This window comes from Candoia aspera, chromosome 6, assembly GCF_035149785.1.
Source record: "Candoia aspera isolate rCanAsp1 chromosome 6, rCanAsp1.hap2, whole genome shotgun sequence".
In the NCBI taxonomy this organism is placed as follows: Eukaryota; Metazoa; Chordata; class Lepidosauria; order Squamata; family Boidae; genus Candoia; species Candoia aspera.
Genome location: NC_086158.1, coordinates 6624475 through 6768653, shown reverse-complemented (window position 1 = coordinate 6768653; position 144179 = coordinate 6624475). Strand labels below are relative to the sequence as shown.

The 144179-nt window shown below is 45.4% G+C and overlaps 1 protein-coding gene and 2 non-coding genes across 9 annotated transcripts; all 3 read right to left on the bottom strand.

Annotated features, from left to right (window-relative positions):
* Nucleotides 1-47280: 47280 nt before the first annotated feature.
* On the bottom strand, nt 47281-139046 carry EIF4G1 (eukaryotic translation initiation factor 4 gamma 1). Of its 7 annotated transcripts, XM_063306354.1 has the most exons (33): nt 134401-134487; nt 117576-117684; nt 117108-117197; nt 110571-110744; nt 108454-108553; nt 101189-101289; nt 82539-82631; nt 80618-80684; nt 76840-77519; nt 76653-76809; nt 75838-75926; nt 73850-74024; nt 73276-73409; nt 72398-72517; nt 71955-72128; nt 70401-70598; nt 69773-69919; nt 68249-68485; nt 67281-67385; nt 64424-64580; nt 63578-63678; nt 62690-62792; nt 62491-62593; nt 59008-59267; nt 58752-58867; nt 57169-57341; nt 56933-57058; nt 56768-56849; nt 56104-56202; nt 53950-54084; nt 52729-52810; nt 51052-51192; nt 47281-47727 (listed from the first exon to the last, which is right to left on the bottom strand). In XM_063306354.1, the coding sequence occupies exons 2-33, from the start codon at nt 117648-117650 to the stop codon at nt 47546-47548; spliced, it is 4776 nt and encodes a 1591-aa protein (XP_063162424.1). In that variant the 5' UTR covers nt 117651-117684; nt 134401-134487; the 3' UTR covers nt 47281-47545. The 7 variants fall into 7 exon arrangements, with proteins under 7 accessions (XP_063162424.1, XP_063162421.1, XP_063162420.1 ...); XM_063306351.1 differs by lacking the exon at nt 134401-134487 and adding an exon at nt 138916-139046 and having other exon boundaries at nt 76653-77519; XM_063306350.1 differs by having other exon boundaries at nt 76653-77519.
* Nucleotides 72271-72347, bottom strand: LOC134500605 (small nucleolar RNA SNORD66). Its single transcript, XR_010068278.1, has one exon. It is a non-coding gene; the product is annotated as a small nucleolar RNA SNORD66 (small nucleolar RNA).
* On the bottom strand, nt 73713-73789 carry LOC134500604 (small nucleolar RNA SNORD66). The gene has a single exon (XR_010068277.1). It is a non-coding gene; the product is annotated as a small nucleolar RNA SNORD66 (small nucleolar RNA).
* Nucleotides 139047-144179: the final 5133 nt, after the last annotated feature.

Here is a 144179-nt window from a genome sequence, read left to right as displayed (position 1 = left end):
CGGCTTTGTAATTCCATCACTAAGAAGACAGATATTTGTATGGCAAGCATATGTCTTTCTTTAATGCCAGATGAAGATCTCTGGGTCTTAAGCTGATTTTGTTGTTGTTGTTCTGCTACATTATTAATAGCATAATTATTGTCCAATCTGTGTTTATGTTGGGGATTTTAATTCCTGCGCTAAGAATGCTCGAGGGGCTTGAAGAATGGGATAGTAAAGAGTCAGTAAATGCTCACATATATGCAATTGTCTAGGTTACAGGTCTTCTTCCCCACCTTCCAGGGAAACTTTCTGCAACTGTTTCTAGGACTCTACTATTCTTGTTCTAAACACCACAGTGATCCTAAACCCGCTGATTTCAACAAGACATAATTCCAAGTGATGAACTCAGACCCCGAAGTAAAAGAACTTGTTATTCGCAGTTGCAGAGCAGCCAGAGAAGGAGGCTGGCATGTAGCTGGCCATGGGGGCATATGCCAATAAGGAACTGTATATAATAACCCCAGTTGGCATGGAGCAGCTACCTCCTTCTCCAGACAGTGCCAGCATTAGAGGGGACCCTTCCGGGAGGTTTACTCCTAACATACACACATCTTGCAAAGTCAACCCCTCCTTTTGCACGCCATTATTTTCACTTGCACTGTTGGGTTGGGAGAAGAATCTGCTGCGTCCATCCAACTCCCACTTAGGTACCTACAAAGTAGCGGCTCCCAGTCTAAGCTAAGACCTCGAGTCAGCTCAGGAGTACGATTCAAAGTCTCTCCTCCTCCTTCTACCTTTCTTTTTGCACCCCAGAGAAGAAAGCACAGTCTGTTTTTTTGTTTTTTTTCAGCACAAGAGATCAGTCTTGGCTGGGATCCCACCCCCCACCATCCCGCCCGCTCGCCTTTTTCTGTTTCTGGGATGGGAATTGATATTGGGGCGAGGTGGGGGGGGGGGAGACTGAAGGTCTGCTAAGGAGAGCAGTTCCTTGGCAACAGCAAGTCTGCCCTCGCATGCTAATTGCGCCGGGCTCCGGCCGTAGCTGCCGGCGCCGGGCGAGTCGGGAGGGTGGAGAGGGAGGATGCGAATGAAGGGGCAAACAACCTACGAACTGCTGGAGAGCTGGGGGGCCACGGAGCCCCGCGAAAGGCAACCGCGCAACTGTCGCTGTCCGAGAGCCCGACAGCCGGGCTGCGATGCCCACGCCAGGAGAGCCGAGGCAGGAAACCCAGCTGGGCTCGGCTGAAAGGATCCCGCCCACACACACACACACGTCCCCCTCAGGCCGTTCACATTCCTTGCTACCACCGTCCCCCCCCCCCCCCGCCCCCGTATTCTCCAGGGACCATTCAGCATCCTCACCAGTCCAGAGTCTGCCTGCGCCTGGTCCTTGGGAAACGTAGCTGCCTTCTTCCCCACCCCCACTTTTCACCACAATGGAGACAGTCTTACCGATGGGGGTTTTGGAGCCAATACAGCCCATAATCGACGGGGGCAATTTAGGATGGAGGTAAACCGTTGCTCCAGACCGCAAACATTGCCACAATACCTCATGGGCTGAGAACCGGTAGGCAGACAGGGAGCGGTGGATGACAAGATGATTCCCTTTTCCTGGGGCTGAGCCGGCGATACCGCGAAAGCCAGAGAGGTAGGTTGAGAAAACACAGGCGCGCGCGCGCGCTTTCACACACACACACACACACAACTGCCAGCCTCCAGGAAACGCGCTGGCTCGCTGTCTCCTCCCCGCCTCGGTTTCTGCCCCCTCGAGAAGCTGGCGTCTCGGGGACTTTGGGGCTGAGCCGCCTGCACGTTCGCCCACGTCACTGCTGCTGCGGGGAGGGGGGGCGAGCGAGTAGCAGCTGAAACAGCTCTCTCGCTTCAGGACCTTGGACAGCAGCGAGCGCACACACCGGCTACTTTCAGCACCCTGGCCAGCGCCACTGGATCTCCAAGCGCGCTCTGGGGCTGAGGTGAGCTGCTGGTTGGTGGCTGGGCCAAAGCACGGCTGTTACGTGTCGGCGGCGGATCAGACACAGGTGGGTCGGTTTTAACAAGCCTCATATCTGGGTACCACGGCTCCTGCAAGTGGATCCGAAAGGCTTTGATCCTCCCTCCCCCATTAGCATCTTCGGCTCTGCCACTCCCAGATTCATTCTTCTGAATGATGAAAATGAGTTAACGGTCCTAGAGGAGAAGATGCTAGTCCCCAAGAAGACGTTAGAGATGTGCAACAGGCATAGCAACCTTTCTCTCCAGCTGCTCTCTTTCTTTTTCTGACACACTTTCACAGAACAACGTCTGTCTCTCCAAACCCTCCGGCTGGCTTTTGAGGTTTTTTGGGGGTGGGGGATTCTAGAAACTCCCATGTCATGTGGAGACAAGACCTGCTTATTATCTTAATTCATAACAATATGTGCTGTCATCCCTGCTCAACCAAGAAATGCTGCAGGAAGTGTGTAGGATGTACCACACATTCCTCCCATGGTTGCTTTTTACTTAATTATACCAGCTAGTAATTGGGCTGGCAAGTCATCCCCATTCTCTTCTCCTTGTTCCCATGTCTTAGTCAATACTTTAATCAATTTAAATAATACGCATCAGAAGCTGCTGGTCCAGAGACAGAGACACAACACTCCTTTCTAATAATATTCCCATGGAAGACAAGAAATATATTGCAGGCCTAAGATCAAGTCCCAACAGTAAAAGCTGGAAGAGCTTTTGTGGCCTGGAGGAGATATTACTAGGAGATGATATGACTGCCATCTTCAAGTGGCATTTAAAGGACTGTGCAATTTTTTCTATAATTCAACAAAAGTTAACAGCCAAACCAACTGGTTCAAAATATGACTGTGTTCGCATAGCATGATTCCTAATGGTTAACTGAACTATGGTCTATTTAGTCCAGTTTCCTAGGTTTGCATAACAGCTGAATTATAAACTAATCCCCAGTTAGGTTTCATCACACAGCCACCTAAGATGTGGCTTACGGTAATGTGCAACCTCAAAACTTAAACAAAGATATTGTCTACATGTTAGGAGAACACCATCATGGTTCAAAGCTCTACAGTCTGAGAAAGTAGTGGATGCACCTTTATTAGAGGTTCTCAAGCAGAAGCTGGGTGACCACTTGTCAGGGATGCTTATTTTTCATTATATGAGAAGCAAGGCTTGGACTATGTGACCTTTGTGTTCCCTTTGAACTCCAGGATCTGATGGAAAGAAAGGGAAGGAGCTCTGGAATCTTCATACTGTTATCTCAGCAACATCTACACCGAAAATGGGGACAGTGCAAGAAATCACCATTCCTTAGGGATGCCTGTCTTTGGTTTCCTTTCTGTGACACAAAGCCTGATGTGTACTTTTCTCATGGGACTGGCAAGAGACAGAGGAAGTATTTATGCCCATTGCATTGCTCACCAATCTAAATCTCCATTATTGCCAGAAGGGCATAGGCAAAGGACATCTTCAAACTTCTGATGTTACATTTCCAATTACTTGGCAGGGAGGGGAATGAAGAGAAGGTTATTTAGACCACACTAGCTCTTAAAATAGAGGGTGAATATAGTTTCAGACCTGTTCAGTAGGATGAGAAACAGGTTCCAAATAGGCTAATAAAATCTACTATTAAACAGCTTTAACATTTTCCTAAGGCTTTGGGAAAGATTACACTCTGAATCTTGGGCCTGCTGCTAGTCAGCAGGCATGATGGGAGTTTTTATACAACACACTTAACCAGGTCAGTGGCTGCATTTTCAAAGCTTGCTATGCTTCCTCTGTCTTTGAAGTTTTGGCCACTAGATGATTTGCAAATGTCCGACTCAGTCCTGTTACAGAACACCCTTAACCAGATCTTTTACAAACCCAGCTGCCTAATATACTACATTTGGTAATGCTAACCTTAGTTAGTTTATCTGAAGATTAGAATATAGATGGATTAATTCAATGATTTAGGTAGCATGCAAGTTATGTGAACACAGCCAAAGTTCTGCTGTGTTCTCCATCAAACGCCTTGTGTTTCTGTAAGGGCAGCTTCCTATGAATCCCCCACTCTATGATTCTATGATCTACTGCAGTATGAAATTAGCAAATTCACAAGAATCAATCTTTTAATCACTTATTTACAGAACAAATTTCTAGTGGTCACCATTGCCTGGAAACGTTTATCAACATTCTCTGACTGGGGGAAGCAGGGAGGGGAGAGACTGCACACCCAATGACCAGAAATGTTTTCACCCGTCAGTAAATTTGAGAAATTTTCCTAATCCAGAAAGTGGGTATGGCATTCTTCACTATATTCTTCACTTCATGAACAAAGCGGGGTAGCCTATGAAGAAGACAGATGTCAATACTATCACTATTTGCACATTCTGTTACCCCTTCATGATATTTAGGTCTTGTTCATACCTGCAGTATGCCTATTTGTTGTCATGGAAAAGTCAGCAATATACTATAATATGAACTGAAGCATCGGAGATCTGAATTAAAATACCCTAAAACAGTGATTACTGGGCCCCCAGTCAAAGGGACGAAAAGCCCCAACAGTAGAGTGACAAAGGATTATACGGCAGATAGAAAAGGTGCATCAACAGTCATGAATAATTACTTACATGACATTACATAAGCAGGAAACCCCCCAGTTTGCAATAAGGGAATCAGCCAGACCTAACCTTGAGGCTGGTGCCTTAGTCTTGCTATTAACCCCAGTCTATGTGCTTTTTACTATTATTATGAGAAGATGACAATTTTCCATACTTCTCCCCAGAACGCAAGTCTGCATCTTATGAACTGCCTTCTGCCTTGTTATTCAGGGTAACTTTCATCTGAATTATAGTATCAAAGGGCATCTTGAATCCCAACAAGTTTTTTTCATTCTATATAATTTTCTACTGAGACAGGAAACACGATTTAAACATCAAAAACAACATCTTAACTAAAAAAACACAACCTACTTTTAAAGAATTTTAAAATTCCACAATGTGAAATGGATTAAGAGCCCAAACCACTTTGAGATAAGTACAAGTAAATTGGATCAATAACATTTCTGGCATCTGGTGTGTGTGTGTGTGTGTGTGTCTGTTTTCTTTGATGAGAACAACAGTAGGACTCTAGATCAATACATTGTTTGGATTAATTCTTCTGTGCACTTACAGAGAATACAAATACCAATACCTTCAAGTATTGGTAGGCTGTATATACTGTAGAAGGCCGGGCAGAATTGTTCAGTTGCTCCAAAGACAGGGCAAGAAAGAATAGGTTTAATTTACAAAGAAGTAGATTTTTGGCAGATATCAAGAAAAAATGCTCATGGTAAGAGCTGTTCAACAATGGAAGAGATGCCTTGAGAGATGGTGGGTCCTCCACTGTTGGAGGCATGTAAGCAGAGGGCGGGTAGGCATCTGTCAGGGGTGCCCCAGTATCAGATTCCTGTATTGGGCATGGGGTTGGACTAATTGGACTCCAACATCTCTCCCAACCTTTACGTTTTATGATTCTATGGATATTTTTCCACTCTACACAATCCATGTATCAAATGTGGAGAGATAATTGGCTGCCATGAGAACACAGAATGAAAAGAGATCGCACATTCCATGGAAAAGACAGAAGTCACAGGGGCATGTAGCAATCTTGGATTTCAAAAGGGATTGTTTATTTATTAATCAAATTTATATACTGCTCATGTCACTGTATAAGTGACTCTGGGCGGCTTACAAATAAAAGGTCATAAAAAGCATTATAAAAATATACAAAGTTAAAAGTGAGAAACTAAAAGGCAGAGAGAGCATTCTCAAGTCCTCATGTATTATAGTATATGTTAGGTGGATTCTTTGATCATATTATACATTTTGATAGAGACTACCATTATTCTATGCCCCTAATCATGGTTCCTATTTGGACAAGATAGAAGTTTTGGACAAAGAATAGTTTTGGATAAAGTACTGGTTAAGCTGCTGGATTAGAAACTGGGAGTCTGGGAGTTCTAGTCCTGCCTTAGGCATGAAAGCTGGCTGGGTGACCTTGGGCCAGTCCCTCCCTCTCAGTCCAGCCCACCTCACAGGATTCTTGTTATGGGGAAAATAGGAGGTTGAGGCATCATGTATCTTGAGTTGTTCAAAATATATTGGGGCATTATTATTCATAACATTCATTGTTTTGAAGATCCAGCTTTTAACTGACCTGAGTTCACATGACATGCAAAAAACCTTGGGAGATATATTTGCATAACTTGGTAGCTTGGTCAGTATTAACTTTGGCTAGGCTTTTTTTTTTTTTTTACTTTACTTTGGCCACATAATGAGAAGACAGGACACCCTGGAGAAGATGCTGATGCTAGGGAGAGTGGAGGGCAAAAGGAAGAGGGGCCGACCAAGGGCAAGGTGGATGGATGATATTCTAGACGTGACGGACTCGTCCCTGGGGGAGCTGGAGGTGTTGACGACCGACAGGAAGCTCTGGCGTGGGCTGGTCCATGAAGTCACAGAGAGTCGGAAGCGACTAAACGAATAAACAACATCAGTCCCACCATGTTTCTCTAATCCCTATTATATCATAGTTGCCTTTGTGCTTATGATGTCCATCTCATCTTGTTACTCATACTTCATGCATTAGTGTACAGAAACGAATAAACAACAAATTTTTTTTACTTACAAGGGTTGTGCAACCCAAGCTATTTAATTACTTGATTCAAAGTATTTGTAGATCCAGAAAATGATTTAATTCAGAAATCAGGTTAAGTGTGTGTTGTGTGAATGCTGCAGGGTGGCATATAGTACAAGATAAAAGAAACAACTGATGCCAGTGATGCCAAATGACTTAGGGCTAAGTCTATTGGGTTCCACCCCACAACCTCCAAATTCAGTACCATGTGCATAAAAATAAAAAAAGAGTCCTATCCTCCTCCCTCCCTCCATCTTCTTCCCCAGTGGCTGGCTGAATAAATAAAGATGGCATTCAAATTCATCTACAAGTTCATAAAAAGAGAAAGAAAGATCCAGTGCTGAGCCCAGGAAAAGGCTGGGTTCATACAACAGCATAAGCCTGAGTTAGAAAACACAGTTTCTGAGTTCACCTAACATTCGATGCCCAAGGAATAACTTAATGGTGGGGGGGGGGGGGGCGAGTAGGTCTGGTTCATTGAACATGGTAAGACAGACTGTAGGTCTGCCCCAGTATGCTGAACCACAAACTCTCCAACCCCATTTCTGCTGAGTTTGGTGTGTTGTATCAACCCAACCAAAAAGTAAAGAAACTGGTAAGAAAGTGGTAAGAGGGAAGAAAAAAATGCAAAAGAGTCTGGGAGGAGAGAGAAAAACTGGGGTGAGGAGCATGGAATATCTTGCACAGAGGCCCCTCTGTTTCAATCAGACCACCGGCCTTTTCCAGAAGATGCTTAATTACATCTTAGGTATTTTTCCTTCAGGTTTAAACCCAATCATGACCTTATTTATATTCCGTACAGTTGCTCTGAAGATGCACATAGCTGTTTCCTAATGAATACTTTAGAATGCAGCTAATTTTGCCTAGAAATTCAATAGATTTGGTTCTTTTCTTGTCGCACTCTTAGCTAATGTATTACTCTGGCCATAAGAAGAACATAAGAAGAAAAGAAAGTTGATGTACATCTTGAACCCAAATGAAAAGACCCTGTTCTTCATCTGCCATTGTTCTCCAGATGGTCCATCAAACTGGGGTTTGTGGAGTTTCATTTCTGTTGACTAAGAACCTCGTTCTTTTAACAATAACCCAAACTATATAGTAACCAGTGTTCTTATAAACCCATCCCTGGAGAATAAGAAATGGAAATTGGCAAATAAATACTCAGAGGCCTTGATCTAATTTTAATAATTGGTTGCAGACACATAATTTGGATGTTCTTTGGAAAGAATCTAAATGTTGTTCTCTAGCTGGATTTGGGGGTGGAATGAGAGGCCTACATATTGGCAAATTTAGCTGATGCAGTGAAGAATGTGTGTCACAGATTTTTTTTCTCCACTTTTCACATCTCTACCCTGCATGTACAGGGAGCTCTATGTTCTACATCCCATCGATTCAGTAACGTATTAGTGACTGCATTTCCAATTATCAACTAAAAGAACTGAACTTAAACTTCTGTCTTAGATCTTGCACAGCTGATAATAATCAGTGGAATCAGTAGAACACACCATAATTTATTTGATTTATAAGCAGCTTTTCTTCCAGGGCTCAAGAAGTTCAAGGCTGCATGCACAGTTCCTCCAATACGTGCCTGAAACACCAAGTCTCTGGGACAGCTTTGGCAATGTGGTGGATTTCAGTAATGCTACTGGTTCTCAGGAAGGAGGGATCACATTCCAAGGAGGAAGGCAAGATAAAAGAAAACACAGCCCAGGGATGGAATGTGGGAAGACTAAGTGGTTCAGACTAGCCACGCCCTAGAGCCTTCCCAGGTTATTTCCCCTTAAGTTAGGAAGGGTAGCTTTAGTCTGGCAAGGTTCTGTCAATACAGTGTGAACAAATAAAGGACTGAAGTTTGACTGCACTGATTCTTCATTGTTCTTGGGCTGGGCCTGACAGGCTGAGAGTAAGTGACTAAGCCAATGTAAGATGAAAGTGGACTTGATCTTCAGAGACTGAGTTCTAGAATATTGGTCTTGATTATGAAACCTCTCTGGTTTGGCTAACGTGACCAATCAGTATTCTGGCTGCATAAACCAACTTCTTGTGCTCAAAGTCAGACGAGTGCTGTACGACAGGAGATCTAAATTGTGATGTGAACACTCAAGACAACATATTATGTCCTGCTAAAATTCTGTGATTGTTCCTGTCCAGTTTTGTCCATCATCAGTGGGGGATCACTGAACGTCTAGCAAGCAAAATCAGTCCAGATGTCAGGGCAACACAGAACTTGTTTAGATTCTATCCCATTACGTCACATTCTAAGGAGTATAGCCTGATTTAATCATTGTTTTACAATAATCAAGATAAGGAAGTAGAGGGTGTCATCGTTGGCAGGTGGGCTGCCTGCTTGTTGGAAGAAATCACCACACGTAAGCATCGGCTTCTCAAATTTCCTCTTTGTGTTATTGTAACAGTGTGACTCTTCTTTAAACATGGAGAAGTGTATCTTCTTTATCCTTGGGTAAATCAGCACAACGAAGCCTCCTTTAGACACAGGGAGGATGTTACATAGCAAAGAATGTGGGCCTTGCCAGTGTCACGAACATTTGCTAGTTGCCTGGCAGTGTGACCTTTCTTCGGTATGAGATGAGAAGGAGGCTGTGTTGCAAATACAAATCATGCAGTTTTATGCCAGTCTTATACAGCCTTCTAGGTTCTATGCAGTTCACAGGGTTTATTGGGTATACCTTCAACCCTGCTACACTCTTAATCATAAATGGGGGGGGATTCATCTTTGCAGTTTTCTTGGCCATAATGCAGAAGTACTTTGCCATTGTACTTCTTCTCCCCTTCTGGCTGTGGTTGTTGAGCTTCCCCATCTACCTAAGGGCCGTGGGGCTTCCTGGTGATCTCCCACCTGAACACTAACCAGATCTGATCTCCTTAGCGTTTCAAGATCAGCCAAGGTTAGCTGGGTGCTATCTCAGATTCCAGCCCGCCAACTACGTGATTAGCCTTGTACAAACTAAGCCACTGTACATCTAAGGAACGTCATCTTCTTCTTTGTGACAGGTGATAGCATTTCCACAATTACTACCAAGAGCAGGATAATGCTGTCCCAACCCTTTTGTGCCTCTGTAATCACCTGAGAGGCAGAAGAAGCATCATCTGAATCCATGGAAGACATTTTGGACTCCTTGTTCTTCTCATGCTGGAACTTCCGGGCCAAACTCAACACCCATTAAAAAGCCAAACTAGGGGTTGGGGTGAGGGGTGGCCTAGAAAAGAGAAAGAATGGCCTTCACTGGCTGCCTCCAGCTCCCACAAGGCCTGGCAGCCCCAAAAGCTCTGTCCAAGCAACTATTGTAAGGCATTGATTGTTGGGCACTTTGATGTCTCATGCTCAGCATGGCATCCTTGCTATTTGCTGCGGGTCATCAATTCCCAATAGCTCAGTGGGGATCAATAAGATGTTACTGAGTGTGTCAGGCCCTCTACAGATCAGGCTTTGGATGCAGGAGAAGGACAAGGCAATTAGTGAGCAACACAGGCAGGCAAAGGAGGTCAGCCCTGTAGATAAAAGTTGTATCAGTCCTGGCAAAGGAGGCGATTTCACAGACTGCCCAAAGCCATGGTGTTTAGCCTTAAGTGCAGTGGCTGGGTTGCCACTAATTTAGTTAGGTGTGCTGTGCAAATGCTTTGGCCTGTGAATGTGTTGAGCCTGGGCTATTTTTTTCCAATGCAATGGAACGTAGGGAAGAAATGATACAAAGGGGCTTTCTGGACGTCTGGGTGCCCATTAGTATTCTTTTCCCCATCTTCTTTGGCTCTTTTTAATCCCCAAATCCAGAAATCATCAATTCAGTCTTTTCTTCTTGCAACAAAAAATCCATATAAAATTTCCAGTCTTTCAAAAAAGTCTTTGTTGTTGTTGTTTTTCCTGACCGGAACAGGACCAAATTTGGAGAGGAGAAGTCGCCCAACAAAGACGTTCAAAATGCGGTCAGACAAGGCTGGGGGCTGCAGAGCAAAAAGTCCCCCCAGGTGTCTCTAGGGGAAAGCTGGTTGGGCTGCTGCTAGGAATGTGGGCACCTGCTCCCTTCTAAGCCCCCTCCTGCCTCCTTCCTGGTCATGTGATCCAGAGCAGAACATACACCCAAATTGTTATCACGTGACTGTGGGGATGCTGCAACTGTCATAAGTGTGAGGACTGGCTGTAAGTCGGATTTTTCAGCACCATCGTAAGTCTGAGTTGTCACGAAACAAATGGTTGTTAAATGAGGACCACCTGTAATTTTCTTTGTGCGTGACTATGGAAGATTGGCTGAAGAGCAGAACTATCCTTGCAACTGTGCTTTAAGCTGACTGGTGGGCACATGGGTTGATCCTCCAGCTGGCCAGTTTTCCTGGGTCTTTCTGCATGCACATGGCAGGCTGGAATCAAGGATATGCCCTGCCTGCCACTCCTCTTTTGCAGCTTTGCTGCCAGCCTCTGTCAGTGTCCCCTCCTGGATCTTGCTTGACTGGACACATTTGTCATTGCTTTTCAGAGTATGACACTTTGTCCCAGCTGCGTCACCCCGTCATAAGTGCCCAGACAAGGACAGGAGTTGGCAGCTCTCAATGGCAGAGAGATGGCATCTGGTGCCAAGTGCAGAAAGAGAAAACATCGAAGCCCAAAGTGGCTCCTTTTTAGGGGGAGGAAAGAAGACTTGGTGGGGGGGACAATTTCATCTTGTCTCATGTAATTTTTTTTTTACTTTTTCATTGTAAGCAGCGCAGAGCCGTTGGGAGTTGGGCGACCTATAAATTGTATAACGAAATAAAGAATAAATACAGCTAAAGAGAACCCCCTTTTTTTTCCTTTTTAGTACATAAACTTAGATAGATGTGCAGAAAGTGAAACCATAGAAAGACACCAAGAGTTAAGGCAATGTCCTTCAAAACAGGAGAAAAAGGAAGGAAAAACGGGCCAGGGTGGCTTCTGGAATCCTTTCCAACGTTTTGAGCAGCAGCGCCCATATGTTTGGTGTGTGCCTGTGTGTGTGTGTGTGTGTGTGTGTACATGCGTGGGTTTGCACGGGGAAGCATAGGGTGGCTGCCCATGCTCCACGCTGGGGCACATGACTGGGAAGGCCCAGCAAAGGCAGCTTCGAATGGGGCGGTCGCCAGCATTCCAGTCCTGTATTTTTTACGTTATACTGTATGATTTCTTCATTATTAATGGCATTACTTTTGTATTATTCATTCTGCCTTCTTTATTTACAGTTACATTACTGTGTTCTGTTTTATAGGGTGAGCCACCCAAGGTCTCTCTGGAGTTGGGTGGCACCAAAATATAAAAAATAAATGCCTTCTGAGCCACTGCCTCCCCCATAGGGACACCCTGGGGGAATGGCTCTGGGATTCCGCTTGGTTTTCAGAGAGTTTTCCTGCTGCCCCAATCCCTATTCCACAATTTTGTCTTCACGTTCTGTAGGATGGGGAAGAAAGCAAGGTCAGGCTTCCGGAATCTGCTCCAAGCCTTTACTGGCAGCGGCCACTGGAGGTGTCTGTATTTTCTTTTCTGTAATGAAGTAATGTGATGTGATATGTTTGTATGTGTCTGTTTACTCTCATGATGCATGTTTGCATGTGTGTGTGCATGCACATGGGTACTGGGAAGCATGGAGCAGGCTCCATACAGGCAGTCCTCACTTAATGACCAATCGTGGTTCAGACTTACAACATTGGTGAAAAAACCAACTTACAACCAGTGCTCACACTTACAACTGTCACAGTGTCCCCACAGTCACGTGATCACAATTTGGATGCTTGGCAACTGGTTCGCATTTATGACCGTCGCAGCATCCTATGGTCACGTGATCACCATTTTCGATCTTCCTGGCTGGCTTCTGGCAAGCAAAACCAATGGGGAACCATGTAATTCACTTAATGATCACATGGTTCGCTTAAGATTATAAAGATTGTAAAATCAGGTCGGATTCACTTAATAACCACTTCACTTAACAACCAAAATGCTGGTCCCATCTGTGGTCATTCAGCAAGGACTACCTGCACTTATACCAAGCACTTATTATTTTGCTTCATTAAAAAAGAATCCAGCCATCATTATCAGGACCAGGGCTGTCTGCAAGGAGGCGGTCAAAAAATTAAGATGGCAGCCACAGCCAGGTGATCCCACCTCATTCTTTTTTGCATGAGTTGTGAATTTAAATACATCTGGGTTGTTGTTTTTTTAAAAAGGGGGGGTCAAAAGTGTAATAGTACCTTCTGAAGAGATGACAGCTCCACAGCCTTGTCCCTTTTTCTCACATGGGGAAGAGGAAAGTATCTAATTACAAAATGTAATACTGTATACAGTATCATACAATCATAGGATTGTAGAATTAGGAGGGATCACAAGAACCATCTAGTTCAGTGTTTCTCAAACTTTTTTCTCTCAGGACCCCTTCCCACTTTTAAAATTTACGGAGAACCCCAAAAGAGCATTTCTTTGTATGGTTGATATTTATCTACATTTAAGGTAAAGGTAAAGGTTTCCCTTGACATTAAGTCCAGTCGTGTCTGACTCTAGGGGGCGGTGCTCATCTCCGTTTCAAAGCCAAAGAGCCGGCGTTTGTCCGTAGACACTTCCGTGGTCATGTGGCCGGCATGACTACACGGAACGCCGTTACCTGCCCACTGAAGCGGTGCCTATTAATCTACTCACATTTGCATGTTTTCAAACTGCTCAGTTGGCAGGAGCTGGGACTAGCAACAGGAGCTCGCCCCATCACGAGGATTTGAACCGCTGACCTTCTGATTGGCAAGCTCAGCAGCTCAGCGGTTTAACCTGCAGCGCCACCGCGTCCCCCTTTATCTACATTTACCATATTAAAAATTAAAATTGACGCATTCACTGCTACTTCTCACAATTGTTTGATGGGATTTTAATGTTGTGTTATTTTGCAACATAGGCTGGCAAATAATTTTGATTTCACAGTGTGCAGGAAAAGCAAAAAAACCATACTTAGGAGAGATTTATTCAGTCTTTTCTTTAAAATCTGCAGTGGTGAGGAACCCAGAACCTCCTTGGGGAGACTGTTCCACTGCTGGACAGATACAAATGGAGGGAGGGAGGGAGGGAGGGAGAGATGTCGGGGGCATAAAAAAGAATCAAGAAGGTGGCCCTGATTAGATAAATAAGCCCCACCCTCATTTTATGTGTATCACATACGCAACACCCTTTAAAAATGGGCAAGTCTTCAATCACATGGTTTGTCTCCAACCGCATGGAGTTGCCTTCTGCCTTGGCCCTGTTTAATAGTAAGTAAACCGAACCATTTTAGTTATTTTTCCCCCTAATATTGCTGACAGTGTAGTTTTAGAGTTTATATTCTTGCAACCTGCCTGGAGCTATTTCAAAGTAAGTTGCATACAGCTTTATAAAATAAGAATGTAAATAAGAGAGGTGCCATGGCATTCTTGAAAATAAAGGTGATGCTGGAGGCTAGGGTTTTGCTTCACAACAGGCCAGCTTCCCATTTCTTTTCGTTTGAATTAAAAGAATTGTTTATAATGTCCGGAAAGAAGTTTGGTAAGCACGGATGAAAATTCCCCGTGGGTAATACACTGGGCTACCTTTGGCTTAGAAGGAATAGAAACAAACCTTATGCCCTTGGATGTCCGTGTGGTGGAGGGGCTATTAAAAAAGTCAGGATGGTGGCCACAATCATATTGTTGCAGCCACATCTTGACTTTTTTGACCGCCCCTGCTAACACTCCTGATAAGGAGGTCCAAGATGAAGCAGTTTGAGAGAGAAAAACACAGTCTAGCCCAAGTAAGGCAGCATTAAGGCCCATTGCTCCCGATCCAAGCCCTAGAATTCACACCTTGAACTGTCTCTGATTTTGGGCCAGTCCCCGCTTCTCTCAGCCCAAGCTACTTCACTGGGTTATCGGATAAAGCAGAGCGAATCCAGCCAAGTCAAGAGTTTCACAAACTTTATTGAATTCACAAGCAGAGAAGCCGAAGAACACATTCCTCTCCTCCCCAAACATGTCTCTTCAGCCTTCCCTCCTCTTTGGGGCCAAGTAATTTGTTTCCATGTTGAAAATCACAGCTTTTCAGGGCATCTGCGGGGAACAGAGGGGAAGCAGCCGATGAAAGAGACACCGCAACATCACAACAGACACTGCGCTTGCATCACAGCTCTGCAGAGTGGTAACTAAGGGGCGACGCTTGCTTCGTAATGTCATGACGCACGTTTCATCATTCTGATGCAATCACAGTTCACTCCAGATACCTCCGCAGCAACCCCTGACATGATTATGCAAATGCTATGTCAGTAGCTGGTGGGGCAACCCTCGGCCAATCCTGGCCCTGCAGGAGAATGGGCCGAGTCTGGCTGGGAGGCTCTGCCCATCATCTGGACCCCCCTTCCTGATGCGCCAAATGAACTTGAAGGAGCAGAACAACGGTTCGGCATCAGGAAGGGAATGAGTCACAAGCAGCCTTCCTTTCCTTTCCTTTCCTTTCCTTACACAGGCAATAAATGCTGCTTTCCAGATTTCTCGGAGTTGGGTTTGGGAGGCCATGGAAGAAGGGGGGATCAGTCCCACCGTCCCACCATTTCACTGTTTCAGCCAAGGAGCAGCACCAATTATGCTGGCAAAAAGGAACAGGTTTTACTCAGCTTACATCTGTTCTTGGATGCTGTCAGCTTGAGGCGGTGCAGGGGGACACTACTCCTACCACTGGTATAGCTTGAAATTTAAACACGGCTCCCTTGTGAATCCGAGGTGAGGTGAAGAAAACATCATGGGGACATGGTGGGAAAAATAGTGTACCAGGCCATGTCTGCGCCAAGAGAAGGAAGGCCATAGGTTTTCAGGGCACCTGTGGGCACCAGGTTTGCGAAAGCAGAACTAGCCATTCCAGATCCTTGCAACACAGTTGTGAAATTTGGTTTTTATTTTTTTGCCTAACGCACATACCCTTTAAGCAGTGTTTCTCAACCGTGGCCACTTTAAGATGTGTGGACTTCAACTCCCAGAATTCCCCAGCCAGCCATGCACACATCTTCAAGCGGCCAAGGTTGAGAAACACTGCCTTAAAGCCTACACAGAGGCGTTCTCATTTCCCTTAAAGAGGGTCCCCCGCCCTCCCCCGGGATCATTCCTCCACCATCAACAATTGCAGAGAAAACCAACTCAAGGCCAAACATGCTGCAAGCATTCCAGAAACCACCATTCACTTCTTGATATTGGTTCACCATTTTCTTTAGAACCCTTTCGCAAGCTGTCCAAACCCGTAGCTTAGGTGTGCCACTCTCAAACACTTTCAAAGGTATGGTGTTCCTCGCCTTGGAACGAACCAGCTACGGATGCTGAGTCTGATGCTGAGATTGGAGTTCAGGATGGATGACTGCAGTGCATTTTGCACTTTGCCTTTGGAGACCACTTAGAGACCACCCTCAATGTGGAATGCGGACTGGTGGTGCTTCCTGGTGGTAGAAGCAGCATTTGGGACAATCCCTTTGGAAGACGTTGTTTTCTCTCCCCCCACTTCTTCTTGTTCTTTCAATACCCCTTTGCTTTTTTTTAATCTTTGCATTCATAATAAAGACTTGCTTTTATTACTGAATCTGTGACTCTCATTCTGAACGGATTTTAATCTTGGTCCATGCGTTTTCTTCCTTGGTTAAGCTATAAAAAACAAAGGAAGAGCCCACTGCTTCACCAATTCTCAAGTAACTCAGTACCAGAGAGGGTTTCTCTGGAGAACAAGGCCGTGGGCAGCATTTACCGAATAAGGAGTATAGGACAGAGAATAGGCTCTGCCAGGGATAGGCTTAGGAGTTCCCCACTCAAGAAAGCCAGAGGTGCCCACCAACCTCATCCCAGCTGTGTATGCATTCCTTTCTCTTAGTTACCTTTGCTTTTAGTATAACAAAGCAGCCTTTGACTGACATGAATACATTCATTCAGTTTTCTTAGCAGTGTTACAGAAGGGGTTTGCCATTGTCTTCTTCTAGAATATTTTTTGTCAGGCCTACAACTTCCATCTCCTGAGATGGTCCCCCACCCAAGTTCTAACCAGGCCAGCCCCTGCTTAGCTTTCTAAAGGAGAAAATTTCAGATAGACGCTGCCATCTGCTGAGGCTTTAGTAAGAGAAAGTGTTTACAGATGAGATATGTGTCTACATAACAGATATTAAACCATCTTCTGAACAATCATTATACTTTGAACCCATAAATAAGCCAAATGGATAGTGTTCACACACAAACCACTAAGTCACACAGAAGCTAATTAAGTTTAACGCGAACCAAGTTAAATACATCTGTTACCTTTTTTTTTCTTCACTGACCGAGTTCAATGTTCTGTGGTATGAACCTAGCCAGAAAGTAATCATCTTAACTGTGTTTAATGTCATCTGGTTTAAATTAAAATTAAACGACATCGAATTTATTTTCCACCATGGCCACCTTTTGAAATGTGGTTCCCTCGTCGCTAAGCACGTCAGCTGAAAACCAAGTATGGTCATCCTTAAAACAAACTAGCTAACAAACTGAACACTCCTGCCTTATTGCAAAATATGGGGACATCAAACTGTCAGTGCAACCTTAGGTCCAAAACCCTATATTCAAGAGCAAGTTACATTGTGTTTAATGGAATTTCAGTTCAGAAAAGGACAACTAGGATTTCATGCTAATCCTCCAATATCGTTGGCTGGAAAGGAAGAGCAAAAAGCAGGCAGAGCTGTTATCAAAACACGAGAAATGGGCGCAGCACCCTTAAGAATCAGGAGCTCTGCCCTTTGCTCCCATTATTTCGACATGGAACAAGATGATGAGGGTGTGGCCATCTTATCACTTTCGCTTTTATTAAGGATCGCAAAAAGAGGGGTCTGGAAACCCATCCACCCATCTTCTAATCTAGCGTCTCCCATCTGCAGGGATTCCCTGTGGTCACTGAAGGTCAAGGCACACATTACATCCAAATACATTGGGGATTTCTTCCTGGGGAAAAAAAACGTTCCTGGAGAGATCATATTTAAGTTTAAGGGAAATCCTGCAACTAGCTTGTATTTGGTCCCCTCCGAAATTCAGGCCCCATGTTGCCGATTCATTTTTCATTAAACGTACGCAAGCCAACAAAAAGCTGCTGATGAGGGAAGCTTGGTGGGAAAGGAAGGGGTGAGAGAGGCTAAGAGAAGGCTCCTGTCCCTGCTACAATTCCTCCTTGGCATGTTCTTCTCAAAAGTCTAACAGTAGGCTAGGAGCTTATGCTTAGAGGTACTGTGTATTTGAAAGGCAAATACTCATTGCCTAGCTTAAGAGTCACATGCTTTCCTCAGGGAGCTCTGGGAATTGTAGTTTTGAGGCATATCTGAATGTCCTAGGATACTTTAGAAGAAGACCATGACAATGGAATTAATGCTATATCAGTGAAAAGTGGTAGATGACATGAAAGCATTTATATTCTTGGGTTCTGTAAAGCTGAGATTAAGGACAAATTAAGAGCTAGTTTGTGCTTCTCTAAATTAACGCTGAGGACTAAACAGCATTGCCTACCTCAGGAGAGCACTTGTTGGAGAAGGCTAGATGAAGTCATGAGGTCTTCTGCTCTGTTCCTTCAATTTAACCTTCCCCAGCCTGAAGTATGGACTTCATTTCCCAGAATTTCCCAGCCAATATTACTATTGCTGAGAATTCTGGGAAGTGTACCCATCTGGAAGACTTCACCAACTTGGGATAGTGCTACAGATTGCTTCCATGTCTATAATTTACTGCTTGTAAAGTCTTTAAGAATACGAGTTCTGGAGGCAGTAAACTATATCTGACCATTCGATCATAATCTGCAAGGACACAGAGACATACATACCGATCGTGCTATTTTGTCAATGTTATGCAAAGCACAGAGGAGGAGTAAGAAATACTAGCCGAAGAAATCAAAGACACAAAGTAAGAAAAAGGAAATACAGCTAAACCCTGTTTATACCAACAGCATCCACTCTATTTCCCCATTCCTTTCTGTTCTTGCAAACCACCCTCGCTGTCATCACATCCATCCACGACTTCTTGCACTGCTCTTTCATCGTGATTTGAGATTCATCGTCGTTTGACCCCTCAATAAAGTTACTCATACTTGCTGTTCTTGCAGCTTCTCACCTGTCACTTTTTGCTGATCTCACCATTTCCAGCCATCCGTCACTTTCCAATCTTCCCCTTTCTTTTGACCCATTGGCTCTTCCTTCATATTTTACCTTACCATTTCATCCTCCTTCACTCATCCTTCAAGGTGGGCCAGTCCAAGAGATCGACCCAGCAGGGATTCCAGGAAAGTTAGTAACAGAATCTTGAAAGCTTCTTTCTGCCCCGTCTTACAATAAGCCAAGTCAAGGTTACTTTGATTTTCTTTCTCATGCTTACCTTAATCTCTGGACCGTACAACTGCTTCTCCTAGTCCCTCCTTGATGCTCTCTTCTCCCTCATTTGATTAATGGATCTTTTATACTTTCCCAAAGTTTCCCAAATTCATCACTAAATTTCTTTACACTACATGACCAAACCACCTCAACCTACTTCTTTCATTCTGGTTACTCATTTTTGTATTTAATTTGCATTCCTTCAGCGCCCATTCATTCTTGATCCTATTTCTTTTTGTTCTACCACACACACACTCGTTCAACTTACATCGTTGTTCCTCCTGATATATTCAACTTGCCCTTCTAAAGAAGTAGACAGAAGCGTGCTCTTATACACAGTGATTTTTCTTTCAATAAATGCTCATTCCTCACCGCAGACTATCTACTCTACACTTCCCTTTTTCCAGCATTTGCACATCTTCCAATTTCTCCATGAGTTTTTTCTTTCTCAGTAAACATTCCAATCAAGGTACAGAAAGGCATGTACTTGCTCTAGTGTAATGAGCAGAAGAAATTGCTCTGAGGAACAGGAGGAAAAACTGCTACCAAGACAACAGTCAGATAAGAGAAACCTGAGCCCAGGGCAGAACTGTAACGTGAGAAAATGTCTCAAACATGCTCATTCAGCGTTGCAAGATTCGGTTACTTTATAATAAAAGTAGCGTAGCCCGCCTGACCTTGGTTTCTAGTCTGGTCTACCTTGAAGGACTGACATCTAGTTTTTCACCATCGGGGGGATGATTCAGGTTAAGCCTATTGTGTGATCCTGGCCTAGGAATCTATGATTTTTCACTCAGTCATGAAGATGGGACTTAATAGCCTTGCTGTATTCACAGTGCTCAAGAAGGAGAACCGTGGACCTGTCTTATTTTAAGAGGGGTGGCTCTCCTTGCCTTTGCACCCTTGCTTGAAATTTTGTCAGGCCCGTTCTGTCTCTCTCCTCCCAGCAGTTTACCCGCTTCCACTGATACCTTTTCAGCTCCAATTCTGTCTCCTGACATTATCAAGTCTGTTGTGTCTGGAGCAGATTTCGATATGGGCTGTAGGATTCCAAAGGAGGAGGGGCAAGCCAGCCATAGCCTGAATCCAGAGGAAATTGCTGTCTCTTGCAAGGCAAGCTGCAGGAAGCCCAACGTGGGGAGACTGAATGTGATTTGGGACCTGCTGTTATGCCTGGTTTGATCACTGAGCCAAATCGCAGCTATGCATTTCTCATTTTTGTGTCAATCTGAGAAGCATCATCTGTATTCCTCTAAACAACAGGACTGAACAGGTGCTGGTAGCCATGGCATGAAAGCAAAAGTGAGAATTTTAAAAAACACTCATCTGCAAACACAGGGAGGGTGGATGGGAAGGAAAAATTTAGCTATATTCTAACCTGGTTATTTTTTGATATGGAAGTTCTCCTTTGAACCCATCTGATGCTTCCCCAGAAAGGTAATATCAATGCATTCCCTGGCATCTTAACCTTAGTTACTTCACCCCCTTCTTTGAGGTCAGTCTCCTACTGACATGTTGGCTACTATTGTACACTCATTTACCTAGGAACAAGCCCCTCTGAACTCAATGGGATTTACTTCTGGGTAGGCCTGGGTGGAGCAGCACAGCCAGGCTGCAAAGCCCTTACAGCAGAGAATATCTGATTAGCCTGCGCTGTGGAGCGCCGTGTTCTCTGAAGTCTTCAGGGGTAAGCAACTGGAAATCACAAAGGGCATTGGCAGTTATTTATCCTCCATGGCCATCTCTGATGACTCACTGCACCACCTTTGCATGAGCCTGGCCTAAAGCAAAAGCAGAGGTCTTTTTCTGCTGAACTCTTTCAGGCTCAGGATCAGCCGATGCAAAAGCAAAAGAGTCCCTCTTTTGGGGGAGATGGGCGGTGACGAAATTTGATAAAAATAAAATAAAATAAAATAAAATAAAATAAAATAAAATAAAATAAAATAAAATAAAATAAAATAAAATAAAATAAAATAAAATAAAATAAAATAAAATAAAATAAAATAAAATAAAATAAAATAAAAAAGATGCTTAACAGCCAAAGAGGGCTGGCCCTCTCATTAGGCAGCATGGAGACAATGATTGATTGATTGACTGATTGACTGATTGATTGATTGAATTGATTGATTGATTGATTGATTTGCTGGGCTTTGTATACCACTCCAAATGGCATGGGGTGCAGGGCAAGGGACACACTTGACTGTTGAATGGAAGATGACAGACCACAGTCTCCAAGGTTGGGGGAATTAAGATAACTTTGATTTAAGGAGAATTAAAATTCCATTCATGCAGGAGAAGTAATGGCCTTGGCTGGTCTCTAAAAAGCTAAGCAGAATCACACCTGGCTAATACTTGGATGGGGAGCCCCCAAAAGATCTTGGGACTGTACTTTAGACTGGGAAGTGAGAAAGCATCTTGGAAGAAAGCGATGGCAGGGCACGTATTGCTGCCTTTGGCAACTGAGTCAGCATACAGATTGAGAAATAAGTAAATAAAAAGAAAAGAAAGAAAACAGCATGGGCGGGAGCTTGTAACCACCAGGAGTTGAGCTTGAGTCATAGAAGGCTTGGCACATGAAGTGGTAATTCTTCGAAGGTTGCCTGTTGCCTTGGTTTACCAAGTTGTTCTCAAAACCTGTGTCATGCTGAACTCCCAATCTTGAATAATAATAATAATAATAATAATAATAATAATAATAATAATAATAATAATAATATGGCCAACTCAAGGCAGCGAACATACTGAATACGCCTGCCTCCTATTTTCCCCACAACAACCACCCTGTGAGGTGGGTTGGGCTGAGAGTGTGTGCCACAGCCTCCTGGTTTCTAGGCCAGCACTTAACCACTACACCTAACTGGCTGCGTTTGTGTGTGTGTGTGTGTGTGTGTATAAAATATCCACATACGTGCACATGTGCACAGACACACACATACAGTATATATACTATATACAAACTGAGTGTTTACGCTCAGTATTGCTTTTATGTATGCAGAAGCATCTTTCAGCCAGGAAAGCTATGGACAAATAGGGTGGAAAGTCGAAGAACATCAGTTCACCAGTGAGCACTGCAGGCAACTTCATGGGCTTTTTTCTCAAGATCCTGAAAGGCTGTAAGATGGAGTCGGTGGGTAAAACCAGTGCCACGCAGAGCCATCTTCTGCCATTTCTTTTCCTGTCCTTCTTATTCAGTTTGATGAAAAGCAATAAGCTTCTAAGCTGTGTTTCCAGAAGAGCATTTTGGTGGAATTCTCCTGGGCTGAGTATAGCATGAAGTTCTCGTATTCATGTAATTAAGAAGTTGGCAGGATGTGTGTGGTGATGTCCTGTCTTTCACTGCATAATCCTCTCTCCAGTGCTCTGGAGCCAGCCTCCCTGGCTTCCACACTTCCACTTAGCCCCAAGCAGATGCACCAGGAGGGAACTTCTCCTGTGGGCCTTTTCCCAGATGGAAGTATGGGCAGCCAGGGAGGTTTCCCATTAATGGAGAGAGGTATACCAGAAAACAACAGCAGCAATCACACTCGATGCCATCTCCAGCTAGAAAGTTAGAAACATCACCAGGAGAGTTTTGAAAGAAATTCTCAAGCACTCCTAGGCTGCCCTTGAAGACCACTTGATAGCTGCAACTGGTCCAGAATGCAGTGATGCAGACAATGATGGACTTGCCTCAGCATGCCTGTGTGACACTAAAGCTTCACAAGCTGCCCTGGTTGGTAGTGTACTTCCAGGAGAAATTCAGGGTGCTGGTTATCACCCAGAAAGCCCTACATGGCACAGGGCTTGGTTTCTTGACGGTCCACCTGTCTTCGACAGTTGCCACTCAGCTGCTATGATCCGGCAGAGTCGATGTGCTCCAGATCTCCTTGATTAAACTGTGTCATCTTTCAGGACCCAAGAAGTCACTTCTGTGGTGGCATCTGCCCTCTAGAATGAGGCTCCCCCTGAGATCCGTACAGCTCCCACCGTGATGGCATTCCAGAAGGCCTTGAAGGCCTGGCTGTTGTCCCAGGCCTTGGGGTAAGATGGAAGAGACTCCCCTGTTTTATATTTTGGTGTGTGGTCTGGATTGCCATCTCGTAATTATTTGGTCATTTGTTTTGGTTTAACTGTATTTCGTTTTTATGTTGTTCTTTACTCCGTGCGCCACCCAGAGTCACTTCAAGTTGGGCAGCATCAAAAATCAAATAAATAACCAGAAACCACTGTCCTATGAATAGCTCAGCAAAGCCAGAGGTGTCTGGGGTGGGGAAGGCAGGGATCCAGGAGGGGCAAATTGTGACAGCAGTGTTGTGTCGTGGCACTGTAAGCTCCCGCCCTTTTGTGCATGCATTATGATATCACACTCTATGGAAGGGGTGGAGCTATTCTGATGGAAACGTTGGTTCCTACTGTTGCCTCTGGGGACCAAATTCAGGGAAGCCAACACTCACCCTGCTCGATTCAAAAGATGAGCTTTGCTAAAATGTAATTGTCACTTTAAGTCCCAAGATAAGCAACTTATTTGGGGTTTATTTCATTCTGACAAGCACGTTGAACATCAGTTCTGACAAGCACGTTGAACATCTTTCTGTGAGTGTTGCAGACAATCTGGTTCTTAGATTAGAAACCTTCGTTTCTAATTTGATAAATAAATAAATAAATAAATAAATCCCCCATCTAGGTGTTTTCTTCAGAAACCCTTCCACATCAGTCCCTCCACTATGGAGCCCCTTCATGGTGCAGACACAGTGGGCAGATATGTGAACACAGACACATTGTCCTGTTCACCTTCAGAGCATCTCTCCAATTTTGCCCAAGCGAAGACTGGAAGATAAGAGGCTTAAAAAATGCTTCCCAGTGTTATTGCATATTTTAAAAGCATGTCTGTCTCCCATCAGTACAAGTTCCAGATCACTTCTTAGCTAAAATGTTGGCTTACCTTGATCTGATAAGGATCATCTTGTCATCATGAGGTACAAAGATATGTGGAATGAGGCAGAGATATATTATAGATTCTGGATGTTGAACCAATGCTCTGTTTACAGGAATTATGTTCCACGATGGTGTGAGGATGCAGCTGCTAAGCAAACAATGCATCCAAATAAGGCTGAACAAATGCTGCTGATCGTTGTACATCTTGTTTTTCCAAAAACACCCAATTGCTAATAATAGTCTGGGGAAAATTTCCAAGACTTGGGGAAAAGGCATCACTTTAATGTGTTTTTGAAATGGAGTAAGAATGACGGGAAAAGCTCACATCCAAAATGTGGATACTGAATTGACCCATGTTTTATACATTTTTCAATATATTTCAATATATTGGTTGTTGTTGCACCACCTTTTTATCTATTATCTATTATCTATCTATCACATTTATATGGCTACCGTCTCACACATGAAGGTGAAAGAAGGAAGTGCAAAAGCTGGCTTGCAGCTAAACCTCAAAAAAACCAAGATTATGGCAACCAGCTTGATTGATAACTGGCAAACAGAGGGAGAAAACATAGAGGCAGTGACAGACTTTGTATTTCTAGGTGCAAAGATTACTGCAGATGCTGACTGCAGTCAGGAAATCAGAAGACGCTTAATCCTTGGGAGAAGAGCAATGACCAATCTCGAGAAAATAGTTAAGAGCAGAGACATCACTCTGACAACAAAGGTCTGCATAGTTAAAGCAATGGTGTTCCCTGTAGTAACATATGGCTGCGAGAGCTGGACCATAAGGAAGGCTGAGCGAAGGAAGATAGACGCTTTGGAACTGTGGTGCTGGAGGAAAATTCTGAGAGTGCCTTGGACTGCAAGGAGATCAAACCAGTCCATCCTCCAGGAAATAAAGCCAGACTGCTCCCTTGAGGGAATGATATTAAAGGCAAAACTGAAATACTTTGGCCACATAGTGAGAAGACAGGACACCCTGGAGAAGATGCTGATGCTAGGGAGAGTGGAGGGCAAAAGGAAGAGGCCGACCAAGGGCAAGGTGGATGGATGATATTCTAGAGGTGACGGACTCGTCCCTGGGGTACCTGGGGGTGTTCACAACCAACAGGAAGCTCTGGCGTGGGCTGGTCCATGAAGTCACAAAGAGTCGGAAGCGACTGAACAAATAAACAACAACCTCTCTCACAAGGGGACTTTAGTGTTGTGCTGCATTAATCCCTTGCCTTGTTTTGTGCAATGGACTGAACGCTAACCCAATCAAATGAGGCGGGTTAATGCACTTGGCACCACAGGGTCTTTATCTGACTGGTTAAGCGTGTTGTGTCAACATAGCCATAGAACCATAAAGGAACAAATGAGCTGAGTTCACACAACATTCTTTGAGCATTCAGCCCCACCCCAATTCATACACAAACTAAAAAAGCTTGAAACTACTCAGGTGTGGCATGCAAAGTGAAGGCAGATGCTGGATTTAGCAGATCTTTAGGCAAACATAGCCATATTATGGGGGAAGAGGGAGATAAGGCTCGGACTCTTCACCTAGTTTGCAGTGAGTCAGAAATGAGGGGGGTAGGCATACAAGGTCCATCAGAATGACTACAGCCTAGCTGGGTTCACACAACATGCTTCACTAGATCAGGTAAAGATCTAGCAGATGTTTTCCAGCAACTTGCTAAGCATGCTTAGCATTAACCTTGACTAATTATTTTGTTGTTTACTGCCCTGTGCAAAATTACAGTGCACAAAGTGCTGGAGTTTCCTCTCTCTCTTTGCTGCCATTTAGGACCATCTTTTGCAGCCCAGATCTGCAAGTTCTAGCCCTGGTTTATGGTTCAATGTCTTGGGGTAAACCAAGAAAATGAGTTAATTCTGGAAGCAGGTTAAGTGTGTTGTGTGAATGCAGACCCTAAAACTTGGAGCACAGCAGAAAAGCAAGTAGGTGCTTGTACAGGATAAAAGCTCCTATTGTACCATCACAGAGCCAGTTTGCTGTAGTGGTTGAAGGCACCAGGCTAGAAACCGGGAGACTGTGAGTTCTAGTCCCGCCTTAGGCACAAAGCCAGCTGGTGACCTTGGGCCAGTCACTTTCTCTCAGCCCTAGGAAAGAAGCAACGGCAAACCACTTCTGAAAAACCTTGCCAAGAAAACTACAGGAACTAGTCCAGGCAGTCGGCAAGAGTCAACACTGACCCGAAGACACAAACACACAAAATAAATAAATATTGTGCCATCAATCAGTCAGGACCCTGGAACAAAAATCCAGATTCCCACTCAAGGGTCTCAAGAGGTACCTTAATTGTCTTTCCTCAGGTTTGAACAATACCAGATGCTTCCTGGGCCTTATGCATCTCAAATGGTCACTCAGTCAGGGCACAGAACCACAGGAGCCAGCAGCTGGGAGAGACGATATAAAATAACTATTTCCAGTGGGGAAGAAAGAGAAAGACCCCTTTGGCTGTATCCGGGTTTGGATTGGGCCTGCATTTCAGTGCAGAACTGATGCAAGTGATTGACTGATTATGTGCCATCAAGTCATTTTCAACTGCCAGTGACCACATAGATAGACTTTCTCCATGACGATCTGTCCCCATCCTGTTCTTTCAGGACTCCCAATGGTGCCCTCATCGCCACTGTCACTGAGTCCCTCCACCTTGCTGTTGGTCGTCCTTTTCTTCTCTTTCCTTCTCCAGAGAGCTGGCTCTTCTTATAGTGTGTCTGAAGTAGGATCATTTGAGCCTGGTCATTTGTGCTTCAACTGAGAATTCTGGATTGATTGGTTTGATGATCCATTTGTTGGTTTTCTTGGCTGTCCACGGTATGCTCAGGAGTCTTCTCCTAGATGCAAGTGGCCTTGGCAAAATCCAGAAATGGCCTTGTGACAGAATGGAGAAGGTAGACATTGTCAACTATGTGTCATGTGTTCTCTCATTCATATACAATTTACTTGGGAATGTTAACTGAGTATGGGAAAGAGCTAGGGGAAAAAAGGATGGGCCTTTTTCCCATACAGACCCTCTCTCAATGGGGAAGAGGCAGTTGACCTGGGCCAGGGAACTGGCAGGATGAGGCACTTTCAGACTGGTGAAGAGATGCATGTTCCTAAAGAAAAGCTGGCATAGAAATCTCTATGCAAAGAGTAAGATGATACAGTGTGGGACCAAGATACTACATAGCATAGATACCCAGAGCAGGAAAAGAGATTCTGAATACTCCAGAAGATAATCAAAGCTCTGTTAGCCATGAGAGGTTGCCAGCCAAGTTTTAAGTAAAAACTTTGATTAACTCTTTGGGGAATGTAGTGATAAGTACACCCTTACCAATATCTTAAACCAGGTGCCCTGACATAGCAGCAGAGGTGTTACTCTTGCAGGGCAGTGATAATCTTCAAATAGTAAAACAAATACTGTATTTACTCACATAGAAGCCCATCTGTGGATACCTTGAATTTTTAACCAAAGTGCTGTGAAAAATGTGCCACCTGCAGATAAGCCAACCCTTGAAATTTTTGTATGTTTTAATTTCCCAGTTGGCTTATCCATGGGTAATCCATGGATTATCCATTTTTCATGGTATTTTGGTTAAAAAATTGAGGGTCAACTTTTCCACGGATGAGCTTATACACAAGTATATATGGGATATAAGGATTTATATTTAAATTTAAAAAGGATTACCGTATACACTCAGGGATTACCATATGTACTCATCCGCAAATAAGTGGCCCAAATTTGGGGGGTGCATTTTGGCACCTAAAATTCTCAGGTTATTTGTGAGTATGATAGACCATAAATCAGTTTGTTGCATTTCACTCTTTTATGAAGACAGAAGCAGACAGGAAGGGGTATTGGTTTATATGCTTTGGCTGAATGCTGCTCATGTATTTAGCTTTGCATAGCTGAAAAAGAAACCGTGAAATGTTATAAATAAAAGCAAAAAAAAATTGACCTAGTGGGCTGTGTGCTGTGTGTCTGATCAATGCTGAATTGATGCACGATCAATGAATTGGAACGCCCTCACGACTGTCTGCAATGTTAGCTAACTCAGCCTTGCTTGTTCTGAAATGCTGCATCTGAACACAACAGAAAAACTACATTAGAAGTCTTGCCCAAAAAGTACTGTTTCTGAGCCATGGGAACAAGTTTTCTGTTAATACCATCAGAAACAGAATTTGCCTCACTGAGCAGAGTTGCACTGAGCATGCAAGCAAGACATCCAACTGATCTTTAAAGGACAAACTAATTTGGAGAAAAAATGGTACAGACACTCTTGAGTTGAGCTTGGCTTCCTCAAACCGCACCCATAGAATTTTCCTCCCAGCATTATAGTTTGCCTTTTTCCATGATACTTTTTTCAGCTTCCCAGTCTAGCTGACTGCCCCAAGATTTCCTGTTGGTGACTCATCCAAGCCCTAATCAGGACTAGCCCTGCTTAGTTTCCAGGTCAGAGAGATGCTACCACTTGATCAGGCGAGCCCAGCCTAGACAAAATGCCAAAAGTTTGGCTGTGTTTACACAACACAGTGAGCTACAAACAAGCCCACTGCATGTTCAACTCATGTGGCTGGTCTGTAGGTCAGGGTGTGGCACGAAGCCAGCAGTTGGGTGAATGGCATAAACCATGGTTAAGTTAAATATGGGCAAGCACATTGTGTGAACACAACCGTTGTTTCTTACGGGATTCTAGAGCGTCTGGTGCCCCAAAACAAAAATCTACCCATCTGGATTTGACAGTTTGGTCTGGAAATATGGATCTTGACAAGCAGTGAGAATTGGGGGGGCTTGCTATGTTTATCACATTGGATTTTCTCAGTTTTTTGGGGAAGCATGTTTTGAATTAAAGGCCTAGGAAAGAGAAATGTAACTTCTCAAATCGTCTATGCGAGAAAAGTTTTGTCCAGAAAGACCCAATCATGAGCAGGATAGGACAACCCAACTCTAACTGCTGTGGGAATATTGTACATTTTGGACAAGGATACCCAACGACCAACCCAGTTTCATGGCAGGGATTCAGTCTCAATTAAGAAAAAAAAATCCATTGGTTCTTTGTCATGTTCACTGTTTCACTGTGCACTGTACATCGTAACGTTTCACATGCCATGGCGCTGATGCGCGTTTCTGTTTGGGAGGGAGCTGCTGTGAGACCTTGTACCAAGCTCTGTATGTGAAATCAGTACAATGGAATGTGTTTGGGTTATTTTCTCTGTTCAAGGCCTTTTCCCGCAGACCATCAGAAACTGTTAGGAGCACCTGGGATTGTGAACTTGGGAAGATTCTACGGGGGGAGGGATCTCATTTGCACTGAGGGTTTTTAGTTTGCATTTGGCGCGCTTTTATCATTCTCAGCTTTCTCTGTGATCCTGCATACTATTCTTTAATAAATCAGATATCTTTGTGATCCTGCTTATGAGTCTGATGGTGTTCTAGAATAGGCAATCATTACATTCTTTTCATTCAGAACGTGGCGCAAAAATCATCTTGCAGTTTTGCCTTTGTACCCACAAGCCACTCGTTGCTGTACGGGCCTGCTTCTGACTACCATGTTTGCCATGCTAGTCTCCTTTTGGTGATATTGACGTTTGTAGGACATAGAAAGGAGCCTTACACTAGGAAACAGAAACTCTGCAGGAAAGGGAAAGGGTATAAGATGGAGACCCTTCCCAATATCGGAAATAAGGGGTATCTATTGGGGAGCCAAGATAGTTAAGAGCAGAGACATCACACTGACAACAAAGGTCCGCATAGTTAAAGCAATGGTGTTCCCTGTAGTAACATATGGCTGCGAGAGCTGGACCATAAGGAAGGCTGAGCGAAGGAAGATCGATGCTTTTGAACTGTGGTGTTGGAGGAAAATTGTGAGAGTGCCTTGGACTGCACGAAGATCCAACCTGTCCATCCTCCAGGAAATAAAGTCAGACTGCTCACTTGAGGGAATGATATTAAAGGCAAAACTGAAATACTTTGGCCACATAATGAGAAGACAGGACACCCTGGAGAAGATGCTGATGCTAGGGAGAGTGGAAGGCAAAAGGAAGAGGGGCCGACCAAGGGCAAGATGGATGGATGATATTCTAGAGGTGACGGACTCATCCCTGGGGGAGCTGGGGGTGTTGACGACCGACAGGAAGCTCTGGCGTGGGCTGGTCCATGAAGTCACGAAGAGTCGGAAGCGACTGAACGAATAAACAACAACATCGAGGAGTCAAGATATCAGTTCCAACAATGCGATTGAAGCCCCGCCTCTTTTGTGCATGTGACATATATAAACAAAGGGTGGGGTTTCAATCACACAGTCACAGCTGCCATCTTGAGGAGAAGGTGAAAATCTGCTGACTCTAGAACAATGTTTCTCAAACTTGGCAATTATATGATCCGTGGACTTCAACTCCCAGAATTCCCCAGCCAGCATGCTGGCTAGGGAATTCTGGGAGTTGAAGTCCACACATGCTGGCTGGGGAATTCCAGAAGCTGAAGCCCACACATCTTAAAGTTTCCAGGGTTGAGAAACACTGCTCTAGAACAATTAATTTTGGGAAGAGAAGGAGCAGCAGAGAATATTACGCCGGAAACAGGGATTTTGTCCATTTATTTGTTATGACGTATATTTATGTATCAGCCAGCTCCTAAGTCTCCAGGCAGTCTAGTATAATAATCAAAGAAGAAAAAACAGCAATGGTTATTATAAAAAAATCAGTTCTTCTTCCAATGTTATGCATTAAATATTTAGGATGATGATTAAGAGACATGTTTGTGAGATGGGCGGCTATGTAAATGTGATGAATAAATAAATGTTAAACAAGTAAACAAATTTAACAGCATTTATGAAGCAATGCAGCGTTGAGATTGGAACTGGCCAGAGACAGCAGGAGACGGTCATACGATATTTCCCTTAGAATTAGCTTTCTGTCTGCAAAGAATCTTTGGGATACTCAAGTTTGAAACGAGGCAGATCCAGATGGGCTTCATGCAAAATAGAACATAGGAGAAGGCCACTGAATCTGGGCAGTAAGGAAGAGAATATATTCTGAATATGCTCAGGGGCTAACTTATCCAGCTTACTCCTGCTCCTGGAAAGCTTTGGTTCACACATACTAATGTGTATGTGTGACACTAATTGCGTTTAGATCAGGGTTCCTCAACCTTGGCAACTCTAAGCTGTGTGGACTTCAACTCCCAGAATTCCCCAGCCAGCTTTGCTGGCTGGGGAATTCTGGGAGTTGAAGTCCTCACAGCTTAGAGTTGCCAAGGTTGAGGAACCCTGGTTTAGATGACATATGTAATAATGGTTAAACATGATTTTCTCGATTAACCCCATTTTCTTGGTTTGAATAACACAGAGAACAGTGTCAGCTGGGTTTGCACAACACCCTGCTATGAAATTGGCTCACAGCATTTTTTTTTTTTTTGAAAGACTGGAAACCTTATATGGACTTTTTGCTGAAAGAATTTAAAAAAGAATTGAAGATTTATGGATCTGAAGATTAAGAAAGATACAGATTAAATGGGGTGGGGATTTGCAAAATATTTAAGAAGGAGGAAGGACAATAAGATAGTAATGATCTGTTGAAAGGAAGTCATTTACATATTTCTTAACTTTAGTTTTCTTTTTCTTTTCTTGCAGTTTTTTTGTTTTTGTTTTCTTTTCTTCTTTCTTTTGACTTGTCTTTTATTATAAGAAAAATCTTAATAAATATAAATCAATCAATAAAGAAATTGGCTCACTTGTGGTTGATGTGTCATGTGGGCACAACTAGGGCTTGTATACCTGAAGGCAGGAAAACTAAACCTTAGTGTGCCCCTAATTACAGAAGTAAGGAACATGGTCCCAATAGGTTTTGATAACCCTGTAGACATTCTTGTGGTTTCCACCAATCTCCCTGCCCCATCTGATTTTAAAACTTTGATTTTTTAAAAAAATTAAATGGATTGCTGGCCAGCTCTGTCATGTTCTCCAGCCTGGACACCTTCCAGATGTATGAACCTCTGTCCCCAGAGCTCCCCAACCAGCATTGACATTGCCAAGAGTTCTGGGGATTGAAGCCCACACATCTGGAAGTTGCCCAGGTTAGAAAATGCTGGCTCAGGCAAAATGGGCGGGGCTTAGATCAGGATGCCATGCCTGCCATCTTGCAGACTTTGACCTCTCCCATGGGGACCCTTGGGGCCTAAGACATCATTTTATTTTTTGCATGGCAGACTGTCATAGCCCAAGGCTCTGTTTGGAGACATGCAAATCTACCCAACCAGAATAGAGATCAGTGTTTCTCAACCTGGGCAACTTCAAGATGCTGGCTGGGGAATCCTGGGAGTTGAAGTCCACACATCTTGAAGTTGCCCAGGTTGAGAACACTGATACAGACCAATACAAGCTGGAGGTAGTGTGCAACCCAATCATAGAGGAATGAGGTGGCTGGCTGTGGCTAGAATCTGGGTCTCCCCTCTTGTTTTCGATTACAGCCCCCCCCCCCCATTCCTGTGCATCAGCAATGCCAGGAGGAGCTGATGGGAGGGAAAATCTAAAATAGCGCAACCCTTCTGCCAAGAAACAAACCAAACTGGGTGGATTAGAATTTATACTCGCCATCCGGTTAAAGATCTGCAACAACCAGGCGGAGGCTGACAAGTCTCGGTCCCAATGCATTTGGGGTGGACACGTTGGGAGAGTCAGGAAGCGCAGACCCTTCATAGAAGGAGAGAATTGCAGAAAGGGGATTCCACCCCCTCTGTGACTCAGTGATTCTACCGTTGAATTGCTCTGAATGTGGTGCAGATTCTTCTCCTTGGAGATGGCATGGCCTCTTTGCATCTCCTTGCACCCCCAGCCATGACTGTGTGATAAAAGCCCCACCCCTTTTGTCACATATAAAAAAGGGGCTTTGGTCACACAGTTGCAGCGGTGATCTGGATTCGTTGACCCACGCAGACACTTCCTTGCACACATGAGCTCTTTTGAGCCCTGGGGCAAATGAGGAGAGAGAGAAACGGGGAAGGGTCTTCATGGATCCACACCTTTGGGTCTGTTTCTCGCCTGGCCTGTTGTTAGTAGAGTGAGTCTCTGCCTTTAACAGAGAAAAGGACCTTCTTCCTCTCTTGTAGGAGCAAAGCTTCCCTATCCTCGCTATTTCTTAATCCATCTTTCATTTCAAGCACAATGGCTGTCTGCTAGCATTCATGGACAGCTGGGCTAAACCCAAGCGCTGCATCCATATTAAATGCATTTCCTTCTTTTTTTAATGGGACATTCTGCTACTTGATTTCTCAGTAGTGTTTCCGCACTCTGCTTATGATCCATTGGGATCTGCCTTCCTGTAACTTAAATTGAGTCTTCTCTATTCTTCCCTCTGAAACGGGAGATAACAGGACTTGACCTTCTCTTACATACATCTTTTTCAGGTATTTGAAGAGTGCTATTATATCCTCCTTCCCCCAACCCTCCATGAAAAGCGGTATTCGTGAAGTCAAATCCCTGAGAATTATTGACTAAAAGAGTTGACAGGACTGACATGTTCCAGGTCTCTTTCTTAAACAATGTCACTTTACTGGACCCAGGAGATATGCCTCCTCCTGTGGAATAGCATTCCTCATGAGCTCCAAATGGCCCCAGTCCTCCCTGCCTTTCCTAACGCTCTTCAGGCCTGGTTTTTCCGCCAAGCCCTGGGTCAGAAAATCGCTTCACTTGTTGGATCACCTTCAGCAGAATTTGATTTATGTTCTATTATACTTTTCGATTATTTTTTAGTGTCTTGTTCTTGTCATCCTGCCCTGCCCTGAGTAGATTCTGACAGTGTGGCTGTATAAATGGCCTAAATAAAATAAAATAGTGGTGATTATCGTGACACCAGCCACAACATTCTAGACCTCATGGAGTCTGCATGGAGTTGGGCAGCCTTATAAATGTGACAAATAAGTGAGATAAATAAATGGGTTGCAAGAAGCTTCTGAAAACAGACTGGCTATTTCTGCCACAAAGAGATAGAGAAATATATATATATATATTTCCAGATAATTAGGGTCACAAATTTAGGATGCCAGATTTCCTGCCAATGGAAAGCTATTTTAAATAAAGATAAAAGAAGTCTTTTGAGAATAAATACTCTCGACCACAGCTAAGACTCTTTTGTATTTCTTAGTCCAGTTAGAAATCTCTTTTGATGCAACATTTTTTTTAATATGAAAATGTGTTTTACCAAATGCTAGTGCAGCGCAGTTAGGAACATCTCAGCCAGAGGGCACTTAATGGGGGCCATTAATCATTTAAGTGTTAAGTTCATTTCCTCATATAATCTCATTTTATCACCTCCTCTCTTATTGCATGTTAGGTTAAGAGTGACTCAGAAGGGACGTATATTTTGTCATAACAATCCATTTCTTACATTTACCTCGACCGCTGTGCTAGCCAATTACCTTTCTTTGAATTTCGTTTTTATTGGTAATTGGTATTTGCTTTGAGAACCTGGCAGAGTTGTTAGAATTCTAAATTAGCCTGATTTATGACTCAGAAGGCGGTGCGCCAGTAGCAACGTCAGAATTACAGCTGCAACAATTGGGGGTCTTGAGGAGCCATGAAGAGTAGAGGGGACACCAGAAGGAGTAATTATCTCTGCTACCTTGGCAGGGTTCACATGAAGAGGAGACCTGTTAATTGAAAGTTAGGACCCCAATAGCTGTGTGATTATAACACAGTATTTGAGGCATCAGATTGGCCTGTGTAAATCAGCCTTTATCACATCTTGATTCTCAGGCTGAATTTTCCAGCGAAACAGACTCAACTCAAGCCCAATCCCATCTGAAAAAAGGTTCATCAAAAGATACTCAAAAGGCTTCCAAATCCTTGAATCAATTTGGTGGGGTGTGAGTCAGTTTGATGATCCAATTTGGAGCGTTGGTCAATGGTCATCAAGTCAAATCTCCGCACTGAATATTTGGACAGTCAGAGCAGACAACCAGGATGGCCATGTGTCTCCTCCAGAATCTAAGACAGAAAGCTTCTTCATAAGTTGCTGAAGACAATAAAGGAAGCATACTTTTGTACCCTTGACATGCTTAGGAGCTTTTTAATGCATCTAGTTGGATACTGTAGGAACAAGATGCTGGATTAAACCAGCGCAATGCTTTTTTTGTGCTGTTCTGCGGGGTGAATTTGGCCCATGGGCTGCTTGTGGCAGATAACATATGCAACCTGGGGCCAGCTAAGTTTCTCAGAATGATCAATTGACTTGACAGGACCAACACAGTAAAACACAGACATCCCAGTTCTCAACGTGGAAGTGAGCAGAATGGATGAAACCTTTTCAAGTCTAAATGGTTTAAGAGAGCCCGTGGATGAGGAAATAATGCCATTCTTTTTGCCAATTTTAGGTACGTGGTTGATTTCCTTATTCTGTCATTTTAAATGTTGTCCTGTGCATGTTTCCTTATAGCTTCCTGTGCTGATTTTATTAACCACCGAGTCTGTTCATTGCAGCACGTTAAAAAAAAGTCTAATAAATAAATGGTTAAGAAAGATGACAAGAAACCCTGAACCTGCTCAAGGCCCAGTCTGCATGTCTGAAAGCGCTCCATCTGACTGTAGAAGCTAATAGACATGGCTCCAAAACGCGTCACATTTTTACTTCCCCATCCCTTTTCTTCAAATCTATTTGCCTGATGCCCGTTGTGTCCATAGAATAAACGTGGTTAATATTGACCAGAGTTAAGTTGAGTTGCATTGTATGAATCCAGCATGTTTGCTTAGGTTACATTACAAAGTCATGGACAAATCTAGAAAAAGGTGTTTAGGAAGCTCTTTTTTTCCTGTATCAGAGACGCAGGGCATATAAAATGGATTCTTCCCTCCCTCCCTCCCTCCTTGAAGATAGGCCTTCAGAAACATTTTCTAAGGTGTTTTTTTTCAATAGAGGCCTTCCCTTGACTGTAAAACAGTGTTTCTCAACCTTGGTTGAGCATGGCTGGGGAATTCTGGGAGTTGAAGTCCACCCATCTTAAAGTTCCCAAGGTTGAGAAACACTGCTGTAAAAAATGGACCTTCATGAGAAGCACCATAGCAGTAACAGTACAGCCAAAAGTGGGACATCAGAACTGTCTCTGAGGTGGGATCTATTAATGGGGTTTGTAATGCCTAATAAGGAAGACTTAGAGGGCCACGTGGTGTCCCTATAAATGTTCCCAGGACATTCATGTTGAAGACAGTTGAAAGAGTTGCACTACTAGTGGAATAAGCCATTATTCCTTGTGAGGCAGATTTACTCTGTGCTTTGCATGCTAGTTTGATGCAAGTCTTAATCCATCTGGACCCCATGGTAGGTGAGGCTTTATGGTCCACCTTAGACCATTGGAAGAACATTAAGAGGCTCCCTGAGCCTCTGAACTATCCTGTTCTACACAGGTAGAGCTTGATAGTCTGTCTGATGTCTAGTTTGCTCTAGTCTTTCTCTAGCTGGATTTTGGGCAGGAAAAAAAAGAACCACTTCCTAGCTGTTCATAGGTTGGATCTTTGGCATAAAGGTTGGATGTAGGCAAAGAGTTATGATGTTTGGCTGGATGATACAGAACTCCCTCCTGGTACATTTCTGAAACCCACCTTGCTGGTGTTGTGTAGAGTGCTCATGTTAAGCGCTCCACTGATGATTCACGTAAGGGCTCAATTGGCACTTGAGTAAGGATGGAAGCACTAGGAAGAGGTTCTATTATGGATATAAGTGAATAGTGAGAGATCTTTCTTAGGAGTCACTTAATATGAGGATGTGTTGAAAGAAGCTCACCACTCCCCAGGACTAGGACTGAAGATTGCCACCTACTGGTACAGAATGGTTGGCTGCAAACCAATATGGAGGCCTATCTATAGGAAGACCAGGACCCTAAGGATGAAGATTGACACGGTGAGGCTCCCTTCCTTTTGGTCCCTCTACAGAAAGCTCACCATAATAGTTCATTATGTGGGTCACGTATTTCTGCATGGATCCATTGTCAGACCTTAGGTTGGTGAGCTGGTCAATCTCCAGGCAGCTGGGGTTTGGGTGGTTGAATCTTCCTGGCTCAGCAGGTCTGCTGAAACCAAGAGACTCCTTGGATGGGGGTGACAAGTCGATTGAATCCAAGTAACAGGGACTCCTGGCCATTTGAAGGTCATCAACATCCCCAGTCTGATATTTTCTGCAAGAGACTAAACATGAAAAGAAACAGGAGGAAGGTACATAATATTTCATTGGGCTAATTGGTGCTAAAGACATTTGTTGCCTCTGCTCTCTGGAATGAAACAAATTGAAGTTGTGATTGGTGGGGACTGCTAAGAGGTCCATCATCAGTCTTCCAAAGGTCAAAATGACATGTTGCATACCCTTGGGTTGAGGTTTCATTCGCCTAGGCCCCATCTTTACAACTGAACTAATCTGTGGTCATGTTGTGGATTCCCTGAACAGGTTCTGCAATAATGGAAAGCGTGTATACCTAGTGTAGCTTCCTTTGTCAGCTGTTTTGATCTTTCTCTTTCTTGATGTGGAGTTGGTGACCATGTCCGTTAGCAGGAGGATGCCCTGGCTTTTTATGAGATAATTCAAATTGAAGGTATACATATATTCTATGGGATCTGAAGTGGGCTATGATTATCACCATCACCTTCATGAATACTCTGGGAGCTGATAGTTAGCCAAATAGAAAGGCCTTGTAGTGGTAGTGAGCACCTTGTGTCATGTTCCCCATTGCAAGGCATAAGTGCATCACAACGGGGAACATGCACATCAGGAAAGAGGAAGGGATAACCATTATCCTTTAAACACACACATCATCCCTTAAGCACCCAAACCCATAAATAAATCACCAGGACAATAGAAGTGCACCTCGGACAGGACCTGGAAACCATTAACAGATCGGGGGAACTCCCACCAATTACCCCGGGGGACGGACCTGCACCGGACGAAGGCAAGGAGACAAAGGGAAACATTGGAGATCGCCCGAATCACCCATCATCAGACCCATACCAACTCTAATCACCCATCCGGACCTGGCTTGGGGGACAATAGGGGGTGGAGGAGGACAAGGTCCGCCACCGGGGTATAAACAGGATACCCTGATACCACACCCGCATTCCCGTCTGCATTCTGCTTCAATAAACTTGGAAGTCCTTAAACCCTTTAAGTGAATCCGTGTCTTATTCGAAGTAAGGCTACCCTGACACTTGTTATTTGAATCCCAGGAACGTCCAGTGTGATAGGTGGATCGGAATGTGGACATCCTGAAAGCCTAGTAGGGCCAAGAAGTCCTTCTTCCAGAGGCATTACATGATGGATCTCAGGGTCTCTGTCTTGAATTAAGGCGATGGTTCACCACTTCAGATCCAGGATGGCCTACCAGCCTTTGTTTTTCTTGGAAATGACAAAGAATATGGAGTACGAACCAGAAAACCTCACTGTGGGACCTGTTTGATCATCGGCATGCTCAGAAGATTATTTATGGCCTCTAGCCAGGTTTTGGTTGACTTGTATAATGTAGGAGTGAAGAAAACTTGAGGTTTTCAAGGGGAAGGTTGTTGAATTCTAAGATGAAGCCCTATGAGAGTTTTACAATCCATTCATCTGAGATTGTCTGCATCTATAGGTCGACAAATTCTGTAGGAAAATGGGTTAATTCTAAAATTAACTGAAAACCATTTTCTGCAAGCACAGCAGAAGAATTTAAAAAGTTCAAAAGCCTGCAGTGACTTTGTACAAATTCATTTGGCCTAAGGAAAAAAAAAATCATGGATTCTGGGTTTTTTTTCCCCTCATTGCTTCTTGACCTATTTTATTGCTTTTAATCCTAGAATTGGATAAGACTTGAAAGTAGCAAGGAAGCTAATGGGTTCTCATGAAGGTCGGGCCAGCACCATAGACTGCTAGATTGTCCCCGTAAGTGTTCTGGAGCCTGAAAGAAAGCGATTATCCAGAAACAAAACTAGATGTGCAAGATTTATTTCTGTCACAAAGTGGTCCTTAGCTGTCCTCTGGTGGATGCACAGAACCTGCATGCAACAAGCACGACTTTAAGGGGCTATTTATGAGTTGTATTTTTGAGATCTCTGGTTTTTGGATGTAATTGATGTCTCTGTATGATACAAAAGACATAAAAATACTCAGAGCCGTATTGCTGCATCAAAAAAAACCCAAAGAACAAAACCAACAGTTAGGAAAGATGTTTCTTAACACCAATTTAAAAAAGCATAAAATAATGCAAATTTCATAGATCTCCAGGATTTTTCATCAGGTATGAAGTTAGACGCGGTGGCGCTGCGGGTTAAACCACTGAGCTGCTGAGCTTGCCAATCGGAAGGGACGCAGTTCGAATCCGCGTGATGGGGTGAGCTCCCGTTGCTAGTCCCAGCTCCTGCCAACCTAGCAGTTCGAAAACATGCCAATGTGAGTAGATTAATAGGCACCGCTTCGGCGGGCAGGTAACAGTGTTCCGTGTAGTCATGCCGGCCACATGACCACAGAGGAAGTGTCTATGGACAAACGCCGGCTCTTCGGCTTTGAAACAGAGATGAGCACCGCCCCCTAGAGTCGGACACGACTGGACTTAATGTCAAGGGAAACCTTTACCTTTACCTTATGAAGTTACACAAGAGGACCAATACAGCTTTCTTTATGATTTGTGTTTCTTGGAAAATGTTATTTTCACCACTTGGGAAAGGCTCATCTTTCAAGGAAGAGGATTTTTTACAACTGGAAGAAGGAAGTATACATTTGTGGGCTCATGCCCTCCGAACCACTTGGTAACATCACACAATTTGGATCAATTGACTTCTTTGCTCCTGCTCTGTGCCGGATCAAATCTGTGAAGTTTGCTAAAGTCAAGAAACTTGAGTAATGAGTTCACCCAAGTACACTTAACCAATGTTCATCTGGTCAGTTTTCAGCACTCTGTGAATAAGGGTCAATAATGGGTCCTATTGAGGTGTAGATCCAATTAGTTTAAATTCATGCTTGCAGAATGTTGGGAAAGATCTGGTCTACAAGAGGGCAGAAAGATGATCAAATGAAGGCTTGCAGTGGGCTACTTCTGAACACAGACACATGGCTTGGAGCAAAAATAGTTTTAAATGGACCAGAAAGTCCCATCATTTGCTTGAACAAATCCATATTCAGTCTCTCTCTCTCTTTCAGTGGAAAGATACAACAATGCAAGAATTGGTATTCAGTTTAAGTTCATGGACAGGTTAGATGAACCATGAATCACAGAGATATTGCATACTGTGAGACATTCTTTTGAAGTTTGGAGGAGAGAAGATAATGCACCTGCAGTTCTTCAAAATAAAACTAAGGAAGTAAAACAATGACATTTGCCTTTGTTTTCTAGAGCCCCATATAACTATGGAGGAATACAAAGCTTGTAAGACAGAAATGACGAGAATTTGCATTGCTGTTGCCTGAATGCATTTAATCTGTTACTGCTTGGCATGAAATTACTATTTTCTCCCATAGCCCTCCTGTCAATCATCATTAGTTTCAGTTGTTTAGCGAGAATACATATTAGATATGTGCATACTTATTGAGCAACAAGTCTTAGATTTTGCTTTATTCAGTAGGCTGCTAAAATGTAGAATTATCTTTATTTAGACCTTTTATGCTTCAAGACAGGGGTTCTGAGATTCCAGGTGAAAAGTATAGTCTGACCTAGATAACTTGATAAGGGTGGGAGAAGGTTGATCCTAGAACCCTACAATTGGAAGGAGCCATTGAGGTCATCAATCCAACCCGCTGCTCTATGCAAGAATCCAGATCAGAGGACCTCAGACAGTGAAAGTCCAACCTCTACTTGAACGCATCCAGTGGAGAACTCACCAGATTTTGGGATAATTGACTCCACTGTTTTTACAACAAACTGCTTCTCCTAAGGTGCAATCAGAATCTGCTAAGACAGCCAGAGAAGAGTTGGAGTTAAAGGACCGCACTAAGAGTGGGGAGGCCCAGGGTCTAGCCCTCCCTTAGATGCAAAGGGCAGCTGGGTGACCCTGGGCCGGTCACTCCCTCTCAACCCAATTCAGGGGCAGGCTGTCCAACAAGCTGGCTGATAAACAAAACCCCTTGTTGTATTACACACGGATAGCTCTGCTGTAAGGACTAGGGAAGCAGAATGAAAAAACAACAAGAGATTGTGCAACCACAGGGGACAAACACCAAAGAAAACGCACCACCACCAGAAGCTAATTGAAATGATCTTCTAGCCAGTCCCCTGGAATGATAGAAATAGGACTTGCTCTCCTTTTTAGGCTTTTGAAGGGTGCTGTAATATCCTGAGAGCCAGTATGGCGTAGTGGTGAAGGCACCAGGCTAGAAACCGGGAGACCGGGAGTTCTAGTCCCACCTTAGGAACAAAGCCAGCTGGGTGACCTTGGGCCAGTCCCTCTCTCTCGGCCCTAGGAAGGAGGCAATAGCAAACCACTTCCAAAATCTTGCCAAGAAAACTGTAGGAACTAGTCCAGGCAGTCTTTGAGAATTGGACACAATTGAACAGATTTAATAATAATAATAATAATAATGTCCCAACCGCCCAGGTTATCTTCTCTCAAAGCTAAACATTTCCATTCCTGGTTCCTTCCATCTCTTTTCCAAGCACTTAGTCCAAAGATAGTTGCTTATCCCTCTTACTGGAAGAACAGCCTAGATGTAGGTCAACCAGCACAGCATCCTAGAAATTAGTAATGCTTTGGTCTAGCAATCCATCAATACAGTATCCGTTTTTAATTGCTAGGCCCCAGGATATAACAGGCAGCAATTATATATAGTAGCAACCTACTGCAAATGCCAGACCTTCTTTGCCAGACGGCACCATCACACTCAACAATCCTCATCCCCAGAAGGGACAGATGGGTCCTTGTCAAGGACAAAGTCAGATCACTTCAGCTACTCCCTTTCCTAAATAGAGAAAATATTAGGTCTTATTCAGACAAAGGGTAGGAGCACACACACAGAGGCTGGGCATAGAACAGGGCACCAACCATTACCAACAGCTTCTAAGGATGGTCAAGACCAGCCTTTCTCAACCTTTTGACCCTGGAGGAACCCTTGAAATATCTTCCAGGCCTCGGGGAACCCCTGCACATTCAAGCTCAAATAGAGGCCACAAGTCACAAAATTATTATATTTGTTTCATGTGTGGGCCTGGGTATGTGCATTAAGAATGTTCTTAAACTGAAAATAAACTTACCTCTTTAATGAGAAGTTGCCTGAATTTGAAATATTTTTTTAAATAAATCATGATCTCCCAGGGGACCCCTTGTGACCTCTTGCGGAACCCTAGGAAGCCACGGAACCCTGGTTGAGAAATCCTGGTCAAGAAGCTGGACAAGGCCAGGAAATCAAAGCAGAAATCTTTTGCTTCAGGAAAGCTTCTACTTCTGTGGGAAAGGTCAATGTTACTAGCCAGGAATTTGCTCTAGGTTTTCGATTCCAGTTTTCTATGCTGTACTAAGTTTCATGGTCTCTTTTTGTGCAAGTTATGGTTTGGAGTGTTTAATTTCAGCCTCTTCGGTATTTCAGGCTATGTCCGGAAAGACAGCATTTTCTTCTTTAGAATCTTTTGAATTGTACTATTTTGAACTCTTCCTTGTGCTTTGTGACATTCCGGGCAGAAAATGCTTCATTTGTAGCCGATCAATGCCATCTTGTGATCTGTATGAAACACTACTATTTTCTTTTGGATCCCACCCACCCACTTTTTTTTTTACCTAACTTGCCAGCTGCTGTATCCTAGGATCTGGGCAGTTCTGCAATTGGTCCTCCAGACGCAACGTTTGCATCTTAATGTTTCAAGTTAAGAGGGGGAATCTGTAAACTTTTTTAAAATATACTTTTGATTTTACCTCCTGTGAGATGGATCTATCTCCCTAGTAGAGAAGGACTAATCCTCCAGCCCTGATGTTTCTATGCCAAATGACCAGGATGTGGCACTATCAAAATTACTTCAAATTTTGCATTTTGACTTTTTAATTGCTAGAACAGGGAGGGAAGCCTTATTCCTCAAGTACGCTGGGGGATAAGGCAGGTGAGGCACCCATTAGACCAGCGTTTCTCCAGCTCAGCAACTTTAAGATGTGTGGACTTCAAACTCCTAGTATTTCCCAGCTAGCTTGCTGGCTGGGGAATTCTGGGAGTTGAAGTCCACACCTTTTAAAGCTGTTGAGGTTGAGAAACACTGCATCCAACATAGGTGGTGACAGAAGGAAGGTGGTGGTACGAGAGCTTCTGGGAGAGGTTTGGGATTTCCAGCAAAATGGAAGACATTTTGCTCCATACCTAATAAAATGTTGGGGTGACAGTAGAAGCTTGGTGTCAAATGAAATTTCAAGAGTCATGCCTATCCAATTAAGTTATACAGGTGTTTATAAAAGGCTAGAAAAAAAGAGGCAGGATGTTACCTAACAAATTCCTAACAATTCCTGGCCTCTCTCCCAAGGAGCAGCTGTCCTGTTCTTTGACTTTCCATACAGGGTAAGAACACTTGTCTTCTTCCTTACTTCTCTTTCTTGGCACCTTCATCTGAACCAGAAACTGTTGGAAACCCTAGAGCAGTGTTTTCAGCCTTGGCAACTTTATGACAGGTGGACTTCAACTCCCAGAATTCCTTTGCTTTGCTGGCTGGGGAATTCTGGGAGTTGAAGTCCACCTGTCTTAAAGTTGCCAAGGCTGAACAACACTGCCCTAGTGTAATGCGTTTCATGCTTAACTATTTAGAATCCTTCAGGATGCTTATATTGGTAATGTGGTTAAGAGTTGGAATTTATTTATTTCTGATTAATACACCTTTTGCCATGGATTAGACCTCCTTTAGTTTCCATGATTAAATTAGTACAATTTAATCATTTTAGTTGAATATATTGAAATGGCTTCATTTATGATGAAGCGGATGGATTGTTTTGTTGCTATAGTTTCTTTGGCCTGTCACTACTTCGCCTATCAGAAACATTTAAATTAGCTGCCTTTTTGGTGCATCTTTCATTCAGTGGTCCCCCTCCACCAGCTTCCTGGGACAATTTAGGGAAAAGTGATCAAAGAACCCAGATTTCAACCAGGTCAACAACAGACTTGGTAGCTGCATTTGTATGTTCAGTGGTAATCCTAACCTCCACCTTTATCCTTGTCTTTGCATGTTGTGTAAATGCAAAGAATGTGCTCACGGTTCAATATAGAATATGAAACTCTCCATTATGTCCTTCCTTGGGTGCTTCCTAAACAGAAAAACCCTCCATGTTTTCATTTTCCTCATGGGAAATTCACACCAATCCCGTGATAATTTTAGTGCCGTTTTCTTTTCCACAGTTTATCACTTTTGCAGTTGGTTAGTTGCACCGTGCGTGGTAGAGGGCATTGTTTTGTATAAAGGTACTGTAATACTTGGCAAATTCCTTAACACTTATTAGAGAACTCACCTTTCCCACAAACGCCACCAGCTTAGCCCACTCCAAAATGTGCATCATTTCACACCATTCCAACAGTTAATTAGGTAAAACTAGAAAAAGCGAATAGAAGCAGCGGATGGCTACTTCTGCCCACTATTTTAGTAGTTACCTAATTAACCATTGGACCTCTTCAAGCAAGAGAATCATTCTTTCATTAAGAGTCCTTGGTGATCAGCACTCTTGTAAATTCACCAGATTTGGACCTTGTTCTAGAACACGGTTTCTCAGCCTCAGACACTTTTAAGATGCGTGGACTTCAACTCCCAGAATTCTTCAGCCAGCATGGCTGGCTAGGGAATTCTGGGAGTTGAAGTCCAGGCATCTTAAAGCATCTCCAAGACTGACCTGTGTAGAACAGTTCCAGATGTAAAGATCTAGCATTCCTAACCTTCTCAATTGTATAAACCCTTTGCTAAACCTAATTTATGCACATGTTGCTTATGTGGCAATTTAAAATTTTACTTCCCAGCACAAAGTCCAGAAAACCACACATGATTGCAATACTTTCAGGATAGCCCTCTTATCTAAGGGGGGGAAAGCAGCACCTTGGTTTCAGACACATCTTTGCTTAACAGGAGAGTTAACAGCTAGCAACTAAATCCACTTGGTTAGCTTTTGAAGGCTGAAGCCCGTTCTAAATACCTAGCTGGTACTTGCTAGTACTTTATAGGCCAAGAGATTGTGCAGTTGTTAACAAATAGAACAATTCAGTAACCCAACTTGTTTTGTGCAGTCCGGGATATACATATGTATATGTGCGCACAATTCCAGCACCTAATCTCAGTATTCGGTTTCTTGGGAGTTTTAATACATCAAGTTTTAGGTATCGGTGTTGCAAGTAGAAGCTCAGAAGGAGAACCCCTTGAAGCTGACTTTTGGCTCAAGGACTCTATAACACAGGGTTCCTCAACCTTGGCAACTCTTAAGCTGTGCGGACTTCAACTCCCAGAATTCCCCAGCCAGCAAAGCTGACTGGGGAATTCTGGGAGTTGAAGTCCGCACAGCTTAAGAGTTGCCAAGGTTGAGGAACCCTGCTGTAAAACGTCTCCTCCCACTCCCTTCTTCTTAGGCCCAGCACATGCCTTTGTAACCAATGCTATTCCGCATTCCAAAAAATCTTGTAAAATCTAAAATATCATGGAAATTATATTTTAGACCAAATTATGTATTAACCAACCTTTCTGTAGTCCAACCACAGAAATACCTACTAGCAACTTACAAATTAGAACTATTCTGCCTTGGGTGGCAGTGGGGGAGATGACAAAAGCCCATTCTTTCTGCCCCCTAGGAACAAGCCAGCTTCTCCACCATTGAATCGTCTAGCTCTGCCCAGCCTAGAGGGGGTCATGTCTTCTGTCCTGCAGGATTCTTTCAAGAACTTAACCTCCTCCACACTCAAGGCAGGCCACCTCCCAAGTATACCCATATTATCCATATTTTAGAACAGGAGCAGTGTCCTCCAGTTCAAGGGCCGTGTTTGGCCTCAAGAGTGGCACGCTAGAAACCACACTTTAGAAAGCAGGGAGGGGGAGAGGAAGGATGGTCAAGACCAAGACAAAAACTAAATTTAACTTTCCATTAAAATAGTATTACTTCCAGTGGTATTTCAAAATTTTCCAAGCGCAGCTTGGGAGACAACTCTGGAAAGGGTTGAAAGCCACACCCGAAGCTTTGGGTCCATGCAGGGCCAGATGGTGCACCCCTGCTCCCAGACTTGAACTTTCCAACCCATTAAACATCCTATATGCTTTAAAGCTCACAAGGAACCTGTCTGAAGACTTCACTTTCATGTCCCACCCAAGTGGGACAGCTGCAATGTAATCATAAGCACCGTGGAACTTATAACCCCCCTTTCTATGTTCTCCTCTTCTTCTTCGTCCTGTAATTTCTCCAGACCTATTCTTTCCTGGATAACCTGGCCTTTTAAACTAGCATGCCTTCTTTTTAAAGACCTAGAACAACGTCCCAAATTGTTCCAGGTCAAGCAGCTCGAAGCACACAGAAACCGCCAAGCCTCCTTTTTGGCAGGCTGGGTGACAGGCGCCGCGATTCTCTCCCAAAAGTCCTGCCCCAATCAGGCAGGGATGCGACATCACCCACACATCACCTTTTATTTAGCAATGTTCTTTTTTTTTTTATTTCCAGTTTATGGTGAAAAGATGCTTTTTAATCTTCAATTAAATACTCCATAAAGAAAAACAAAAAAGAAAAAGAAAGAAAGAAAAAGGGAAAAGGGAAAAAAAATATTTACAAATTCATGTGACCGGTAATTGAATCTTTTTTTCTTGGTGTTTTTTTTGTTTGCTTTGCTTTTGTTTTCCTTTTCATTACAAGCGCAGCTCCATTAACTATCCAGCGCAGACGAAGCGTATCGTGCCCTCCCCGTGCCTGAGCGTGGGCACGGAGGGCGAGGGTGCAAAGGGGTGAGGTTGGCCCGAGGGGGGCCAAGGCAGCCGTGGTAAGCTTGTGGAGGGAAAGGGAAGCTCAGAGTTGCCCTCACCTCTTGGCCAGTGACACACCAGCAACTTCCAAGCAAGGTGGATGTTTGAAATGATTTCTGTTGCGCTTGCAAAATGTTTTAAAAGAAACATCCATCCAGGGGGATTACGTTAATTCCAGGCGGTGATCCAAAGTGGGTGAAGATCTGAGAGGATCAGGGAGAGCAGTTTGTGGACAGTTAAGAGTTCTATTCTCCAACCTCAAAAGATTTAATAAGTCTATATTTATATTTTATATATATATTTATATAATCTCTATATTTCAGCAATAAAGTGGAGGGGGGAGACGGCAGGAGCGTAGGCATTGGGTTGGCTACCCACCCCCTTCCATCGACATGTGTTTCGGGTACTTTGCACCAGCAGAGCTGGGCCCCCGCTCATTAAAATCATTCAGGTGCCCGGGCACTAGCCTGGGTGCTGAGCGGAGTGCCCACAGCAACACCTACCTCCTTCAGCATCAATTTATTATCGTCAGACACAAACCAATACAGGCTGTTAAAACAAAAAACGGAAAAAAAAATCCCAACCAAAAAAAAAAAAAAAAAAGGTAAAGAAAGGAAAAGAAGTCCTATTCGGGGTGGCGGGGGGGAAGGATCGCAGAAGTCAGTCCTGCGTCTGGTTCCCCACACCACCGCCCGAGGGAGTCCAGGCTCCAGGGAGGGGCCAGAGCAGCTGGGCAGGCTTGGTCTGCCCCTGCCCCCCCTTGTGGGCTCAGTTGTTGTCGGATTCATCCTCAGCTTCACGCAACCAAGTGTAAAAGGCTGTGACCGACTTGAGGGCAACACCCTTTCCTTGCTGCTCGGCTGGGTCCTTGCTCGACTCCCACTTGTAGAAGGCGTCCTCTTTAATCACATCCTCATCGTACAAGGCATCAAAGAACATTCGGAGGAGATCTGGAAGCAAGGAAAGAAGGCCGCCCCGTGAGACAGCTTGCCCGCTGAGCCCTGCTCTTTCCTCCTCAAGGCTTGAGGTCTTTGGCAACCTCAGTGCTCTCCAAACGTCGCGTATGTGTACATCCTGCACCACCCTGACCAAACCAACTCGGGGCGGTGCACAAAAGGGGCAAAGCCAAAGGAGAAAATCTCCGTGACTCAAAAACACCCACAACCATAGGAAAGATTGCCCATCGCCCTGGGCTCCAAAGGCCACTTGAGACAAAACGAGAAGCAGCTGGACCAATGTCATCCTCAAGGGTGACATGTTCCATCATGTGAAGGGCTGACCTCTGACCACAAGCTCCTTGACCTAACATTGGGGGGGGGGGCTTTCAGCACGACTTCCGTAGGTATTTGCATTGATCGGGCAGAATCGCATGTTGAGCTGTCCCTGAGATGGTTGAAATCTCAGTCCTCAAAATTCTCCAGCTGCTGGCTCTGTGGGTGAAGAATCTGGGGGGTGCAGTTGCTCCTCATCCGCACAGGTAGTCCTCACTCAACTACCACAATTGGGACTGGAATTTTGGTTGCTACGTGAAGTGGTCATTAAGCGAATCCAACCCAATTTTACCTTTTTTGCACTGGTTGTGAAGTGAATCACCACAGCCGTTAAGCAAATCACATGGCTGTTAAGCAAATCATGTGGTTCCCCACTGGTTTTGCTTGCCAGAAGGCGGCTGGAAAGGTCGAAAATGGTGGTCATGTGACCACAGGACACTGCGATGGTCATAAATTCGAACCAGTTGCCAAGTTCCCAAATTGTGATCATGTGACTGGGGAGACGCTGTGACAGTCGTTGTGTGAGGACCAGTCATAAGTCGTTTTGAGCACTGTCTTAAGTCCAAACCATCACTAAACGAATGGTTAAGTGAGGACTACCCGTAAAGAGTTCAGAAAGCTGTTTTACAGCAATATCAGATTAATGTCTTTGTTCCAACTCCCCCTAACTTTTATAGGTGGCAGCAACTTCAGCCACAAGGAAACAGCCTTTCCAAAAATTACCAGAAAGTTTCCAGTAGGGATCCCAACTGTCCAAGTCTAATTTCCTTCCTCTTGTAAGAATGGTACATATTTTGGCCTTCCCCCAACATGGTGCCCTCTGGATAAGTTGGGACTACAACTCCCAGGATGACAGTTGTATTGGCAAAGAGGTTTCCAAGTTAAGAGTCCCAACGCATCTGGGAGATGCCAAGTTATGAAAGGCTGGCGAAGATTAAGGGTGCAACATTTCTCAGGCCTCGGAACCAAGCAAGAGGGCTGGACACCAAAGAGCAGGGCAAAAACTCAATTTGATGTACTTTAATTACCTTGATAGCCTTGCAAAAGGCCTTGGAAACATCTTTTCTGAGCAGGCTTTAAATTGCTGGTGGTTTTAATTTAATGTTTTCTTTGTTCATAATTTAGACAAACCCTGTTGTTTTTATTTGCAAATCCCTTTAAGAATTTGGCAGCTGCCAGCGTGTGAACACTTGAGAAAAAGAAATTACACTGCAGTGGCAACGTTTGAGGGCTGTCGCTCCCAGGCTTTGGAGGACAAGAGGTAGCTCAGGTTATGCACACCTGGTGTTGATCCTAAGAGGCCCAGTGGGGATTTGTAGTGTTTGTGGGGTTCTTTCCTTGCTAGGGAAACAGAGACAGTCACACATTGTGAGTGCCTGTCATCCAGCACTCCACACCCAGAGAAGTCTGAAGTTCTTGGATTAAAGGGATGCGGTGCAACAAGATGCCACCCAGAGCATTACGATCACAAACATCTCAGTAAGAGAATGCTTTGACCCAGTGTTTTTCAAATTTGGCAACTTTATGATGTGTAGACTTCAACTCCCAGAATTCCCCAGCCAGCATGTACACATCTTAAAGTTGCCAACTTTGAAAAACACTGTTTTAACCTCTTTGGAGGAAAAAAAATGTATTACTTCAACCTCATCAATCCAAAATCTCCCCCTGCAAAGAAAGGGGGAAGAAAAAGGCCAGATTCAGTAACACCCAATGATAATCAGTCAGTGAAGTTTTTAAGAATCCAATCTTCACATTTTCTTTAGAAACCATCTGCCAAAGTGTCTTCAAAATTCAGCCTTAAGGCTTGAAAATTTCAGACTGCTTTCTGTCACACTGATCAAAGTGTGTTTGTGTTTGTGTGTGTGTGTGTAATGTTTCCCTCCATTATAATCAGGCACATGTGTCTCGTACCAAAAATCTCCAAATCCTGCTACCGGAATACATGATCAAGCGGAAGAGTGCAGCTGCACTGACTGGTTTCTACAGTATCTTAACTAATTTACCCCAGTCGGATGCTTCAAGGTGTGTTCAGCTTCAGTGTCCTCATTTGCTAACCAGCTTGCCTATGGGGGCTGGGAATTATGTTTCATGTGCAGCATATCCAAAGGGCACACTGGGAACACTGGCCCAATGTTTTTGAAAGGCCCAGAATCAGAGCACATAGGGATTCATCCCCAACAACTAATATTTCAGAGATCTACCGGATTTAACAAAGGAAGTACAGCTACGTTATTCTAGCTGATAGACTTCTATCACTCCCATCAATTGCTCTTAATAATATCCTTATTATCAAAAGTAATCTAGGCTTATCTTAGGGAGCAAATTCTACAAGTTGTACACTTGATGTGAAACATCACCTCTACCTGTGTTAGATCCACATCTCAGCTTTACGGCACGTTCCTAATTTTTAATCTTTGTTACAGTTTTTATGACTATTGTTTTATCGTTATTAAGGTAATGAAGGAAAAATTGGGCTCCATTTTCTCCATACCATTCCACAGCTTTAAACGCCTGCATCATTTCCTTTCTTAAGCTACAATTCTAAAAAAAACCCTTGTTTTGGGGTTGAAAGAGACGGGGCCATCCCTCCCTTCGCCCCAATCACCAAACCAAACAGCTTCAAACACCGTAGGTTTTGCTGTATGGAAAGTGTTCACACTGCTGCAATTCACCCAGCTTTTTGGGGGGAGGCAGGGGGGGGCATTCTAGAAAAAGATTTGCACAACGCTACAACCAATCCAAAAACGTGGCCACATCCTCAGGGCATCAAGCTGCTCATAATCTTATTTTCACACGGCCTGTCCTTTAAGATTCAAAGTCCGGTTCTCACGAGGGAAACAACCATGTTGAATGCCCACAGCTCAGCAGAGTTTCGGTTTGCTACTCTGCCCAGCTCCCACGCTTCTGGTTGGGGGCATTCATTCCACTGACCTCATCTCCCGCACGCGCTTCGCTTTCCTTCCCTCCCGTTAGAATCACCTCCTGAACGGAGGGGAGACTTACTTGCTGGCTGCTCCAGCTTCACCACTAGGGCCTGTAAAGCATAGAGAGCCTGAAGCTCCTTATCTTCATCGCTCAAGTATTTCTGCAGCAGCTTGGCTCGGCTCTTAATCACAAGATTGTCCATCCGGTAAGGATTCTCGACTGTGGCAGAGGAGGGAAGGGAGAGGCCAGCTGAAGCTCAGTGGACAGCTTTCTGCATAACTCCAAGGAGCTTGTTAGCAACATTCAAGCGCTTTCCCCCCCCAACCCCACCTCTGCATCTCGGAGAAGAACCGCCTCTCATAGGTTCCTGGGACTCTCAGGGCCTCATTCCTGAACACTCCTGCTGAGTTAAGAGAACAGTCTTCTCTAACTCCGGACTGTTCCCATCAACTTGGGCAAGGCCTGCACTGCCCTTTCCACCTCTCACCCTGTGGGGAGTCATCAAGGCCCACATCGCTCAGCTCTGGCAAGACTTTTTTTATTCCTCTCTGCTCCTGTTGGATCTCTCAGAACTTGGGATTATAGTGGGAAAAAAAGTAGCTGGCTCAAGGCCCAGCCAAGGAGGGAATGGCTGGGGGGTGGAAGAGGAAGGCATGAGCTGAGCCTCGGAGCACCAAGCGCATACCTGAAGCCCAGTGTTGACAATGAAGCCAAATCCAACTCAGGAGAACCACTAGAAACACTTCACTCTATCCCTTAATGGCTGGCGATGCCAACAGTGGTAAGCCGAACGCAACCGGGTTGGTTTTGGCTTCACTGTTGCATGTACCTAACCAACCACAGCTTATTCCACACATCAGGGTTGAGGTGTCAAGCCTTCCCAAGGTCATCCCTGTCTCAAGTGTGGTGGATTTGTACATCCCAAGGCACACTGCTGGGCAAGGCCAAACTTTGGCCACAAAGCTCTCCATAAGTTGCTGATACACAGTCCTAGTTCCAGCCAGCTGAATAGGCCAATGGTGAAGGAGCTAGAGCAGCGTTCTCAACCGTGGCAACTTTAAGATAGGTGGACTTCAGGAAAATGTGCAGAGTTCACTGGTCATGGTGCCTATACACTAATCAAAGACACAATGATCTGCATTTCAGCCCCTGGAAAATGTGACTGGTACTATTTCCCAGTTGGCCACTGTAGGAACAAGATGCTGAACCAAGCTGGCTTTGTTCTTACCCTTTATGATGAAGAAAGATTTATCTCCAAACACCTGGCAGCCCTAGCCCATGCAACAGCTGTATTCCCTAATCTGCTTAAACCAGTTAGTGCATCAGTCCTTTTCTGGATTTGCACAATACATTACACCAGTGTTCCTCAACCTTGTCAACTTTAAGATGTGTGGACTTCAACTCCCAGAATTCCCCCAGCCAGCATTCTGGGAGCTGAAGTCCCCCTATCTTAAAGTTGCCACAGTTGAGAAATGCTGAGCTAGAGGCTGGAGTTCTGCAGCGTCCAAGGGTTAGAGGTTTGGCTTGCTCTGGCTTGCTACCTTAGGGAGCTTACCAACACTACCAGCTGCCTTTTGTAGCCCGACCATACTAAGGAGGTCCAGAGAACCAGGAAACGCTGCTAAGGGACTGAAAGGTGGCTGCCCTTAGCAGTTGACAGCTTCTTCACCCAATTTAGCTGCATGGGATTCCCACAAAGTGGCCTCCCCCAAAACTCCCCACACCACCCGCCTTCTTATAAGTGTAAAGGCTTACAGACTACAGCTGAATGGCACACTGACATCATCAGGGCCCTGATAAACATACTGGAGGAGACCTGCTGTTCACTCAGGTTTACCTGGCAGAAGAAAAGATGCTCAAAGTTAGAGATCAGAAACACCCCTCTGGCCAGCCTTGGTACAACTCTGGGGATCTTTTTTCCCTAACAGCAAAACCTTCACCCACAACGGATGGTATGCACATCCTAAAAGCCGCAATATGGTTTTCTTTTTTCATGGGGGGTGGGGGATGAGTTTGTGGGGGGCCTAGCGTGACGGGCAAATAGGACAGTGAACATGGTGCCCTTCAAAGCATTAGAGCCGCTAAAGTCACATAAAAGTGAGGCAGGCGACTATGTAAATCAAATGAACGAACGAACGAACGAATGAATGAACCAACCAACCAACCAACCAACATACTGAAAGTGTGGTTCATTTTTGGCTTAATGGTGCAACTCTGGCTCAAGGTGATATGCAGATTAGAGTATCCTTTTTTTGGTAGATTTCTGGCTTACTCCTGGTTTGGTTTTGCCCCCGTCCAAGCCTCGAGCTAATCCACAAAAGGATGAGGCAAGAACAGCTGAAAAAAGGCAAACAAATCAAGACCTGGCAAAACAAGCCAAGATGTCTTTACCTTGTCTGGGAGAACTAAAGCAACTACAGTACGATGGTAGAGCCTGGTCAGTTCTTAAGCAGGAGGAGGGAACAAGGAGACAGTCATCCTATTCTCTGAGTGAAGCGGCAGAAGCGCCTAAGAATATGGTATGTGGAGGTCCGTCCAGCGGCCTCCATCCTATGTGGAGAGGCTGCTGTTTCTGGCACTGGCCTAAAACTGCAACTCGCAGGACTGAGCCACAGGGCAATACACCTTCCTGCTCAAGTGCAATTTCTAGGGAACTGTCACCAACTGCCCAGGGACTCTCAACCCTTCTGGCAAAAGTCAGTGCTGACCAGCTACCGCTGAGTGGCACTGGACTGCCCTTCCCAGTGTTTGTGTCCAGGGAAACAACTTCAGCTCAGGGAACTGTGGACCACTCGCTCGGGTTAGTTCTTCTGACTTTGGCTGTGGAGAAGGTCCACCTCTTTCTCTACATGGCCTTCTTCTCCCCCTTAAGTTTCCAGACAGAGCAGAGTGAGATTGGTTGATTCTGCCAGACCTTCCTACTCTGGCTCCCCAGCGAAAAAAGGCCCTGTACAAGCCCGTCAAAGGATTCCTCACCTCAATCCAATCATATATTCTTTGGTTATTGGCATTCTCTTTTAATAGCTTATCTAGCTGTCTGCACAGTTCTTCAGAAGTGAGCTCCTTCCGATTCGGGGCATCCGAACTGTCGCCCATGGTATATTCGACTTTCTGGAAAGAGAAATAAAAGGGGAGCAGATCTAGTTAGGATGCCAGGTGACAGGTACTGCTGAATGACCAACCCACTTCAGCCCACATGAGGACATTAGCCAATTGCATAGGGCCAACTAGCCATGGGGTAGGAATGGGTTGAGGACCACCTTCTCCCAAGCACATCTGCCCACCCCACACGGTCCCACAGGGAGGGCCTGCTCGAGGTGCTTTCTCTGAAACGTTTTCATCTTACGGGATCTAGAAAGCATGACTTTCCGTGGTTGCCCTTGCTCTTTGGAACAATCTGTCTCTCCCACCAAATATACAACAGGCCCCAACTCTTGATGTTAGGGAAGCTCTTAAGACCTGGCTCTTTCCCCAGGCATTAGGGTCAGTTGAGTGGGACTCCCCCATCTGAGGTTTGTTTTGTTCTGTGCTTGGTGGCCATTCTATAGTCTAGATTTTTTATTTACACATTATCAGTCTGTTGTTAGTTTTTTCTTCTTCCTTGCATGTTTATGTTGCACACCACCCAGATGGTCTGAGTTGGGCAGCCTTATAAATCTTGAAATAGATAAAGAGAGGCAGACCGACCACTCCAAAAGAGTCATTTCCACAAAGGACAGCCAAGAAATTGAAAATTCAAAACAAAACTATGCCGACTGCATTAAAACGCTAGGTCGCTGCACTTCAGAAACAATATTGTGTAGCTGGAAAAGCAAGCTGAAGAAAAGAGCCACCAAAGTGATGGGGGGGGGGGGCTACAAAACACTCCAGTGAAAAAACAGTGCAATGTTAGCTTCAACCAAGGTGAACTGGGGACAGGGGCCAAGCAGAAGTGTGGAAAGTTATGCACAGCCTGGAGAAAGGGGAAACTGACTTGCAGAAACCAGAAACTGGAGCCATCTGAATGGCAAGCAATTTAGAACGGATAATATGTACGGAGTTCAACTACCCAAGTTATTCCAAGATGAAGTAATGCTTCCTCCCCCTCAAATCTGGACAGTTTTAAAATGGAGGCAAATCAACTTGTGGGAAGATAAGGACAGGTATTACCTCCAATACTGAAAACAGAGTGCCTCTCTATTTCTGGGAAAATAGGAACGTATTTACTTTTGTTTTTCTATTCTATCCCAAGAGTTTTATAAGGCCACCCATCTCAACCTAGGCTCTGGGCAGCTAACAGTACTATCCCTAAAACAGAAAGTAGAGAAAAGCAGAACAAACACTATGCAATAGAATACAGTGCAACTGAAACGCCAAGCAAAACTTGCTCATAACTCATAATTAAAAAACAAAACAGAACATTCTGGGCTAACAGGGCCTGAGACAGCTTAATCTCAAGAGGAAGGCTGTTCCAGAGGGGATGTGTTACAGCAGAGAAGGCACACCTCTGGGTCCTGCTAGATGACATTGCTTAATCGACAGCGCCCGAAGTGTGCCCGCTCTGCTAGATCTGGTGGAAACAACTGGAGATAGGCAGTCCTGCAAGCAACCTGGCCCTGTGCCATGCAGGGATTTATAAGGTGACAGCTGCCACCTTGAATCACACCCAGAAGCCAGTGTAGCTTGCAAAGCACTGGTGTTACACAGGCATATGAAAGTGTGCCCAGAGCTGCACATACTGCTGCGCTATGCTTAGATTTATATCCCACCTTTTCGGTAATAAAATATGCCATACATTGCATACCCTCTTCCTATTTTCCCCTGCAATAACAATCCTGGGATGTAGGTTGGGCTGAGAGAAAACAAATGGCCCCAAGTCACATAGTGAGTTTCTGTAGTTGAGGGGGGATGCGAACCTGGGTCTCTCTCTCTCCTGGTCCAACACCTTAACCACTACACACCAGTTCTCACAAATGTGGCAAAATGTTTATGTCTTCCTTGTCAGAGGCCCACAAGCATCCTATTACCCTAGCTCAGGTGGTCAATATGGGAACAGAATGCTTTCAATCTTAGGCAGCAGCATTCTAATCTTTTAATTTTCTGCTGTTTGGAAACTGGACCTGACTTTTCCACCCAGCTCTTCCTCCTTACCTGCTCTGTGATGAACTTATTGATATCCTGGTTCTCAGGCAGGAACTCTTTCCAACTCAGTCCGCCTTCTCTCCACAACGTCCCTGCCTTCTTGTGGCTCTACAGAGAACAGAGACAATCTTCGGACCATTTCACATACACCCCCACTGAAAAGACAGCTACGACCCTGCTTTGTCATCCAGCCTACACTGACACCACAGCCTCTTAGCAATTGTATCCATGAACCTCAGACACCGTGAGCTTGTGTCTTGTGTGTTTGGGGCACGGACTCAAAACAGGTGCTATAGATCATAACTCTAAAGTATCATAAGTGGGTTTGCCCTCTTAATTCTAGGTCAGGTAGAATACTGCCATCATCCATTGAGAAGAAGGCCCTGTTACAAACTCCCACCAAACCACCTGCTCCAAGCTCACAGTTTTCCTTCCCTAGAGGTGGAGGGAGAGTGAAAGATGGTGTAGAGGCCTTTTTAGATCAAGGGAACCAAAAGCTGTTAAATACAAAGCATCATATATGCCGATCCATCTGAACAGCCTTCTCCTAGAACCAACGAGGTCAACACAATGACAGGGGCAGGTGCTGAGCCAACACGTGACCCACAATGGTCAATCTTCTCAATCCTTCACAAAGCCCAATAAGCAGATGGTTGCTTGGAGGATAACATACCATTCCTTTGCAAAGCAGGCCCAGGATCTCCACTAACAGAGTCGTGGCCTTGCCAATAGGGACCAAGGGCTTGGCGATCTCCCTGAAAAAAGCACAGGGGGGAAGCAGGTCACGCAACCGAGCGGGACACAGGAGCAGAAAATGCAGGGGTGTTGCCCATCTCACCTGAAGAGCTCCTCCATGGGGGTCCCACCTTCTCTCAAAATGGGAGTGATAATCTCTGCCAAGTACAGCCATATATGGGGTATATCAATCTCCATGTCTTCCCCAATCTCCAGGATCTCGTGCAGCCTAGAAGTCAAAGGGGAGGCATGAGGATCGTGCCAGTTCCAGGAATCCTGGCCAGGTGGCCCCAGGCCACCTTTCCCAAGCGCTTCCTGGTGAGAGGCAGGCACCATTACCCTTTGTAGTACTGTTCCTTGGAGAGGTGGCCTGCCTTGACCAAGTGGTAGAGCAGCAGCCCCATGTGCTCGCGAGCGATGGTGCTCCGCTCTAACGTGGACTCGATGCCATTCCGGACAAAGATGTAGAGCTGAGCTGGGCAGCCCAATTCCTGTACACACTGCAGAGCTTCCTGGAAAAAGAGAGGAGGGGGCCTTTAGCCCAAGCTGCACATCACCCCAGCAGACCAAGGTCCACAAGACTGATCCAAGACCATCGCTCACCACCCAGCATCCACAGACTTAGAAAGGGGCATAGTCACAAGCTATGAGCACAAAAAGGCTGCCCCTGGGAAGTTAATGTCTTTTAGTTGTGCAATTTTACATCACGTTGATATTTCCATCCCTTACCCGGCCCCCAAGAAGCAGAAAAATGGGTTACCCCTTTTTTCCCCTCATTCTGAGTTGAAGCAGACTGGAAAGGCCCTGTGTTTATCTAACATATTTAGCCAGGTCAGTTAGAAGACCTAGCTGCAGCCTTCACACAATATGCTGCCAAGTTTGGTTAATTTGTCTTTGGTTATTTTCTTGTCAATGTTTTCTGCAAACCTGACCTGGCCTGTTTGATTAGTTTATGACTCTACACTAGCGTGTTTGTGCAATATGCTATGTTAAGACTAAAATTATATTGTGTTGTGTGTGGTTTAACTTAAGGCAGTGACCCGGCCATTGTGAGGAGTGAGGAAAGCTATCATGTTAAGCCACAATATGATTTGTTTGGGCACAGCATGCAGTGTTTTGCTAACTTGGGTTTAGAGTATTGTGTGAACTCAAAGCAATGTATTACACAAACTCAGAAAGTCAATTAATTCAGAAACCAGATTAGGTGTGTTGTTCAAACCCACCAACCATGTAATGATGCCTCAAGAGCACTCAGTGAACTTCACGGATGAACAAGGATTTGACCTAGGATCTCCCTAGTTCGATATACTATCAGTGCAGCATACCGGCTTCCCTATTAGGGCCATCAATCAATCAATACTCTGCTTAAATCAATCAGTGTATTTTCCGGTTAAATCCACAGGAAAGCTTTGAATTAATAAGCCTGTCCTCCCAGCTTACCCACCCACCCCCTGGGGAAAAAAGGTACAGTATCTTCCACCAGGCAGAGGTTTTACTAGCTTGAGCTGTTTACATGTGACAATGTCAGCATTCTGCTCCTGACTCAGGAGCAAAGAGGCAAATTCTGAGATGGCTCAGCCTGTGGTTTACATTGATGGGAAAACCTGAAATCCCAACCATTCCCAAGGCAGAGTAAAAAACGAAACAAAACACCACGCGTTCTGAGCAGCCTCTGAATTTCCTCCACCAGACTTAGCAGGAAAAGCACATACCAGCCTGGTGCTGGCCCATCCTTAATCCCAGATTCCTGGCATGCCAGGAGGCTGAGATGTCTCCCATGCCCTGCAACGCCAGAGCAGCTGAATCGCCCCTCCCGCCGCAGGAGTCTATTTTGGGCCCGGCAAACGCAGCAAGGATCCCGTCCCAGCCTTCCTGGGAGACCTGCCCGCTGAGGCCTCCTGCCATCGCAGCCCAGAACAAACCTTCATGTCAGTGATGTGCAGGTATTCCTCGGTGATGGCCTTGGCTTTCTTCTCCAGCTCCTCCTCAGATAAGGCGGGCTTGGCGGGCGGCTCAGGAGCTGCTGGCTCACGCTTTGCTGTAGGGAGAGGGAGAAGGCGAGGAAGGCAGAAGAGGAGAAATCAGAGTTCCTCCTGGCCTGGAACTGGGACAGGAGGGGGAGTCCCTCACCCACCTCCTACTTTCTCCCCCCCCACCCCCACTGCTGCACCTACTCACCAGGCTCCCTGCTGCGGTCCCGCTCTTCTGTCATGCTCGCCACTTTGCGCACCGTTTCCAGGACACCTTGCCGCTCGCGCTCCCGGCTCCGGTCGTCCATTTCTTTGCTGAAGCTGCGCTTGGTGACCGGGGTCCGGTTTCTCTCCGACCGCTCCACCCTCTCACCCCGCTCCACGCGCTCACCTCGCTCCAGCCGCTCCCGCTCCGGGCGTTCACTGCGCTCGCTGCCCTTTTCAGAGCGGTCACGACTGCTGCTGCTTCTGCAAATACAGCACCCAGGAAGTCCCCCCCTTAGACAAGGGCACCCTTTCCAGCAACTCGCAGAAGGGCTCAGAAATCTCTCCAAGGGAGGGAAAGGGTGGCCTTGTAAGGACCACCCATCTCCTGTCAGCCTTACCAGGCAGAGCAGACAGGAAACACGGCCAGATGAGCTAATTCTACTTTATTGTAAAGCTACATTGACACAATCTTGCAAGCATGAAAGTACAATCCTCCCCCCCCCCCATCTCCTTTGCAGCCCAAGAAACTACGGAGGGTCCCTTTTGAGCCTCTTGCCCCATCCACTGTCCAGCTGCGGGCCATGCCCTCTTTTATCTGACTGTTCCCTTGGAAGCGTCCCATCTCCCAAGGTCTTTCCCACAAACCATTACATCTCCCTAGCTTTGCATTAAGTGGTGCAATGGAGAAGGACAAAGCGAAACAAAACTCCAGGGCACTCTCAAGTCAGGAGCAGTGACATCATCTCCCGCAGGAGGGAAAAGACCTTCAGAAGCTACTGCTTTAAACTGCCCTGAGAAAGCCAAAAGGTAAAGGTAAAGGTTTCCCTTGACGTAAAGTCCAGTCGTGTCCGACTCTAGGGGGCGGTGCTCATCTCCTTTTCAAAGCCTTGGAGCCGGCGTTGTCCATAGGACACTTCCGGGTCATGTGGCCAGCATGACTCACGGAACGCCGTTACCTTCCCGCCGAAGCGGTACCAATTAATCTACTCACATTTGCATGTTTTCGAACTGCTTGGTGTGCAGAAGCTGGGACGAGCAACGGGAGCTCACCCCGCCGCGCGGTTTCGAACCGCCGACCTTCCGATCGACAGCTCAGCGGTTTAACCCGCAGCGCCACCGCGTCCCACTGAGAAAGCCAAAGGTCAAACAAAATTCACTTTCCTTCCTGCCTAGCAGATGAAATGCAAATATTCGTGTGCAAGGTAGTTGCGGTTTCCAATTCTGTTAGAACCCAATGTATTTTGCAAATTGGATCGATGAGCTAAGCAGCATTTCAGTGGCACCACTCGTTGCTGATCGCATCAAGCTCAGATTGTTTTGACCGCTATCTGCCAAACAACCTGGAATCTGACAGTAATCACGATTTGTTTGGCCAACTCTCTTTATTATGACTGCCAGTTTCAAACAACAGCCTAGCAGCTGTAGATGACAATTCTGGCTGCCTGGGCATTTGTGGGATTAAGTGCTCTTTATTGCATGCTATGTTTTCAACCATGTCAGTGGGGAATGATGTGGTGCGTTTGTTTTTTTAAAAAATATGTTTGTGTATCTGTTGCTTGTATGTGCAAGGGTTAGGTTTTGAATTGCTCTCCCTGTCTGTTTTGTGTTACATGTGTTTCCAGCTTTTTTTCCCCCCAACAAGCATGTGTGGTTTGTGTTTTATGGAGCACTTCTTTATTTGTACTTGTGTGTGTGGCACATGTGTATGCAGACATATCAAGCATAAGGTCCCTCAAGACCTGGTTATGCCATCAGGCTGGGGACCCCAGGCCACTTGTGAACTAGTGAGGTGGCTCTGTTATTATTAACATCCCTTCGCCCAATATTTCTTCTTTTTAGCTCTGTTTTTTATAGTTTTTAATGTGTGATAATAATAATAATAATAATAATAATAATAATAATAATAATAATAATAATAATAATTGCAGCATGAATGTAATCAAAAGTCTGGGTGAATAGCTCTGCTGTAAGCTGGTGCTCAAGGCTTTAAAGGCTCACCGCTGGAAAGAACTGGACTGAATTGTTTTGGGTATTTATTAACTGTTTCAGCTTTGCTGAACATCATCCAGAGTCTCTTGTTTTGTAAGATGGGTGGCTATATAAATTTGACAAATAAATAAACAAGCAAGCTAGCTTTGCCTATACACTTGCAAGGATGTCTGCCTCTTGGGTTGTGAGATGAGGGACAGACTTCTATTTTCCCTTCAGCGGAACAGGTATCTTTCTGAGTCTTGCTAGGGCAAATATGCAGTGTAGCATTTAAGAGGCCTGATCTCCACTTCCATCTTGTCCTGACAAAGACCTTGACTGCCAGGAGAGTGAAGAGTCCAGGCAAAAGGCAAGACTGCTTTTTTAATCTCCTTGCCTTGCACATTGTAAACCCACAGGAGGCTTAGAGAAAGCATAACAAACTGAGGAATGAGCCAGGATAACAGGTTCAAACCCCAGTAGTTAGTTAGGGAATTAGAAACAGGTGGCCCCATAAATAACCTGGCCTGTGCCACAGGTGGTAATCAATATCTATGTGCTATCGATGTGCCATGTTGGCTTAATTGAATAAACAAGGATTAAGTTAACCTAAGGTAGGTGTACTGTGTGAACATAGTCCCTATGTTAGGAAGCATGAATTTCAGGAGGTAATTATGGTCCTTTCCTTAACTTTAGACAAATGTAATTTTAAAGGTGTATAATTTGCCCATAATGGACCATGGAGCCTATTTCCCCCATCGCAGGTGCCAGGGTGTGACAGGGAGACAAGAGGTCTAAATGATATAGACAAAATCAAGTATTCATACTGCACTATGGTAACTTATTAGTACAGGTAGTCCTTGTCTAGTGACTGCCTCATTTAGCAACTGTTCACAGTGATGTAAAAGTAACTTTACAACCAATCCTTGCATTTACAATCTTCACAGGTCTGTAAAGCCAAGGAAAGCTGAAGAATGTAAGCTCAATCACTGTTTCACTTAGCAACCCCTTTGCAGGTCCCGACTGTGGTCGCTAAACAAGGACTACCTGCATAGCAATATGGATTCCAAGTCACTTCTTCCCTCATACCTGAATCCAATCCATGGACTCCCCCCCCCTTTGAAAACTTGGCTGTGTTTGCACAAGAAGTTCCACCAGGCTAGTTCAAGACTCGCTGGCTGAATTTGCAGAACACACTAAGCTTGGTCAGCATTAACCTTGGCTAGATTTTGTGGCTCAGTGTGTAAACCCAGCCCAATTGACAAGGTCAGGGTTTAATATATTGTGCAAACCCAACAGATGGGTTAGTTTAGTAAGTGGGTTAAGCCTGTTGTTTGAGTGCAGCCCATGTGTGGCCAAAGCATCCCTCCAGCCCACCAGCTCCCGTATTCCTGATGAGCAACCACAAGGCTATCAAGGGCCTTGAACCCCAGGATCAGTCCCTCCACACTTCTCTAAGCAAGCCTGAGCCACAAGAGGAAATTTCTGCAGCGGAAGCATAGAGAAGACAACCAACCTCTGCACCACACGCCGAACATCTTGGCTCTCTGCAGGAGCCGACAGCTGTAAGGCTGAAAAACGATTCAAGGTACTCGTAGCTGGCCGGCTGGGGTCGGAAGCTGCAAAAAGGACGGACAGCGGGTTCCATGAGGGTGGGGCTACAAGGCGGCATCACCCATTCTGCAACACCTCTGCTGCAGTGGTTGCCACCTTACCTGGTTCAGCAGGCTTGGCACCCGAACCACCACTGCTGCCTTTCCCCCAGCTCAGCCGCCCACCAGGCGCAAAGAGCTGGCTGTTGGTGTCAAGTGAGCCAGGCTGCAGGAAGGGGACAGACAGACAGACAGACCAGGTCACTCAATTGCTTGCTATTTTATGCGCGCACACTTCTGCCATCTCAACTGTCCAGCCTCCATCTCACAGGCCAAAACATAAACGTCTTCAATAAACACCTAAAACAGCACAGCCATGATCTGCCCAATCACGTCGCAGCAAATGCATCCTTACAACAATTCAAGGCAGTAGTGCCCTCATTCATCCCAGGTGCAGATCTTATTTACTTACTTACCCACACAGTTTTTATTTGAAAGACAAGCAGGATATCTTTATAAACATCATTATAACATGAAGAACAACACATTTTGACCCATGAGACTTCAAAAAATAAAAAGTAGAGCACAGTAACTAAAGGCTATTAAAGATCAGGGTGTGTGGATCTTCCTTATACACGCGTGCACCTTCTTCTTTCAAACTACTAGCCCTACTTCCTGTTCCCAGAGTATTTCTCATATCTCACCTTCCACGTTTATGTCAAAAAGACTCCAGTGTTATTAGCAAAATTAATCTGGAAGTAAAGTGATGCAAAGCCAGTTTGTGTCCACCCCTTTCCCAAAGCCTGGGAAAAAGTAAGGTCTCTTGGTACTAACGTATGTTGGTTAGCATAAATAACAGCCACATTCAAAGACCACAATAAATAAATAAATCTAGCTTTTTGGTGATCTAGGCAATCTAACATCAGGCTGATTTTTGAGATTCCACCTTCCATCATCCAGAAAAAGAAAACCCCCTAATCTTACTATACCCCAAACCAGTCAGCAGCTTACCTTGGTGATCTTGGTTAACCTGCTGGTGTCAATAGGTCGGTTACCCTTGCTGATGGGAACGGTGTTCCAACCATCATCTGACACCAAGTTTCCTCGTCCCCCTGCAGAGACAACCCAAGTCAAGAACACTCCTCTGAAACAATTTGAGAGTGCCAGCCACCCATGTGTGCAAGTCTGCACTTGGGAACGCTATGGTTCCTACTTCCACTGGCGCCAAGAACTTTCCACTTTTGGAGTAGCAGATTCAAGTCCCATCTGGTTTAGCAAGCTCCCCTTTTCCACAGCAGCAAATCAAATGTTCCAGGAAAGCCCGAGGTAGACCTTGAAGGCAACATGCTAGCTAGATATCCATCCATCCATCCATCCATCCATCCATCTATTTTTCAAATTTTGCTACCGCCCATCTCCCCCCAAAGAGGGACTCCATGCTATGCTAGGGCATCAAAGAGGAAATTTAGCCAGCAGAGCAAATAGCCATTTATTGACTGAGTCTTGGAGAATTCATCTAATCCTTATTAAAGGTAGAAAAGCCAATGAGGAGCACCCATACCTTCCAGAAGCAAATGTCATACGTTAATAAGTGCATTGCTAGTCTGGGCCAAAATGAGGTTGGCTTGTTACTGGTTCACTTGCTGTGGGATCCCAGCCCTTATCATCATGTAAATCAGGATACCAGGTTAAGCCATAACAGGACTTACTTGTTCAGGTATAGTGTGTCGTGCGAACACAGCAACTGCGTTCTGTTAACTCAGATTTGACGTGCTCTGCAAATCTAGCCTTCTAACTGCAACTCTGTGATCCGAAAACATTGAGAAGACCATCCATTTCTCCTGAACTCCCTCTCACCTGTGGATGATGGGCCTGGAGGTCCTCTCCTCTTATCCTGCTTGGACATCAGCTGTTGCACTTTAATGTGCTCGCGGTGCTCCTCCATCTCTGCTTCCTTGTGAATCTGGTCAATGGTCTTAGGACCCTGATCCCCTCTCCTTGGCACCCAGCTGTTCTGCAAAAGGCATAAGGGAAAGCAGGGAGAGACATTACCGCATGGAGATCACTCAGCTGCTTGAGAGCGACAATGGGGGCATGGGGGGATGAGAGAAAACAAGTGCCCCTGGGTTGTTCTTCCCTTCAAGAACCAATTGCAGTTCAATTCTTTCCAGCAGTGAGCCTTTAAAGCTTTGAGCACCAGCTTACAGCAGACCTATTCACCCAGACTGTTGACGACACTGATGCTGCAGTGGTTTTCTGAACTGAGCTGGTATTGCTTTCAAGATTATTACGATCGTTTAGATTTCTCCTCTTCCTCCTTGTTATCTAATAAGTTTGTGCCACGTACAGGTGCCACGTACAGACTGCCTCATTTAGCGGCTGAAGTTATGACAAGTGTTAAAAAAAACCCAGCTTTGCGACCAATCCTCGCATCTGCGGCCACCGCAGCATCCAGCGGTCGCAAGACTGCCACTTGTGTGCTTCACAACTGGCTTGCAACAAACAGAGTTAATAGAGAAGGCGGAAGTAAAATCGTAAGTCACAGTCACCTGGTGTTTCACTTAACCACAGTGATTCACTTTACCGAGCAAAGGGCAAGTAAAATTGTACGTCCATTGTGGTCACGTGATTTTCCGCTTAGTGACCATGGCGCTTAGCAACGGAGTTGCCAGTCCCAACTATGGTCACTAAGCCAGAACTACCTGCACTTTTAGAATATTAGAACTACAGAAACAAAAATGTTCAATCACTTTGGCTATTTGGGGCAAGGAAGTGGGTATGTAGATGCTGCAGTTGCTAAATGTCTTATGAACTGCAGCACCTACGTACCCATTACATTGCTCCCAATAGCCAAAGTGATTACGTGTTTTTCCAGTACCTTGTTTCATTTATACAAATGTAAGGGAAGGGCTGGGTAAACTTTTTTGCCAGTGGTTAGCTCAGTGTCTTTGACACCTTTATATATCCAAACCGGGGTACATGAATATCCAGTAACTGAGGACAGTATCACCCTCTAGTTTATAGAATTGTCCCATAAAAGCTTCTAGCCGTGAGGATAAGGAACCTATATGAACCTCTAAATTGGGAGTATCAGAAATTTTATCTTTTCATAAAGCTCTGTCATTGCTATACCCAGATACCTAAATTGTCTACGGGACATAATGTCCTTGCACCTGGGGAAGAGAACATCTCCTGTCATCAGAGTTATTCTCCTTCTTTAGGCATGAAGGATGCGCACTATGTGATGCAAGATTTCAAAAGAGATGTACTCTTTTAAGAGGAATAACCACCTGTTTCCAAAGAGAATGGTGCCTGTGCAGCTTAGGACTGGACATTGGACAATAAAACGTAACGAGATTGTTTGAGCAAATACGATATATGTTTACAAAGCTACATTTTTCAGGCAGCAAAGCCAATGGCTGAGATAGCTCAACCTCTGAAGGCAGGGACGACAACCAGGCAACAAGCTGTTCTCACAAGGACCCATGAATTTTGAAGCTCCAAACAGTTCTTAGCATCTTACACATAGTGACAATCACGATAATAACAGGGAATGGGGACCAAAGCAAGTAAGTATCTGGACCTATAAGCCGGCATGAGACCAAGGTCTCAAACGATAAAGTAAAACAACCTGATACCAGATCTGTCAGTTATCAACACAAGAGAGAGGTGGAAACCACTGCCCTCCTTAAAACCGGTTACGCTGCACAGGCAGGAGAAAGAGATGCAAGAACTGTGAACCTTGCTTTCACTATAAATAGGGCTTGCGATTGGTCTACGGAAGTTACCGGAATTTTTTCATAATGGCTTGTTTAGATCTTCTACAGTATCAGAAGTTCTTGTATCCTTCCATGTCGGTTTATCTGCTTCCAGTCCAGCTTGCCAGGAGAAGCCTGGCAGCTGCTGGGTTTCCCAAACAGGACCTCTAGGTCAAGGGCATGTAGCATCTGTCAGTCTGAGGGCCGTATGAGGTTCTGTGCCACATGCTGAGCCCACACTCAAGTGGGGCCAGGTGCCATTTTTTTCTTGGTTTTAGTGGTGGTAAGATATAAACGGGTGCCTTAAACACCTGCAAGTCTTAAGGCATCCATTTCATTTCTTAAAACGCTCATGCCAGAAAAGGGCCAAAGCCTCCCATTCAAGCAGCTGTAAAAAGTATGCTGAGGGTATGAGTTGCCTACTGGTTGAACTCTTTGTATTCTAGTTGTAAGCAAACACACTCCCCCATGAAACACTGGCCACTGCGCCAGAACCTTGGTGTTTTGCAGTCCACATGCCAATCCAGAGCACATTAGTTGTCCAAACTCTGAAATAGTTCTGGGACTCTGGCAGTAGCCATCTCAAGGCATTTGACTGCAACAATGAGCAGGAGAAGGCTGTGCATGCCCCCAGCCAGCACCCTTACCCATGTGGAGATGAAGCGTGTGGCAGCCTTTGGCACAGGAAGGATCAGCAATGGGAACCTTTCTGCATCACAGCCGTCTTTGGGTGCCATCAGCCTGGTGCATAAGCCAAGAGCTATAGGCCGGCACAGAGTATAAGGGGACAGGAGGACAGGAGAGAAGTGTTGGCCTCTGCCGTTCCCAATTCCACACAGCTAGCCTTGGGAGGGAAAGGCGGGTCTTGTATCTTACCCAGCTGGCCTGTCCCAGGAAAGGGGGTGGGACTGTCATCTAGCCCAGGGGCCAAAAGGGAACTGCTCCCTGCACCTTACCCGCCTGAGGTCAATCACATCCTGCAGCATGAACCGAATACGCGAGGATGTCTTCTTCTCCTTAATTATCTTCTCCATCTGGTTGAAGTACTGATCCATTCGAGGCTGAAGAGCGAGAAAGGAAGCGAGAGGGCACTACAGAAACAGCACTGGAACTGCAAAGAAGGCGATTTGCATTTCCACAACACAACTGGCTGGAGACACCGGCCCCACTTCAAACTCAAGCAGTCGTCTCACAGGGATACCCGTGAGAAGTCAACTATAGTCTCCTGACAACCCAAACGTTCTGCCAGCTCCTGCTACGCCCTTCCTGTGCCGGATTTGAGGCAGGGGGTGTAATGCTAGATCTCTGGTAGGAAGCAGAAAAGCAAGCCCCAGCACTGAGGAGCATACAATATATTTGCATTTCTATCTGGCATACTGACTGGTGTACGGTGGGGTCAGAAGAGGGAAGCCTGAAAGACCTAGCCCGGTTCATTACTGTCAGCTGGTCACCTCTCCTCCACAAGAGTAGGCCTAAGGCAATGGCTATGGCGCTAGCATTCAAAAGGTGAAGCGGAGGAGCGTGACAGAAGCCCCTCTACTGCTTTTGTGGGCTGTGCATTAAAAAAAGGGTTCCTCAACCTTGGCAACTCTAAGCTGTGCAGACTTCAACTCCCAGAATTCCCCAGCCAGCTTTGCTGGCTGGGGAATTCTGGGAGTTGAAGTCTGCACAGCTTAGAGTTGCCAAGGTTGAGGAACCCTGCATTAAAAGGAAGCCAAGGTAGACTCCTGGTGTCTTCCTGGACACATCCCTAGAGCTTTCTCGGCAAGCACTCCAACCTGAAGATCAAGCGTGGACACTGAAAGTGCTACGATGTGCTCTCTGTACACTACCCGAGGTATGTGTCCAACGCAAAGGGCATCGGATGCCTCTTAAACGCAAGAGAATTGCCGCTTTCTCCCCTCGGCAGCAAGGGGTGAAGTACCTTGGCCTTCTCAAAGTCCAAGTCTTTGCCAATGGTAGTGAGCAGTCGACATAAACACTCCAGTGACTCCTCATCGTGGTTCTTCAGCAATTTCACCACACAGTCGTGCATGATGGCTTCTGTCAACATCTTTAGTTTAAAGAGCTCCCCAATGAACTTAATGTTGCCAAGAGAGCGCCGGCGGGCTTTGTCCCGGGCTTCATCCAGCTCCTCTTTTAGACGGGTTTTCTCTTCAGGCTACCGAGCAAACAGGAGAGGAGATTAACGATGTGTAAGATTACATGAAGTTAATATTAATAGTTTATTAAGTAATTCACGTGCTAGCCCACTATCAAACTTTGCCTACTGCTACACCACCACCCATTGGTGATTACAAATGCACAGAACATTCTGTTCCTAGAAAGGCACATTTTGCATATCTCTAGTGTGGAACAACAACCCCTGCACAGTAGTTCCAACGGAGAAATAATACCTGCTTCAAGGTCACCAGAACAGCTTTAGGGCTGACCAAGGTTCTGAACCAAATCCAGATGCCCTAGCAATGTGCCACCTTTCTAGCTCATACCCTAGAGAACTTTTTCATCTTAATAAAGACTGGTCTCAAGTGGGTAGGAAGAGCTCTCCACAGCTAGATTGTTGGGTGGCAATAATAGGACCTCAAATTTCAAGGCTGGAAAAGTAAATCTGTGTGAAATTGTGGGAAAACTGCAATTCAAATTAATTAAATTAAAAATTAAATTAATTAAAAAACTAAGGCAACAGGCTAGAAACCAGGAGACTGAGAGTTCTAGTTCCGCCTTAGGCATGAAAGCCAGCTGGGTGATCTTCGGCCAGTCCCTCTCTCTCTGTCCAACTCACCTCACAGGGTTGTTGTTGTGGGGAAAATAGGAGGAGGAAGGAGCTCCATTTCAGAATTTTTTTTAAACCACCCAAATCTAGAGAAGTTGCACATAAAAGGAATGAGTTGTAGCCTGAAAAATTGTCCATATCAGGCTGTTGTTGTTTATTCGTTCAGTCGCTTCCGACTCCTTGTGACTTCATGGACCAGCCCATGCCAGAGCTTCCTGTCGGTCGTCAACACCCCCAGCTCCCCCAGGGACGAGTCCGTCACCTCTAGAATATCATCCATCCACCTTGCCCTTGGTCGGCCCCTCTTCCTTTTGCCTTCCACTCTCCCTAGCATCAGCATCTTCGTATCAGTCTAGTGAGGCTCAAAACAACCTCTCCTTTTTCCAACAGGGATCAGAGTCAGGATTTCTCTACTAAGCATCTCTATGGAGACTTAGCAAGCTCCTAACACACAGGCAATTTCATGTTTAGCCACACCCCATACGTCCTCCCAATGGAATGTGGGGCAGCCTTTCAGCCAATCACGAGTCACCCAATCACTTATCTGTCCAATTAAAGAAGTCCAGATGATCCTATCATTCCCTTCTGCCCAACAGAAGGAAGCAGCCTAAAATGCCAGAATCTCTTTGATCTAGGAACCCAAACGCCAGATGCTTGTGTTCAAGCCACACTTACAGTAGCTGCATCATCCATCTCCTTCTGCTTCTTCTCAAAAATCTCATCATCATCTTTGTCTTTCTCAAACTCTTTCTGGCAGCGGTTCAAAAGTACCTTGCGAAAGTTGACCATGATGGTGGGTTTGTCAGTAGTTAGGACTTTTAGCTAAAGAAGGGACAGTTGAGGATCACAATGAAAAGAGAACCAGATAAACTCTCCATATGCCCATTGCTCCCAGCACCATACACAAGAATTAATTATCTGGTCACAGTTATGTCACAACATATAGCGTATGCTCATACAACCTTAATGAGTCCATTTTCTGGGTTTCCCAAATATATTCATCCATACATTAGCCAACCTAACTGAATTTGCCCAACGTTCAAGGCCACAAAAATCCTAACCAAGGTTAACATTACCCAAGCTTAGCATGTTGTGGTAGAGTCAACTAGGCAACCTCCAGCAACTCAATATTGGGGATTCCCAGGTTCTGGGAATGAAGCTCCCCAAAGATTATTTAAGTGGAGATATCCTATTTGACAATTGGGCTACAACCTTCAGTTATTAGCATTTCCACACCCCATCCTGGAGGGCACTTAAATCCATTGTACACCAGAGGTGGGCCTTGAGATCCTGGAGCACTTACCCCCATAAGGCAACGGCACATGTTGGCATAGGCAACAGAGAAGTTTGGCTCAGATATAGCCTTCTCAAAGATGAGGTCAATGACACCCTTGAGGCGTTCTTCTGTGTCAATGGACAACTCAGTAACCTGCTTCATTAGCTGCTGGAACATCTGTGGTGTCAACTTGTTCAGAATGCTGCGCACACGTCGGAACAGCTCCTGTGGGAAGGGAAGAGGGAACGAGAGGAACTCCACTGTGGAAGACACAATCGGTCTGTTTAACCTGCTGCTCCCTTCTGAAGCTTGGTGGAAGTGGCTTGTTCAGGGGCTGCAAAAGATGCCTGGAAGATGGCATCAAAGAGACGGGACCAGACTGAACTAGTTCCGTTGACAGGCAGGCCTCTGCAAATCAGAAGAACGTCGCTTCAAAGAATTCTGTGGAACTCAACTGGAACGTGCTTGAGCATTCTTTTTCGCTTGTGTTTAAGAGAAAAACTCTGAGGAGCAAACAGCTTCTTTCCATTTTTTTGAACTCAGTAGATTTTTGAATCTTTCTCCTCAAAAAGAACACCAAATAGTGTGTGGCCATAGTAAGCCGTGGTAGGTTACACAACTTCTGCCCAAAACACTTCTGTCCCAGAGGACAGATGATGTCAGAAAACTATGCACATTTTTAATGAGGCAAGCGCACGGGTGGGAGCAGAGCGGAAGTATCTCAAAACTGCATCCTTAGGAAGCAGGAAGTGCTGATGAGACACAGTACGTGTTACTGAGCGACATTCATTCTGTCTTTTAGCACCAAACCTCTTTGAGGGTATCACAGTCCTCCAGCTGTGAAACACTCAACGCGAAGTACTTAGGAAGCAAAAGAAATCATCCTTTGCACTGAAATATGACAGCCCTGAAAACCCTGCCCAGAACCATATGGGCACGAGGTCAAACAGGACAGGAGTGGCTTCTGCTCAAGCCCTGCCTTACTTCTTTACCAAGGAGCATCCTTGGACGGGAAATGCCCCACAACTGTCCATTTGTTGCTGGGAGAGAGAAGAATCATGAGCGATGAGAGCACCTGATGGCCCTAGAACGTCAAGACAGACTTGGCCGTATGGGCCGTGGGCAAAGAAGGCGGCCCAGCAGCTACGCTGGAACACTGCATGTGTGTGTGCTGGGAGCACTCATCCTTCCACATCCCACCTCTTAGCCTGCTGTCTTCCTGGGCTGATGGGAGCTGCGACCCAACTGCCTGAGTCTGATTCCTTCCAATTTTAGTATCAGCCGCTGCTTACTCATGTCGCGCCCTGTCAGCACAGCGCAAGCCTTTTATGGGTTCTCAACATGCTCGGGAAGCAGACTCCAAAGAGAGAACTTAGGATCTTTGTTTATCTTCTGTGATCTTGACGTTAGAAACCTTAGTGGCCAATGTGAATAAACAGTTGGTCTTCCTAAACCGAATCTCTGTGGCCCAAGCTGGCTAGTCTAGAGCACCCGTTCCAGGGAGCTAGCAAGGGAGATGCAAAAGCAGTAAAGTAGCAGCCACAGCAGGAACAAGAGGCCACAGAGCCCATCTCTACCTACCTGAGTTTTTAGGTTCTCAGGATCTTCTGCTTCGCTGGCCCGCTTGCTGCTGGGCTTCCAAGCCTTCTCAGCCTTGTTGAGCTTGACATCTTCATTCAGAGACACTGTAGCAATAATCTTCCGGGGCTCCTTTCTCAGGCTTTGCTGGGAACGCCGCTGCCCTGGCCCTGCGGGCTGCAATGCGGGACACGAGGAGAGAGATCAGTACTTCGCAAACGTTGCCCAGCCAAGTCTGCTGAACAGAAGTGTGGGCTCCACAACAGTGAGCTATTCTGCCACCCAGCCACGTTCAGCCCCAACAGAAAATGCTGACTGTCTGCTCAGTTCCTCAGTTCCATCAGAGAGCATCAGTGGCCCAGACACGATGGCACTAATTAGTGGTTCATCATGCAGACACAGAGGGCAGGGAACACCTCCCCAGGACATGCCTCAAGGGTACATACCGGCCCACGGTTGGGCGGGGTTGGGCGGCCCAGGTTGGCAAAAGAGGGCGTGAAGTCTGGTCCACAATTCATAGTGCTCAGGCGTACAGGGTCCAGGGGCCGCAGGGGCATTTTATTCACCTGTAAGCCAAAAGGCAGGAAAACAACTTCAAAGGCCTATCCCTTTCAAATGAGTAGATTGCCTATAACCTGGTCTCAAATTCTACGACTTCAAAAACACTGCAGACCTTCACAGCCTTGTGGGACAGATCACAGCACAGTCTTCTTTATCCCGCTACCCCCAGGAACTGCATTTAATTTATGGAATCACCTAGAACAGGGGTGGGCAATTTTCCTTGGTCAGAGTCCTTCCTGGCTCAGTTAAGGGCTGCACGTGACATCTCTGGAAGGGACAGAACTAAACCTGTCATCTCTGCGTCCCACCTCTGGGGGGAAGGTTTAATGGTGGCCGTGGGAATCTCTGGCGGGCAAACTGCCCCCATTTCCACCCTGCAATCCTGCTCCTGAGGCCCCAGATTTTGTGGCTGAGATTTGACCGCAAAATGACCTAATGTCAATGATGGATCTGGGGGTTGTTTTAGGGGGCTGTGGAAGTTGGGACAACCCAATGGAAATGGAAGCAACATGCCTCCCAGATGTTTCTTGCTACCAATCCCACCCTTCTTTAAGGAGACAAAGTAGAAAGATAAACTATAGGGCTAAAAGTCAACCATTGTGCCATTAACTTTTGGTGGTGCAATCCTGGGGCGCTGGGGGGCATAAGCAGCCTGCATCCTGGCCCCCGTTTTAGAGACTACAGCAAAAGTAATTCTTTGATCATCTCATGCAAAAAAAGGGCATTCTGTTGGACATCTGAGGAAATGAACTGGATGACAGACCTTTTCCAAGACCACATCACTGATATGGGGCAACCCTTCAGGCTTCTGCATACTAGCAAACATAAACTGAAATCCCAGCAGGAATTCCCGGTCATATCTCTTCTTTTCTTCTGGGTTCAAGGGCTTCCACTGATCTGTTAAGGAAAAGGAGGTAGGGAGCACAATGCTGAAAGCGTAGTATCCTTCAACTAGTTCACATACTAGATCAGTGTTTCTCAACCTTGACAACTTTAAGACGTGTGGACTTCAACTTCCAAAATTCCCCAGCCAGCATGCTGGCTGGGGAATTCTGGGGGTTGGAGTCCACACGTCTTAAAGTTGCTATGGTTGAGAAACACTGTTCTATATGTTTAGTGGCTTTAACATTCAAATGACTGGAGTGATGTAAAACCATGGCAGTAATCTAAGAAGAGCCAACCACTCCCGGGGTAATGAGTCTGCTCAGATCCTCAGTTCCATCACAGAGTATCAGTGGCCCAGACACGATGGCTCAAAATGGAGGTCATCACAGAAGGCTCAATGGGGAGTTACCCCATCTGTCCCAAATTGTAAGGGCTGCTCATGTCTGGCTCACCTTCCTTGTAGCGGTACTTCTGATCCGCTTGCTTGACCTTCTCAGGATCCAGCTTATCCTCCTTCTGTTCCCAAGTCTCCTCAGCCTCCTCCTGGGTGCGAGCTGGGGCAGGTTCCTCAGGCTCTGGGGCTGACACTGGGGGATTGTTCTCTGTCTCAGAGCCCCCCTTGCTGACCTAAGAGGGAAAGCAGAGAAGATCCCATGAAGGACAGAACTCGGCAGCACCAACACCCCTCTTTGCAGGAAGAGGTGTGTTATCCTGCAACTCCAAGCTCAAAACAAAATTGGTAACTTCTTCTCTGCCCCCACCACACGGGCAACTCAAGCCCATGAGATCCACGTGCAGCTCATGGGGGACCTCCTCTCATCTTATCCACCCAACAGCAACAACCTTCTAAGGTAGGATGATGTGTGAGAGAATGACTGGCCCAATGACCTCTGTGACTGAGTAGAGACTTGAACTTGGTCAAAGGCTGGCAGGTGAGCCACCACACTATACTGAGTTCTATCCTAATGAACATATTAAGACCCAATTAATTGAACCTGCAGGAAGCCCAGAAGAACAAAGGAAGCCCAAGTTGCAAACTTCCTAAATGTTTCTTCAGGGGTAGGGGGCTGCAGCCCTGAAGCTAGATTAGCAAATGCTCAAAGTTACCCTTGGCAGGTGCTCTGGAAACTCTACCACTCCAGGTTTTCTGGACACTGTTTTTTTTAAAACTCACTTTGCTAATTTGGACTTTTCTGTTTAAAATCCTTTTAACTTTTTAGCAATCACTGAAGCCTTGGGTGGCTGAGGATGAAGGAAGCCCTTTCTGTTCCTCATTTCAATTTTTAGTAAGATTTGTAGTATCTTCTGTCTGTGAAGTTATGAAGTCTTATACCAAAGATCAGCAACCATTTTAGGCACAGGCACCAAAATATCAAAAAATCAAAAAATAAGCAAATAAATAAATACATTTAAAAATATCAGATAATCCTAAATGAAAACAAATGCACAAGCTTTCATGGGAGACCACAAACATCTTTTTAAGATCTGGCAATCCCTGTTTTAGATCTTACTGGCCACCCTAGCCAAATTAATATTCTGTTTTTACCCCTCAGAACAATCTACTAGGAAAGGCTGCCTTTCATTCTGAGCAGCTTTACAGTAGCAAGGAACTGACTGTATTGAAAACACATGGTGATCAACATGGATCAGAGAATGAAGCTATTTTACAGACTGACAAAAAGAACTACCAGTAGGCAGCCTCCATATGCTGAAAGAACTTCTCACATTATCAAACATTTGAGATGTTTTAAGATCCATGATAACCACGGCATGCTGATGGGAAAAACAGATAAACAGAACTATTTCAAAAGACTGCAATAATTTTCAGCCAATTTGTACAGTATGTGTAGCCATACTGGTGTCTAAAAATGGTGACCATACAGTTTACAGAGGTTTCTAAAAACAAGAGCTGTGTGTGTGCACATGTGTGTGTGTAAGGGTCCACACACTCACAAGACCCCTCACCTCTTGAGTATGGCACAATCTTTTAACTAGAGTAGGATGGGAAATAGAAAAGAGGGTCAAAGGGGCAGATGTGGCACTGGGTTCCCTTCCGCTGATCCCTGCAAATTCTGTCCCATGCTTCCCTTTTGGCATCAGAGGTTTCGTAATGAAAAACTGAGCTTCTCAAAATGCTGAAACCTGAAGCCAGTGCTAAGGTGTGTGCCTGTGATGGATCTGTTGTAGTCAGACAACCCTAAATCTCTGGTGGTGAGGAGTAGGGGTGGGCATTTCCTCTGCCCCCAAACTTTACTTTAAAAACCACAATGAATTTAAGCACCTTCCTCCTAGGCACAATACATCCAAATTCCAAACCACCCCTTGGCCCTGGCAAGAAAATGTGACCTCTTTCCCTTCCTACTAGTTCCCTAATACCCAAGGATTCCTCAGGCATCCATCAATCAAAAGTTGCTTTCCCGATTCTATGCAGGCCACCCACCTCTTTGAACGCATCCAACAGGTCTCCAACAGCTTCCTTCTTGTTCAGGTCCTTCAACTTTCGCTTCTTCTTTGGCACCGATACGGCTACTAGGTAAATTATACAGAGATTGAGAAGCCTGAGCTATGGATTTGTCCTGACTAAGAACCTCCCTGACAAGGCTGGGAAAGGCACTCGGGGAAACAAACAAGCAGTTAGTGCAAAGTACTGTTCTGAAGCCATTTTCTATGGGTAAAAGGAGTGTTGCTCATGACGTGGACAGAGGATGCTGCATCCCAGAAAAAAGCTGTGGCGTTTCTCCTATCTACTCGAGATACTTTTGGACAGCAGCCCTTGAACCTTTAGTAAGATTGAAAGGAACCAAAGCATCAAAGGCAGAAGTGCCTGAACACTCTGAAGACAATTCTTTCCTTGGTGTACAGGAAGTACCACCCATGCATGGCATCCCATGGAGAAAAGCAGATGTAACCAATCCAATGCCCACTGGCACAAATGAAGGGATTATCTGGCACGGCATCCAACAGAAGACCGCGAAAAGCTAAAACTACAGGGATGGATTTTAACTTGGCCCAAACCGATTCTGTGAATTGCTCAAGGAAAATGTTCTGAGATGGTACTGAGCCACGTCTCCCAGCAGCCCCAGCCAGCATCACCAATGGTGAAGGATTCTGGGTGCTTCAGTTTAACCAGCCTGGAGGACTTGAGGTTTCCTATCTCTGTGTTACAAAAGGAAAACAAAGGTTCCCGCGCACTGCAGACTTCTCAAAGACTTGAGATTGCATCCAGCTGTTTGGGAAGCTGCTGCGGGTACTAACCTTGCGTAGTCACCTCTGTGGCCTCCAAGGGTGCTGCTGCTGGTTGGGCACTCTGCTCTGGCACCTCAACCGGCTCCTCAACCTCCTCCTCCTCTGGCTCCACCTCCTCCTCAGCAGCAGGTGCGGCCACCGGGACAACCACCTCCTCGGGCTTCACCTCCTCGGGCTTCACCTCCTCGGGCTTCACCTCCTCGGGTTCCGAGATGGGGCTGACGTCCGATTCGGGCTGCTCCTCCGGCTCTTCGGCCTCTTGCTTCCCTGGGGTCTCCAGCCCGTACGGTATGGCCTGCTCTTCCGGCTGAGCAATGGGGGACTCCATGGCTGGTTCTGGCTCACACGGGGGCACCTCGGGCACTGCCTCCACCAGCTCCTCCTCTAAAACTCCATTTGACTCAATGACCTCTTCGGGCGCCTCCTCCAGCGAAGGAGAAGGAACAGGAGGCGCACACGGCAGCGTCAGAGGAGGCTCCTCTGGCTGAGAAGCCTCCTGTGGGGTAACCACTGTCTCTTCTGCTACCACCTCTTCATCCACCGGCATTTCTGGTGGCTGGGAAGGAAGCTCCGGGACAGGGCTAGCAGCTACCTCTTCCCGAGGTTCTGTGTCCAAGACAAAGGATTCTGGAGGGGGCACAGGGCCCCCTGGCACTGTAGTGGTGGTGCTAATGGGCTCGAGGATACCTTCGGGGACCTCCAGCAGCTCCTCTCTAGTGTCCACAGCAACAGGGCTCTCTGGGCGCACCAGCGTCACAGTGGCCGGCTGCACAGGCTCCGCCTCTGTCAGGGGCGGTGGGGGAGATGGGGATGCTGATTTACTAGTCTCCAAGGACACCGGTTTACTTACTACTGGACTGGCCTTGGAACGTTCATCTGGTGTGAAAGAAAAAGAAGAGAGCAAAGCATTTAGTCCTCCAATGCATTCACTACTTTTTTTTAGGAAATGGCAGTCCATCTCCAAGGACGAAAGGACCCAAAACATCAAACCAGGCTGGTGAACAAAGCCGTGGCTGGTCATTCACCGTGAGAAAGAACTCCTTACAGTGACCAAGTTGGAAGGTTCCCCTGGCTCCACGTCCTTTCAGGTCTAGATAACCTTCCTGGATTCACAGAAGCAAAGGGCAGTTTTAAATGCACACATCTTGGGACGAAGATCTTCAATACACATCATCCGTGGAACGAGTCCCATGGTGAATCTGCCCACGCCTTACATCTGTTGGTTTCCATCCTGAATGGCTACGGCTAACAAGAGGCTACAGCCCGGTTAGCTGAGCTCAGCATGAGATGCTAGCTAACAACAGAGCTCTGTTTTAACTTCCCGGAAGACGCTAGCAAAGGAAGCCACAGTTTGACTGCAGTTTCTTAGCAGCGTAATTCTTTAGATGTAGCAGTAACTGCTGAAGTTAGACATTATTGTTGGCTTCACTGCTAAGCACCTTGGGGATGGATAGGAAGGGGAGCAGGGAGCTTGGGGGAAAGTCACAAGAGCTTGGCACTAGTATGCCAGGCTGTGATAGCAGCCTAAGAATGGTGGGAGAATACAGCAAAGAATCAATGGAAAAACTGGACTTGTCTATTACCTGATCTTCTTTAGGAGCTGCGAGAAGGCCTGGCCCACCCAAGCCACAATGCACAACATAATGAAAAGGAAGCACACTGAAAACTGGAATGGATTCAGACTATGATTGTGAGTAAAAACGGTTTACAAATCCTGCCTTATTCTGAGAACTCGGGGCACTTACAGGCATTTCAGTGTGCATGTGTCTGCCCACGCACATACACACACGTATACCCCTACTCACCTATGGTAACCTTAAAAGATCGTCGATAAAGGTGACTTGCACGAAAGCAGTGAAGAAAATAGCCAAGTGTGCTGGGGGACAGGAGAAGCAGGGAGGATGGTCAGGGAGAAGAGGACATTCAGAGTTACTGAAGCCTGGCTCCACCATTTGTAAATTAGGGAATGAAGCTGTTTCTGCATGGGGAGTCCATTTTGACTGCAGATGCAGTAATGCTTTTACAAAATGCCAGTTTATTAAAACTACTACAGTAAAAGTTCAAAAAGGAACAAGAAGTAAGGTTATCAAGCAAAAAAAAAGGGGGGGGGGGTTGTGCATGTGATAATTTGCCTTGTTTATATTAACCTAGCAAACTAGAGCCACATGATACCCAATTTGTGGGAAAGAGTGAAGCAATACGACATGCCTGTGCTCTTGACCTTTCCCAGCCCTGGCTGACTTGTTTTTAAGAAGTCTGCCTCCTAGTGGCCATAGACTAGAGAGCGCCCAAGATCTAGCACAGGTTGCCTGAACTGTGCTCATATCCATACAGAGACATCCTGCTGTTCCCTCTCAGAGTAAATCACGCAAAGCAAAACATAGAAAGGGAGGCAAGAAATGATAAGGCAAAGAAATAAGAAAAGGAAACGCAGTTGGTACATCTATTTTACATCTACATCGTTCTCTGCACCTCTCTTTCCTTGCAGATCAATCTTGGTTCCACCACATCCATGTACCACTTCAGACACTGCTTTGAGAATTTGGCCATGGCCAAATATCCTAGCAGAGATGCTTTTTAAGCCAGTTGTAAAATGAACTTCCAGCTACATGAGTTACACCAGCCTTCATTAGTAAGGGAAGTTTGGCTTCAAGATACTCAGTCTTTCTATATAGATACAAATGTCTACCATAGAGCAGTGTTTCTCAACCTTGGCAGCTTGAAGATGTGTGGACTTCAACTCCCAGAATTCCCCAGCCAGCAAGTAATGAGGTTGTTAAGTGAGTTGTGCCCAATTTTACAACCTTTTTGCTGTGGTGGTGAAGCGAATCACACAATTGTTAAGTGAATCTGGCTTCCCCCATTGACTGCTTGTTGGAAGCCCCCTGGGAAGGTCGCAAATGTGACCCCGGGTTGCTGCAACCGCCGTAAATACATGCCAGTTGCCAAGCGCCTGGATTTTGATCATGTGACTGTGGGGACATGGCACTTGTAAGTGTGAGGACAACTTGTAAGCTACTTTTCCCAGCACTGTTGTAACTTGTAACAAGCTGGCTGGGGAATTCTGGGAGTTGAAGTCCACACATCTTCAAGCTGCCAAGGTTGAGAAACACTGCCATAGAGTCGTATGAGACCAGGAATCAATTCACCTCAACATATAGAAAACTATGCCTTTCATCTTCCCTGATGAATTGGTTGAACTCTGCATTGAATGATCTACACATTAAACAAAAGAATCCATGCAATACTGATAAATAAGATACAAAGAGGAGCCAAACTTCCTGCTTTAAATAGTAGCAGCGCTTAAGGCAGATACACCCCACAGATTAAGGATTTGCCATTTCAGCTTGGAAGACGTGTTTTTCCATGAGGCAAGATCCCAAATACATTTGATTTTTTAACTAAAAATAATTGTTTAGAAGAAAGAATTAGCAACCAAGCAACTGTTACCTATTACTGAAATTGCTCTGCAGTTGGATCAGTTGCACAGCTGCCCTTTTGAAAAAGCTGTCAGCCAAGAATCGTTAAGAGGTGCATTTTAAACTAAGTTTTCTTCTAACCGCTTAAAAACCAAATGCCACGGCAAAACTCTACACCACAAGAAAAAGCTGAATCCGGCCACCAGTAAAGAAGTAAATTTAATTAGCTATGTCTTCCACAGCTATTTTGCATGCTCTGCTGAAGTCTGATCTGTTGGCAAATCACTTGTTTTTGTTCCAGGTAACAAGATTCCAGATGGACCAGGATTACGTATCCTAGGACCAGGATACTAGATTATACTGCAGTGAGCAGATCTTCCAAAGGTCTTGGAGCCACAAGGGGAGCAAACAAAACCTGCCTTTCTTTTCCAATTACACAGGAGTCTAGTGTTGTAAGTGCGGCCCCAGTCCCCTCTGTGGACAGACAAAAGGGGGCCGAGGCTGCACTTACTACACACACCGGCCCGTTCAGCCGTATCCAGCATTCCATCATACCTTGGCGGACAATAACTGCTACGTGGGGTGTCTCCCCATTGGCCTGTGGCTCTGAACCGCTTCCGGCCTAAGAAAACAGAGGGGGAAAGAAGGGTTAATGAGACCAGGAAAACAAGTATGGATTTCTCTCTCTCTTACACACACACACACACACACACACAGAGCAGATAATTCTAGCTACATCAGATATAGGTGAACCAAACCTCTAGGTCAGCATTTCTCAACCTTAGTGACTCTAAGATAGGTGGACTTCAACTCCCAGAATACCCCAGACAGCACAGCTGTCTGGGGAATTCTGGGAGTTGAAGTCCACCTACCTTAAAGTCACCAAGGTTGAGAAATGCTAACCTGGGTGTTGTGAAAGCAACTCCTAGAATTTTCTGGCTAGGAATTCCAAGAGGGTGGTTTCAACGTATCTCAAGGGCACTGGACTGGGAAAAGTTGAGCTGCGAGAAGATTGTGAATATCGACCGGCATGGACTTCTTAAAATCTGGTAAGAATCACTGCCTGCCTGTGTGCAGGAGGAGGCACAACTTCACCCACCCATGACACTAATCTTAAACAGCTGGATAGGAAGGAGATGGCTAGGTTCATTGTTATGCTGGGACTTTATAGCACTCTGCACAATGCCCTAATATCCATAAGCAAAATACATACACACACTTCATAAATGAAAACTGCAAAATGTTTCACCTCTTCTGACTTTGCAGTGGAATCCCATGCTCCCCAAGGAGGCTCACCAGCCTAATAAGCCTTTAATTTCCACACCTTTGCCACAAAACTGAGATGAATTTTTAATATGACCTCTTCTTTGTTAGACCCTTTGCGCAACAGTATAACCGTGCTTAAATTTTTACAGTTCAAGGTTTATTGCTAGCCATTAAAAAGAGACTTCTGTAAACCTGCAAAAAAACCAGGCCATCGAATTCTTTCCCGTCAGTCTCCAGCTCTAGCAAAATATCATCATCTGCAATTCCTGCCCATACACACTCTGGCACAGTTTGACAACAACGAACTTCACCATAGCCTCAATCTCTGCAAGAAGAAGATTCCCTGGGAGTGTAGTGCATTGGATCCAAAGTCAAAAAGGTGCTTTGGAGTGGGTGAGCCCACCACCCCTTTCCGCACCTCCTAAAAGAAGGTAGATTTATTCCTGGGATCATGCACCAGCCCCACAAAGCCTGGAAAATACACATTTGAGTTACAGAGGTGCCAACAGCACACCATCACCCATTCTGAAGCAGCTTTTTGGCCCTGGATCCCAACTACCCCTACTGGAGACCGTATGCGGCCTGACCAATTGTGGGGATACATCCTTATAAGAACCTAATACATGAACTGGCACTTCAGCATGTAACAACAGCCTTCCTGAGCCCATTTCTCCAAGTGCAGGGGTTGCAAACAGAACTCAGTTCTTCTCCCCGAAACAACATGGCTGTATCCACAACCCAGGCAACAGTTCAGATGTTTGGTCTGCAGGAGCTGTACACACAAGTGTTTAATTTCAGAAGATAATTGCAGAGAGAAGGAACTACAGACATTTCCATTAGAAGAAAGGATCTCTGACTCGGGTACCCAGCATTTGCGAGTAAAAGTGGATGGAAAAAAGCACAAGGAAAAGTACTGTTGAGTCAGCGTGGCTTGTCCTTGGCATACAGTACTTCATGAAGAAAGGCCAGCTGGAACTAGTAGTAGTAGCAGCAGCAATTGTTTTGTAGAATGATAAAAAGTGTGTACAGATCAGGTTGAATTATCTTCCTGCATCAAGGATGGACTACTAGTGCTCACCTGCAAAGAAAGTTGGCTGTGATTTAGTCCCAGAGGTTTTGTAGTATAAACATCAGAGAAAAGGTGCCCCTTATTAGGAAAAGTGGGACATGCTGGGAGGAGGAATGGGGTTGAGGAAGCAAACTCCCTTACCTGTGGTGGAGTTGGGGTAGAGGAAGTCCTAGCGCCAGACATTATTTCCTCTGTGATATCCTTGCCGCCCTGATTTGGATCTCGTATTCGGATCTGCCGGACCAGAAGGGGAAAAGGCAGAGAAAACTTGCTTTAAGCAGGGTAGACGAAGCTTGGAGAGGTGCCTACACACATTTTGGGTCTACCCCAACCATTAGGATGCAGACATAAACAAGAGCCCTTAATGAGTCAAACCCCCAATTCTTCAGTTCAAGATACAGTTCCAAAGAGTGGCCAAACTAACGTCATACAGAAATCATTAACAAAATGCCTGTGGGTCCCCAGCACCTGGATTTCATAACTCCTCTGAATGTTGTTAAACTGTGTGGGTGTCACCACTTGTAGATAATTTCTTGACTTCCACAGACTTCTCTAATCCCATCTTACAGACAACTCAACAACTTAAGAGATTTCTGGTCCACCAAATATTTTGCAAGTAGAGACAACCTTGAAGGCAGAGAGCAGAAAATGGAACTGCCAGCTTCCAGTGGTCCACGTCAAGGCCTGAAGTCACCCAACAACAACTTGTCCTTGGCAAGGACCTCACACCACCCATGACAGGGGGCGAACCTCCCGAAAGCCAGCTGCCATGTCTCTCAAAGCTTGGCACTCCTCCCAGGCTCACCCTCCCTCCCGCCCTACCACAGGGCTGAGGCCAGGAGGAAGCAGTCTCCTCCTCCTGGCCCTAAACGCCCAGGGTGGGTGGCTGCAGGAGGGAGGAAAGGGAAGACTGATCCTTAGCAGCCACCGATGAGGTCACAAGCAAGCTCTGTTTGGCAGACCTGGACACAGTAGCTGAGTGAGCAAATCAAAACCTTTATTACGGCCTATAGGCCAGAAAGCACAACAATAAAAACATAGACCTGTAATTTATTAATAAAACTTCTTTAAAAATGCAATAAAATTACACAAAATACACTATTATAGTAACTGTGTACAAATAGCAGTGGCAATCACCAAAATCTGTGCTAAACTTCAACCACAGGTAGGACGGGTACAACAAACGATAGCACAAAATCAGGGAACCTGGAGAGATACATCAGGGTCCTGGTCAGATAAAAGCAGTGACAGACAGACACTGTGCTCTCTACCAGGGTAGTCCTTTAAAATGGGATAAACATGTATCTTCCTTGATTCTCTATTGACAGAGCAACAAAGGAGCAGATGGCTTAGGGATTCCACCGAGCCATCTCCACATGAACACAAACACTACTGAAAAGGGATGTTTTTATTCCACCCCCCCAGAGGGTAGAGCATCCAACCTGGCCAAGGTGAAAGCCCGATGAAATTTCAGAATTAGAACTGAAGAGAGATGAGATGATGGCACGTGCCCATTTGAGAAGAGTCCATAAACTGTAGGGTTGAATACCAGGCTTCAACTGGTTTGAAAATCAATTTCCCAGATACGTTGTTTAAGACGACTCCTGTCATTTTCAAGCCGTAACGGACAGAGAATTTCCAGAGAGTCCTAAGGACTGGAGCTTGCTAACTGTTTTTGCTGGCCAGGTTGATTTAAAAGGGTCTCTGAGAACCAGTGAGGCCAGACCGACAGGAGAAAAAACCCAATTTCAACCAGAAATTAAGGCGCTAGAACCAGGCTCTGGCACCCACAGAAACCAAACCTGTCTCTAACCTAAAACAGCATTCTTGATGTATCTTGGAACTTTGAGTATTGCTCTTATAAATTTGGACTGGACAGCTTCCCGGATATTGAACTTTTTAAAATTCAGATTGGAACACCATAAAGAAGCCGAGAAATGACCCTAGCAAGAAAAACCTTGCAAGCTGCAGAAATGAAATGAGCCCTCTTTGAATAGAAGAATTTTAAGACAGCTGTGGCACTACATTGGGCCACAGTTGCCCGGTAAGAGAAATGTGCACTCCAAGACAAAAAACCCTGGAGCTGCAACCCAAGGTACTTATAAATACATACCTGCTCTATTGGGGACCCATTAATTTGCCATTTATGTAACCTACCGTTGTGTCATGCAAACACTAGCGCTTTCATTTTTTTATAGTTTACTACAAGTTGTTCTTTTAGGCAAAAGGAAGCCAACACCCTTCTCATTCCCACCTGGGAGACAGACAACATTACTACATCGTCTGCATATAGCAAGCTGGAATTGCATGATCTGCTAACACTGGAGAGAGATGATTAGAAGATGAGACAGCCTAAGTTAGTGAACTGATGTACAAATTAAAAAGTAAGGGGGTTAGAATACACCCTTGCTTCACCTCTCTTTTGGTGGAAACAGCTCCAGAAAGGTGCCCGAGGGGAACATCTGACTCTCAGTGCAGTGTTAGAATAAAGAGTCTGGATAAGGAGGAGCAATCTTTTATCCATTGAGGATTCCTGAAGCTTTTGCCATAGCTTCTCTTTCGATCTTGGAATCGGATCAAAAGCTGATCTGAAATCAGCAAAGGCTGCAAAAAGGGTGCCTTTGGGCGGCAAAGTGTATTTTTCACTTCACTTGCTAAACGGTGCAAGACTAGACAATGGTCTAAGGCTGAATGGTCCCCTCTAAATCCTGCCTGTTCCTCAACAAGAATATTTTCACTTTGGACCCCAATCCCACAGTTTTAAATAGATACTTTGCTTATGGTATTAAGCAACCTAATTGGTCTATAGGTGGCAGGGTTAAATCTGTTTCCTGTATTCTTATAGAGAGGGAGAAGAGCTGAAATCACCTCCAGGAACCTTCCCAGATTTCAGTTGTGCAATGAGGTCCTTAGCTTTGGCTATACAGGTAGTCCTCGCTTAGCGACCACAATTGGGACAAAACTGCGGTTGCTAAGTGAAGCAAATCTGACCTGATGTTATGAATTTTTGCAGCAGTCGTTAAGCAAATCACTGTGGGTGTTAAGCAAACCAGTGGTCGTTAAGCAAATCACATGGTTCCCATTGATTTTGCTTGCCAGAAGCTGGCCAGGAAGGTCGAAAATGGAGCTCATGTGACCACAGGATGTTGCAGCGGTCATAAATGCGAACTGGTTGCCAAGAGCCCAAATTGTGATCACATGACCACAGGGATGCTGTGACGGTTGCATGTGTGAGGACTGGTTGCAAGTCGGTTTTTCCGGTTAACCAGGCGCCAGACCTGGCAGGGTTCTTAAGCTTAGCTGCTCAATTAATCTCCCCCAATCCTCTCTCAGCGCTTGTTCTTAGATTATATAAGTGCTTTAGAAAACTCCTTTTGCTCTCTGAGGGATTGAAAGGAACCTACGGAGTTGTCAGATCGAAAAGCAAGGTTTGGATCTCATATGGAGGGGGCTAGAACTAATTGATGAAACTCTAGATAGTGGGGCCTGGAGAGTGTGGAAAACAGACTGGTAATGTGATAGTATCTGCTCAGAGGAGTCTGCTAAACGAATCTGGGAGCAGAGTTGAAGGAGGGGCTCTGAATTTAACAGAGTGGACAAGTTTTTTGCCGCTCTGGAAGACCATTTATTCCAAATGAGTCTTTTTGCTGAGGCCCCAGGGAAATGGTGAGCTACAGCTAGGAACTTAATAGTTACTTTAGGATTCAGACGGCAGATTAATGTGAAATGGTCACTATCTGGACGATCCCCTACATAAGTTATTAGATGAGCATAAGTACACGGAGCCATAAAATAATCAACCACACTTCTGCTTTGGAGCCCCAGAAGCTTAGCCATTTAAGTCTCCACTGGCAGAGCCCTTTAGTAAGACCAAGTCCCAGGGCCACAGCTAGGGTCTGTGTCACCCGGGGCAAACATGGATTCCACGCCCATTTTGGCACACACACACACCCGCACTCATTACTTCATTTGAGGGGAGAAACCAATTAAAATGAGCTTGTAAAAAAGCATCTGACTCTCCAACACAAGCATTGAAATCACCAGCAGTAATTACTAATGCATCTGGATACTGGCAAAGCAGACTAGAGATATAATTGCCAAGAAGATCCCAAATACTATTAACTTCATTCTGAGTACTGGGGGAAGATATATATTGATGACTGACATATTGTGTGGCTTAAGATGAAACTAAAGGGCCATGCTAGCACATGGCTCCAACACAGTCACAGAGATGTTAAATTTTGTAGTGACCATTACGTGCAAACCTCCTGAGGGCTTTCCATTTTTAACACTGGGTAGTGCCTTGAGTGTGTACAGAGTATATCCAGAGAGAGATGTATCATCCATGACCTGTGTTTCCTGGACCAACAAAATATCAAAGGAGCTAATATATTCCAGAAAAGAGGCATCCATGTTCTTTGCTTTCCAGCCAGCTATGTTCCAAGAAAGAATGGAGATTGAGCCATTATCACAGGAAGTCAGTTGGTGTCCAATACCTCCAATGATCTTGTTAGTCCCATATGGTCTTCAATTACAGCAGATAAGGGTGTTTCAAAAGATTGCTTTGCAGGAACGGAAACTTGCGAGAGACATGAGCTCACAGATGGAACTGGCTCAGTTGGTGCAGTTTGATGGACTTTGAGATTGGGGAGTAACCTTCAGTTGGGAGATTGAGTTTCTGTAAGAACATCAAAATTAGAACAGGGCACAGTGTGGGAAGGCTCAACAAGATGTGCGGCTGAGCTTCCATAGAGTGGCTTGCTAGGATCTGAGGATCTCTTCAGCATCGTCGCAATGGACTGGGGACTCAATCCTCTGACCATCTGGAAAAGCCTGGTGTTTTCTAGCCAACTCATCACCCATAGAAAACTGAAGATGCAAAGTTTTAGGTGACACAAGCTCAGTGAGTGGCTCAGCAGTAGTAATACAGATAGCCCTCAACTTATGACCATTCATTCAGCAACCATTCGAAGTTACAGCAGCACTGAAGGGACTTATGACCTGTCCCTGAAGTTATGGCCATTGCAGCACCCCCGTGGTCATGTGATCAAAATTCAGGCCCTTGGCAGCCCACCCACACTTACAACTGCGAGGGTGCTTCAACTCTCCCCCTTCACCTATCTTCCCCCCCATCTATGCACTTGAGGCCCCCTGCACTTTGCGGCCCCTGCCGTCCTAGCTGACCTTCACCATCTTCTTGCTCCCAGTGCTGACCAAGCACTCCCAGCCCGGCCCTTCATGATGCAGCTGATGCCCACACAAAGCGGTCTTCCCAAGGTCGCGTACAGCTGTTTCCTTGCAAGACCTGGGGAAGGTGGCCTCCTGTGGCAACTGCCTCACAAAGGGCCAGGGCAGGCACGCCTTGTCAGCAGCAGGAGCAAGAAGGCGGCGAAGGTCAGCTGGGATGGTGGCGCACAGGGGCCACAAGGTGCAGGGTGGCGAGGGCGGCTGTGGTTGGGAATGGGCTGGGGCTTCCCGGGAAGCGGTGGCTTTGTGCCATACTGTTGGGCCAGGCTGGGACTGAGCTTGGCGCTGCGGCTCAGGCGTTTTTTGCAGCCCCAGAGCTACGGTGTGCTGGGAAGCCCCTTTGTGCCATGCTGGGGCTGGGCTTTGCACTGCAGTTTAGGGGCTTTTTGCAGCCCCAGAGCCACAGCGCACCAAGAAGCCCCCGAGCCTCAGCATATTCTTTCCCTGGCCTTCCTGAGCTCATGCATACCACAGCAACCCCCTCCCTCAACTCGTGTGTGGCCTGCGCTGGCCCTCCCAGTCCTTCCCCACTCTCCAGCGGCACCCCTGCGTTCCTTACCTGGGACTGCCGCTTCTTCCTGCTTAACGACCCGCGTGTCTTGTTCTTGCTAAGCAATGCAGTCATGTGACCTCACGCTTTACAACCGCTTCGTTTAGAGACGGAAATTCCAGTCCCAACTGTGGTTGTAAGCCCAGGACTACCTATAGTAGCTAACAGAGTCTTCTTAAGGCTATCCAGGCTTTGTAAAACATCCTCTTGCTCAACCTTGGGCAAAGCTCCAAAGGCGCTCATAAGTACAGCTTCGTCCATTTCAGACTTGGCTGCATTCTGCATCTCCACCTTACACCCAAGGCCTTGCTTAGCCAAGGACAAACAGGGAGAGGAGATATTGTTGGTAACAACAGGCTTATTATTTGGAAGACTGTGTAAAATCAAAAGCAGCAGAGCTGAACCAAGCGACTGCCCCTCCGTCACAAAAAACTCTGGCTGGAAGAATCCGAAGGTAGCAAGAAAAGGTTTCATTTTAAGCCACACGTGAGATAGAGCAGGTGGCTTAAAAGTCAGTAAGATTCATTTACTGCCAGGCAAGCTTGGGAGCCACTCAACCATGCACAAATCTATTTGCCGACGATGCAGCAAAGCAGCTGTCCTAGAGAAGTGAGAACTGCTCTTCTGGAGGCCCAGCGACTGGAATTAAGGCTGTTCAAAGATACATGGCGAGCAACCTGATTGAACTGCAAGGAGCGAGCGAGCTCTGATGAGACAACTTCCTTAACTGCTCGCACACCTCTGTCATCAGTCCCACCGACACCTATCTTTACTCGCCTGTGATTTATGGCTACTCAGTCCTGAGGAATGTTGCTTCGCCAAGTTGTCTGTTTGGACTTGGGCTTCAATAAAGGCAGGGAGTCTTTCTGTGTGCTTTTGTGCAAAAGAAGTGCAGAGTTGCTTTTCTAACAGATCCAAGTTATTTTTAATGGTGGCTAATTGCTCAAACACTGAAGTAACAGCTTGTGCTGTGAGCCAACATTGTTTTGCTGTGAATTCAGTTGGGCCATCCGGTGACCACGGCTTCTCCCAGTCCTTGCCCTGTATGGTCTTGTTCATATTTTCTTTAGAAGAGACTGGAGAGCTAGTGCAATGGGCTGAAGAATGACAGGGGAGGGCTGGCACAGAATCAGACCCGTCTATTAAGTGGTCTCTTCAGCGAAACAGAGGTAAAGGTAAAGGTAAAGGTTTCCCTTGACATTAAGCCCAGCCGTGTCCGACTCTAGGGGCGGTGCTCATCTCCGTTTCAAAGCCGAAGGGCCAGTGTTTGTCCATAGACACTTCCTCTGTGGTCATGTGGCCGGCATGACTAAACAGAACGCCTTTACCTGCCCGCCGAAGCGGTACCTATTGATCTACTCACATTTGCATGTTTTCGAACTGCTAGGTTGGCAGGAGCTGGGACTAGCAACGGGAGCTCACCCCGTCACGCAGATTTGAACCGCCGACAAATTATTAGAGATGGGAAACGGCATTAGTTTACTTACTGTTTCCTTTTGTAGGAATGGATCATCCATTTTTGACTCTTTGGCTGTCTCGGAAGAGTGCTGTGAGCCAGGACTGGCTCCGTGACACTTCTTCCTTTTCTCCGTTCTCCTGAGTCAGAAGTCTTTTCAATTCTCTTTTCTTCTCAGTGCCTGACTCCTACCTCCTTTTTCCCTCCCAGGAAGTTACAGCTGTTTAAGTGATACCGTCTGCTTACTTGAGTAAGTCTTAACCAGCACTAAACTGAAGAGGCAGGAACATGGAACAAAGAGCTCACAGAGGATGATGCTAATAGGCTGCCATCCTGCACCTCACCGCCACTGAGGGAGCAACGGCAAGGTCTGTGCACCAGCCGTTCAGCAAGGTGCCAAGCCTTCTAGTGAGAGGGAGACATCCTGCAGCCTGAGAAAGCGGAAGGGTGCAGTGGCAACAAGGGCAAGACATGAAGACCTTTTCCTTGGCCCTTTCCCGAATATGGGTGTATGTGATTCATGGTTACTGAGATTTTATTGGGCCTAGATTCTTTTGGTTTCAATGGAATGTTTTGGTTTTTTTTTTACTTTGTTTGGCGGCCAGAGATTCTTGGATAGGTAAGCAGCCAGATAAACCGGATTAATAAACAAACAAACAAACAAACAAACCTGCAGGCACACACCCCTTTCCCAATAGGACGGTCCGTGCATTCTGCCTTGACCTGAGGGATGTCACAATGCTCTCGGAAAAGCACACATTAGCTGGCTAGCATTGCTGTCGTTGGAGAAGTTAGCTACGTATTACCCTCAGCCTTCTTCTTGCTGGGGCATGGAACCCATCACGGCCATAAACCAGCAGGCATGAGCTGCTATTGGGAAAGAACTAAAGCTTAGGACTGCAGCACACTCTTACATGCAGGGAAAGTCTAATTCAATCCCTGTTGCTTGGGAAAACAGGGTTGAGACACTTCTTGCCATGTGGCTCCATCACCATTACCAGGGAATGGCTGACTGGAGACAGCTCTGCTGAGAGCTGGCGAAGGGACCGGCTCTTCAGGATTCCTCTCCAGACAAGGAGAGGGCTCCTAAAGAGCTGGTCCCTTCGCCAGCTCTTCATTCTGCCATAGTCCTCTCCAGACAAGGAGAGGACTTGGGGTCACCCACACGTGCTCCACAGACAGTTGCTCCTCACAAGGAGACTGCCAGACAATGGTCTCCGGTGGGTTTAGAGCTCTGGTCGATGAGGGAATAGCCATCTTTTTGCTCAAGCCATGGTCAGTGCCTTTTCAAAGGACCCTGGTGTCATGTTCACCGTTCCAATGTTCCTGGTACATCGTAACGTTTCGCATGTCATTTACCCGATACGTGTTTGATCTGGGAAGGGAGGAGGATTCCATCTCGTGGGGTTATCTGTTGGCTGCTGGTTTGGAATGCGTTTGGGTTATCTCATGTGTTCAAGGTTACTTTCCCAGGATCAGTAGAAAACGGTTACCAGCACCTGGGGGGGGGAGTTTGCTACGGCTGGGCGAGGGGAGGGATTACGTTTTGAGCCAAGGGTTTTTAGTTTGTATTTGGCGCGCTTTTATTCATTCTCAGCTTTCTCTGTATTTGCATACTATTCTCACAATAAATCAGATATCATTAAGTACCTGCTTGTGAGTCTGGCTCTGTTAGGATAGGCAATCATTACACCTGGGTTCACATACTTCCTTTCTTAATCGCCTTTGGAAATTGCTTGTTAACTGCTTTTCAGGTATTAGGAACCTTCAGAATGGCAAGTTTTACTACATCAGGTGAGTTTCTTTCAATCCTTAGCGAAAGAAGTTTTAACTACAAGTTTAAGGACTTAAAAAATTCCTTTTTTGGAATAAACAGCAAAAGGGTGATTAGAACATTGATTTTGGAAATTACAAACAGAGTAAGGGTCCAGATGGATTTGAAGTAAGATTTTGAAACTAATCATAAGAATCCTTCCTATGGGAAAATGCTGTTGTTTTAAATATTTAAATATATATAGATGATGGGGTTTTGAAGGTTGGACACTAGAGGGAACCAGAAGGAAGTAAAGATTACAATTAAAGGAGAAGAACACTTAAATTTGTGAACAATAGACCCTGAAGTTAATTTTAAGAGTGTCTGTCATTTTAGATAGACTGTTTTTGGAAGACGATACAGAAGAGGAGCAAGTTTTACCGGATAGGACTGAGATTGATTTGAAAGTGGATTTAAAAATAACAGGCTATGGGAATGATATGGAAGGAACTGCTACATTGGATATATGAAAATTAATTTTCATATACAATCTGTATTATGCAAATTAGAAAAATATTTTAATTCAAAACTTTCTGGAGAACATATACTACTGTTAGCGGGGGTGGGATTCTGCATTAGAAAAATATTCCGATTCAAAACTTCCTGGAAAAAGTATTGTTAGTGAGGGGAAGAGATTCTGCTTGAGTCTTAGAAAGCTGTACCAGTGAACGGCAGGGTTCCTGCAATACACTGATCTTGATAAAAATGTTGTGGTTGCATTCACACAACCTGCTAAGCTTGTATTAATCTTTGTTAAATATTCCATGGCTTAGCATGTTCTGCAAACCTAGCCCTTAGGTTAGTCTGTGGTTCAATGTATTCTAAGAATCCAGAAGATGCTTGTTTCAGTAAACAAACTGTGTTCTGGGAACCCAGCTACTGTAAAACAGCCTTCCATAATCTGGTATCTAGATAATTCTGGGAGTTGGGCTCCAAACACTTCTGCGAGGGTGCCAGGCAGAAGAAGTCAGCATTTGGCAACCATTTTTATCTCTGTGCTGTGAAAAAGTTTAAGCTTTTGCATTTCAAGCTGATGAGCCGGACCTGATCGAGTCCAAGTCAGATCTAGGGCAAGACCCTTCCCTTTTGCGCACAACACCAGGGAGAAAAATCCACTTAGTCCATTGAATGAGTAGCATGACATTTTCAGCTTGTTGGAAACAGAGGAACAATTTAGGAACCCCCTGTGGGACAGTAAGACTGTCTGTACCAATCCTTTTTTCTAATGAAGGGTATAAAAGTTTGCAACCCTGTTAGGTACTTTGAAGGACTTCTCTAGCCTCAGGAGCAGGATCACCTTTCTCTTGCTTCAAAAAACAGGAAGCTTCATTTCCATCTGAAAATACAGCTGACAGATCGGTGCAATGGTCCTGCCATCCCATTCTCATCACCCCTTGTATGTCCCTCGCCTCTGTTAGAATTACAACCATACATGTCTTGGGGACATGCATGGGACACACACATTGACAGGCCTGTGTGCAAAACAGTACATCTTTTCACAGCAGACCATGCAGTTCCATGAATGAGAACAAAATGCACTGATTTGGTCAAAACCCCCCTCTGAAAGAACAGGACATTCTGAAACCCACCCAGTGCCTGAACTCTCAGGACAATCCATAGGCTCTGTGCAATGCAGGGTCAGCATTAATGTAAAATAATTAATTAGCCCATGTTCCCAGCCACCCAGAAAATGTGCTCAGCTGCACTCCTTGTGACAGCTTCTTTTCCTTGCACAACACTGCCATGTGCTATTCCAGGATCATATTGGGCAACAGCAAGTAAGGCTGAAGGGGTTATGACAGTATTTTTCTCACTTGAAAGGAAAGCCTCTACGGTGAGAATTCTAAAATTGACACAACAGCAGATTTTTGAAAAGGAGAGCTAAAATATGAGTGACAGACTGGACTCTCTCATGTACAGGTAGTCCTCAGGTTGCAATTGGGACCGGGATGGCTGTTGCTAAGCAATGCGGTCGTAAAGCGTGACATCATGTGACTGCGTTGCTTAGTGACGGCAATCCAGGCAGTATTGTAACCCCAAGACATACAGGTCGTTAAGCAGGGTGCAGGTTGGCGTGAGTGCAGGGACGCCAAGGGAAGGAGGGTGTGGCACAGTGTGCACAAAGGCCAGGGACTTACCAGAGCGACTTGCGACCTTCCCTAACAGCTTCCCCATTGACTCTGCTTGTGGGAAGCTGACAGGGAAGGCTGTCATGGCAATCGCATGACCATGGGACACTACAACCATCATAGGTGTGAGCTAGTTGCCAAGTGCCCAAATCACGATCACATGACCGCAGGGGTGCTGCAACAGCCAAAACTTTGAGGATCGGTCATAAGTGCCACTCGTTCAGTGCCATCACAACTTCAAACGGTTGCTGAACAAGTTGTCGGTAAGCGAGGACTACCTGTATTGACTTCAAACAAGGGCAAGCTATTCAGGACAACTTAGCATACATAATGGAGAAGCTTCAAATGTTCACGTTCCCATCAAAGTATTTGCTGAAGACTAAGAAAGATGGTTTTCCCTATTTCTTCAACAACACTACAATCTAGTCTATGATCCTGCCCATAATATGCATTTATAAATGCCAGCAGGGATGGGAGGCTGCCTGGTGGAACACTCTCCCTAAAGGATGGGGCTTGACACCTGCATTTCTTTTTCAACACCAGGCAATGAACTTATTTTCTACAGCCTTTTAAGAAGATTCAGCGCCACGGATTGGTTCTGTGTTCACTTTATCCGTGACCTTGAAGTTATTTTCCATATTGTAGTGCACGTTAATGTATTTTCCACCAAACTTGATGGTGCATCCATTTTTATCTTGTCTTCAAAATAGGGGCAGGCAATTTGTAAAGTATCAGGGAGGTGCTCCATCACTTTCTGACCTGTTGAACAGCCAGAGAGGCAAAACCTGTTTTACTACAAATGGCTTCTCTTTTTATGGTGTGGGGTATTGAGGGGGAGGCCTCCCACCCCCCATTTTAACTTTATTTTCAGAGAACAGGAAAACCCGCCTCACTAAAATTCAGTCACTTATCATCAACGTTTTAAGAGAATAATCTCAGGAGCCACAAATGGGATTCCGGGAACCACCTCTTCCATAAAAGAAAACGGGCTAAATACAGTCAAAAATATATTGCAGTTTTAAAGCCAGTCTGATAAGCGTTTTCACGGAAGGTTAAATGGAATTCAGTAGCTTGCCCAGTGAACTTAGGGTAGATTTGAAGCAAGAATTACTCAAATCCTTTTAAGAAGCTCAGCTCTTGCAACTGTACTTATGTATACACCCATCACCATGATGTTCCAAAGGGGCGGAACTGAAATTACAGCATTCTGTCCCCTTGCAAAGACTTACAGGCTGGAGCTTTGCCAAGTGACAGCCCTTTAGTGGCAGACGGTTTAATAGGACCATGGTAGCTTGCAACCAAAAATGTTTCAAAGCTTACATTATGCTCCAACAAAAATGGCTGACCAAGTGCAGGATGCCAGCCTGCAGCTTAAAAAGAAAAAAAAAAAAGGGGGGGGGAGCAATTTTTAGTTCATATGGCATTCATGCCTACAGATGTTGGGTTTTTGCCAAACCTACTTAAACATTTATTTATTTATTTGGTTTATAAGGGCACCCAACTCAACCAGTGTGCATGCTGTGTGGACACAGCCTAAAGATTCCTTCTAGAGTGACACAACTATGTGATAAGATGGTCATCAATTAAGGTGGCTTTCAGATGGAATTAGGAAAATGTGCAGAGTTCACTGGTCATGGTGCCTATACACTGATCGAAGACACAATGATCTGCATTTCAGCCCTTGGAAAATGTGACCTGGTACTATTTCCCAGTTGGCCACTGTAGGAACACGATGCTGAACCAAGCTGGCTTTGTTCTTACACTTTATGATGAAGAAAGATTTATCTCCAAACACCTGGCAGCCCTAGCCCATGCAACAGCTATATCTCCCTAATCTGCTTAAACCAGTTAGTGCATCAGCCCCTTTTCTGGATTTGCACAATACATTACACCAGTGTTTCTCAACCTTGTCAACTTTAAGATGTGTGGACTTCAACTCCCAGAATTCCCCCAGCCAGCATTCTGGGAGCTGAAGTCCCCCTATCTTAAAGTTGCCACGGTTGAGAAACACTGTATCACATCACAAAGCAAAAGAAGATTCAAGCTAACCACACTCAAGGGTAATGATGTGCAGGGAGCCAGGAGGCCTTCAACTGATCAGGTGAAGTGTTTGGGTGACCACTGTCATGCAAGATCAGACTCAACTACTTTAGTAGTCATTCAAAGAGTCCAACACAACCCTGGGCAATCTCACTGGCATGCTAAAGAGATGCTAGCCTTGCCCTGTTCCTTTATTATTGTTGTTTAAAAATCACTTGAACCAGATACTCAAGATTGTATCACCTTTGCAAAGAGAGCACCAAGCATCTTGTCTAATCATTCCTGTCAAGCCTGCTTTCAGTGCATAATTCTTTTATGAAGCCGTCTAACCTAGTGGCTCTCTCTACATCTCAAAGAGTTTCACAACCTATCCTAAAGTCCCTCTTTTCTTGTCCAACCAACTTAAGAGTTGGCTCAAAAAGTGACCAGCTAAGCACAGAGTCGTGGGTCTTTTGACTACAGAAACAGCACCACCACATAAATGGTGAAGTGAATATAAATTAAGAGGCTTCCCAGAGCAATTCAGCATAATGAGCCAGTGTTGAAGAAATGACGGGAAGAGTTTCAGAATTTGAGAGTTGCAATACAGGGGTGTAAGCCCTACGCGACTCCAAGATTTTCAGATGGGGCTTGGAACCTTCGCTTTCCCCAGAACAAGAAGGGGAAAAAAGGTTTCCCATTTTTCGCCAGCAGCAAATTTGGGAGTGGGGGGCTGAAAATAGCTTGGCCTCTGCCAACTGAATACAATGCACTATAAACTGTTTAAATTGGATTTTAGTGTTAAAAGCAAATTGTAACAGCTATATCATGAATCTACGGCAGCCCTAAAGACTCTCAACGCAAACCATTAGGGGGTGAAACTAAAACCAGAGGAAGCAACAGCCCATGTGTCTAGCTCTGCGCATGCAATCGCTGCGTGACTCCGAGCCAGTCACTCTCTCTGAGCCCAGCCTGCCACATAGGGTTGTTGTGCGGAAAACTGGGGGGAATGTGGGACAGAAAACAAGTTAGGAGAACTTAGCATGTGTGGCCAGGGACACACCCACTCTCCTCTTTTACACAAAGCCAGGTGGTGCTTCACAAGCTATCTTGCAGCAGAATTTGCCAGCCATTTACTCAGCTTCCTAATGAATGGAGAGTCTTTGGGGAAAGCATTGGGCTGCCCAGGGTCAATTTGAAAGAAGCTGCTCCAAAGAGTAGTTGCTCATACGAGGTTGTAGAACTGAGGCATTTGTCATGTACCCCAGAGAAGTGACTTTTGTGATGAGCGCACTGCCACAGGAACAGATGCACAAGACCCATAGCTGCTACTGTCCCCAGAGTTAGGCATTTCCAAATCCTTCCTGATGCAGCCGTGATTCCCAGAGGATGCGCTGCTTGTGCCCATTCGCTTTGCACAAGTAGTTACTGGAGTTCTCAGCAGTTTTAATTGGCTTCTAAACTGGATTTTACAGCAGTGTAAATGACCCCCTCTTGGCCCTATGACTATGCTTTTGCAGGCACTCAACGCAGAGGGCTTGGTTTCATCAGTATGGCAATACAGTCAGTCAACCCAGTGGGCTACAGCTATAATTTACATGACCAATCCAATCTTCTGGAGGGTAATGATTGGAATGGAATGCTATAACCAGTTTTCTTAGTCTAAAACAGTGTTTCTTAACCTTGGCAACTTTAAGATGGCAGCATGCTGGCTGGGGAATTCTGGGAGTTGAGGTCCACCCATCTTAAAGTTGCCAAGGTTGAGAAACACTGATCTAAAGCAATGGTTCTCAAACTTTGCAGTGCTGCAATCCCCTAAAATAATAAATGAATTTGTCTGCAGACCTACCCCCTCAAAAAAGCAAAATTTAACTGATATTAGGTTTGGACAAGAAATAAACATGCTACTTTGAATTATTAAATTTTAAATCTACATATCCCAGGTGTTCTTAAACTTTGCACTCCATCAAGTACCAATTGCAGGCTTGCAAAAGCTAAAAGGAAGAGCAAAGCCCTGAGAGTTTTGACAGCGCTCTCACTGTCTCTGTGCAAGCCTGAGCAATTGTTTTAAAAAGAAAAAGATTTAACCCCCGGGGAGTTCCAGCCCATGGTTTAAGAACCCCTGTTCTAAAGGAGTAGGTTTAAATAAAAGGTGCTGCTTAATTCTGTGTTTCCCAACACGGAAAAGAAGTCTTCTCTGCACATTGGAAAGAAATCTGCTCTTTTAGTAGCATCCCTTGTTTACAAATCTCACATTTATATCACATGGTTTTACCAGCTATAAAGCATTCAGAGGTGAATGAAACATATGGTTTGATCTCAACCCCTAGCTCTCTCCAAAGCCCAGTAGTATCTATGGACAGTGTCCTTCTGAAAATTCCCAATTGACATATCCACCTCCACATAATGCTGTACCTTACACAGGATGAGAACCAGATTTTAACCCCTGAACCAAGAAAAAAACCGTATTTCAGGAGTATGTTATCTGTGCTTCCCAGCACAATTATTCTATGAGATCTTACTCCTGGAAAATGTTATCATCTGAACAGTAAGGGATACTCTAAAATATTGTGATTGGTATGTTATCAGTTCAAAATGGTCCAAAACTCCCTAGTAGCACTTCATTTATGGCAGCTCTACTTTGAGTTGAGCTCATTTCAAAGAAGACTGTATTTACTGAAGTTTCTATCTCATTTCTTAACTGCAGAGGTCTTATGAATGCACCTTTAAAACAAATCAGGCTTCAAAAGAGGAATAAGACACGCGCAAAACTCACTACAGTTGTGAGCAGGACACGAGAAGAAAAACAGCCTAAAACCAGTGCTAGAACAAGCACGCAAAAGGTTGCAACAGTAGTAATTTTCAAATACTATGAAAATGGTTTTTAACATTCTTTTAGCAGAGGAAATATAAATACAGCCTCCCTAAGACTGGGGAGCAAGACTTTTGTGGGGGGCACTGCTACCAAGAAGACTCTGTCTCTGGGCCCTTCTACTCAAGCTTAAAGCAGAAGAGGGGAAAAGGAAAGGGGAGAACATACGGGAAGTGGTCCCCCCAATGGGGGCTGGGCCAGGCCTTTTCCTCTGCAAAGAAAAATACCAACTATTTACTTATCTCACCTGATTCTTCTTCTCCAAGACAAGAGGGACCTAAATCCCGTGGCATGGGAGCAACATCTGCAGAAATATTGCAGGATTCAGGCCTTAAAGAGAAGTAGGCCGGCATTCAAACAGCCTTCCTCTATGAAAAGTTCCAGCCTGCTCCCACTAATGTTCAGTTCTGTACTGTGCCACATTCTGGACTCTTGCTGGACTCTGACCATCCTGCCACATTCCCCACCAATAGCATGTACACAAACACACACAGGGCGGGGCCTGTTTCTCCTGCTAAATCCGTGTCTGGAATCTTCCAAAGACGAGGAACAGCTGCTTCCTACCAGGCAAAACTTTTCCTATATAGCTGGGAGCAGACCCCACTGTACCTGTTGCACGAGATTAGGAAAAGCACCTTCTTAAAGCACTAGATTAGGCCCCAAGGGAAAGAACCAGGATTCACAAAGCCTGGCCTTCTACATACAGTTCCATACATCTAGAGTATGCCAAACTGTTTTGGGGGATGCCCAACAGTTTCATTCAGAGGACTGAAGTCTGCTGGGCCACCCTGGAAAAGCTGGACAGGTGGGAGCCAGAGAAGGAATGAAACACTCTGGGGAATATTAGGTTTTCAACATACCTGGAAAGAACTATAAATGAAAGTTTAATATAAGGGACCAAGTGGGGCAAGAGGGTGACCATTATTTCCAACCGTCCATTAAATCAGAATGACAACCCTGCAGCAGTGAGATCATTATGCACGTGGCACAAATGACATAATTTGCGTCAATTTAGATCATTTGTGTGACATCATGCAAACGATCCGATTCACGTAATGATGCCTTTATACAAATGACGTAAAATTGCTACACCAATTTGGTACACGTGGCATTCAAAGTGTCTTATACTGAGGACTGGTGAAAGTGAGAGTTCACAGTAATAAACTTCCTACTTAAATTCTTGTTTATTACCATTGCACAGAAGAGAGGGAAGCGGGTTACCTATGTAGGTCCTGAAAGCACAATGCATTTAAATGCTGGTTGCTTTTCTTGCAGATGCAAGGGCATGTTGTACAGCCACAAAGATCAGCTACTGCAGAATACGGGAAACTAGCCATATTTAACTGTAAGAGCTCCTGGATTTAAATCCTGGGTCTCTTTCTTCTTCCCTTACACAGTAATGGCATTCTTGCTGCTTGTTTCTCAGCCTTGGATGCTGAGAGTGCTTGCAGAGGGTTTTGCTAACAGTCTCATCTGGTCTTCGACTGTTTACTTCAGGCCTCCCAGACCCAAGCTGTTAACCTGATCCTTCCAGAACTCGTTCACCCAACCAATAAACCATCCACTAGCACAACCATCCCCTTCTGTCTGGACTGAGCTTCAGTTGGCCTGCAATTACCCAGTCCATTACGACACTATCAGTATGTTCTCTCTGATCTGATGCAACTCATTCCAGCCAGCAGTGATGCTATAAGGTGGTGTTTCTCAACCTCAGCAACGTTTGATGTGCAGACTTTAACTTCCAGAATTCTGGCCAGGGGATTCTGGGAGCTGGTCCACACATCTTAAAGTTGCCGAGGTTGAGAAACGCTGCGATAAGGTGCCAGCTTAAGTTTTGTTGAGGGGCAATTAGCTGAAATGTTTTGAACTGGAAGTGCCAGGATCTTCTCATATGCAACGTGTGTGTTTGCCATTGAGCCACAATTCTTTCAGTACTTTGTTTTTAGGGAGTCCAACTCAGCATCAAACTCCGCTAAATAGAAACAGCTGCATGTATTTCACGTTGCATTGGTCCTGGGATCAGTATCAATATTTTTTACAAAAGCTATTCAGAACTCCAGGCTGTGGCTCACTTAGAAATGAAGATGTCAATTCTGCACATTTCCTTCACAACAGGAACCATGGACTTCAATAGATTTCTTGCTAGGCTTTGGGGTATATAATTGCATAGCACCTGGATCTGCCTGGATACCTCTGAAGTCATCACATGCTCCCAGCCCAGCCTAACTTACTGGATGGTTGTATGAAAATTAAGGCAGATTCTCAATTAAACCACCTTGAGCTAAGAAAGGTAGGATATAAACCTTAGTACTAATAATCTTATGCCACTCTCGTTTTAAAGCTTTGAGTCACTTTCGCTAGAATCTAAGTACACCAATATAGATATATTTGATAACAGATATCAAGACACCTGAATTTGAAACAACAGCCTGACATTTCTAGGATCTTGGCAACCTGGAGGCCTGAGGCCTTCTCAGTTCATTTTACCCATTTTGGTATTTATTTTATTGTCAGCCTGAATCAGTATTTTAAACTTTCAATACAGTGCTGGTTTTAAAAGCAGGGTATAAATCAGGTAAGTAAAACAACAAACAAGAAGAAGCAAAGTAAAATAAAGGTGGGGAATGTAAGATGGATCAACCAACCAAGGTTTAAGCAATGGACATGTTACAGTCCCACCCAGCTGCCACCCCCTCCTTTCTTACTGTCTTGCGCTCTCGCTTTGGTGGGATCGGTGGTTGTGGATTCATCATGACTTGGGAAGTTGGGAACTGTTGCACATTCTGCGCAGGATAATATGCACCAGCTGAGGGAGAAAAGAGGAAATTAAGTTATTGCAGTCCCAAGACCCTAAGGGGACAAATCATATAGGCAGGCTGGGTTTTGAGAGTCTCTGGCACAGCATTTTTCAACCTTGGCCACTTTAAGACGTGTGGAGTTCAACTCCCAGAATTCCCTAGCCAGCCATGCTGGCTAGGGAATTCTGGGAGTTGAAGTCCACACGTCTTAAAGTGGCCAAGGTTGAGAAACACTGCTGTAGCGTTGCTAAAGACAATGGCAAAGTACAAAGTTACCTCTTAGCTAGTGTAACGCAAACCACTGCTCAGCCTCCCATACAAGAGAAGGAATGTCATCTCTGAGACTCACAAAAATTACTTTCTTTTTCAGTAGCTAAAATCTCTCAAGATTGCCAAATCTCACAAGATCTTGGGCAGGGCAAGCATGCCCAAATCATGCGCGACGTTGGGATGAGAAGGACGGACACAACTGCTTTTCAGCTATTTTGAAACAAAAGCGGGGAGCGGCACATCTCTAGCATCGTGAAAAATTGTGTGATTATTCCTGGAAAGGCTGACAGCTCCGGCCCTGCACACATACACACCACCCAATCCTTCCTCCAACGATCCTGGCTTATAAATTATAGAAGCTCCTAGCTGAGGCGGGGGAACATGATTGTCTCTGGCATTAGCCAGGAATGTCAAAAACCTGACCCAACAAGTCAAAACAAAGAATGTCTCAGCATTCTTCTCTCTCAGCACTGAGCATCCCTAAGCCACCCCACTTCCTCACCCAGGGCAATCCCTCATTTGAAGCAGCCACATCCTCTCCCAACTCAGGTCAAAGTATGTTTGACAGCAAAGCTGGGTGGTAGTTCAATTTGCAAGCTCATCTGGAGACATGGAGGAAGAATGAAGCGCACCATGGCTATCATCTGGAAGGATGTGCCACAGAAGGTGCTGGGCCACCTACTCAGCTCTGCACCCACTTCTTTTTCAAACCAGCCAAATAAGCAGAGCGGACCCAATTTCTTTTCTGGACCCAAAGCAAAAGAAGTAGGAAAACCAATACAGAAATCAGCAGTAGTTCAATGCCGCCAGCCATTTTCCAAGTGTGGTGGTCATTTTCTTTCCAGGCCTATTGCATTCACCCCAGTACTCTTCTCGGGCAAATGAGTTTCAAATCTGACGCCCTACAAGAGAAAACTGGCAGAACTAGAACAAAAGAATAAGCTCTGAAAATGTATACGTGCCCAACTATGCAAGAATATTAACTTTTTCAGAAACTTTCCTCGGTGCCTTCAGAAATTTGGATTGCAGCTCACATTCTCATCCACTGGCCATGTTGGCTGGGAATGATGGGCACTGTGATCAAGCAACATATCTAGCCTTGCCATGGTTGTATGGTTCAAGAGCCATATGATATCTTGAAAGACTTTAAGTCTGGAAGAGCAGGTCTTGGAAATCACCAAGTCTTCCCCTGCATTAGCTTATTAAAAGTTGCACAGCCATCAATCTGCACATAAGCATACAAGCAAAGTTCTGCTTTTCAGACTAAAGATCCAACTCATTCACAGGAACCACCCAGGAACCTCTAGGGAGATCACATATACAACATGAATGTTACAGCTTTCCTCCACTGTGGAGTCCTGGGTGGTCTCTGAGCCTTGTTGTTTTCTTGCAGACATTTCATTGCCAGACTAGGCAACATCTTCACAGCCTAATCAAGGAACCACCAAGGAGAGAACAGCACCCCCAGCAACACAAGCAGGGCAAGCCACTGTACAGTATATAAACTGGGAGCAAGGCCCACTCCCTCTTCGCACTGGGGATATTGCCTAGTCTGGCAATGAAACGTCTGCAAGAAAACAGCAAGGCTCGGAGAGCACCCGGGACTCCACAGTTCAACCCTGAGCTACAGATATTCGCTTTCCTCCACGCTTGCTCCCCACTAGCTGGCATTTGGGGGAGGTGGGCGGTCATTAAATTTGAATAAGAAATAAATAAATTAAATCTGGTGACATCTTGATTCTAATCTGAAAAACCATGTAATGACTACCACTAGAAACTGCTGACAGAATCAATCCTCCACCAATTTCAGCTAAACACCCTTCCAGCCACTGGTTCTCACACCTTGTGGCTGAAAATTCCATCCATTCGTTACACATTTTTTTAACATGTACTTTCTTCTGCTGCTCTCAACTTACTCACAAAGTGACACCCTTGGCAAAAGCACAATTCATACTCTGGTCCATCCAGCCCTAATGTATCCTGAAAAGCATCAAGGGGAGCTAATATGGAACCACACCTCAGCCAAGTTCCTTCCAGGCATGGGAGATGAAGCCCATCAGGCTTTAGGGAATCAGGCTTTAGGGAAGAAGAAAGATTTGTGTGTGCTTTCCATAGCTGTTCTATCACATATCTCACCTGTAAACGAGGAAAACAATAGAAGCCAACATTTCAGCCTGGCTGACTTCTGGAATGGGTGTGAACAGAGGGGGACACACAAAAAGACCTCAAATCAGATGTAGCAACTGTCCTCTTGGCAATGGAGACTACCACAAAACCAGATGATGCTTTGATCAGAGCTTTATCACAATGATGAAGAGGCCATGAAATGAGAAAGGTGAGATGAAGGGACACCTAGCTTCCCAACCAAGGCATTAGATGATCCTGCGGCCCTAGAATACAGGGTAGAGAAGCGCCTAAATCCTCAGTGGTACATCTGCTTAGTGTTGCCTTTATCAGTGGTAGGCATCTTGAGGACTTCCAATGTTTTGGCCTACAACTCCCAAGATTCCTTGTCACCAGCCCTGCAGACTAGAGCTGGTGAAGTTCAAAACAGGTAAAAGGCACCTGGCTGCCTATTCCATTTGCCGCCTTTTCTATGCACTCTTCTATAGCAAGGGCTGCCCACTGAACCTCATACAACCATCCACCTTTTCGAAAATAAAGCCTGGAAAGAGAACAGCAATGCCAGGAAAGGGAGTATCATTTTTATACTGCCTTATAACCATGGCTACAGTAAAGATGGTTAATACCTGGATCTTTAGGAATTCCAACATAAGCCACTCTTTGATTTCAAACTGGAAGGTAGGGACATGAGCATTATTTTAAAGAAGACACACTGCATGAAAAGCAAGCAGCAGCTTTCTGGGCATCTCCCTTGTGTTCAGAAATTTGCCACCCAATGCTCTATGTGCTACAGAAATCCCTCAGCAAGACTCTCCCAGCCAGACTGCATCCTTCTGACTATCTCAGTCCTTGGAAAAAGAGACTAGGGGTGGGGGAAACTCCTCCAAGCTGCTGCACTGACTGGTCTAGCCTGTTTTGAGCACATGGAGGCAGCACACCGGCTATGCTGAGTCATCTGGCCTAATAAACTTTATGGGTGGGGAGCGAGCGCAGTTCAACACACTGATGACAGCCATCTCCGATGCTGCAGCAGCTCCGACGGCCATCAGGACCCCTCAGCTGCCATCATGGGAAAGGAGCTTTGTCCAGCCTGCACCAGTCCTTTAAGGAGCTGCATGGAGGTGAGAAAGATCCAGTTCACCTTCTCCTGCCAATTCAGTCCTGTGCAGGGAAAAACAGGGAATGCCATCCCAACCATCTTGCTCTGCCAATCTTGAAAGAGACATAGGAATCATTTCAGGATTCCAAACCTGCCACTCTCGTTTCAAAAGACCCCACCACTAGAAACCCTTGTAACTCAAGGGCCAGGAGGCCCAAGTCAAGGGCCAGACTCAGCCCCCTTGCTGGCCATAGAGCCTTCCACCAAAGGGCCAAACATACCTACCTTTTGGTAAGGGGTACAAGCAGACGCATTTTCCCACTGTCGCGCTAGTAAAGAAACAGTGACACACAGAAATGTGGATGGGATAGGGGCCTCAGCTCACATTTCTGAGCCTACAGGAGCTGCTGGGACAGGTCCAGGCTAAATATAGGAATAGCTGTCAGTGAGCATGTGAGCATCATGTGGGAAGAAGAATCCAAATTGCAAACAACTCAGGAACCAAAGAGTGTTGGAGAAATGTCAGGTCCAGGACAGGTGAGGAAAAGCGTGAATCCCAAGAGCAACCATTCTGAATATGCCAGTTCCTGTTCCGTGAATGCATGTATGTTCACTGACCCTCAAACAGCGCCTAAAAGAGATTAAAGGTGTGACTGGATCAGGAGTTGCCCACAATCCCACCTTTGGTTTCCCTGCTGCTGTAACTCAGACAAGCAAGCATGGGCTAAAGTCTGCCCAGCCTCTGGTAGGCCAGTTAAACATTAAACAAGTCCCATTAGAAAGAAAGAGAAGGGGAAAGGAGGCCCCTGGAGATGAGTACAGAGTTTTCTGCTTTTCTGAACACATGTGAGCCAGGAAAGAATTACTCATTTGGGAAGGGGACTGAAAAAAAGGGCTAGAAATATATAAACCAAGTACTAAGCAAGAACACAAGTTGAAGGAAGTTGTGCTGAATTTTCATTTGTTTCCCTGTGATCTCTTGCAAAATGTCTCCATGAGAGATTTGACCATCAGTACAATTCTACCAAAATTCCAAGATTTGTCAGGCTTCAAAAACGCCCTAAAAGATACCTTTTGCAATATCAAAGGTGCCAAGGTATGAGCCTCAGATACCACCATTGGGAACTTCCCAGGAATCTTTATCTTTTAATGTTCTAACAATCCCTAAAGGAACTGCTGGTCCAGGAAGGCTCTGGAACAAACTGTGGATGGGTGGACGGGGAAGCAGAAGAAAAGAGGTTGCCCAACTAATTAAAGAAACCTTTAGGTTTTATAGCAGAGGTAGTACTGAACAAAAAAAGCAGAACTGATGGTGCAACTGGACAAACCAAATTAGCTTACCGTAGCTCAGAGCTTTTTCGGGTTCTGCCATTCCACAAGATCTGTATGTTTACTTTGATGTATGCTGTGTGCTCTATCTTGTAGAGGCCAGCTTGGGGAGGGTGCACAGTTCTGCTTTGCCTGCAGAGGAATCCAGGCATAATTCCCAACCCATCTGGCTAGTGCTAGCAAAATCCTGCCTGAAACCTTGGAGAATTTCTACCAGTCCATGATGAGCACCTGGGTCAGACCCAGGTCAACGGGTTGGACTTGACAGAAGACAGTGTCCCATGCAGGTCTAGAGTGCACCACTGTGAAGGCACATGAAGGTGGTTGAGATGTCTGAGGGCAAGACCTCTCTACACACTCCTTAGCCTAGCCACTGTTTTGTCATATGGTCAGGCTGTGGGCAAGGATTCAAAAGAATTTTCCACAGACAGCACAGCTCCTAAGTGAAGCAACTGAAAATCCTAAGATATCAGAACTACTAATGTGTCAGAAGCAAGGCTAGCTTGGAAGCCAGTTTTCCATGATGCAGGTAATCTGACATCCCACATTTCCATGATGGGCGTTCAGTCCAATGACTCACCTACAGTTTGATCAGTACAGCACAGGATCACACATTTGCCAGCTCAGCAAACTCTAAACCGCCCTTTATGTTCCCTAGTTGCTAGCACTTTCCGCTTCCCTTCCAACCTCTCTCCTTCCTGCTAGTACAACTTCTGTTCCTTGAGGAAAAGAAACTTCCTCATTTAGGAAAAAACAGGGACAGGATAGCAAAAGGCATGGTTCTTTCTGCTTAGTTACTCCTTCCATTGTTTGCTATGCAAATTTAAATTTTAAAAAATCATCCCCTTGACCAATTCTATTGGAGGCTGAGTAGTAGGTACGGTTAGCATGCACCACCACTCTCCCTATTTTTGTCATCCTAGAATGAAAATTAAGGAAGCAAGAGCTTATTTTGCATTCCCAATATTCCCAAAGGTAGAGTTCAAACTCAGCATGTGTCCCGCTTGGAACAGCTGTATATTTCCATCTTTCCCCCAGAACGCTTCTCTCACAGCCTACAATTTCCATCCCTCCAGAAAATGGAATGAAATCTTACTTCTTTGCAATTACATTTACTGAGTACCTTTGTACCACTCCAGCTTTCCTTACTGTTGTCTTCTCCTCTCTTAATCTATACTTGAAAATAATTACCACAACTCTCGAGAAACATGCCTGGTCAACAAATTGCTAGAAATCCTGCAGGATCTTTTGAACATTTTCCCTTTCGGAGTTAAAGGAGCACATTTCTAGTCTTTGGGGAAACCAGAGCGCTAAATTAAACCACGGAAAAGCTATAGTTGCTACAATTTCTAACAAAAAGTGATTGAAGTGAGATTTGCCTGGTCTCTTCTGAAACAGCTACTGCTCAACATCATCTGAAGTGACAACACACTCCTGGCTCTTCCAGGGAGAGTAAGACAAAGCATGGAATGGAATAAAACAGGAGAGAACCGTTGGGGGAAAAGGTACGTAGACACATGGAAAGCATTACTGAAATGGAGGCTGTTTTGAATCGGACTCCAAATAAATCTTACAACAGTTTCAATACATATTCCAATCAGAGTCTCATTGGGCGGTAGTACCAAGGCAATCTTGGCTGATCCTTGAAGGGTATCTCTGACTAGTATTTGGATGGAGGACAGCCTGGGAATTACAGGATGATTGGCTAGAATGGAAAGCTGAAAAAAGTCACTCTGGAAAAAGGCAGAAGGTAACCATTTCCACAGTGCGTGGTGCAGTATCCAGGAATCAAATTCAACTTAAGGCCATTTTTGGTTGTTCTTTTTTATTCCAATCAGAATATTAGGCTTGATGTGGTGGAAATCCAGAATTCCTTCCCTGCAGGCTCTTCATAATTGAACCTCAACTTTATTTTCTCTTTAAGGGCTCAATCAAAACAATCTTCTCTCCTACCAGCAAATTTTCCTCTCCCCACTCCAGGCTTTCCTGGCCATGGTCTCTGTATGTCTTTCCAAGTATTATCCTTAATTGTTTAACTGAGAACAAAATAAATCAACACTCATACCTTATCAGAGCAAAGCCACTATTCAAGGGTAAAGTGCAAAGGTGACTCAGCCTAAAACAACGTGAGATGGAGCTGCAAAGTGAGGACAGGCAGAAACAGAATGAAAGCCATCAACATTCATGGGGCAGCTAATTCCACAAGCTTCCACTCGATGTTTCATCAAAATTTCTCAATTCTGCCTCTGATCCCAGGTGTATGTCCGTATACCTTGAACTCCCACTGGAAAGGCTGGTCATCTTAGGGCGAATACAAGCAGTGTATGCAGGCATGCATTCATGCACTTACCAAAGGTGCCAAATTCTGTGGCGCTGGCTCCGGGGTAAAAGCTGGGGGCACCAGGCTGGACAGGATACTGCTGGGTTGGAACAACGTACGTGTTGCGGCCCTAGGTCAGAAAGAAAAAGAGGAGAAACAGAGCAGGTGAACCCCCAAAACTGTATTCAGAAGATGATGAAGCAGGCACCACTGAAGTTCGAGGTGGCCCAGGGATGCCCATTAGATCCAGCAGCACAGAAGAACTAAACAGAGACTATACTTTGACTGCTGATCCTACTAGAGGTTTTGTGGTGGGAGGGTCCCTCAAGCTGCGGCAAAGATTGAGTAAAACCTCCAGAGAGATGGTGCAGCTCCTTACTAGCTGAAGAAATGCTTCTCCCAACCTTAGCTGTTTTTGAGCCATGCAGAGCCAATTCACGTACTCACTCCTCGTCTGGTATTCCCAAAGGTGTCCATCCACTGAATTCACTGATAGTGGCAGGCACCAACGCTTTCCAATACTGTTTGCTGAGAGGGTGTTTGCCTCCCCGCTAATTTCTTTCCCCTCCTCAGATCTAGCCTGGCTCCCTTTATGGTGACTAGCCTCTGCTCCACAAGTCTCAGTGAGCACCACTCGCCACCGATTTCCTCTCAGCAATTTAAAAGCAACCATTGGCTCACAAGTACCATTTGCACAAGCAATCAACACCTTCAATACAAAGGGCTGTCATGAAGATGAGTCTATTCCACTCTGCTCATTTTGCAGCACATGGAGCCCTCGATGACAAAAGGCAATGAATCTATGATTTAAGCTTCATTCTGCAATCGTTTTTCTCTGAAAGGAGAGGCTTAGATGGTGCTCATGCTTGTGATACAAATCTCACAAGGCAATCTGAGGTTCTCCTTTGCATCTCTGACAGCATAAAATTTGACCTGCTAGACACACCTCTTGCGATACTTAGGGTGGGGCCCCTCACAGCTATTTGACAATGTGGCCTAAATTAGATACTGGAAGAGGCAAAGAATAGTAGGGGAGGAAACTGGATGACCATCCAGGGGAAGAGGCTCAAGATGGAACTGATATAGCACAGCAGGATTTCAATCACATTAAAATCTCACATGGATTAAAGTACATGTATTATCAATACACAACAGTCCGAAACCCACACAGTATGTTTTTAAGCGATGAACCCATGAGTTGCACAAGGCATCGCCTGTGGGTTATTTCCTTTTACACAGCAGACCTACTTTTTTGAAAATCATGCTTGCCATCTGCCAAAGCTGTATTATAAAAACATCAGAACTTTTTTTTTAAGCTGGTCAAGATGTCACTCATATTTATTAAGTGACTGAACTAGAGGAACCGGCCCCAACTGAATAACCTGGGACAGAAATTTAAGAGACCCCATGTTACATCTTGATCTTCAGTAGCAATCAGAAACACTTTCACATGTGAACTATTTAGATTAGACAGCACGTTTGCAAGAGCTCACACAAGGCTTCCTTCGCGGTCATTCCTCAGTCCTGGACAAGTTACGGAAATCAAGCCAAGCTCATTTCCTGAAGTGGTGCAAAATACTTATTTTGCTCCAACTGGTTTGGGACAGGCAAGGAAAGAAAGGTCATAGGAGCTATCCCCTGCTACTGACTCACAGCGAGAGCTGTTAAGTCCCATGAAATAAAATAATCAGCCCACAAGCTGGGTTGTACAAGCAGCTCAGTAAATAGGAGTTGAGTCACATCAGGTAAGCCCAATCTCTGCTGTTGCCTCCTCATCCCAGATGCTTCTCTGCTGCTTCTGACAGAGGTCAGCACCACATTTCTGACGGCCCCATTTGCTGAAAGCATTTGCATACATAAACAGTGTGACAATTTACTGGGGTGTGTTTGTTTTACCAAACACAGCTATCCCCAGACAACCGACAACGAAGACCGTAGTGTTACGGGCAGCTGGAGCCATGGTCGGGATGCTATCTGATAACAGGTACACGGGAGGGCAGACCAGAAACTTGCCGCACCGTATTACACCAACCCCATGGGAAGGCGAGCTACACATGGGTTACAGGAGACACAGATTGCTGGGAAAGCACTGGAAGCTCTCCACCACTGCACAATAAAGAAGGCCGCAGCCCCAATCTAACCCTCACCTGTCCAGGGATGTAGTAGGCACCTTGCGAAGCAGGATAGGAGATCTGTGAAGGGATCATCATGACCTGGGAAGCAGCTGGATAAACATGAGTGGGTGGGCCAGGCCGAGCCAACGTGTTACTCTGCACCCGGGAAGCACTGGTCGGAGGCTGGGCCCTGCTCTGGTAGAAATGCTTCGAGAGAGAAAGGAGAGAGGGACGTGCTTAGTTAGCAAGGCCAGGCCTGAGAAATCCCAGCTGCTTCCCCTACACTAGCCCCACCATAGACTGAGTGTGGCAGGAATCTGCCCAGGGTCAAAACACAAGAACAGCCATTGCTGGCAGCTTTGGTGAACTCAGGGCAAACCAAGCTTCAACTTGCTCTTTAAAGAAAGCTTTTTTAGAGCTGAGAAGGATGCAAAGAAAGACTTGAATCGAGGCCATTCCTGTAAAGGGCTACACTCTGCCCAAGTCTTCAGAGAGAAAGGAAATGGGACCTCTATCCAAAGAGGTGCTTTTGAAAGCTAAAGGAAAGAGGGCAGGTTGCACCTTGATCTCCACTTCTAAGACCGGCCCTACTACAAACATCTGTTGCTGTAGTCATGAACAGGAGGGAGGGAAAGAAAAGGGGAGAGGAAAAATTAGAGGAAAAACCTGTGGCTTCTATCTGCTGACTCTCTACCCTGGGCTGCATTGATATATGTGCATAAGCTCCCTTTCCCAAATGGACTGAATTCTGTGAAATAAACCGGATTACAGAATATGGTGAAAACGCATAATGCAAACGTATCTATCCTACAAACAGGATTATTTGCCACTCCCCCGCTCAACGCCCCACAAAACACAGGACCAGAAAACTACAAATTAAGTTTAACAGAAGTTGGCAAGGCTAGAAAGTTAAATGCAGGCAACTTTCCCCACATTTCAGTTAGCCACCCTAGGAAACTAACATGCAACCAACTCTCATGTAATTCTCAAGAGATGTAGGGGCATGTGGACATTACAAGCCTTGGGGTATAATGCAGCTTTCTTTAACCTGGTGCCCTCCAATTGCAAGAATTCCTGGTTGACATGGAATTCTGTGAGCTATAATCCCTACTATTTGGTGAGATGGGGAAAACTGCTGTAATGCAACATCTGGGGTCGGGGAGAGAGAAAAAAATGAATTGTGGAAGACCAAACACATTGAACAAAGAGGGGAGGATGTATATGGAGAAGCCAGAGCTGTGCAGAATTATCACTGAAAGCAAAGGAAGGTCATTATGAATTGCAGGAATTCACAGACCCATCCCAGTTTTCCAGAACGTTATGCAAAATGGGGTTGGGGAAAAAGAACAACTTCTACCCAAGATCTCATGCTCCTTCTGGGCTAAGTTACAGCTGTTTCGGCAGCACAGCAAACTACAATTACAGCACATGGGGCATTAAGGTACTTCCACTCACACTCAGCCCCACCCCCAAGAGTAGGATTATAGAAAAGGGATTACCTGGAGAGACCTGAATCCGCCCTGTTAGCAACACACACACACACACACCACACACACACACACACCACACACACACACACGGAGAGAAAGGAAAGAGAGAAAGAAGAGACAGGAGTTACCTCCGGCCAGACATGTTACCAGGCACCCGGGAAGAGCCCAACACTCAGCAAGAAAGTAACTGCAGCCATGTGAAAAAGAAGCTGGAATGGGGGGGGGGCGCGAGAGAGCAGGTAAATAGGATGCGGCTTGCACTAAAAAGTTGTTGTAGGAAAGTGATAAGGAAAATATCAGGGAATGTAGACAGGATAGCTTTGCTTGTTCTTATATCAATCCCGCCAGAAAGGGGTTCAAAGAAATTCTGGAAATCACTGCAACTTTGAACCCAACAATGGAGAGCTTAATGGTCAGTAGAGCTGGTGGGCTGCACGCATCTACTTCCTTCCCTGGAGCCATTTTTATTCTCAAAAGCTCTCCATTCTCTGCACTTTCAGGTCACTCTGCCCCTTGTTCTTTCCTTCTCTCCACTCTTTTCCCACTGGTGACTAACCATTCTGCTACCACTAAGAGCTGAGAAAAGATCTTTGGCCAAGCTGGGGACCTTTCTTCATATATCGGGAATAATTTCCGTTTAGCCAAGACTTCTGCAATACAGTCGTATTTTCCCACTATTTCTTCCATATTTTTTCCCACACATACACACACACACACAAATCCAGCGTGGAGGGAAAGAAGCAATATTTATACAATGTCTTTGGATTGTTCTCGCTTGAAGCCATCCATCTGGAAGCTCTCAGCAAAGAAACTTAACTGTGCAATCTCCAAAGCACCCACGTATTGCTGCCACCTTCCACTGTAGGAGGACTCACAACCTACAACAAATCCCTGCATCAAGAAACGGCTTGAGAGGCACAGGTGATGCAACACCCATCTTAAGTCTCTGTAGGAGAGGCATGAGATAAACACTTAAAAAGCGTGTCAAAAAACAGCACAAAATCTCTGGCATCAGAAATAAATGGCTTATTTAATTAGATCATGGCCATGAGAGCTGTGGTATTTGGAAAAAACCTAAAATGAAGTCTCCAAAGCTCTTTCATAAATCAGAGTTTTAACACAGGTATTAAGACTAATGCCTGTTCCTTCCAATACCTTCCAATTAAACCTTTTGCTCAACCAAAATTGTATCTTTTAATATGGTAAAGCCTAGTTAGAAAAAGGATACTCAGTACAATGCTGTACTGGGGAGGGGGCAGTATAATTATGAATAATGGAAAGGACAAGGGGAGATCTATGTTGAAAAATGTGAAGCCTTCCTCTTCTCCCAACCAAATTTCCTATTTTTACTTGGTTAGTTTCCAGAGGATACTTTTTAGAGTGGCAGTACAATGCCCCAAGCACTGTGGAAATAGTTTCAGGTACAGAACATACTAATCAAAAGTCTTCGTTCTATGCAAGTTATGCACCCAAGATGACCTTAAATGATGGTTCTTCTGCACAAGTTAATAAAATAAGTAGCCAAACCAGTGAAATATTCGATTTCCAAACTGTTGCTGTACTATGTCAAAAATGGCCTCCCTTTAAATATCTTTATACCATTTGAGACAACGTGTTCTAATAGACCCAAGTATGCAAAACATTAGAAAGTGATCTTTACCCTCGGGGAAATAACAGTGGCTTAAGGAAGTGATGGGACTTGTTTATCTTGGCTAAGCCTACAGTTTATCAAAGATCACTGACAGAATATGAAAACTTAAAGTATGCTTACAGTTTGAACTGTGTATTATATACTGGCACGTTTTCAGGCTGTCAGTAGAGTCAAAGAGTATATGAATGTAAAAAAATGCTAGTATTTTTTATAAATACCTCTTGCAATGACTTAACAAACTTGAGGAGGGAAGAAACTCTAAGAAAAACCTGACATGTTTAGAGTGAAGTGTCTCCCAGAGTAGAATGAAGAATACCCCTTTCTGGCAGAAGAAAGAACAACTTCCATTTACTCCTTTTGAATACCAGTACCTAAATCTCCAGAGGCAGTAAGATGGAAAGGAGAAACATCTGTGTATGAGGAAGAGGAATCAACCTCAGGATCCTAAAGGAGCATGTGTAGAACTGCCACCCTACCTTTGATCTTTGCAAACCTGTGGGAGAATGTCCAAACCACAACACAGAGCACAAAAGCAGAAAACAGCTTCAGGAATTTAGCCAAGGGAAAGCTCTAAGCCAGTGATTCTCAACCTCAGGAACTTTAAGATGTGTGGACTTCAACACCCAGAATTCCCCAGCCAGCCATGCTGGCTAGAGAATTCTGGGCATTGAAGTCCACACATCTTAAAGTTAGTGAGGTTGAGAAACCCTGCTGATCCCAAGAGGCAGAGAGACAGGCAAATTTGAGCTGCAAGGGCAAGAGAGCCCAACTGCAGTAGATGGTGGGCTATCACTGTCCAGCCATCAGTGCCCAACCAACACTTACAGCTCTAACAAGGCATGTCACCATAGATCTCATGAGCAACATTCTGCATTGCAATTCTGCCCCAGTGCCTCAGGTTCTTACTGGGCCAGTGATATACTGTTGTGGTGGACATCTCTCTGCCTTCTGACCCGCCCCAAGTGCCCTTGCAAATTTGCTTCGGAGTTCTTTAGGATGCTGCACATGCAGAGGCAATGTCAAACGGCCATCATGTGGTCAAATGGCCACAATGTCAAATGGACACCAAACACAGCATTGAACTGTGTGAACAGCAACAATAAACATTACTATCCCATGTTAAGCAAGACTGGGATGGTGATCACCATTAGCATTTATAACTGATCATTTCCAAAAACTGAAAGGAGGGACAGAAGTACTGCCAACAGTTAGCCTTCCTTCCCAGTTCTTGTCCTTCTGATGATGTGTTAAGACTTCAACTCCCAGAATCCTTAGTCAGCCTGGTCTTTCATCCAACACACCTGGAGAGATGCCAGACTGGGACAGACTCTGAAGCATATGCACAAAGCATCCAAGAGTTCAAAGCACTGCATTATCTCGCTAGTGGTTACGTTAGATTTAGGCCAGCATCATCCACCCAGCATGACTGATGCTGAGAGACAGTGGCATCCTAAGATTACTCATTGGCTGATCTTAGGATGCCACTGAACCAGACTTCCTCGTTCATATCCCAATCCCTCTGCAGAGACTGGATGGACCAGCAAGAAAGACAACTGAAGGTTTGATCTGGCTCAGAAGCTTCATGCTGAACATCAAGGCTTCTTCCTGAATGTTACACTGCACCCAGAAGGAAAGGCCAACTCAACTTTTGATCAGACAAAACAGACCACCCCACTGGGGCAGTGAGGGATACAATCCTCCTCAGCCACCACGCTGGCGAAGTTTAGGAACAACACATGTGGATTGAATGCCTAGATAAACCAGGAGGAAGGAGCACAAACTCAGTCAAGATTCCCAGCTGGCATCTTTTAAGAATGCCAAAGTAGGCATTAGGCAGGTAAATAAATTAAGGGTTTTAAAAAACAGCTGCTGGCCAGATTGAGGAGAACATGTCACTGTATCGCATGGGAACAGAGCCTCCAATCTCATGGCTGAGATCTTGCCTAGGTTAACACTAGCTCAATTCCCAAGTCCCAGCCTAAGGCGATAGGGTGAAACCTTCTGTCTTTCCCTCTGCCTTCATCCTCAACCAAGCAGGCTCTCTGACAACCGGGTATGATGGAGGAATAGAGGCCACCATAGCCAATAGGGACGGAGGGACGACTATTTGGGGACAGCAGAGGTCACAGCCCTTCCAGGAGTCAGCAGGCAGCCTGCCAAGAACATAAAGATGGGGAACAAAGTCTTTGGCTCTCGACGTTCAACACACCAGAAGGTAATGATGGGGGTGAGGGAGGAGAGAGGAAAACGGCCAACCACCCAGCAGAAGTCTTGCGACCAGCCCTGGGAGTGTCCAGGAAGTTCGTCCGAGGGGAAGGGAAGACGTAGCACCAAATGGGGAAGCAAGACAGCAGGGGCTGAGAAGCAGTAATGGAGAAGCAGCCATCATGAGTCAGATGCCATGCAAGTCACAAGGGAAAGGGGGGAAGCTCCTGGGCTATGGACACTGCAGTCAAACTGACCCTACCCACACCCTGTCAGTCGTAAACTCAGGAGAGAGGTGACTCTTGCATCCCTGCCCAAGCCCCACGCTATAAGTTCTCTTTTTCGGGTTTTATTTTGTTGACTGCAAGGGCTTCCTGCTCTTTCCCCCTACCCCAACGAGCTCTCCACAGGTTTAAAAAGCTTGGGAGATCAACAAAATGACTGGGTCCCCTTTCAGACATGGTCCTCAGGGTTAGGGCCACGTGGCCAAAAGTCTCCTTCTAGTCACCATAATCCCAGCTCAGTAAGAAGAGCCAGTATTTTTAGTCCCCTATTAAAAACAGGGGAGCTGAGAGTGAGGCAATGCAGCTCACCTAAGCCAGGGGAGTCCACAGCAGATGCACAGCGTCTACACTGGAGGCTTCGCCCCCTCAGCCAAGTGATCAGCACCCTCCAGGCTGGTGGTCAGTTTCCCCGCAGTGTCCAAGCACAACCCGTGGTACAACTGCACCCTCCCCCTAGGATTGCATACAGCATGCAGCGAGGCAAGCGGAGAAAGGTTAGTACCTGCTGATGTAAAGCACGAGGCCCTGCTGGAAACTAAGACGAGAAAGAGCGCAGGGAAAGGAGACAAGAGGAGAACATCACCGACAGTCTACTCCCTGTTCCCACCCAAACTCCTCGGGGCAGCTGAGCCGCCCTCCCTGCATCCTTCTCTCCGCCTTCCCTGCCATCTCTGCCTATCGAGGAGAGGACAGTTTCCACCACATCTCTGACCTCGTGGCCAGCTCCACCATGCTCACCCAAACCCACATCCCCACCCGGCACACGCTGCAGATGCATTCCTGAGTCAGTGGCACCTGCAGACCAAGTCAGCCTACAGGGCTTCTTGTGCCCGGCAACCCCCGAGCCACACCGAAGAACCAGTTTAGCAACGCATCAGCGAGTGCCTGGCTGCCACCTCAGAGAGTCCTGCAGCCCCAGCTGTAGTCGCCACCCTCTTACCGGTCGAGGCTGGGAAGGCGTATTCATCTGGGTAGCTTGCGCTGGGTTAAAAACCACAGGTGCTGCCTGGCCAGGAGGAAACGCTGACTGCTAGGGAAAGGGAGGAGAGGAGAGGAGAGGAGAGGAGAGAAGCAGGTTAGCAGCTTCACAGATAGCAGCTGCCCCAACTTCCAACCACACCCGAGGCAGCATTTTAGGAATACAAAGCACTGACCCTAAGCCACACTCCACAAGTGGGATCAAAATGGCGTTGGTCAACCCTCCCTCCATAAAAGCAAGCCAATAAGCCAAAGGCAAGGGAACTATAGGAAGGTACATTCTGGTGCAACTCAAGCAGTAGAGGATCTACCTCTCAAGCCATGGGAGAAGGTAGAGCAGCAAAACGTGAGCGTGACTAGGGGAAAACAACTTCTTCTGAAACAGCCCAGGGCAGAAGGTCCAAGGTGGCCTGGGAGGGAGAATCCTTACCTGTGGAAGTCCAGGAGAAGGGGAGGGGTGTGGGGCTGATGGGGTTCCTCCTGAGGGCTGTGGAGCTTTGTTCATTTCACGTGTTGCTGCATAAGGATCCCCTTACTATCTGCAGAGACGGAGAACAAGAGAAACATCGTCAAAATGGACACAGAAGGAATTGGACCGGCGAAATGCTGAGAAACTAGGTACACCATGCAAGACAGGAAGCATCTGTAGGGGTAGTTCAAACCCAGTGTTTATGCCAATTTACCACATGTGCACCTTCCAAAGCAAAGAAAACTGTACTTTCCAGAATTCTGAGACTTGATTGACAACTTTAAAAAAAAATGAAAAGAATCGTGTGTATTACGGAAAGGTGCAGTCGGAATGTGCGCGTGAGGACGAAGTCTATATAAACGTCATCATCCTAGCACAGTTATAGACAGACCAGGAAGAACATGAAGTGTATGAATTCAGCTGAAATCATAAACTAATATGGAAACAGCACTGGCAAAATGACAAACTAGCCCCACAGCTAATTAGACTAGCCCTCCCCACGTCAGCTCAAAGATGGAAAGTCACATAGCTCTCACTTCAAACATTATGGTACACCCTGAACACAGATACAACTCTCAACAGAGCAGGAAGTAAGGCAGAGCAGAGTGGCCAAGTGAGGTCTGCAGGCAACATTCTGACATGGTAAATTCTAAAGAACTTCTGTACCGTTCTTCTTTTGCTCCCAAGATATAGTGCTACCCTGTTTCCATACTGTCTTGTGCCCACAGTTATTTCCTGTATTAGAAGTACTCCACAAACTTTCCCATAATCCATTGCTACCTCTATATCTGTGCTTAAGTCCCTCCTTTGGGGGGAGATGGGCGGTGATAAAGATTTAATAAATAAATAAAGTAAATTATAAGTAACATGAGGGGTATATACCTGACTTTCCCTTCATCTGAAGCTGGGCTGTACTTCCACAATGCTACCTACAGAACAGACTCCTTGTCTCCGGAGGCTCAGAAATCTTGAGCAGCAGATTCCAGTACACAGAAATGCTACTGAAATTTTGTAACATTGACTTGAGGACTGACTGGATTCCATAGCTCTAGCTTGACTGGAATGAAGCAGACACTGCTGTCCTGAGCATCTGCTTATACAAGCTATATACTTGTAGCAATAGAACTGAAAGGGGTGGGAGCTGGAGGTCTAAACCCTAGGTAGTACTTGAAACACTTCCTCTTTCCTCTCTATCTCCTGCTTTTATATACCTTGAAACTGTTAGCTCTACCTCCAACTATCTCTGCCCTACAATAGATGTATTTTCTCCAGAAATGGAAGTTACTGATGCAGTGCCAAAAGAGGCCTTGAACCAGCCTTAAGATGATGCTCAGGAGGAATTTCAGAGAAACAAGTGAAGGAGTCATTCCTATATCAATACCTGCAGGACAACCTCCTAGCAGAGTGATTCTCTGAAAGATATAGTGTCTGCTTGTTTTTGGATAAAATAGTACCACAGTCCAGTTTCCCTGGGCCAGTGAAAAGGGAGACACCACCACATATGACCACGTATGAAATGCAACCATCCCAACTTGCAGATCTTCTTTTATTGTAAAGGACATTCAGCCTCATGTTCCACAGCCACAGGGAAAGACCATTCTGAGAACCACCTACCTAAGCCAGAGTTTCCAGAAGGACCCAGCTCTGCTCCTGATCAATGCACAAAACTGATGAGACACACCTTACTAGAAAGTCAGTCCTCTTTCACAGCATGACTTTTCTCCACCATATTTCAATCTATGCACCATGGGTGCCATTTCGCTGAAATCTTCAACTAACTTAAGCTGTTTACCAAGTGAGGGTCATGAGTTCTCCTGTACCTCAACAGCAGCCCCGGAACCCCCACATCAACCCTGACCTTACGGAGGCTTCCATGACTTTGCCCCATGCACTTAACGCACAGCATGAGATGGTGACTAGTATCTACAGGAGCTGCTGATACACCTGTACCTGTGTGCGAGGCTGTTCTCCGATATAAAGATCTAAATCAAAAAGCAAACTTGGCTGTCCCTCACCCCATATTCACCTAGGAGATCAAGGAGGGGACATTATACTGTAGTTTCAGGATCCAACTCCTGTAGGGCACAAAGCTCACATACATACAGTCAAGTGTTTTGGTTGACCTTATCAAGTCCCTGTTTTGGAAATGATGGTTTAGAAGCTACTTGAGTACCTATTAAGTCTCAGCCTAGCACTTTTACATGTAAAAGTCCAAAGAGCAGAGTGGCAGAATAAGGGAAGCCACTGTCAGGGCCCCAGGCAAACAACGTGGCCACTCTGTAGAACAGTCAAGATTAAAATCCTCTGGGGCAAGGAAGTGGGCAGAGGACGGAGACGTCTAGCCAGGGAAAGCACGGAAGCAGTCTATCCTAAGCCATCTCTACCCAAGCAGACCTAGATGCTTGTTGTAAATTGACCCTTCTGCGGCTGCTGCTGTCAGCATTTCAGGCTACAAAGGTTTGGGGCGAGAAGAAAGCAGACACAATGCAAAAGAATGAAGAAGGGACAGACAGACGGCTGCATACTTCCAGTTTAGCACACGGTAGGCAGAGCAAGGCTCTTCCCAGGCCTTTCTGAGGGCACTGAAACTCCACCTAAGCAAGCTGTTTACACTCTATAGCGTTCACAAGTCACTGAGAATCTAGACCAAGAAGGCTGGCACATCACTTATTCCTTCCCCTGCACTAACGGTTCCTAAAGAAGGGCAGTTCCATCTCCCCCAGCCTTATGAGCTCTATGATGGCACTGGAGTCCAAGATGGCACCGCTGAAACAGTTGCACCATTTAGTCCCTGCCCTCTTTGGGTGCCTTTATGCATGCCATGTCTCTGGGGAAGAGATTTAGCAGGGGAACCAGTGCTGCTCCAAACACAACTGCACCGCCCACCACCATCCTCTCCCCCTTACCCAGAAGCCAATGAGCCTGTGATGCAGCATCACACCCAGGTATAGAGGGAGGGGGCATGCAGCGTCCCTTCCTACAGAAATTATGGCCAAGCCAATCAAGAGGCATCATCTCAAATGACCCTTGCTTTCCAATACTAAGCTCCTCTAATCCAAACCAACAAACTCCAGGGCAACCCTTTGGGTGAACGCGGAGGAGAGCAGATCTGAAATCAAGGATCCAGTTACTGCCTTTGGGAAGTTGATGAAGTCCTGAATTAACCAGACCTCCCACCCCCGAGGAGCCCAAAGGAAGTTCTGAAGAACACAAAGCCAGCACTGCACCGGAGGTAACCGTGGGGCAGCCCCCCCTTCCCACCCAAGTATGCTTGGTGAGTGTTCCACGCAAACCAGCTCTTTGCCAAGACCAAGACATTTTTCTGAGCATAGGCCCAATCCCATCAGCATGTTTGTAAGAAAGAGAAAGGGGAGGAAAAAACTGCTTTGGAACTTCTTTTCAGCCTAATGACAACCCTCTCTTCTCCTTAATGCTGGCCTATCTGGGACTGAGGCAAGCAGAAAGAAGAGATCCCCATGTGGAAGAGATCCTGCCCCATCCCACTCCCAACTCAAGACATGCACAGAAAATACACAGCTCAAGGAAGATGAAAAATACTCACCCAAGTAGGAAAACCCCAGGCCAATTTTGCAAGCAGCTGAGACTCTTCATCTGCCAAGCTTTGAGAAACAGGTTGGGGGTGGGGGGGAAGAGTGGGGAGGGAGAAAAGATCAGCCTGCAAACCGGCTGGTGCATGGCATGGCGGTTCGGGCTCGCCAAACATGGGCAAGGCAGGGGACAGCCCCCCACCCCCACCCTGGAAAGGCCGGGAACATGAGTGCCGGGAGCTGCCGGTGGTGTCAGATCGGTGGTGTCAGATCGCAGAGTCTGCTGCACTGCAGAGACATAGAGACAGGAGAGGAGAGGCAGCCTGAGGAGAACCAGGGAGCACCCAAAGCCCCACCCACAGTCACAGCCATTCGGTCCCAGTGCTGGTTCAGCACTGCCCAAACCAGTTGGAGGAAATCTCACACCCACGTGCCTGAGTCACTTGCAGTGCACAGGCTGAAGCAGCAGGAGAAAGAGGGCTGGCAACCTTAGGGCCCACCTTAGCCTAGCCAACACCCATCTGTGCTGCCACAGCAGGCGCGAGACAACGGCGCAGGAAACCTGGAGGCTGTGCCACTGCGCAGCACTTACACCCATGGGAAGCCTTCCTTCGCCAGGGAACGTGCCCGATCTCACCTCCACCCCGAAGCGCAGACAAGGCAGGTTGGGAAAAGGAAAGTGCCCATCTTCCAGGGCTACTCTGGGAAAGGGCAGGTACAAGGACCAGGGGAAGAGGGTAACGGCAGGGGCCTAAAGACCAGGCCTAAGAGATGCAGTAGGTGTATTTCAGGGGATTTAGCAAGCAAGGAGACCTACAAGTATCTGGGGAGGGGGGAAAGGTGACAGGAAGGAAGGAGGGAGAGTGCAAGGAGATGCAACTGCCTCTTCCTTTCAAATGCCCTGGTTTTGGCCCAGGGATGCGTGAGATCAATTTTTATGGTATCTCGCAATTCTGTTTGCTTTGGGCAAAATCCCTCTCAGCCTCAGTTACCCATCTGAAAAGGGCAAATAACAGCAACCCATGCCCTCTTTGCAAAATATAGAGAATGCAGTGCACTCTGCAAACTGAAGCAGTATCTAGCTATGATCCCTCCAGTAACCGCTTCTTGAGGACAACTGACTTATAAGGACTAAACTGGCATCCTGGATCAAGCCTATGCAATGTCATCTTCCGCTTTCAGTTCCAGGCAGGAGGTAAGAGGATCCCCTTTGGAGGATTTTACAACGGGGAGTTCCGGAGGCAGAATAAAGGTGGGACACAGTGTGGAGGGAAGCCAACCCAACTCAGGGGCATTCTCAGCAGCAGAGGAAAACAGCAGCTGAAGAATTCAGTGGCTGCCTTCCCACAGAAACACTTCCATCCTCTGATAAAAACAATCCCACAAGTCAGAGCACGCTGCGAGGAAAACGGTTCAGGATTTACCCTTCTAGCATTCAGGAGGCATCTGAAGCACAAGGATGGAAGCTTTCCAGAAAAGAAATCAGGAGAGGCAGTTCCCAAAGGCAATGGGAGTGAATTGCTACAGGCAATTGGAGTTTGCAGCAGGAAAGCAGTGGAGGACCAGGAGGGAACCAGACATTCAGCACAATTATAGGTGGCTTGTAACCTTTGTCCTACACTCTTCTTTTCTTCCCATGTTCAAAATGCTGCTGACAGCTTAAAAATACATCTTTGCCTCTTGCAGAATCTACCTGAGAGAACTGGTGCGAGGATGTTATTTGCTTTCACAGCCTTCCTGGCCATAGAGCCTTCCACCAACTTGAGTAGAGTAACCCTCCAAGCACATACACACACCATGACAGAGAGGACACACACTGAGGCCATCCTTTCTGCCATTCCAGATGTCAAAATCTCAGCAGCCTACTTGGGGCTCAGATCCCACCCAGAATGCAAACCATAGCAGGGTTGGGCATCTCCAGGAGAAAAGCCAATTGGGGAGAGCAGTAGGGAGGGATTCTGGCAGGGTTATTCTTACAGGGATCACTTGCTATGGGGAGAAAGTACCACCTTCTATGGCCCCACACTTAGGCAAGCAACCTATGGCCCCCAAATGTTTTGGATCCCCCTTCTGCTGGCCCTTGCCAGTATATCAATGACAAGGAACTGTGGGAGCTGCACTCTGAAACATCTGGAGAGGGTCTAATCACCACCCCTAGTTTTTATCAGTGCTGTTTCACATAGATGTTGCCAAACAGCTTTCCCTTCAGACACACTAGGACTTCAGTTTCTAGAATTCCTGCATCTGGAGATAACTGGAGGCAACTGGGATGGGGACCTGGAGATAACTGGGGGTAACTGGAAGGGGGAAGGCTGTCTTGGAATATTCCAAAATGGAAGTATGGAAGAATGGGAACTATAATCCACAGCTAAGGTATCCCAAATCCAAGGAGCCCAACCTGCAAAGAGGAACAGAGAATAGTGACTACATTTTGAGGGCTAAAGCCATAATTTCATTAACCTAGAGAAACATATGGAAGGAAAAGTCCACTAGCATATATAAAGGGAATGACTGAAATGATGCTAATGATCCACAAAAGACACTGTGGCTGACATGATCCACACAGCATATTTTCAAATGGCTATTTATTCCTAGGCCAAGCCCCAGTCCAGCCTTGTCCAGAATGGTCCTCGATTGGCTATATTGAGGGAGGGAAGCAGCATTACCCCCCCCCAACAGCTGCTTCCCACAAAAGCCAACCAGCTGACTGCGGTCAGATTCACACTCCTCCAAGACTTCTGCCATTCAAGGTCTTCTGACACAACATGATTAGTCAGGCCAGCCCCATTAAACAAACACTGGAAGGTTGAAGCCTGCAAAACTGGGGAGGAGGAGACTTAAAGCAGCAGCCACAAGGCATCATCCAGCCAGGGTCTTCTGAACATGACACCATGTGCTCGAGGCCAAACCCTGGTGCTTTAGGGCTGCGGTGCATCAAGAAAAAAACAAGAGAACAGCAAGGCTGCAGAGAGGATGGAATGTGAGTTCTCAGCTTGGGCAAATATACCAGCCTTCCCAAAACAGGCGCTCCCCAACTATGTTAAGATTTCAGTTCCCATAATCCCCCAGCCAGGACCATGCTGGCTGGGTGGTTATGGAAGCTCTAGTCCAACACAACAGGAGGACGCTTGGTTTAGAAAGGCGGCACAAACCCTTTTCTCATTTCAACTGCTTTCTTTAGGAAATGATCAACATCAGAAGGACCAGCACGTAACTTGTGCCCTGAATTACCAGTCTACACAACCCCGTTCTATTAGATCCGTCACCCTGATACGTTGTACAGAGATTAATAATGTGACTGCACTTTTCAGGGCTGTTGTGAGGATTGCTGGGATACTGCACGCAAGACACATCAATCCTCTTGAACTCTAAAAATGTTCTCTGAAAGCACAGGAGGGGCAACCTCAAAAGAAGAGGCAAGGAAGCAAACACCCATATATTCAGACAACCTGGGTTGCCAAAGTGCTTGTCGGAGCAAAGCTTTCATGATCAAACAAAATATTCCAGGCAAGGACTGTAGCAATGGCTAGAGTGGAATCTGGTTGTCCTTTTCCGGTTTCAGAGACTGCTGGGACTAGCATCCCATCTAACCCAGCAGATCCTTTCCCCTTTCAACACAGCGTACTATAATTTCCTTCATGGTCCTGTTGGCTATGAGGCCCATCATTATCGGACCTGCCATCCACATATTTGAAGGGTGTCCAAGCTTGAGAAGATAACTTCATGTAGTCTACAGGTGGAATGGGCTGTCATGCATTTTAAATGCTTTGACTAAAGATGAAAAACTCCAAAATATCTATGTATAATCACTGCTTGTTTCTTCAATAAACTTTCAGGCTTTGTCCTCACGGGAACAACAGAAAATTGTAAAAGATGCTTCTGCAAAAACTATTCCAGGGACGTTGTATTATTTCTGGTCCAGACTGTGCCCCCCACGAGAAAGACCCTGTTCAGTCAAGCCAGACGGTTTTGGGTTGCCCTCTTAGAAACAAAGAGCACCACCACAGGTGAGGGTGGAGTAGAAACTGCTTTTGTCAACATTCAAACTATTCAGGAAGGGGGTAAAGTTCTTACAAATGGCACATACACCTCTGCAAAGTTCACTTTTAATTCCTCAGGGAGGGGGGAGTTCACACATTACGGAGAGACACTTGCAAGATTATTATAAAAATATATTTTAAAATGCTATGTGTATGTTACATGTCCATACACACTGAGTTGAAACAGGCCACGCAGGCTGATCCAAGCCCTGCTCAATGTAGAATCCAAATTATGCTTCTCAAGCAGACGGCTAACCTCTGCTTGAGCCCATCCAACGCCAGAGAAGACCATCTTCCCTCTGGCTTAAACAAGGTTCCACTGTTAAACTGATTTTACCGTTTTCTAGTTTCTTCAACGTTCATTCAAGTCTGCCTTCCTATCACTTAAATAGTACTTTGTCTTTTGAGATGTGGACACAAGAATTCTAGGTGCTGGGGAGACTGTATGTGTGCATGGCAGCAAGGAAGGGAGTGAGAACATGCTTATTTGTGTAAAGGAAGGAAGTACATTTGTCAGGAAATCTGGAGGGTAGAGACTATGCTTGAGTGTGGGAAGCATGGGTGTTTGGATGCAAGGAAAGGTGGCAAGAGGGAAAGAAGTGATGTCCACTTGAGACTGGTGAGGTTAAGAAAAAAAACCAGTGAGGGAAATGATGTGTGCAAGTTTGGTGTGTGATTGTAAGGAACAGAAATGCAGACCTTGGCTCAGCCTGGTTTCTGTGGATGTGCCCTCAGGCGCTTCTGGAGTGCTGCAATAGGGCCAAGCTGGCTTGCAAAAATTCTATGAACTGCCAAGCCTTGCACTTGAGATGTGGACCAACCTCACCCTGTCCTGGTGTTCTGTGGTTTCTAATGCTTCTCCTTTACCAGGACAGTAAACATGAGGCAGATACCTTACATGTCCTCAAGAGTCCATTTAATTACTACAAGACAAATTTCAAAGTACTGCAACTTGCTCTCCATGGGCCTGCCCTGAAGATCACTTGGAAGCTACAGCGAAGGCGCCTCTCCATCTCCCTGAATTAAAATCACTACTGTAAGAGTCATTTTGGTTGCCAGTTGGTTTCCAGATGCAATTTAAGATGCTGATAGGCAATGTTAACATCCTATATGCCTCACAACATAGATATCTGCAAGGCAGTGTTGATGGGACCCACCAAGCCCCATCTTTGAAGGATTATCATCATCAAGGACCACCAGGGTGTGCCTTCTCCGTTGTTCTCTCTCTCTTTCGGATAGCATTCCACTGGAGACGAGACAGAGCTTTCCTAAATATGGGTGGATTTGGTGCTAACACCTTGCTGTTTCTCAGAGCCTTGAGGATTCCCATCCTGCAGGAACTGATATTTGTTACAGAGAAGGATTTTCCTCAATATAATGAATGGAAACGTTTTATTAGCAGTGGCAATGGCTGTCTGGTTTGTGTTAATAATTTCTAGCTTATTGTTTGTAGTGTACCATTTGTAAGCCTTTTGGTGGGACTGAGCCGCATATCAATTGCAGTCAGTAAACGAGCAAATAACTGATAGTCATAAAGACGTGGTTAGGAGAAAAAAAACCACCTCCTCAGATCTCCAGGCTCTCCCCCTTTTGGGAGAGATGGGCAGCAATAGAAATTTGAAAAATAAACAAATAAACAAATAAACAAACTGCCAGTAACACAAAGACTAGGCAGTGAAAGCAACCATGCTTTTGGATTAACAACCAGGGCAAGTACATGAAGCTTACTTAAGAGGCAGAGGACAACATCAGTGGGTTTCCTTCCACCTTTGCTGGCTCTGCTACTGATGAAAGCTGTGATTGGACCAAATCCCAGACCCATTTCAATTTTTCACAAGGCCCCAGATGGAGTATCACTATACTAAGTTAAAATCCTGGCCTGTCGGTGCTAAACACCAGGAAAAAAAAAACCCAAGACATTTAAGAAGGAGCACTGGGCAGGTGGCAGTCATAAATCTTCTTGAGGCTATGGCCAGAGGACTCCACAGGCTGATTACAGGGTTGTTCTTACACCAGCTCACCTACCTGGGCTGGCAGGCACCTGATTAAACCCACCCTGTAGTTGGAATAAGTATGTCAGGATTGTATCTCAATTATCCAGCCCAGCAGGTCAGTCACAGTCTATTTAAATACACAAAAAAACGTAAGTGATCAATAGGGCTAAGGCATGGTCTACTTTTATGAAACAAGGTTGTGTAATCCAAAACAATTACAGGATTTGTATTTACCAAAGAGTAATCTTATTGCTGTAAAATTCCCTATTTGCAAAACCACTGACAGTGAATATGAGCTGCCCAGGAACTCACAAAACAGGAATTGCACTTTGTTTTTCAACTACAGTACTTATGACAGCTTCCTATTCACTGATCCAGTGCTTCTGTGGTTATCCAGGCAGACTTCTTCCTTCAAAGCGTTTCTGGAGATAAAAAAGTCCATGAAATGTATTACTCAACTCACCAGAACCATTAGGAAATCCAAAATCACGTAAGCCATTTTGCTTACACTTCTTCCCTTTGACCCATCCATTTTCCCTGTATCATCTCCCCGTGCCAGCACAACTTAAGACTGTAAACTCCTTGGGACAGAAGACACCTCTTATCTCTTAAGGGTTACACCCACATATAACCAGAGGCACTGCTAAAGTGAGAGCAATAGTAATATACTGCCCCTTCAATTCACAAAAGCATCAAAATAATATTCTCTCCATTTCTGATAAACTGATCCCTTTTCAATCAGCCTTCTGCCTTTTAAGATAGTCATTACAGGAGCAGCAGCACATCCTTACAGGACAGCAAACTTACCCAAGCAGAGACACTCCTTTCACACTAAATACCTGTTTTAGTAACTCCCATATACTTTCATCTTGCCTTAATGCACATGATCATTAATTCTCCATCCACAATTCAGAACATCAATTATAACCCTTCCTGTATTCCTGAAGGCCAATTCACACCTTGTTACTTCTTCAGCAACATGACTCTAAAAGCAAGAAGTATGCAGGTTTTCCAAAGCTTTAAATATTCCAATACTTGCTAGGGTCTGTGGTAATTTCAGTCTAACATCTAGATCAGCGTTTCTCAACCTTGGCAACTTTAAGATGTGTGGATCAACTCCCAGAATTCCCCAGCCCACATGCTGGCTACGGAATCCTGGGAGTTGGAAGTCCACACGTCTTGAAGTTGCCAAGGTTGAAAAACACTTATCTGGAGAGTCCAACTTAGGGAAGGTTGAAGTTATTAAACCCGTGGAGTTGTCAGACTTACCTCAATCTGCCTTGCCTACCACAGGCAGTAGACAGGAAAATATTGAAACCATGGAAGGAAAAATGTTTTTCTCCTTTGCCCCTATATTCTCATTTCTATTCTAAACAGAAACTGATGCAACTTTTCACTACCAAACAAGGTATTTTACCACTTTCACAGCCTCACATATATATAATTTCTAATTTGCTATAGAGACCCAGGTTTAAGCCCACCCTCAGCCAGGAAAGCTCACCAAGTTATGACAGGCCAGTTAGTTTTTCTCAATCCAATTTTCCCACAGGGTTATTCTTGTGGGAAAAAAATTGGAGGGAATATGATGTACATCACCTTGAGCTCCTGAAGGAAAGACAGAATGTAAATCTAACAAATCAATAAATAAAATATTGTACATACTTAAGAAGCTCACCAATGTTATTTAAATGCTTTCTTCTGCCATGTTTTAGGATCAAGAAAACTACCAAGGCTGTTTACATTAGGGAAAAAAATCAATACACTTTCCTCAGAAATAAGGCTTACTCTCTATAATTTAGAGTTGCATAAGTATGTATGGGATTGCAGCTATACAAATGTAGGTGCCATCAAGTTTAGGTGTATACATATACACTCATCCAGCAAAAGGCTTATAAGACTACATATTCACTACAAGGAAAATATGTCCAGTACTGGGGGAAAAAGAGAATACAAGAACACAAAAGTTAGATATCATTTGAAAGGCAGGAAAAATGTAAAAGCTAGAAATGAAACTACAAATTAATAAAAAAGGTATTATGTAGACAGAATGTCAAACAGCCACAAAAACTGGGGAGCTAGTTTGGTGTAGGGGCTAAAGTGCTGGCCTAAAAACCAGGAGGCTGTGAGTTCTAGTCCTGCCTTAGGCATAAAAGCCAGCTGGGTGACCTTGGGCCAGTCCCTCTCTCTCAGCCCAAGAGCCAATCAGGCGTGATAGGAGAGTTCTAGTCCCGCCTTAGGCACGAAAGCCAGCTGGGTGACCTTGGGCCAGTCCCTCTCTCTCAGCCCAAGAGCCAATCAGGCGTGATAGGAGAGTTCTAGTCCTGCCTTAGGCACGAAAGCCAGCTGGGTGACCTTGGGCCAGTCCCTCTCTCTCAGCCCAACCCACCTCACAGGGTTGTTGTTGTGGGGAAAATAGGAGGCGGAGGAAGGAGTATTAGGCATGTTCGCTGCCTTGAGTTATATATAAAAAAGTGAGATAAAAATATAACAACAACAACAACAATACTAATACTCACAGAATATTTAGGTAAGAAATTAACTTTAAAATAATAGTGAAAACATTTGATAGATCCAGATTCAGAACAGGCCCTATGAAATCAAGAAGACAAGCAAGACAGGATCAATTTGGATCACAATTATTCCAATTGGACTATTCTAGGTCTACCTGGGTCTAAAGCCAAGCCCTTTAATTCCATCACAATTCCATAATGCTACTGCTTGATGTAAAAATACTGGTCTTACACGTTTTAAGTATATAAAACAGGAAGAATTTCATAAAATTATAAAATTCCTGTATCTGCTACCCCACCCAAGATTCATTCAAATTGTTAACAGTAGCAGACATACTATGGTGTGATTGCATCATAGCTTTATGGAGGGTTAGTGAACCACAATATACTCAATTAACTCAATTTTCTGGCTTCGTGTAATACACTGTACATAGTCTGACCCCATGGAGTAGGTTCCCACAAGACACCAGATTAAAATGTGACTGACTTACAACTTAATCTCTTGTGAAAAGGCAGGCTGTATGTGTAGGAGGCTCTTTCTCTGAATTTACTAGGAGCCTGCAGTGAAGGTTAAGCTCTAGTCTACCTCAGTGAGTACATGAAATTTGGCAAACAGAGGTTCATCCTCTTCTTCCAGCAACTTCAGGAAGGGGAGTCCCACCTGTATCAGCCAATTTATTTTGCATCTAAACTGATCTGTGGTAATCATTTTTTCCTAGGATTTGACTGAATCCTTCTTTTAAAAAGGAATGACATGGGAATCCCAAGACAACCATCTTCTCAAAGAATCAGGGCTTAGCTCTGTTTAATGTAGATCAGTTACTCTTTAATACCTTCTGATCACCTCCTTTATTTCAGGGCCATAGCGGAGACTCCCCTAATTCTGCAGTGAATGGGGAAATGAGGATTACAACTTAAATATATAATCTTGAAGGCAGCGAGGTTAACCACGCTGATGTAGCACGCACTTGTCTTAAGCAAGCCTTACTTATTTCCCCATTATATACATAGATCGAAGAAAATTTAGGCAGCAGCATGGCGGATCGGCAAAGCAATGGCTATGTTGGGGCAGCTACACTGAACCTCCAAGATCAAAAGCAGCATACCTCTAAATACTATTTGCTAATTACTATTTGTTTGTGGGATGACCTTCTCCCAAGAGTGCCTGCCCATCCCACACATTGTAACAGGGAGGACTTGTTCAGGTCCGAACCATGTCACCTTGTGAGACACAGGAGGTATGCCTCCTTGATGGCACCCCCCCCACCCTTTGGAACAATCTCCCACCCAGTATTAGTTGGTGCCCACCCTTCAGGTCTTTAGAAAAGCTTGGGTTAGTATAAGCAGAGCTCCCATTTTGTAGGAAATAGCCAATTTTAATTCTGATCACCATTTAATTGTTTGTTTTGTTTTACTAGCACGTACTGTTCTTCTTTCCCATTTTTGTTTAATGATATTTTACACTGCCCAAAGTAATGGTGTTTTGAGTTGGGCAGCCATATAAATGTTCCAAATAAATAAATCCCAGTTCTGGGGAACAACAAGAAGAGGGCTAAGATCTTGCTTATGCAATACTTGTAGATGTGCTGCTGATCAGCGTAAGAAATGGAATTACTTGGACATTTGTCCTGCTTTGGCAAGACTACTTTAATAGGGAGGTTGGACTAATAGCCTCATGACTGAAATGAGATTTGCATCGCAGACTTCTTGGCTCATAAGTCCACATCACTTCTCAAGCAATACTTATTTCAACTTAGGAGAATTAGAAGGAAGAACTTATTTCTCCTTTGCCTCTGGCCATACCATTTCCTGAAATGTCCTTTCTAAGGAGGCACCTGGAGAGCTACCAAAAACCCGGATAGCAAGATTTTCTTCAAATAACAAAGATGGGAAAGGGGGGAAAGGAACATTTGCACCTCCGCCCTAATTTTGGTTTCTTTTTCCTGCTGCTCCTGAAGGTAAGACTTGATTCCTTTGGCTGTGTGACTGGAAGTAAATTAGGAACCAAGAGAAACAGGCACTACCACTGAGAGAGGGTGATAGGAAAAGGATTTTCAGAATGAGAGGACAAGTCTCAGGACTATAAAATATTCCAGTGAACAAGCCCAGAAGCAAAATATATCATTTACCTAGAGATGCTGTACAATCAGAAACACGGCTTATCCTTATTATACAACATCTGGTCAAAATGGAGCACTTCAAGTAACTGCTACCCTGTTCCTACACAGAAAACTATACACAGATTTTGCACATGAAGAGCACATGCTTTGTCAATGAAGATATGTATGGATTCTATAAACTTCTTGCATCACACACATAGAGATGTGTGTCTTATCACCACTGATGAGAGTGATCACCGCTGAGGACAGCGTAGCCAGTGTGGCATAGTGGTTAACATGTTGGATTTGGACCCTGGATCAAGCCCCTACACTGAACTACAAAGGTTACTGGATGACTGTGGGCCAGGCACTCTCCCACACTGTTGTTATAGGGATGAAGTTACACATTGGGCCTTGATTCTCAGAGAGTATACAATATAAATGCAATAAACAATGACATGGTAAAGTGGGTACATGTAATTTCCCAGATATTAAATTAGCATCTGTGACCACTGGGTGAAAGGGAGCTACTGTGGCAAGATGAACAGGGTCATGTCCTTGGACATTGAAAAGCCTTGGGCTAAAATCCAGCTGGGTCACAAACTCACTGAGAAGCCCTGGAGAAGCCGCACTCCCACAGCATCAGCTTCTGAGCTGCATAATGAAAACAGCAATACTTAATATTTATGCAGGATATTTTTTGCATATTTCATCTAAACAAAGATGATAAAAGAAATGAAATACGAGCTACCACTACGATACTCACATTTCAGAACAGGGACTGATACTGGTTTATCAAGTAACTTACTTGCACCCTCCTTTTCTCCCGTTACGGAATTCCAGGCTGCACACACGGGGGTTCCCAGATGCCCCCCTCCTGAACACTAATCAGCTGCATCACAAGACACTGGGAGAGGTGTGATTTTTAACCAGGACCTTCATGGGCTACTGCTTAGTCTTGTAATGAATGCACTTGAAATGCCAATAGCAGAAACACAATCCACTGAGGATACTTGGGAGGACCCTGAATTCAGCAGGCAGCGGACAGGACTATTCAGAGAGAAAGAAAGCATAATACTTTGCCTACAAGGGGAAATAATTCCCAAAGGTTAGGGGACAACTACTTTAAAGCATGGCTGGAGAAATACAATGGAGGCATCTTATGGATGATAACCTCTAGAAATTCAACGTTCAGAAGAAGCTACAGCTGTCCTCTAACGTGGTTTTTAAAACATATTTGCCAGGACTTTACTGACTCTGGACAGGGATGAAAAGCAGGTAACTGTTTTTATATAGTATGACTCCTTCCATCCCCATCCAGGGCTTGTTCCTAAATGTCTTTATCCTATAGCTTAGGAATTTCAAATATTTCCCCAGCCCTTCTTTGGAAGCACACACCCATGTCTCCAGAGTTATCAAGGAAAACCACTGTATTCCCTCAGCACAACCAGTCTGACTAGAGGAAAACTCAACTACCACACTTTGCCCTTCCTTTGACGGGTCCAATACACTCTTACCGAAATGAGTGTAGATTCTGCCCATCACCAGGAGTAGCCCAGAAAAAGGGTTGGCTAGGACAACATGTGAACTGTAAGTTACCAACTTTCTCTGGAATCCAGGTTCCCTTAAAGGCCAAACCACAGAAAACCAGGAAATGTACAACAGAGGTTCAAAATGTCCTCCTTCCCCCTTTCTGTTAAGGAGTTGGAGTTGCTCCACACAGCAAACTCCCTTAAATCCCCATCCAAGCCCAGCTTAATGGCAGTCAACCAGGCTACAAAGGAAATACAGCTAACTGCAAGAACCACATCCCGATCGATACAAACACCTGTCAAAGCCACCACTGACATTCCAAGGGAACACAACTGCAGAGAAGCCTAGGAAAATCAGGTTCCACAGAGCCTCCTTCCCTCACCCAGAACAGGGCAAACATATGTTGGAGGCAGAGGAGACAAGGAAACACCACCGCCCCTCTCCCCAAATTGAGAGACCCACCAAATGAAAGAATCCAGAAGAGGGACAAACCAGGAAAGATGCCAAGGCGTATTTATCCTTCACATCTTTACAAAGGGAGGGAGATTTTCCTAAGAGCCCCTCTTGGGAAAGGGCTGGGGGGAAAGCAGAAGGCAGTCGGGGAAAAAAGGCCAGCCAGGGCTGTTTTGGGGAGGGGGCAGCCCCCAATACATAAATAATAGCCCGAAGCCAGCTCTTATCCTTCCCTCCTCTTCCAAAGGTCCCCAATCGGGACACCCCGCCGAGCAGAAAGGCGAGACGGACTCCAGCTCGACCCCTCCCGCAGAGAGCACGTGGGGCCGAAAGGGACCCAGGACCCCCCTTCCTCTCCTTTCACCCCGCTCGGGGACGCCTCTCCTCCGCCGTCCAGCACCGACCGGCCAGGCAGCCGGAAAAGCAGGCCAGATCCGCCTGATCCAAGGACACGTGTCCCAGCCGGGCGGCCCCAGAGGGGAAGCAGGCAGGCGATTGCCAGGCCCACGCGGCGGCGGCTGCCGCAAGAACAACCGCGGCGCAGAGCAGAAAACCAGGCGGGCCAAGCCCGGCCGGGTCCCCCCTCCCCGCCAGCGCCGCCGATCGTACCGATTTCAGCCGAAAGCACGTGGGGCCGGCCGGATCGCGGAGCCGGACGCCGATCCGAGGACCGGCACAGAGGCGGCGGCAGCAGCGAGCGAGAGGAGGGAGAGGGAGAGGGAGGGGGAGGGGGAGGAGGAGGAGGAGCCGCGCCAAGGACAGCCCCGCCACGGCCTCGGGCAAGGCAAGGAGCGGAGGCAGGAAGGAAGAGGAAGGAGAACACGTGGGGCCGGCGGGCTTTGGGCCTAGCGAGGAGGGAGAAAAATCAGCCCGGCCGGGCGCCGGCTCCCAGAAAGGGACCGGCCGCCCAGGGGTGTTTCTGGCCCGTTTGCGCCCGGGGAAGACCGCCACCACCTGCGCGCGCCGGGGAGGAGAAGCAGCTCCCGGGCGAGCTGGGGGTGGCGTCTGGGGCTCCGCTCAAGGGGGATTCCCTCCTCCCCACGAGCCACAGCAGGTTCTCTCTCCCCTCGCCACCAAACGCACGTGGGGGGCGACGGCTCTCCAAGCCCCTCGGAAGCCACACGAACTGGGAAAAGGTTTCAGGAGACGCTTTGCACGTAGAAAGATCTACACTCACCGCCCCCCCCCCCGCACACGTGCTGACAAACACCTACACTATCCTGCCCCATAGGATGCCGTCCTTCCAAAGGCGCCGGAGTACAATTACTATGCTATCCGGGGACGATGGAAGCCGCGCTCTCAGCACATCTGCAGGGCACTAAGTTGGGGGCACTCAGAACGATTCACATTCAAAGACCTCAATTTTCCTCCCTTCCAGATGGAGAGGGAATTGGGGGAGCAAGTACATCAGTAGCGCAGATACTCTTAAGGCTTTTCAACCTGAGAAAAACTGAATATTAAATTCGGACAATAAGCTCAGAATTCCATAAATGCAACACGGTGGGGGAGGGCTTTAGCCATTACAAGCAACCACTACAAATGCAAACCAAGAAGGTACACAATTAAAAAATGGCAATGGGGACGGGTTACAGGAATTGTCCAATAGAAGTGGAGGGTGCCATTTGAGGCAAAGCTAGCACGGGTTGACTTGTGCTCAGCAAAGTATCTTTTTGGGTGACATTTAGTTTACACATACAAAAAAAGTAAGTGCACTGTTAAACTTAGAAAAGGCAACAGAGTGAGGGGGAAAACAAATGCCTCTTCGAATGTTCATCTTTACAGAATGGATTATTTCCTAATATTTGTGCATCACTAATCCACATTTAATTGAAGAAGAAAAACCCACCCAGCTTACAAGAAACTTCCTCAACCTGGCAAAAGATCAGGAGTCTGGTAGCACCTTTTCTGACTAACACATTTTATTAAAAGGCATAAGCCTACATGAAACATTAAACTTACTCAACCTGGTGGTGGCAAGATGTTTGGGAGCTACATTTAGGGTCATCAGGTTGAAGGTGGTTTTACAGACTGCAGAAAAGCGGGCAGATTCTGGTTTAAAGTACCGGAAGGTGGAGTAGGGGATCCAAGATCACACCTCAACTTGTAACATGGAGAAGGGTTTTCAAGAAGCAAGCATACAGGTAGCCCTCACTTAATGACAATTGGGACTGGCATTTTGGTTGCTAAGATCAGTCATTAAGTGAATCTAACAAGATTTTACGACCTTTTTATGGCAGTTGTTAAGCAAATCACTGCGGGCATTACGGGAACGTGGTCGTTAAGCGAATCACGCAGTTCCCCATTGATTTTGCTTGCCAGAAGCCAGCTGGGAAGGTAAAAAATGGCAATCACATGACCACGGGACCTTGCGATGCACATAAAGGCTAGCTGGTTGCCAAGCGCCCAAATTGTGATCACATGACCACTGTGACAGTCATAAATGTGAGGATCGGTTGCAAGTCGTTTTTTCAGCACCATCATTAAGTCTGAACCATCACTAAACAAATGGTTGTTAAGCAAGGACTACCTGTACCTATAGAATCTCATTGTTTAAAAAATTGTGTTGGGGCTTTCAAAGATTATTTTGAAAATGAGCCCCAACACAGTTTATTAAATAACGGGAGTCTATAGGATGTTTACTTCTTGCAAACCCTTCTCCATGTTACAAGTTGAGGTGTGATCTTGGACTTTGGGTGACCTAAATATAGCCAAGTAGTTTTCTTGGAAACAACACAAAGATATTTAACCAGTCATTTGGCCGGACTTGACTTAGCTTTTTGACATCAATGAAGTTCAGGAAGGGAGGGAATAAGAGCCGATCTTGCAAACAAAATGGAAGTTTTCCATTTAAGTGGAAACACTCTCCCAGACCACATTTAAAGGCTAAGAAAAACATAAAAAGAACAGTATAATCTGTGAAATGAAACCAACTCTTTCTCTATATGAAATTCAAATTTTAAGTAAAGATGATACATATCAGTCACTAAAAAAAAAGTAAAATCTCAGTCTGCTAAAAATTCAGAGATACATTAGATGCAGTTGTAACAACGAATTTGTCTCATAGACACTGGCTGAGAAATGAATCCAATTACTGGCTTATATTCAGTTTTATAGACTAAAGTCTATGTCCTACAAATATTACTAATGCTGTAATGACTGACTTAAGGTTCAGGCTCTCCATTTTGTGTAAAAACATGGCAAACACATCCTAGATAGTCTGTGCCTTAGATTCTGGGTCCTACAGATAAAGAGGGAGGGGACAGGAACAAGATCATACAGGAAAGGAATAGGGAAAGAGGTTTTTGTCTAAGAATATGATGTGCTATAAGCGGCTGGTTTTACTTCAAACATCTTTAAACATCATAGTAAGGAACTATCATTACACAGATTGTAGCTTTCTGCTCAAAGGCAGCAAGAGAACTCATATATTCTTTGTATTTACATGGGCTCAGTATTTTAAGACATATTAGACCCTACAGATGTCCCCAAATTGATGACAGGTCAAAACAGTCTCCTCAATGAACTGGTACGGGACTCTGGGTTCAAGAACAAGGCTTGTGGTTTCAGGCATAATGGTTCAGGGAACAGGATTTTAATGCCTTGAACAGGCCATGATTCAAGAGTGGGAGGGACTTCCACCCCCAAAGATGTTTGCAGGAAAAACCGAGCTGTAGAACTGGATGTTCTGTATATAGATTCATTAATCATTTCTATAGTACTTCATCAGTGCAAAATTATTTACAATTCTTGCTCAATTTGGTTGTACACAGGAGTTGGACTTTGGACCTATCCCCACAGTAAAAGTGTAAGGAGAGAAACGAGAGAAGAATGGAGACACTCTCGAATAGGCTTTGATTTGTATTATTCTTTGTTATTGCTGGAGTGGGCATAGCAAACAGCTGTGGTAGGCTGTTTAATATGCATGACCGTGTAAACCTTATAAACATTTATACTGGAAGATGCTTAACGAATCTTCAAAGCCTTAGTAACTGAACTAAGAGCTTACAGCCAGCACAGAAAGAAAGAAAAAAGTTTTTCAAATAAAACTGACAGTATTCACACAAATAAAGGTTTGGCAGTTTTTCCAAAAGAAGAATGGATACGAGAACAAATCTTGAACTCAGTAATAAATACCCCGTTGCTGAGAGCATATTTCCTTGCGAAGCTGTATCCTCAAGAATGCTGAACAAAGAAATAGCACAGAAAATACAGACAGTTAATTAAGAAAACTTGCCACAGATAACTACCCAAACCAGGTTTGATTATGTGCCTCTATTTCTGTGGTTTCTGGCTTGTAGGAGAGGAGAGATCTCAGCATTTCTCACACATGTAAAGGTCAAACACAAAGGTAAATTTACTTGGAGGGAAGAGTTAATAAATTTCATGAGTCCTGGGGCCAATAAACGCTCAATTTGCATTAAAAAAATGGGGTGGGCGTCTTGTTCAGTAGCAGTGAATTCGATGTGGTCTATACTGAGGATTCGTGGCAGCCAAGAAGTCTGAGTTCAATAGTCCAGAAAGCCAAAGGGCGAAAGAAAGAGAAGGCCGAGTCAGGCCTCAAGAGCCGGCCTTCCCCAACCTCTTATCCTCCAGATGTCTTCGACTGAACCAGCCAGTGCCCTTACGGGCCATGCCGGCTGGGAGTCACGGGAACTGTAATTCGGCGCCACGGCCGGGTTCACACAACACGGTGGCTGAGCTGGTCCATTCCCAGGACACCCTCAAGCCCAACTCAGCCCTAGGCAAGCCGAGCACGTTGGGAGAAGGGACCCGCCGGGTCCTCGGCCTGCTGAGCGGGTCGGGCGCTGGGAACCCGGCCATCCAGCGGGCGGCCCGAGGCGGAATCAGGCGGGGGCGGAGGAGGAAGACAAAATGGAGCGGGCCGGGGGGCGAGCTCCACGCGGCCCGGGCCGGGCCTCCGGCCTGGGCTCCCACGTGGTGCTGAGGCGAGGCCTGGCGGGAGGGAGCGGGCGAGCAATGGCGGCCGAAGCCCGAGCAGGGCGCGACGCGGTGCGGGAGAGCAGGGGAAGAGCCCGGCGGAGGGGGCGGGGCCTGCCTGGTCCCCGCCCCCGCCGCGGCCTACACGCGCGCCCCTCCGGCGCCCCCTCCGCCCCGCGCGGTTACCTTCAGTCGCCTTCAGTCCGGGGAGCGAGGCCCAACGCAGCCGCAGCGAAGCCCAGCACGACCATTTCCGGAGCCGCTCCGAGGGGAGGGGCGGGAGGGGAGGGCCGGTCACGGGGAGAGGGCCAGAAGAGGGGGAAGGGGCGGGGCTCGCCTGAAGCCTCGCTCGGGAGGGGAAGGCGGCCCTCATCACGTGACCCACGCCATGCTTTCCTGCGCGGCCCCGGGGAGAGAAGAAAGGGCGCCCGGGTGGGTCAGCTGACCGCCCAGCGATCCGGCTCCGCGCCTCGGCCATGTGATCTCCCACGAGGCGGACGGCGCCTGCGTCACGTGGCGCCCGGCGGCTTCCGGCTCCTCTCCCGAAGCGCTTCGAGTGCTGCCGGCGGAGTGACACGTGTGTCCGTGTGAGCTTCAAGCGGCCAATGGGGAGAAACGCTGCCATAATGCGTTGAACCCCACGCTAGCTGGATGAGCTGGGTTTGTGAGACTCGCTAAGCTACAGTCAGTTGACCAAGCTTAATGTGTGAATGCACTCCTTGGTGGTTTAGTTAAGACGCAGGCATATTTTTGGTTTCTCGTTGTCCATACAAAACTCAGAGTCATGGCTATGAGATGGGCAGCCGTAGAAACCGTCTAAATCAATAAAAATATCAGTGGGGCTGGCTTCTCAATTACTGCATAAGAGGAAGAAGAAATTCCAAGTAGGTCTTGCCTTCTTCCCTGGCTCTTGACCTGCCTTCTATCTCTAGCGCCTAAATAGTCATACTGTGTAAGGTCGCCCTACCATGCGTCCTTTCCATTTCTTCTCTTGTAATATTTGATGTGATTCTGCCATGATAGTTAAATGGAATCTCCAGGTTCAGAAATATTGGCTGCATTCACACAGCATGCTGAATCTTACATAGCCCTCTTGTTGCATACACATAACATACAAATGAATGAGCAACCAGATTTTTGCTCTTCAGCAAAATGTATGAGAAATATATGAACGTGAGGAAATTCATGTTAATGTAGAGAAAGTTAGCGGTGAAGGCACCAGGCTAGAAACTGGGAGACTGAGTTCCGCCTTAGGCACAAAGCCAGCTGGGTGACCCTGGGCCAGTTACTCTCTCTCAGCCCTAGGAAGGAGGCAAGGCCAACCTCTTCTGAAAAACCTTGCCAAGAAAACTGCAGGGACTAATCTAAGCAGTCTCCGAGAATTGGACACAACTGAACAGATTAAAAAAAACCACTAAAAAAATTAAGTGAATAGGCTGCTATTATGGCATCTTTTACGTGAATATGGAGTTGGTTACTGAATACAATAAGAAGGTATATGATGGAGGTAAAGCATGCATAAGATATGTGATGTCCCCTTGGTTATTTAATGTACTTACCGGTATATACATAAATAATTCCTGGGTGACATTAGAGATGAATTGGCTGAGAACGTGAATGTATATGTACTTTTGTACCCAGATAATGCTGGATATTTGGCTGGGAACCCAAATAATTTTGCAGTAAACGTTAGATTGTTTGATGCAACAAGGAACATGGATCTTAAAATTAAAGGACGTTCATCAAAAGAAGCAAAACTGGCTGAATGCAAGAGCATGCTTCTACCCACATTGTTATATGGCAGTGAAAGTTGGATATGTCAGGAGAAACATAAAGTAAATTGAATGTAGTGGGAATGGGATGCATAAGAAGCGTGTGTGATAAAACAAGAAGAGATCAGGTTGAGAGTGAATGAGTACTGAATAAATGTGGATTGAATATGAGTGACCAATATAAAAGACGTTGGTTGAGGTGTTTGAGTCATATCGAAATTGTAAAAGAGGGTGACTTCTGGGGTAGACATGGCGAATGAAGACTTCTCTGTGAAAGCCGAGCGGACGACCATGGCAAAGACCGAAGAACCGGTGAGTAGACCGGTTGTTTGGAACTTCTCTGGATAAGGAGAGGATGGGAGATCACCCATACGTGCTCCAGATGGCTGCCAGAGTCTGTTGCACCATGTTCTGTCCAGACTGTGGCTTCCTGACCTGTATATAGCTTTCTCATAAGGACAATGAGGTGTTCTGGGATTCCCATTTTTCTGAGCACATTCCACAACTTGACATGATCGACACAATCAAAGGCTTTTCTATAATCAATGAATCACATATTGGTTTCTTTTTAGTATTCTTTGGTTTTTTCAGTTATCCAATGTGCATCGGCAATAATGTCTCATGTTACTCGGCCTTTTCTAAAGCCAGCTTGAACATCTGGCATCTCTTTTTCCATGTAGGTCTCTAATCTGCATTGGATGATCCTAAGCATTATTTTGCTAGCGCGTGAAATTAAGGATATTGTACAATAGTTTGCACACTCTGTTAAATCTTGTTTTGGTATTGGAATGCAGACTGACCTCTTCCAATCAGTTGGCATAGCTTGGTTAGAACCTTGACCAATTCATCTTCTGTTGCTCACCATATTTCAGTGGGTATTTCATCAGTCCTGCAGCTTTCCAATTTGGTATGATTGGAGTGCTGATCTAATGTCATCTTCTAGTACTAGAGGTTCTTGAAGTAAGGAATATCTTCTGAGATATCTTGGATGTTGACATCTCTACTGTAGATTGGTTCAGTGTACTCCTTCCATCTTCCTTTGATCTCCTTTGAATTGGTTACTGTCTGTCCATTGCTGTCCTTTAGCATACCAATTTGAGGTTGGAACCTCCTTCTGAGTTCAGAGAGCTCTTGAAAGACTTTCCTTGTTTTTCCATGTTTGTTTCCATCGTCAATGTCTTTACAGATGTTGTTGTAATACTGCTTCTTGTCTCTTCTAACAGCTCTCCGTTAAGTTCCTTTCTGAGACGTTTGTCTTTCTTGGCTTTGGCTTCTCTTCTCTCCTTGGCAATTTCCACAGTTTGCTCTGACATCCAGTTTGCTTTCTTCTCTTTCTTCATTTTTGGCAGTCTTTTTTCACATTCATCCTTAATGACTTCTTTAAGTTCAGTCCATAATTCCTCTGGTTCTCTATCAATGAGGTTCAGGACTTCAAAGCAATTCCTGATGTTCTCCTTGAAAATGGTGGCTATATCTTCAAGATCGTATTGTGGAAGCTGACTGGCTTTCTTCTTCTTTAGCTTAACTTTGAGTTTGCACATGAGCAGTTTGTGATCTGTTCCACAGTTAGCACCTGGCCATGTCTTTGATGCTATAATTGAGCTCCTCCACCTCCTGTTAGCAATAATATAGTCAATTTGATTTCTGTATACTCCATCTGGTGATGTCCATGTATAGAAGCATCATTTGGGTTGTTTGAAGACAGAGTAAGTTATGAAGAAATCATTGGAGTGGCAGAAATTGATAAGTCGGTCTCCTGCTCCATTTTGGTTTCCTAAGCCATACAATCCAACTACGTTTTCCTTTTTCATGTTTCTAACTTTGGCATTCCAAGAAGAATTGAAGAGAAATCAAATCCTGTGGCAGTATTTGAATGAACTAAAGATTAAGACTGTTAGAAGTAAAAGAAAGAAATATAAAGTTGGTTTATTTGATTAAGTTTAAAATAAGACCCTTTTTTTGGCAAAATTCTGGCAACTCTTTATTTTGCTGACACCAGGATTGAAAAGTTGATGTTTTATGAATTTGCTTATAGATAAGGGATGGGATATGAGATCAAGAGGTATCTGTTTGTAATCTTTTAGGGGGTGAAGAATCACTAAATTTGTCTATGCTTGTTGTAATGAAGGTTGGAAGTCACTTCTTTATGTATTTCTTTTCTTTATCATCTTTTCTTTTTTCCTTTTTTCTTGCACTTTTAATTCTTTCTTCCTATACTTTTTTCTTTAAACTTAGTTTGTATTACTTTTTACTATTGTAATCAAAACCAAAAGGGACGCGGTGGCGCTGTGAGTTAAACCGCTGAGCTGCTGAGCTTGCCGATCGAAAGGTCGGCGGTTCGAATCCGCGTGGCGGGGTGAGCTCCCGTTGCTAGTCCCAGCTCCTGCACACCAAGCAGTTCGAAAACATGCAAATGTGAGTAGATCAATAGGTACCGCTTCGGCGGGAAGGTAACGGTGTTCCGTGCAGTCATGCCGGCCACATGACCACGGACGGGTCCTTACGGACAACGCCGGCTCCAAGGCTTAGAAACGGAGATGAGCACCGCCCCCTAGAGTCGGACTCGACTGGACTTTACGTCAAGGGAAACCTTTACCTTTACCTTTACTAATCAAAACCAATAAAAATGATATACCAAAAAAGAAAAAGGAATAGTAAATGAAGATCAAACCAAAAAAAAAAATTGTAAATGAAGGTCAGATCACAAAACAAATATATGGAGAAGTGAATGGGTTGAGAGGAAAGGGAGGTCGCAAAAGATAGAGTTGATTAAAAAAAGAGAAGTGAATTTAAAAAAACAAAATGCAATGGATGATGCGGTACATGGACATAGTAGAAACATGGGTAGTTTGCAAGATTAGATATGGAGAGATACAATGAATGGTGTTGGTGTAATCCAGCTTTAGATTTATTTCCTTCTCTTCTCCTTTTTTTTCATGCCTTTACTTTCTTTGGCATACTATTTCATAGTCTTCCTCTGCTCTGTGTAACACTGACTATCCTGGAAGGAAATAGAGTAGGATAGGTCTGCGTTCAAAATGTGCTCTGCCCAAGCACATAGAACCTGGGGGCCCAGCTCTTTGCCCAACACCTTATCCTAGCGGCACCACGGGGCCTCTCAGTAATTGCAAGTAAAATGTTCCAGTTTGGGAAGTTTCCACTTCTGCTGAATCAGTCTGCAACCGGAGATCAGATTTAGCAGCTGAGGTATTCACAGAGCAAGGGATGTTTCACGTATTGTTGCTCATTTCACCAACAAGGGAAACATTGGCGCATTATCACTGGCACGAAGTACATCACTACTCTCTTGGCAGCCTTTCCTTCCTATGACCACACCTTCCCCAAATGAGCAGAAGTTTGTGAATCAGCTGAACCACTTGGAGAGAAAGGGAGAAGATCCTTCTCCCACTGCCTTCTGTTCATTAGCTGACACAGTGCACCGACTGGCCCTGACTCAGCAACCAAATCAGCTAAACATAGCATGGGTCTTCCCTGCCACCAGCATCTCATTCCTTCCACAAAGCAGAGCCGTGAGCTGGTAAGAAAGCAACCCTTCTCCATCCTGTCCGATACAGGTAGTCCTCGCTTAACGACCACAATGGGGACCGGAATTTTGGTTGCTAAGCGAAGTGGTCATTAAGAGAATCCGGCAAGATTTTATGACCCTTTTTTGCAGCA

Coding starts and splice junctions, on each gene's coding strand:
- EIF4G1 (XM_063306351.1), bottom strand. CDS start 117,650: ATGAACAAAGCTCCACAGCCCTCAGGAGGAACCCCATCAGCCCCACAC. Junction 67,386..68,248: donor TGGACTTTGAGAAGGCCAAG/GTACTTCACCCC, acceptor CTCGCTCTTCAG/CCTCGAATGGATCAGTACTT. Junction 54,085..56,103: donor ATAAGTTCATCACAGAGCAG/GTAAGGAGGAAG, acceptor TTCTCTTTCCAG/AAAGTCGAATATACCATGGG.